Here is a 121,896-nt window from a genome sequence, read left to right on the forward strand (position 1 = left end):
AGTATATACTGTAGGTCTACACAGAGAACAACAGAAGACACAAGGCACAATAAACAGAAAAAAGAAAATGAAAAGTTGCAGCACAGTATGAAAGAAAGAAAGAGGAACTCAAAACAATTTTACAACAAGCTTGGGTATAGCATTACTTAGAGCCAGCAGAAATGGAGCAACATGAGCATCCAATCAAAGTCCTCAGTCTCACCACCTGTTAAAATACAAGTCCAATATTCACAATAAAACCTTGTTTCCACACACACACACACACACACACACACACACACACACACACACACACACACACACACACACACACACACATAGTCATATTATATTTGCATTTATGTTTTCCAAAATATTAATACCACAGCATGGACACACACTTGCACACAACCAAAAAAGTAAACCTACCTGAGCAACGCCATTTAGATGTGTTTTATGGTTGGTTTTATACCTTAAAGGAACACGCCGACTTATTGGGACTTTAGCTTATTCACCGTAACCCCCAGAGTTAGACAAGTCGATACATACCCTTCTCATCTCCGTGCGTGTTGTAACTCTGTCTGACGCCCCCAGCGCTAGCTTAGCCTAGCACAGATCCTGGAGGTAACCGGTTCCAACTAGCCTACTGCTCCCAATAAGCGACAAAATAACGCCAACATGTTCCTGTTTACATGCTGTGATTTGTATAGTCACAGCGTTTACAAATAACAAGGTCACTATGCTTTTACTAGCTAGTAATTGTTGACTCTATTACTCCAATTCTGAGTGAACTCCAGGCGAACTCTCTGCTCCCCACCACAGGGCTTCAGGTGCTGCAAGCAAATCACTCCGCCCAAGTAGCAGAAGTAGCAGTGCTTCGCCTTTCTGAGAATATGGTTCCCAGTTTGTATACGGTTAGAAGATGGCTGTGTCTCATATGACCTTGTTATTTGTACACGCTGTGACAATACAAATCACAACATGTAAAAAGGAACTTATTGGGATCAGTAGGCTAGTTGGAACCGGTTACCTTCAGGATCTGTGTTAAGCTTGGCTAGCGGTGGGGGCGTCAGACAGAGTTACAACACGCACGGAGATGAGAAGGGTATGTATCAACTTGTCTAACTCTGGGGGTTACGGTGAATAAGCTAAAGTCCCAATAAGTCGGCGTGTTCCTTTAATAGCTCTGCATTAACAGCCAAGGCTTCATATACTCGTCTGTAAAAAATTACCTAGATCTGCTTCAGTTGGGGGCATCCCTGAAAAGGACTTTAAGCATTTGTGTGACAATTCATTAAGTTTAAGTTATAGGTAAAAAATAAAAAAAAACTATATATAACTACTATTTCTATGTCTAACTTTAAAATTACAGAGCCAAACAAGAACAATATTTATTTTAGTTGGACTATTTATGCAATTCAGTCCGTTTTTTCAGCCCTTATGTTGTGTTGCTTGTTTAGTGTTAGCAAATACCTATGGCAAATTACCGTTAGCTGGTAAATTTTAGGATGTTTAGCTAACTGTCCTATAACCGCACTGTGAAATTGTAGCTAATGAAAAAAATGCAAAGTTGAAAGTTGAAGTTGAAAATGTCTCTAACATTAACTGTCTTAACAGTTCTCACTTCTACAACTAGCTTATAGCTACAATTAACATTAGCTTATACTTTTTACCTTATTATACTAGGTAGCGTAAGCAACTGGCGTTAGCCAGCGTTTAGCGTGAATGCTAACGTAACAACAGAAATGCCATTGCGTGACGTGCTATCAAGGTTGCAATGCTCGCGTTTATGTTTACCCATAGACTAAAAAATAATTAATATTAACAGTCTAACTGTTACGTGTTTACCGCAAGTTACGGAAGCAACCAACATTTTTTTTTATTACTCATTACTTTACTATGCTCTTGGAGATATGTTGTTTTGGGGTTGGAATAGGGAATAGAGGAGGAAAGCAAAAGCTCACTAGGTAAACTAATAAATTAACTTGTGCAGTGCAGCCTTGTGATGCATTCAAGCGTGTCGTGTTCAGCGTATTTGCTTAAAGTTTTTTCTCATTTGTTTACACACTAACTAACACTGGTAACGTTACTTGAGACAGTGAACACAATCTGTAACTCATGTAGGCTACCAACCACCTGAAGTTGCGAACCAATTCTGCTGAAATACAAGCACATTTCCTGCTTTACACTCAGATTGTAGTTATAAACCACACTACACACAATTCTCTACATTTGTGTCACATTGAACAGACACTGCCATTCAAAATGTTAAATTTAGATTTACTAGGATCCACTCTGACTCCTCACATGGGCAATCACACGTTTTTAAATTACATACAAACAAGTGTTAGCAATAAAAGGGCCACAGAGCTCATCTGTTTTGGAGCAATGGATGCCAACATAGGAGAGAGAGGCATAGAAGAGGAGTGAGAGGAAGAAGGACAAGGACGAAGAGAAAGAGCAAAGGAAAGCCATACTTTCTGATGAGTTTTGGGCCACTTAAGTTGACCATGGTCTAACAATGAAGGAGGCTGGGCAGAGACTACAATCAACATTGAGCAAGTTCACAGTAGGTAAGGTAAGAAATTTACTCTCACTACTGTATTGTAGTACTGCATATTAGTACTCTGTAGTACAGTATTGCAAGTGGACTGTACTACTGTAAACGTAAAGTATGTTTCATATGTGTATGAGATTGGGAACTATCCTAGTAGCCTACCTACAGGGAGTACATTGCCTGCGATGTTGATAAGGTGCTGTGTCCAGACCGAAACAGAACACAGGATGCTGTATACATGTAGGCCTAAATGTTTCTATTGTTTGTTTTGAATGTAGAACATTTTACAGTAACAGTGTTGTTGGAATGTAGCCTATACCGTATTTTGAGGGGGAAAATATATTTTTGTTCATATTACAGTATCTTTGTGCTTTTATATTTAAGTATAAAAACAATAAGATTTTTTACAACAGACTACATACGTAATAAGTGTAACTTAGGCATTCATACTAGTGTTTTCCATTAAGCACATCAGTGTTTAGTTGGTTCTTAGAAATGTCTTAGAAAAGTTTTGCCTTTTGTGTGTGTTTCTGGATTTGTGTGTAGAGTTCTAAGAATATGAAGGATGTCTGTTTGAATGTTAAAGAGTTGTGACATATGCTGATGTGGATGTTACTTTTTATGAATGTTATTAATTACCCTTGTTGTGTACCCTGCCCTTGATATTGAAATGTAGGAAGCACAAAATCATTATCAATCAAATGATTGATGATGATTTTGTGAATTTGAGAAGGGAACCAGGAGTCCTGTTTTTATCAGTTACCATAGAAACAGCAGTCTTAGCAATTTAAACCTGTTGAAACCAAGGCAAATGGTCTTCCCATGCCAAAAATATGACCTCATGAGCATTAATTACACTGCAAATCTATAAATGTGTGGATAATGGGAAAGCACTATTACTATTAATTTAATACAGAGTAAGTAGTAAGCATGAAAAGCAAGTAGACCATGAAGCACACTGAGCAAACTCCATCTGCTTGTAAAATAACTTAAAGGTTGAAAGCTCTGCAAAAGCTTTTTTTGGTGGAGAATCAAAAACGCTCAAGCAGCCGTTGTTTTTGACAATCAATCTGAAAATGCCAAAATAATAGCCTAATAATAATAATTTGTTCCAAAAATGTTGAGAGCTGTTTCCCTGTATCGTTTTTGCAGCCTAATCTCTTGCAGGGAAATCCCCTGAAACTGTTCAAACTGAATAGGAATTAAATGACCTAAAGGGGGCAAATTTAAACTTAATGTGAACAAGACGAGAGTTAGAGAAGAGGAGCTGAGGACGGAGACTCTAATAATAAAATTAGTAGCCAGCTGTTAAATTAACAGTTATGGATCACAGGAGGAGAAGCAGCTCTACAGGAGGTTTTCACCTTCTTCCTTCCCATAATTCTTTCATCTTTTCATTGTGTGAGGCTCGTCCCCACGGCGAGGCAAGCCTCATTATTTGTGCATGCATGCTGCTTCTAAAATTCACACAATCACGACACGCGCCGGGCAGCTGCTGCCATATGCCATCTTGTGTGTGTGTGTGTGTGTGTGTGTGTGTGTGTGGGGGGGGTTCCGGTAAGTGGCTCTGTCATTGACTGACTGTCTGAATGGCAGGATGTGTCTGACAACAAAACAGGAAAGCTACACACACACACACACACACACACACACACACACACACACACACACACACACACACACACACACACACACACACACACACACACACACACACACACACACACACACACACACACTGTCATCACCCTCACCCTGTGCTGTGTTGAATATGCATCACTGCTGCTTTCAAACCGGACAGATGAGCCAACGGCCACCTGCTGGCCTGCCTCTCAGGATCTCCCCGGGTTTTTTGGGGGGGGAGGGTTGTTGGGAGGGGAAAGCAGGGTTACAAACAGTCTGTGGCCTGCCCCTCTACAGCCTCACTCCCCTCCATTCCTCCCCCTGTGGGATGGATCTTTCAGAGAGCCAAAAGGCTGAGGGTAGCAGGCTATTAGAGGGGAGTGTTATGCGAGAGGGGGAAAGCAATGAGGACACAAGAAGGCCTTATCTGTAAAGACCTTGTTTTTTTTTTGTATTCATGTCTCTATGTTGTTAATCTGTCTCTATCGTTGTGTGTGTGTGTGTGTGTGTGTGTGTGTGTGTGTGTGTGTGTGTGTGTGTGTGTGTGTACGAACACACACACACACACACACACACACACACACACACACACACACACACACACACACACAGCAGTAATCCGCCAGTCTCAGTGTAACCCCTCAACCACACACAAACACACATGCACACACACTTTCACAGACTGTTCCCATGGAAACCCACACTGACAGAAAGTACCCGGGCTCTTGCCTGGAGGCTCGAGGCAGCAAGGAGACTTCCCGCGAGGAGTCAGCCGGTTATTGATCCCTCAGCACACGGAGGCCAGCCGACTGGCCAAGCACGCACACACACAACACACACACATATGCACACTGCTGCTCTTGGCACAAAAAAAGATTCACTAAAACTCATTGGTCTTTACCAATTGACAATAAAAACATAACCCTTAATAGGCACACTGTAGCCCTTAAAAATCATCATAGCAACAGTAAACATGTCCCCCCTGATAAATTGTAAAATCCCATCACCAACAGATTCATCACCTTATTTGTTGCTTGCATGTTTTCTGTTTTGGAAATGTAAGAACACATCGGTGAGATCATTCTCACAAAATCCAACATGCAAACAACATTGCCATGAAATGCCAGAAAACATCACCGTTGAGCAATGAAATGGATAATTCCCTGAGGGCTTGTGAAAATCCAATTCACAGCATTACAGATATTTTGCATGACCCAGGAAATTGTATAAATGTTGTAGTGCGCCCTCAAGCTGAGCAATCTTTTTTCCTCTGGGTTACAATAGGCCACACACCGGCACATAAACTGCTTTTATATGGTCTGATCAACAAGACTCATAATTTTCATCAGCTTAAGCACCAAGAAACTTGCACCAGACATTTATTTACCTTCGGAAGCCTTTATTTCAGGTGCAGTCAGCAGGCCAGTTAGCAAGACATCTGGTCATTTCAAGCATGTCAAAACAATCAGACGAACGTGCATGGAAGCAGCATTATTTTTCTGTTGAGAGAACAATATTAGATTCTGTTCATGTATGCATAAACCCGGCTATTAATGGATAGCAGACCAGACGGCAGCAGAGTGGATCAGCAGCAGGATCCAGCTGTTCCTGACCCACATTACCTCGGCTACACTGGGAATAAGATTTTCTCATTTGAATTAGGGCTTCTGATTTCTGACTCCACGGCGAGCGGTATTACGGGCTGGACACGGAATCATGAAATGAATTGTGGTCTGAAGATTTTTATTTTAGGTACAGCCAGTAAACATCCTGCCATAAGCTGGTTTGTTTTTGTTTTTCACTTTTCTGAACAGAGTACTGTATATGCTGCACTTTAAAGGAAAGATACAGTAAAGTTGCCAAAGTTCAGAAATCATATTCAACTTTTGACTTCAAATCACACATTTAAAAGGTCTTTGCAGCAGGTAGCTGTCCATGATCCTGAATCAGCCAAGACAATTCACAACATTAAAAAAGCAGGTCCCCGGTGTACCCATCGTTTGGTGGTGCATTTGTTCTTGTTTATATAGACAGCATGACATCTCATTGGGATATTTTTCAGTGGAAGCTCAATATACATTGATGGCAGAATATTTTTTTCAGCTACCTGAAAGATCAATTTCAGCATCAGGTTTTAGAGTCAGAGCCACCACTTTACACTGACATGTAAAAATCATACAGGTTATTATTTGCAGAGGGTGCAGATAGAACACTTTCCTCCACTGACATTTTAGATAAAATAGACCAGAAATGACAACTAAAGTAGACCTGCCTATCACTCTCTTTACCTATCATACAGTCCACCGCTATAAAGGGAAAGCAGAGCTACATCCATTGAAAAACCTTCTGGGGAATGTAGAAAATGACTAATTTAAATAGACAAATACATAGCATGGGGTACATGCATGGTCTACTAGGAATTCACACTGGGAATTAAACATTGTAATCTGGTGATACAAAAACAGTGTGACAGTAATTTGCTGTTTTGCAAGGGTCTGGCCAACATTCTTTCAGCCTTCGTCCTTCTCACTTTATGAGGGCATTGGTGCTGTGAAACTGGCCAAAACCTTCAAAGACTACCTTACCTATCAAGGCTTGTGGTTGGATTTGGTCTGGTCTATATATACATCTGTCATATTTAGATGATTAAACAGCCTAATATAATTACATAGACCTGGATGAAATGGCTTGTGGGTTGCTGACATCTTGGCTGCTGTTGATAGACTGACTGTTAGTCGATGGACTGACTGCTAGTTGCACAAATTCAAGATCAGTGTTTGTTATTAAAGGATTAGTTTTGAACACTTGCAGTTAACCTTCATGCCTCATCTCTCGTTCTAATTATCTTTGTCTTTTTCCCTCCTCTCTTCATATCCATCTCACTCTTTTATCTCTAACCTCTGTCTTTTTCACATTTAGTAGTTTCTTGTCACCCCCTTTTAGGAGTGAAATGTTCTTTTTTAGATTGTGTAAACAGGCTCTGGAGGGTTACTTCCAGTGTATTTCCCCCATCAGGACCGGGTGACATTTCCAGGAATATTAGCTTTAACACTCCAGGGCTGAGCATGCAAAAGGTTATGACATTTTTTTTTCTTCATAATGCATAAAAAAATGCAGGGAACAAACCAATTACAAGAGAGTGCGGGTCAGTGTACTGCAGCTTTCTCAGAGCAAGCATTTGATTGGAGCCATGTTTTCAGTGAGCAGAGGAATAATAATTTCATTTTTGGAGATAGTTTTTAAGAGCTTTTTCCTTTATTAGAGCAGCTGAAGAGTGACAGGAAATGGGAAAGAGAGAGAGGGGATGACAGCAAAGGGCCACGTGTCAAATTCGAACCTGGGCCGCTGCCATGGACTTACCCTACATGGGTCTAACCAGTGAGCTAGAGGTTGCCCCAATTTTGTTCTTTTCAATTATTCATTATATCATTTCTTATATCATTTCTCAATCATTTCTTATCATTTATTGTGTTCTATCATTTTATTTCCTGTTTGTTAATAATGCACTTTGTAACTGTTTTTTTTTCCTTTACTTCCTTTTCATGTCATGTCCAGCTTCATGTCATGTGTGAATACGTTGACATTTCACAGAATTACAACCGTAATGCCAGAAGAATTCACACTGACATTTTTCAAGTTTCATGTGTTACAGCTGCTTAACTTTCTGCTCCTTCCTCACTCATTTCCCATTTCTCCCTCCTCCTTGTCTCCCCCTCCTCGTCACTCATCACTCACCCTATTTTCCCAGTCACTCTCTTCGTTTCACACTCTCCTCCCATCATCCTCTCTCTCCCTCTGATGTCAGAGCCCCACAGGGTGCTGTCAGTCACTTTCATTTAGTGTTTATAGTCCGTCCAGCCTCTCTGATCCATTATAAGTAGTTTAAAGTGGCACAGCACTCCCTTGTCGCTGTCACTCAACACTTTGTCTATTAGACTTCATACTCAACCTAATTAATCTGACCAGCCGCTCAGAATAAAAATAAAGGTGGATATTAAACAGTTACATCATGATTGTAAAATCCTAATAGTGTGTTATTATTAAGTAAAACAAATAAGAAAATTAAACAAAAAATTTAATATATTATTCATGTGTTTATCTAAGCAGGCATGCTGAATCATTTTGTTTACTTAATTAGAGCAACGCAGACCAGCAGGAATCAGCCCCAGTCGATTTGTGTCAGACTTGTATTTGATTTGACAGTCAGAATTATTTATAATTCAAGAGTTTTCAAGGGTGAATAGTGGATTTTCCAAGCTCTTAAGGTCTGCGGCTGGTCTTTCCAAATGCCAACTATGAATGAATGAGCAACGATGGAGTATGAAGTACAGTGGAAGAAAAAGTATGTGAACCTTTTGGAATTTCATAGTTTTCTGAATAGATTTGTCATAAAATGTGATCTGATCTTCATCTAAGTCAAGGGTATACAAATATGTTTCTCAAATAGTAACACAAATTCTGATCTTTCATGTCTTTATTGAACACACTCATTCAACAGTCAAAATGGCAGTGGAAAAAGTAAGTGAATAAAACACTGCTTGACCCCCCCCTTTGCAGCAATAATCTCAACCAGGCACTTCCTGTAGCTGCGGATCAGACCTGCACATCGTTGAGGAGGAATTGTAGCCCATTCTTCCTGGCAGACCTGCTTTAGCTCTGTTATATTCTTTGGAACTCTCATGTGTATGGGCCTCTTCAAGTCAGTCCATAGCATCTCTATTGGGTTGAGGTCTGCGCTCTGACTTGGCCACTATAAAGTGCAGATTTTGTTTTTCTGAAGCCATTCTGTTGTGGACTTGCTCAGGTGTTTTGGGTCGTTGTCCTGCTGCATCACCCACCTTCTACACAGTTTCAGCTGACGTACAGACATTCTCACATTATCCTGAAGAATTGTCTGATATACTTGGGAATTCATTTTTCCCTCAATGATTCCAAGCTGGCCAGGCCCTGATGCAGCAAAGTAGGCCCAACTCATCATGTTTCCTCCACCATACTTTACGGTTGGGATGATGTTTTCATGAATAGTTCAATCTTAGTTTCATCAGTCCACAAAACATTTAGCCAATACCGCTGTGGAGTGTCAATGTGCTCTTTTGCAAACTTCAAGCGTGCAGCAATGTTCTTTTTAGTAAGCAGTGGTTTCCTTCGTGGTGTCCTGCCGTAGATACCCTGCTTGTTCAATGTTTTACGTATTGTAGACTCATGAACAGAGATGTTAGCCAGTTCCAAAGATGCCTTCAAATCTTTGGCTGTCATTCGGGATTGTTTCTTGACCTCATTGATGAGTATTCGTTGTGCTCTTGGTGTCATTTTGACTGGGCGCCCACTTCTTGGTAGAGTAGCAACAGTCCCAAAATGTCTCCATTTGTAGATTGTTTGCCTAACTGTAGACTGGTGAATTTCTGGTGAAAGTCTTTGAAATAACTTTGTAACCCTTGCCAGCTTTATTTAAATCAACAATTCTTGATCATAGATCCTCTGAAAGCTTTTTGGCGAGGCATGGCTCACATAAGCGTGTTCTTCTTGTGCAGAGAAAACTCCAAAAGTTTGAGGGGTTTTTATCAGTCAAAGTAGCTGTAGTCCACACCTCCAAACTCATTATCTTAACAAGACTCCAGGTGTGCTAAAACCTGACTCCAATTAGCTTTTTTGAGATCATTAACTCAAGGGTTCACATACTTTTTCCACAAGCACTATGAGATTTTTTTGGTTGTTCTCAATAAAGACATGAAAGATCAAAACAATGGTGTGTTATTATTTTAGACACATTATATTTGTCAATACCCTTGACTTAGATGAAGATCAGATCACATTTTATGACAAATTTATTTAGAAAACCAAGAAATTCCAAAAGGTTCACATACTTTTTCTTGCCACTGTATATTGAGGGCTGACGGCACAATTTCGCCTCTTCCTTTAATTTTATGTTCTGTATATTTTCAGAGATTTAAGGTGGCGTTGCCAGATCAATTTCTCTTTATTGGGGTCTCTATTTGCAATTAATAATGCATTAGTCAATTTTGATTTTGTAGAACAACCACTATTCTTCAAAATTGCTAATTAAATTCATGTACTCTTGGGCAGACAATCTGAGTCTATTATCCCAACAAGTGGAAAATGGAAACAGAGAGTCTTCAGGATTTTTTTATGATCATATGATTAGAGCTCCCATTCAGGGTAATTAACCGTCCATTTACAATCAGAATTACTTCATGTCAGAAATTTTCCCCCTGACGGATTGCCTGCTCTCTGGATTTTTCTTGCCCTGATAGACCTAAAGCTATTAATAAATCAAAGACTTTCAAGGGCATACAAGGATTAAACTAGTTTTCATATTCTGTAATGTGGATATTTTCAATGTGAAATATGCTGTGTAATCCCCTCTGCCTCCTTTAAATCCCCCCTGTTGAGTGTGCTTAGGGTTGGAGAAGTAGGTTATTGTACCCCTTGTTACATTACTTAAACATTACACCCCCTAGATTTTACATATGCACCCTCCTTTACCTTTTCTTAAAAATGTGGGATGTCTCAGTTATCTTGCAAGAGAAAACAAATGACTTTTTAGCAAATAAAAATCTTATTTTCTCACACTGGAGAAAGTAAACTTGTTTTTTTCATTTTAGATTGGGACACATTAAGTACACTGCAGTTTTTGCCTGACTGAACTTCTTTTTCACACTTTCACACATTCACACAGAGAACAAGATTTAATTACTGGTAATTGTGCTACAAACACTGAAATTGAAACAGTAATAGCCCAAGAGTGTTAATTTCACAGTGAGGAGCATTGTAACAATAAACCATTTGAATTTCAAAGATTTTGGGGGCAGAGCAGCAAGAAGGAAGACCTTGATTCAACAGGAGGAATTCAAGTTTTATACCCCAATGAAGTGAACTTGTGCAAGTTATTGAATCCTTGACGCCTTCAGGGGTCATTTGACCTCGGACCTCTCTGATGGGTGGTGAAGAAAAAGAAAGCCTCTCCTCCTTGGTTGATAAATGTCTTAAACATCTTTACTGAATGGGTAAACTGAGTAATGCCTGTCACACAGTTCCACGTGCTGCCGTCCTCATGCTCCCCAGACACGCACCCATTCCAAATCCTGTTAACGCCCGCCAACCTGCGCCACAATAACCTACATTCCACAGTAATCACACTGACAGACTAAGGCATGTGAGGGTGTCGGAACAACGATAGAAAAACGGCAGTAAATCCTGGTGACAGAGCACAAGGCTGGAGGGAGGCTGCTGACACGAAGAGAGGAGCGGGAGAGCTTTTTTCTTTTGTGTATTCAAATCTTATTTGGAAAAGGAGGATATGCATTTTGGAGCACCAAGCTTCCACCAGCTCTGGAAAAAAGCAGAGGCATGGATCCAAACAGACTGGGACACACACAAACACACTGTCTTACCACTGTATTGTAAAAACTTTCACCTGAAGTGTTGGTTACACCTCAACTTATCTGCCATGGACAACACAACAAAATCTCTTTTTTTTCATTGTTGTTTAAGTATACAGTAGCTTACAGTTAATAAAACAATAGTTCCCAGCAGTGTCGATTTTTGACCCTTTTTAGGGGGGCTCAAGCCCCCTAAATTTAATCTCAGCCCCCCTAAAAATTATAATAATAAAAAACTTCAATCAATTTTAGTGATTCAAGTTAGAGTTTGTGAGCTTGTCTGTTAAAGACAGAGGCCAAACAATTACAGGTTCAAAGAAACAGGTTTAATATCCTGTGTCGCTGTCGCCAATGCTATGCTGTAACCCTGTCAAGGAAAGTTTTTATTTTTCTATTTATTTATTGTTTACACTGCATTATCATTTGATTTGATTCTTGAAGTCCACAAAGGGACTTTCATAGTTTTTTTCATATGTTCAATATTTTGCATGTATCCTCTGTTATAATAATAAATACATATATTCATTGTTATCCAGTGAAATTACTGATTTAGCGAGGGGGGGGGGGGTTTAACACTTTTGCAAGGCACTGTATCCGTGTCACATTCTCATTATGGGCTGAGCTCCCCTAAAGGTCTGATCCTAGAATTGCCCCTGGTTCCCAGCAATAATTTCTCATCACAAATAAATATAAGATAAGTCAAAAGAATATTATAACATTGTTATCATTATATTGCTATTTTTATGGGAAACACTATTGTATATGGCAATAGGGCTGGGTGTTGTTTGAAAGTGTTTGATACCATAGGGCTGATACAGTAGGCTACCTGAGTTTTGGTACCAATACCAAAATAAACATTTATTTTTAGGCCTATATATTAAGAATGTAAACAATTTTTTTTCTACAAATTCCAAGAACTTAGCCAAATAAAATAAGGTCTAAAATTGGCAAAATTATAATAATAATAATAATAATAAGTAAATAGGAGGATGCCATCTATATGTATTTGACCATTTGTGATGCTGTGCTGAGTCTGCTGACACATTTTGGCATCAAAAAGTATTGATGTTCAATACCCAGCCAAGAATCCCCACACATATAACACTCACACCTGACCTAGCCTAACCCTGATCCTAATTTTATTGATTGGGGTTAGTTGGGCCAAACCATATGAACTAAAGTGAGATAAAACAACATGGAAATCACACACACCAAGACACACAATAACAGACATCAAACACAGGAGACAGAGGAACAGCAAAACACAAGGGGATACGGAGATGCAGGCTTACGGCCCATGCTGGGTCACGCAGCATCAGGGCTGAGATTAGCCTGCTCCTCAGCTTCTCTGGCCGCTGATGCACGACTTGCCCGACTGACACGCCTTGTGTATCTTCTCCCACCAGCCACAGGAAGAAATCATATTCAATTCTTTCCGTGTCATTAGAAAAACTATGCACCACCCAGCCGGCATTATAAATTGGTATTGAATGGGTAGATGGGGAGGAAATGTTGGAGGAAATTTGTAGCCTACATATTTGCATAATGTGTTTTTTTTTTCCTCTCAACAAGTATCAGGAAATGAATCTGCCCATTTAGCCATGCGTAAATTAGTGTTAAATTGGGATGATGCATGACGCATGTGCCTTTACCACTGAAATGAATCGCACTAATCCTATAATACATTTGGCTGCAGTACAGCAGATGCTATATGAATACGTATATATATATGGGACTATTATAGCTTTTAAAACACAATATAGTTTATCCTTCCACGGAAAACATTATTCACAATGAAGTCACTGGATTGGAATTTCTGTTTTCTATGCTGTGTGTGTGTGTGTGTGTGTGTGTGTGTGTGTGTGAGTGAGAGAGAGAGAGAGAGACTTACTCATCGCAGGAGATGACGTCACTTTTCCTAGATCGAGCTAACCTGACGATTCCGAGCTTAGGCTACATCACTGGACTAGAATATACTGTGTGCAGCCTGATGATATCACGAAAAATGAAAATCAATTAACAAATGACGCTGCGAAACTAAAGCTTATTTCTGAGGGGGAAATATATATTTAAAACTATCTTGATGTTGTTTTCTCCCTTTTGCTAAAGTTTCTTTTTTTTTGCAATTTATCCAAAACCTGGACTGTTGCATCATTTCATTTTAAAATGAAATTGTTAGGTCTCATTTCTAAGAATCAGCAGCTTTGCTGGGTTTTCTGTATAACCCAGGTAAAGGGTGACAAACCTGCGGGGCTCTTTGTGAGATGATAATTCTTCGGATGATATGGTGATGACGGTGTGATTGTGTAAGATATGGGCTATTCCCCTGTCCTATTCCAGTTGAGGATATGGCTGCCGCCGCGGGTGCTGTGTAACACCAACCATTATGAGAGAGGAAAGGAGAGAGAGAGAGAGAGAGAGAGAGAGAGCGAGAGCGAGAGAGACGGTGTGTTGAGATGCAAGCAGTAGGGGGAGGGGTAGAAAAGGAGGAGAGGAGGAGAGTGTGATTGTGTGATTGGGGATGGACGGATAGACCGGGCTGTGCCGCCACTGCTAGGAGAGCGCGCACACACATACATGCACACACATACGTATACACACGCACACACACTCCACAGGGTAGTGTGTGAGCCAGACAGTTAGTCAGTGTGAGTGTGTAAGCCATGTTGGATGTGAATGAACGGGAGGAGAGATGCTGCTGCCGCGCCGCTCCTAACGCTCAGACCGCCAGCTCCACGGACCATAGCGGGTAGATGCCAACTCTCCAGGCCGACGGAGAGACGGGGGAGCCTGGGGGAAGGTGTCGGGCGGTGCCGGCGGTCCTGGAACAGGCCACATAGCCGGAACGAGGAAGATAGAGAGAAGTAACGGGGAGAAGGGAAGACGCACTCGAGAGAGAAAGAGAGAGAATAGGCACAAGTGGAAGAGGGAGAAAGGAGGGAGATACAGAGAAAGGAAGAGACTAAATGGCTGTACCGCTACCGGGCTTCACCCCGCTCCTGCTCTCGTCTCTGGCACTCCACCTGCTTCTCCTCGGCCCTTTGTTCGCTCTCGCCCCGGGGACGGTGAATACAGGAGGGGCTTCCAACCGCTGGATCCCGGGCCTCTGTTACCGAGACGCCGGTAAAGTGAGCCAGAAGCAACAGCAGCAGCGCGAGGAAGCAGGGGAGTTGCCGAGGGGCAGCTGGAATCTACGCCCTAGCAGGTGGACCGTAGAGCGGATACAGACTGAGGGATGCTCTGGAGTGCAGCGCGCAGAGGGGACGCTGGGAAGATATCACCAGGATGGGGCGAGGGGGACACGGAAGGAGGGACTGAAAAGAGTCGGGACGTTTTGGAGGAGAGGAAACGGCACTCCGGCACCATCATCACCTCCACCTCCTCTCCACCCAGGTATTAGGAGCAGGTCGAGCTCTGATGGCGTCGGCGCAGGAGAGGGAGTGGAGAGAGGGGGGATTACGAGGAAGGGCGTTGTTTCTCCTCCCGCTTCACCTGCTTTCACCTCCTCGCCGGTTCAAAACGGCAAGAAACGGGCAGTACAAAGGACTAGAGCGTGCGCGCAACGGTGGCCGGCGTCGAGGCCACACCTCGCCAAACGTGGCGCCGCTAGAGCCTTTGTGCACGCCTCTGGCCTGTGCAGGGCACCCGGAAGTGGAGAGATGAGAGGGGGAGAGGTGCGGGAGAGGGCTCGTGAGGTGAGGAGGCTTTTTGCTACATGGTGCTCTCTGACACCCGGGTATCTCTCCTGCTCAAGCCCCGACAAACAAGCCCTCTCCCCGGCCAACAACCCCTCACTTGGCCCCTTGCCAACCGGTTGCTCTTGTTGCATTCATCCTATTTCTGGATACAACTCACCACACAGTGAGGCTTCAAACTACACCTTTAAATGTCACCCCCGTTACAACAGCAATTCAGACTGTAACCAGGGATCGAAATTGGACATTTGTCATTTTTCAACTTGTAATTCCTCCCAGACCAGCTACACAGATACAATTCAGCCACATCCAGTTTACAGGAACAGTCACAAAAACAAGGCTTGGGATGCTGATGGGAGCTCAGCCAACGTGGACAGGAGGGTTGGTAATTGTTCTCATTTGGGAAGGCACAATATTATCGATCCCAGCAGCAACATAGAGGGGGGTGATGATAGCTGTTTGACAGAGTGCAGTGAGAGGGGGGCGAGGAGTGGGGGAGATGAGGAAGAAGGAAAGGAAGCGTGCAGATGTAGCGCACTGGCCGTGATTAACCCCAGTACCTGGGCGCACTTAGATTGTTGTGGACCTCCTGCCCGTGAGGTGAAAGTAAGGTATTACCACGCCAGAATTCTGGATAAGAGGAGAGTGTGGGATGAGAGGAAAGAGGGAAAAAATGGACGAGGAGGAGAGATGAAACAAGGCAACAAACACATTAATGTATCTAATTATCTGGATAATGATTTGGCTTTTCCGATTCTGACGCTCCTATGTAGGGCTGATAATGAGCTTCCGCAGGGGAAATCAGCGCCAGCAAATAGGGGGCAGAGCAGCCAAACACGGGGAGAAAGCGAGGAGGTTCCCGGTGGTTGCTTTGGTTGTTTGGACAGAATAGAAATGGGGGATGGATATTTAGCTGGGTTTATGGTCCCGGAGGGAGTCATAGTTCAGAGGAATATCCCCATCCAATTTTCCTCCAGCAGCATCACAGAGACGCCCAGCCAACGTTTTCCATCCAGCAAAAGCGCAATTCCCGAAATTACATCAAAATATTCTGGCCTGGTGCTCAATACGCCCCCTCAAACACAAACAGGCGATTATGCAGAAAGTGGAAAACTATCCAAACCGCCCCGTCTATTTGCTGAAAAAGTAAACGCAACTTCAGAGACAGAATCTACCGGTGACTCAGGCTTTTCCTCGCCTGCGAAATTTCTTGTTAAATCTCCCGGTTTTGTGTCAGCCAAGTCTCGCTCTGCAACAGCAATCAAAGCACGTGCTGTCACTCAGCCTGATGACACCGCAGCAGAACACCTCTCGTTTTTCTCAGAAATTAACCTGACCACATGGCAGGATGACTCTGCACGTTCGCTTCACTTAACCTCTGTGGACACGGTTTCAGCACGACGGACAGCTCTCCCAGACTCTCAGCGCGTGTTCATGTGGATCAAATTCAACAGCAACAGCAATAACAACAACGAAGAGGAGGGGAGCAAGGAGACAAATGGTTATAGTCGTGAATCTAAAATAGAAAAATCGCCGTGGCATGGTCAGACACAGCAACCAGACCTGTGGGAGACCGCACTGCGAGAGATGGTCAAGGCAGGGTGCGCTGACAGCATTTACACCGACTGTACAGCCACCGAGCAGGGGGACCAACATATGCAATTAAAACCCGGTAAGCAAGTGCCATTAGAGCCCGAAGGTGTCAGACAGTCAGATAGGTGGCAGATGGGGCCCGAGGGAGAAAGGGAGAGGGATGTAAAAAGGGAGGGAGAGGGCTTGGAGGGGTCCGCTGCTGTTGCTGCCGTTGTTGGGGGAGGAAAATTACAGGTGGGGGATGGCGAGAGAGAGGCGCTGCTGATGGGAAGGAGAGAACCAGAGGGAGAGGAGAAAGAGGAGGAGGAGAAGGAAAAGAGAATAACAAAGGCAGGCCAGGCAGAGGAGAGAGAGGCAGAGGGAGGGAAGGGTCAGGATAGGGGCAGTAGCACCACCACCATCACGCAGCCAGATAGCGAAATAGGGAAGAAAGAGAGCCAGGCAGATGAAAGCCATGAGGTTGGAGAGGGGGATAAGAGGCAGGTGGAAGGGGAGGAGGAGAGGCACAGTGCAAGGGGAGAGAGGAGCCTGGAACGACTGATAATAGTAGCAGATGATGAAATCTCACAGGGAGAAAGGGGGAGGAAGATTTTGATGCCTTGGCATCGCTCTCGACGTGCAGCCAACAGACATCCCCATTTCTCCCAGTACAACTTCCAAGTACAAGTAGCTGAGAACCAGCCACCCGGCACCTCAGTCATTATCATGTCCGCTTCAGACCCAGATGCAGGAGATGCAGGCAGAGTGAGTTACACCATGGCTCCGCTGATGAACAGTCGATCCTCTGACTACTTCCACATCCACCCAGACACAGGCCTCATTACCTCTACTCAGATTCTAGACAGAGAACACATGGATTTGCATTACTTCCGGGTCACGGCGACCGATCATGGCTCCTCTCGCCTCTCTGGCACCACAATGGTGGCCATTACTGTTTCAGACCGGAATGATCATTCGCCTATATTTGAGCAGACAGAGTACAGGGAGACGATCAGGGAGAACGTAGAGGAGGGGTATCCCATCTTACAGCTGAGAGCGACAGACTTAGACTCCCCATCCAATGCCAATATCCGTTACCGCTTTGTCGGTGACACGGCTGCAATAGCAAGAGCGGCCTTTGAGATTGACCCACGCTCTGGCCTCATTACAACCCGTGGATCGGTGGACCGGGAAACCAACGAGCACTACACTTTACAGGTGGAGGCCAGTGACCAGGGGAAGGAACCGGGGCCACGCTCTGCTACTGTTAAAGTTTTCATTACCGTCCTGGATGAAAATGACAATGTGCCACAGTTCAGTGAAAAGCGCTATGTGGTAGCAGTGAAGGAGGATGTACGGCCTCACTCTGAGATCCTCCGTGTGAGTGCCACAGACCTGGACAAGGACAGTAACGCTGCTGTTCACTATAATATCATCAGTGGTAACAGCCGTGGACAGTTTTCCATCGACAGTGTCACTGGGGAGATCAATGTTGTGGCACCACTAGACTATGAGGCAGAGCGGGAGTATACGCTCCGTGTTCGTGCACAGGACAATGGCCGCCCACCTCTCTCCAACAACACCGGTATTGTCAGTGTACAGGTGACGGATGTCAACGACAACCCACCAATCTTTGTGTCCACACCATTCCAGGCATCTGTGCTTGAGAGCGCCCCAGTTGGTAGTTCCATCCTCCACATTCAGGCCATTGATACTGATTCCGGTGATAACGCCCGCCTGGAGTACAGGTTAACTGGCACCGGTTCTGACACACCATTCATTATCAATTCTGCAACCGGCTGGGTCACTGTGAGCTCCATTCTTGACCGAGAATCTGTGGAACACTATTTCTTTGGCGTGGAGGCCAGGGATTATGGCATGCCGCCTCTTTCTGCTACGGCAAGTGTTACAATTACAGTGATGGACGTTAATGACAACCGCCCTGAGTTCCTCCAAAAGGAGTACTATTCTCGCCTGAATGAGGATGCTGTGGTTGGTACCAGCGTAGTGACTGTCACGGCTGTGGACCGCGATGTCAACAGTGCGGTGACCTATCAGATTACAGGAGGAAACACCAGAAACCGCTTTGCCATCAGCACAGCAGGAGGGGCTGGACTTCTCACATTAGCTCTCCCATTGGACTACAAACAGGAGCGGCGTTACGTTCTAACAGTCACTGCCTCAGACCGCACACTCCACGACACCTGTCAGGTGCACATCAACATCACAGATGCCAACACGCATCGGCCTGTATTCCAGAGTGCCCACTACTCAGTCAGCGTGAATGAGGACCGACCACCCGGAAGCACTGTAGTTGTAATCAGTGCCACGGATGATGATGTTGGTGAAAATGCTCGAATCACATACTTCCTCGAGGACAATATCCCACAATTCCGCATCGACACCGCCACAGGGGCTATAACACTGCAGGCAGAGCTCGATTATGAGGACCAGATGACCTACACTTTGGCTATAACAGCTAAAGACAACGGCATACCACAGAAATCAGACACTACATATGTTGAGGTTAATGTGAATGATGTGAACGACAATGCACCTCAGTTCCTCAGCCCCAGATATCAGGGAACAGTAAGCGAAGACGCCCCTCCCTTTACAAGTGTTCTCCAAATCTCAGCCACTGACCGTGATGCACACGCAAATGGTCGTGTTCAGTACACGTTCCAAAATGGTGAGGATGGGGATGGAGACTTTACCATTGAGCCTACATCTGGCATTGTCCGAACCGTTCGGCGGTTGGACCGTGAGAGTGTGCCATTCTATGAGCTCACGGCTTATGCCGTAGATCGCGGCGTGCCCCCTCAGCGAACCCCCGTCCACATCCAGGTGACAGTCCTGGATGTGAACGACAATGCCCCTGTCTTCCCTGCGGATGACTTTGAGGTTCTAGTGAAGGAAAACAGTGCAGTGGGCTCTGTGGTAGCCCAGATCACGGCCACTGACCCAGATGAAGGTGCCAACGCTCAGATCATGTACCAAATCGTGGAGGGCAACATCCCTGAGATCTTTCAGATGGACATCTTTTCAGGGGAACTCACTTCACTTATTGATCTTGACTATGAGGCCCGCAATGAGTATGTCATCGTAGTCCAGGCCACGTCAGCACCTCTTGTCAGCCGGGCCACTGCCCGGATCCGATTGGTGGACCAGAACGACAACAGGCCAACTCTGCAGGACTTCCAAATCATATTCAACAACTTTGTGTCCAATCGGTCCAACAGTTTCCCCAGCGGGGTAATTGGGAGGGTACCCGCCCACGACCCTGATGTGTCAGACAGACTGTACTACACCATCGACCGAGGGAACGAGCTTCACCTGCTGCTCCTGAATCACACCAGTGGAGAGATCAGACTGAGCCGAAAACTGGATAACAACAGGCCGCTGGTGGCTCCCATGCTGATCACTGTCACAGGTAAGAGACTGTGGAGGGGAAAATGGGAGGGAGGGTATGTGTGTGTGTGTGTGTGTGTGTGTGTGTGTAGTCAGTAAAGATTCCCCTGTAGCTTTTTTCACTGAAACAAATCCTGTGAAGATAAGGACTCAGACTCTACAGGTTTGAATGAGAAAGGGGTGTGATAAATCCGAATGACATTTGGTTGAGCCCTGGGCATTGCTCCTGCATTTTTCTTTTGTCTTTTTCTATTGACTTGCGTACATGAAGGAATGAGGAATTAATGGGGCTTCTTGAAACACTTTCTGCACTTTGTGTGTGTGAGTCGTAAAAGGAAGCTGATTGAATGAGTGGGAGGGAGAGAAAGCCAGAAAAGTTCTGCTACATGTACCTAAGTCCCTTAAGGAGAAGGCTCTTGGGAGAAATTGTGTGTGCATGTGTTTGTGAGAGAAATATAGACAGTGACAGTTGTTGCTCAAGTTAAACTTACCCGAAAGAACTGGAGGTAAACATTTAGGAAATTGATGCTAAAGAAGTGTATGAAAAAGGGATGACGAGAAAAAAAATATGTGTGATGCTGAGTGTGGATTTTGTGTGAGAAATCGTGACAGTAGATATCATGGAAGGGAGAAAGCGTCTGTGAGAAGAGAAAAATATTTGAAGGAACTTCCTTTTTTTAAAGATTTTTTGTGGCATATTCTAGGCCTTTAGATGATAGGACAGTTAGACATGAAAGCGGGGAGAGAGGGGGAATGACAGCCCTTTGCTGCATGTCATTCCCGGTGAGGACTGAGCCTCTGTAAATGGGGTGCCCGCTCTACCAGGTGAGCTACCCATTCGCCCGAAGGCTGTTTAATTTGAGATAACTGACTATACCTATTACAGTAGTAGGTTTTCATATAAAATTGTCATATCCGTCAGCATGTTGCCAGTTTATGAGACATGCTATTGCAAGCAACTGGTGCAAAGCAAGTATTTTATTTTGGCCTTGGCAATGATAATTCTGCTGGTAGAAAAAGAGCTGTGTAGTTATAAGCAGTGATCGTCTCACAGTACCACCCACGCTGTTTGATTGACAGGTGATCTGGGCTAAGTGCAGCCCAAGTTGCCATAGTAATTTTGTAAAATTAAAGAAAATCTATCTAGTAGGGAAACAAGGAAGCACACAATCCAAATGACAGCCAATTGCTGTCACTTGCTGTTACTGTAAATATCCAATGAAACAATATCAATAATTCCTTAATGTGATTTATTTCCTGATGAAATAGACACGTGAAGGGTCCATCTTAGGTGCAAACCCATGGACCATTAGCTTTGATTTCCACTTAACTGGACATGCCTGTTGACCATCCATTATGTTGATCATGTCATGCACTGAGAAATAATGTTTACTACTAATAAGTGTTTCTTGGCTCTGTATTGAATTTATATTTTAAGCTGTTTTGTCATCCACACAAGAATATAATCATCTATTTATATGACAAATATTACATTCACTTTTTGAAGTAAAGTCGATTTTATTCTAATTTCTTTGTAGTATATTTTGTTGTTTATTTGTTTGCATTTCCAGGCTTTAGCTTCAAGATAAAGGCTTCCTTAAAGTGTTTCACGCTTTGTTGCAGCCTGTCATTGATCAAAGCCTCAGAAACCAAAAAAGGAAAAGAAAACAAGAGCAGCATTGTTGCTTTGACGGCCTGGTGAGTGCTGTGTTTATATTCTGGCTTGGGAGTGTGTGTGACCTGCTACCCTATTTACACTGCTTTTATACAAGCTTCACTGGTGATGATGCAGCCTTATACAGATTCAGTTTGGTGTCATTTTGATGTCATTCAGTGAGTGAAGTGAATGAGTGAGTGAGTGAGCAAGTGGGTAAGTTTGACTTAGTGAATAAACTGCGTTCTAGTGAGTGAGTGAGTGAGAGAGACCAAGGAAGTAAATGAATGAACCAATGAGAAGTGACTGAGAATATGAGTGAGTGAGTGTGTTTAAACACTAGAAAGTGAGTTATTAAGTACACAAGTGATCAAAGTCAGGGTGTGGGGAAATGAAGGAATGAGCATATCCATTGAGTAATCAAGTGAATGAGTGAGTGAATAAAAGAGAAAGTGAATGTGTAAATGAGTAAGTGAACAAGTGGGTAAGTGAGTTTACTGTAAGAGTCAGAGAGTGAATGACAGAGTGAAGGAGTGACTGAATGAATTAGCAATTGATTGAGTTTGAGCAGGGATCTTCAAAAGGAGGTCCTGGACCCATAGGGGGGTCCTCAGAGTCAACGCAGGGGGGCCTTCAAATTATTTATTTATTACAAAGTTTTTAAAGTTTTTTCAAAAATTAAAAAGTCCTAAAATGAATCCAGCATATTATTAGCAATTAAAATCCCCACTGATGATAGGCTTACTGGCCTATAGGTAAGGTAGTCACTAAGATAGCCATCCACAGATTCAGTTAATCCTACCATATGTATGTTTAACATTAAAACATGATTTATAAAATCATGCCAAAAATGATTAGGCTATTTTTTTTAGCTCAGTATTCTATGCAAAATAAGGTATGTATAAAGGCTTTAGGCTGCCCTACACGTTATTGTAAGCCTAGTTTAATATGCAACTTCATTTTATACAATATGTGTACAGTAACAGGGGGTCCCTGCTCCAACTCTCTTTCAGTTAAGGGGTCCTTGGCTTAAACAACGTTGAAGACCCCTGCGTTAGAGAGTCAAATACCATATGAGAGAGTTCACGAGTGATCAAACGACTGAGTGAGTGAGTGAGTGAGTGAGTGAGTGAGGGAGTGAGTGAGTGAGGGAGGGAGTAAATAAATGAATAAAACTGAAAGAGAATGAAGTGAATAAATAGATGAGTGGATAAAACACATGAGTGGTTAAGTAAACTGTATGTATGTGCTAGCCTTTGTCTCCATCTGCCTCTTCCGATGTGCATTCAGCTCGGTTCAACCAGACGTGTAGATTCATTTCCAAATGTCTCACTGTTTCTCTCTCTTCTCTTCTCTTTTCTTCTCTTCTCTTCTCTTCTCTTCTCTTCTCTTTTCTCTTCTCTCTCTCTCTTCTCTCTGTCTCTCTCTCTCTCTCTCTCTCTCTCTCTCTCTCTCTCTCTCTCTCTCTCTCTCTCTCTCTCTCTCTCTCACGCTCTCATGCCATTGCTCCAGGATTTGACAGTTATGAGATTATAATGAAACAACAGTCAGCCAGAGTCATGCTCGGAGCAAAGCTGTCACTTTCATTGTGTGCTATGTGTTATCTCTGACTACCCGTCCCTCCTCTTCCCATCACTTTCTTCCTCTCCTTTATTCTACCCATCCTTGAATGGCTGGATGGATGGATGAATTTTTCTCACTCATTTTTAGTCATGAGTTTCTCTCTCTTCTTTTTCATCATCCTTCTTTCCATTTGTTTATTTTCCCTTTTGCCTTTTCCACTCCTTTAGTTTCTCATTTACTTCCTCTCCCTTTTCCTTCTATATATCTCCTTCACCTTGTGTATTATTTCTTTACTCACCTGCTATGCCTCTCCACATCTTTTCTTCTCTCCCTTTTTTCCTTCCTGCTGTATTCAGCAATCCACCCTTCTGTCCTCCGACTCTTCTCTTTCCCTCCTTGTAATTCTCACATACAGTAACTCTTATGGGCTGTGTCTCTTCCATGGCATATTCTTTTCAACTCTGCTCCTCCTTGTGTGTGTCTATATGTCTGCTCAAGTGCCTCAATTTGTTGAGTATATGTGTGTGTTTCCACCTGAGTTTTGTGTATGTGCATGTTTGAACTTTGTGTGTTCATAAGTGTGTATGCGTGTTCATAAGTGTGTGTGTGTGTGTGTGTGTGTGTGTGTGTGTGTGTGTGTGTGTGTGTGTGTGTACTCTCAAGTGGCTCAAAGCAGTGCACTTGAGAGTGTATTCATGCCTTTTCAATGAATAATATCTATGCATACCAGAGAGTGCTGGGACTACACTGTGTGCATGTCTTGCTCTCTTCCTATTTTATTTCTTACTTCCTTTCACACTTTCTTCTCTCTCTCCGTGGTCTCTATCTCTTCCCCATTTTCTCTATGACAGTTGGCTCCAAACTTTTGATTCTCAGGATAATTCCCATATCTATGGCATTTACATTTTTGAGATTAGACACTGCATCCATACTTGTGTTGCCAGCAGTTTAAGCTCACACAGACACACACATTTACACGTACACACATTGAACTGGCTTTAGGGTCAGTTGGATGAGGCAAGTAATGAAAAAAAAGCTGATTTTAGCTTGGCACCCCAAACAGCATCAGCTCAAAGTGCCCTTGAGCAAAGCAACCACCAACTGATCCTGTGGCCAGCAATAAAGACTGTGGTTGTACTGGCAAACTCCCAGTTGTGGATGTGTGTAGCAGTTTGGATGAGGAACAGGGCTTTGCTGGAAAAGAAAGCATGTGCCTAACTAGACTTCCCTGGGTAGATGAAGGTTGAAACAAAGACTCTGTGTGTCAACGTGTTAGAAAGACTTTGTTAAATTGGCCCTTTTTAACAGCAGACATTTTGATATGTCACAGTAGGAAAAGCCCAGATGTAAATAATAAAATTAACAATGGCTGAATTGCAATTAGCTGCTTGACTTTCAGGGTCCTGGTATTGTGCGTGCTGGATCACTGTCACACTATCATGATTCACTGGGACACTTGAATATAACTGAGCCATCGTCAATGTTATTAGTAACACTTGTGCTTTTCCTAGTCAAAATGTCTGCTATGAAAAGAGCCTATTGGCAGTGTATACTAAAGTTGTTTGATAGAAAAACGTATTTGGTGTCAAGACATTTCTCTCAATCTTCTGTTTGGTGTTTGAAAAGTCTTGGTTCATGCTAATAACTAACATCTATGAACCTCCTAAAATACTGTAAATGTCCACCAGTTGGTTTAGACACAAGTATGATTTAACCTGTTTGGATCTCTGCTTTCTCGTGTTGCTTTGAAAACTTGCAAACAGTATCAAAGTGCTGTTGCCAGAGCCCGTTCATAAGTGACAAATTATCCTAATTTGTCGTTATCCTGATATGGCGCATAGCATGTCTGATTATGATTAGGTTAATGTTTAGTTAAAGATGCAAAAATACATATTTGGGCCACATGGGAGAAGAACTCCAGAACAAGCTGAAAAAAGCCTATTCACACATCCAGTGGAAACGAAGCAACATTTGACATTCATTTGGAGTCATGTTTGTGTCCACCTGATGGATGTAGGTCAATGTACTCTGCTTTTTGCTCTGGTTTTATCTCCACAATAGAACAAGATCTGCTAAATGTTCCACTTTGTCCAACTTGCTGCTGTTTGTTGCTGGGTAGGTAGTGTACAGTGGGTTGATTAGAGTTTTTTTTTGTTGAAAACAGCTGCTGATGGAAACATGGTTGATAATAGCACTGAGACGGAACCAAACAGTGAATGTTCTGTAGAAATTAAACAATAAACTAAAAGAGGCTAAAAGCTCCATAGAGCTACAGAGTGTGTGATCATTCTTTGTTGTTTACGTTCATCCATTGTTAATATAAAAATCTATTGATTAGCAGAGCTCAAGACTCAAGATAAAATTAAACGTGTTAAGCACAAAAAATAAAGCACATACTTAAAAAATGTGTGTAATTTGTTTTTTGTAAATTTGTCACATGCAGGCACATATACGCAGTGAATAGGAGAGTGAGCATTCTGCAAATCAGTTACGGTAATAGATCCGACAAGCCAAGACCAAATTGGGAAAGCTCACCATGCACCATGTTATTTCCTCTATACTGAGGTCAATGTCTTCTGTGTGTGCTTGGGATTCTGGCAGTTTAGATGGTGTTGAAAATGAAGACACATCATGTATTCATTTAGACACTGGTTTACTATATGTTGTAATTGTTGAGGCAACTATATGCTAACTGTGACCAGTAGTAGAGTGGCAATCGGCAGAGTCGGGACTTTTCCTGGTGGGCCGGTAGTGTTTTGAGGCTGCGAGGGCTTATTAAATTATTAGCAACACCATCCAGCAGCCTGGTGTGTGGCCGCTGCCCACTGGTCGAACTGTGCAGCCTCTGCTCAACCTGTACGGCGGGCCGCAGCTGCCTCTTATTTCAATACAAACACAGGCTAATCAGAATGCACTAACGAAGTGCAAGTCACAACCATGTCTAGGATTTTCAGAAATATAGGGGGATCAGTGAGCGGCCCCTCCCCAAATTGCATAGCCCTGGTCGGCCTATGACGTAAAGCCATCGAACACCTTTTTTTCCTCGTCACATTTGGAAGTCTATCGGTAACGTTAACAGACAGTGTGTGAGTCTAATGATGGAAAGCCAAAAAAGAAAAGGGAAAGGTGGCGCTGAGAAGGTCAGACTCAAAAGGAAAAAAATTATGGAGGAGGAGGCAGCGAAATGCTCCAAAATAACGGACATGTTCCGGGCATCAATGAGTAAAGATACTACAGGTGAAATAAGCTAACTTTGCTAAACACCTAATGTCACAGCTAGGCACAGATGGGAATTAGCACCAGCTACCAGCCAGCCAAAAGCTTCTGAAATTTGAAAGTAGCTTGTGGTAAACATGAGACAAATTAATGGTTTACTATTGAGTGGCTCTTGAATTTGTCCTTCAGTGGTTGACAGATGTTCGGAGTTTTAAAATGAGTAACTTCCCTTGGCTGCTGGCTGCTATGTTAAGTGTATAAGGATTATGACGCTAACACTAGCAGGAGGAGTGATTAACATAAAAATTTAGACCGAAGTAACTCAACAGTAGGCACCTCCGATATGTTGTGGCATAAGTTAGCTTGGCTGTCAGTTCCAATGCGCTACTTGCGTTGGGCTAGTGTGGATCGTGTTGCTGTGCTGTGTGTTGTTCATTCATTCACTTCGATTTTTTGGTCCCACTTCGCCCCTGACTGTGACTCAGGTCAGTGCACCATGAATACACTTACAGTGCATATAGGTCATTGCACTGATGTTAAGGAACCCTACACATTATGGGTGAGTATGCTGATGCTGTATGTTTGTATGTATTTATGTGCAAGACAGCTAATGCATTTTCATGTGGGTCAGCTGAGAAAGGTCAACCCCCAAGAGCATAACGCTTTGAATTATTCTTATTTTAGATAATAATGTTAATAATTACCCAATATTACAAGCATGGAGGTAAAATGAGGCAAGAGTACAGTGTGTGTTACCCTTGTGTTGTATTGGAATTGTTGATGTCACGTTAGAAACCATGATTTGTGTATTTCTACCATCTATCGCCTTTCTATTAGATTACATGTATTTATTGTCTGCAGTAAAGAAAGAATGCATTGCTACACTGGTGTTGCTACACCATACATATTGACTTTAACCTTACAAGATCTTAACAGAGGATAAAGAAAAACAAGATGTTAAAAATGTGTAACAGGCTCAAACCCACAGCATCCTGAGCACACAGCACTTACTACAGCTCATTTAGCAACCACGATGACCTCCATATACAGTACATACTGGCCAACCACAATGTAAAGAAACTTTTACGAGCCCATTAAAATCCATTAGATGTACGCTCTACATCTTCGGCCTATCAGGGGCACGATACCACCACCACCCGTCAGGAGCTAAATGGTTCAGGTCGAGCAGAGAACATTGTGGAGTTTGACACAGTTTGACACAAAGAGCCAGATGGAAGGTGTCACTACTGGATTCTTAGTGTCCTGTAACCATGACACAGACACTGGGACCAAACCTCTGACCTCAACAGGTTTTGTCCAGTATTTGTCCGCTCTTTCATATTTTTAGCTGTGTTGTAATAGCAGACATTAAGCAACAAGGGGTTTGTATGACATTGTAATGCTTCATATAGTGTAACCAGTGTTTCTGACAGAAACCCAGTGTCTATTTAAAGCTTTCTGTGTAGGGACATTAATCTGATTTTCTGCATAGGTTTTTAGGTCACTGAAGGCCAGAGATATTAGGTGGTGGATGGGTTAGCGGGGATGTCTGTCTAACACTATAACACCATCACATAGTTAAGTGCTTGACCACTTAAGGCTTGTGTTAGAAGGAAAGTGGGCTGTTTCCACGTCTTAAGCTTCTGGTATGTTATGCAAATGTACAGTATAAAGGATTTATTAATGTTTTTATCTCTTATAAAGAGGACTCAGAGTGACAGTTAAATGTAGGCTACTGATAAGGTGTCTGTTTCCCAGCTTTCATTTATCCATGATTTGTTAGATGTGCTCTCAGGTCTCTTTACTAAATGGCAAGTTACTCTGCATTCACACAGCTGTGCACATCCCCATCTAGGAGCTGCCCTGTACAAATACAGTCCATTTGATACTTCTCTTCCCAAGAATAACTATGTGGCTTGAGTGTCAGGATGAATACTGGGAAATAGTGATACATTAGGCAATATTGTACATAAGGGAATGCTGTGACAGTTATTTAATTCAGGCATGTTGGGCTACCATGAGTGAATATTTTGACAGAAGTTTTCAGGGAGTTGAGAGCATAATCATTTCATGTTCCCTGCTTAGAGATTTGTAGTTTGGTCTTTATCTTTAATCATCATCTTTACTCATCAAATCAGCCTGGGGACTGAGGACATTTGATCAAGACCCAGCAAGACCTTATCTGGAAACAAAACTTATATTTAGCATGCTAATAACAATCTCTTTACAGTCATTTAAAAAGATACAAAACACATTAAAACTTCAAATACTTCACATACAAACAGTGTTTATTACCCAAAGGCCAGCTCTCCTAACCTTTCAGACATCAAAGCGCCAAATGCTGAATGGTAAATGGAAAGTGTTCATGAATAGCATTTTAATGATTTGTTTGTGCTGGTCCGAGGCTCAATAAAAATTGGGTTAGTCCAAATCAGCCACCAGGGAGGACTGAGAGGCACAATGTAGGAAAAATGAGGAAAGATCATCAACAGACTGGAACTTCCATACTATGTTTAGCATTGTGTCATCAATACATCATTACCACATTAGCTTCACAATGTTACCATGATTACTTTAAACAAACAAGATCACTTCAGAGAAAGAAGCTGGACAGCGATCCAGCAGCCTCTGTGCTGCATTTTAGCTGGAGACACCAGGGCTAGATTGGATGGACAGACGAGATATAAACACCTGGCAAGGTACTCAAATCCTTTTCTGTTATGTTACTGCTACAGTAGTTGTGTTCAGGACCACATTTTGCTATGATGTCACACACACACACACACACACACACACACACACACACACACACACACACACACACACACACAGACTCACAAGATGAAAACAATACCAGCATTGCTGTCGCGTCTGGTAAAAACATGATTTGTACTATAACGATGGAGAGTAGATACCACCAATTGTGCTCATTGCTGCCACTGGTGGTAGGAAACTAGATTGCAAAAAACAGAACATGAGTATTGTTGGTTGTCCTAGGATACACTCATTCTGCTTTGGTGGCAAATTTTCCCCCTTGAATACAATCGCAGGGAAAAAAGATGAATTTCTTAGTTCCTGTGAAAGCTTTGGCATTTTCAGCATGGTTTCCACAATTTATCTACAAAGTAAGTTGTGAACACTAATTATTGTTATTGAAACATTATTCAGTCGTGTGCATTCTCTTTGGAAGTGTTTGCGTGATTAGCACACACAAGTAGGCATCACAGGAGTCCCTTTTGCTGCACGTATCCTACTGAGCTGACCATTACTGCTGCACTATTACACTGCCCCACAGGAGAAATCGTTTGGAAAATTTAAATTTGGGATCTTTTCAGGCGACAGAGGGAGTGATGAAAGCTGCTACAGACACAACCTGCCTCAGGTGCTGGAGTGACTGCAATGATTTACAAGAGTCCACAATTTCATGCTCCAAAATACCAACTTATTTAACTAAAAAACAACAACAGATAGGGTGGAGCCTTTACAGCGCCTGTGGACAAAAAGTGTTTCTTTTAAATAAGTAAAATGTATGGTTCTGCTTTTTTTCCCCACGCAAACATAATGTCTTTGTGGTTGTACATTTGAGAGAAAAGACTAAACGCAGCAGCAGCAGCAGCAGCAGCAGCAGCAGCAGCAGCAGCAGCAACACAATACAAACAGAGACAAATGCAAGCTGGAGGAGGATGGCTGCTGCTGCAGACAGCTGCTAACAGATGTCACGTCTGCATGTCAGAGAGGTCAGAGTGTAGATTTGTGTTATTTATCCATACAATAGACATGCGGGTGTGTATAAATGTGATATGGGTGAAAATTCAGTCTCTGCATGCGAAAGGGCTTTTTGTTTTCAGTGTGTGTGCAATTTAAGTGTATCTGGTTTAATGTAAAGGATTAGTGCTTCTGTGGTGAAAGGGTTGTTAAACCATTATGTTGCTGGGGCTGCTGTGTGTGTGTGTGTGTGTGTGTGTGTGTGTGTGTGTGTGTGTGTGTGTGTGTGTTTGTGTGTTGCTTTTTTACTCTGTTCTACTTTGCACTGAGAACAATGAGTGCCCAGACCTCAGGGGTAAAAAGGCTTTAAAAAACAAACAGAGCGCAGAAATCAGCGGTCAAGCCAGCGCCTGAGTCTCTTCGCAGCTATCCATTTATTCACTTATGTACTTATTTGTATGAAGTGCCATTTTGGCTGTTCATACTTTAACTCTCTCTCTCAGTCATTAGTTTCAGGTGACTGTACATCAGTCCTCTGTGCGCTCCGTTAACAACCTCAAACGGTTTATGGGTTTAAAAAGGGCAGTGTTTTATTTTCCTGACCTGTGGCCAACTTACACAGCTCATAAAATAAAACTCTTTTAAAATTCAACCTTCTCACATATTTTATTAGGACTTTTTCGAGGATGGTGAACACTGAGGCAGGAAAAAGCCAAACAAAAAATGTGACAACACAGTGTGAAATGGGATTTAAAACCATGCAATTGTGGATACATGGTCTGCGACCTAATGGGTTGAAGGCACCATGACGGTGTTTAGTGTGTTTCAGGGTAGCAGCATATGGCTTTTGTCCAGTCTAAATCCAATTTTACTGTTTGGGGTTTTTGCATGCTAGTTGTAATATATCTCCCCTTTCAGGCTTTTTTTCCCTTTTAATCCCAACTCCTTATAGCACCAAGAGTGCATACAGTTTGAATTAGACTTTTAGTCACACCAGTGTCAATGCCATGTGTGAATGACTGAACCATTTAGGGATTTGAACTTCTAACCCCGGCAGTAGCCTTTACAGACTGAGCTACACAGAGCCACAATGAATAATAAAAGAAAAATGGAGAACACATGATTCCCATTCAAAACATGTTTTAAATTGACACGAATGCCTATTGGTGAGATATGAACTTCGATTAATTCATGCCAAATTTACTCAATAGATATTCAAGGTTTTCCTCCCACAGTAACAGTGGGAGGAATTTGAATTTAAATACAGGAGATTTTTGAATGCTGTACAGAATTGAATAAAGAACAGGTTGCATTTACCTTTACAGCGAGCTGCACCTCCTCTGAGGCCTCAAGTCTGATGTCTGGTGAACGACTTTATCTAAGTCTGCATCTGAAACATGTTTTATGGTTGATATGATAGACCGTCTTGAAACCCCAGATTTGTTCTTCAGTGTGTCCCCTTTTCCATATTACATACTAAATGTATTCAATAGGCTACAGTTTGTACTACACACTTGTCACAGTATACTGTTAGTAAACAAGAAATGTACTTTACCATTTTGTACTAAGAGAAAATGATACAATAAGCGCACCGACAGACGTCAATCAAACTGCAACTATAGAAGGCCACTGCCAATACAACTTCCCCATAGAAAGCTCAATGCTTTTCTAAGATTGAATGCTTTTTTTAAACTTCATCAAACTGCCGCACCAACATTTGCAGTGTGTTTTTAATTTTCTACACCTGTGTGCAGCTCCTTTCTCACTGTGGTACAAAAGGTTGCAATAACAGCACATTCAAAAATCAAGCATTTCTTAGAGGATTTTTCAAATACTTAATTTAGACATTTTGAAAACCTGTAAATTGGGACAAACAGCTTGTGTGTCTATCGATAGTCATGTTATGTGTAGCTGATGTGTCAGCGAGCAGGACACCAAGCAGCTTCCTACATTTATTGTCTTAAACGCTTAATAATGTAACTATGAAACCACAAAGGTGTCTTTTTAAGCAGCTCCCCTTTAATTTCAAAGCATCTGTGACTTCTGAGTTTTTTAGACAAAGTAATGAAGCTTGTTTGGCTTAGATAGAACTTTTCCTTATATCTTTACAAACCACCTGAGCAGTATCTCCAAACCTTTGGTTGCTGTGACTTTCTTGCTTTCTCCCTCAAAGGAAAATGCCGGGATTCTGCCATGTGACCCATCCTCCCGCCCTGTATTGGAGCTTTTAAAAATGGTTCTGAGGCTGTTTTCAGCTCCAGCTGTGGGCTTCTATTGTACACTACTTTGCAGACTATTTCCGTCTGGATTTTCCAGGAGAAGAGCTCGGAATGCTCTGACATTCGCGAAGCTTTGAGTGTGCTATTAGTCAGGCTACCTGGCACAGGGAGATAGCACTGAACTCCTTGAACCCTTTGAAACGCTGGGGACCGTGTACCCACAAAGCATCTTAGAGCCGCTGCACTGATCAGAGGCCAGCCTCTCTCTCATGGCGTATTGATATTCACACATCCTTGGGACATCGCTGATGATTCCGGATCAGTGTGTTTATTCTTAGAGGCTTTATGCACGCCAGGCCCGAGCTCTCCTCCCTCTTTGAAGTGCGGACACATGAAGGGAAAAATGTTGGCTCGAAGCCCACAGGAGCAATGAAAGCTCGCAGAAGCGTCTCTGAGTTGTTATTTACGAAATGCTTTGTTTTCCCGTGGTGCTAAAAACTCCAAAATAACCTTCCATTTGTGGGATTTTGAGTTTGGAGGTTATTAATGTTTTATTGTTTCGATGCATGCAGAGTGCCTTGAAAAAGGGCGATGCATTAGTTATGACGTCCTGGCTTATTGGGAAGTTATGGACAAGATCGCCCTTATTCACCTCTCACCAGCATTCAAAAGGAATTGCTCAACTGCTCCATGTCTTTAAATTCCACTGATGTGATATATTGTCTGACAAAATGATTGAAACCTGAGAATCCCATAAGCTTTGGCAGGAATTTAAAGTATAGTAGGTGACTTATGTCCTTGTACACACTGGATTCTCTCTCTTTATCGAGCGTCAGTATTGGCCTTCATATACAGCTTAACCTCATTTCTGAAATGTTTAGCATTTTCAGTTCAATATCTGATATGACATAAATGGCTCTGAAGTGGCCAAGTCATAAACTATCTATACTAACTATATAATAATTTATTCAATTGATAAATCATTTGAATTATTGTCTATACAATGCAAGGATGCATGTGTGGTTACTATTACTGTATTTATTCATCAAAATGTTGTCAGAGGGCCAAATGAGAGACAGTTTCATCTCTGTAAATGGAAATTTTTGTAGCTGATAATGTCTGACTTTTTATGGGATATTATTCTTTAGGTGGGTGTTTTTTAGTAACAGAGGGGAATCTGATACAAGTACAGTAAAGGTAACATTTCAAAATGATATTTCCTCATGTATCTAGCACAATAACTTTGTTTAAGTTGTGCTTTAAATACAAACTTGAGCTGAAGGAAGGAATCCCTGCAAACAGTTTCTAACACTCAACTACTTTTACCGAAAGCACCTTTTCCTCATTGAGCTTCTGGAAAAAGATGTGCTTTTTAACACAGCAGGAAACATTATAATTAGGCTTAGTGTTATACCAGATTTGAGTGAGATTCCCATGCTGTAACGACTCAGTTGCAATAACTTGTTTTGGAAAATGGCCTTTATGTTTCTGCAGACTTGCTGGTAAGACTTTTGTATTTATAGCAGAACTAGCATATTATATACCTGTGTAAAAGTTTATCTCAGAGAAGGAAGTGGATGAGTCATTGACCAGCGCTGAGTGGACAGAGTTTGGTGGTTCTAATTGCTGAAATGGCCATTTAGCTTGAATGGTTGTTTTTCTTTTCTATTTCAAACCTCCAATTGGCTTCATACATGAGGGATGAGTAAAGAGCTCTGTGCTGATGCAGGTTGGCCAAATTAGAAACCAAATTAAGTTATTTTACTGTGTGTGTGTGTGTGTGTGTGTGTGTGTGTGTGTGTGTGTGTGTGTGTGTGTGTGTGTGTGTGTACCAGGTTAACTGTCAGAATGTAATGGCTGCTTACCCCTGAAGGCTGATAAGGTGAAGTTAAAAACTGTCAGGGAGCACTGATATTCAGGAGTACCATTTTTCATGTCAAGTATTCTTGTTTGAATGACTGTTGTCCCCTGTGGGCCACCGAAGGGGTTTCTTGGGAGCCTGTGAGACTCAGAGGGAAAATGTTCAGTGTGCCTGGCAGAGGAAATTGTCGTATTTTGTTTCTTATCAGAAAACAGTTAAGCGCACACAATCTGCAGGAGGCCAACATGGCAATTGCTCACAAAACAGTGTGTCCACAAGATAATAAATAACCTTGGTGCAGGATTGGTTAGAGGCAAAGAGGAGAAAAGCAGCACAGTCTTCCAGCAATTGGAATAAAGCATTGAGTAAGTGGTAGTAAGAGGTACAAATTAGGGTACAAATTCAGTGCATACTTGCCAATAGGATTAATGTGTGTGTGTGTGTGTGTGTGTGTGTGTGTGCGTGTGTGTGTGTGTGTGTGTGTGTGTGTGTGTGTGCGTGCGTGCTTGTGCGTGTGTGTGTGTGTGTGTGTGTGTGTGTGTGTGTGTGTGTGAGAGAGAGAGGCCTCCTGGCTCTAGCGTCATATTTACCGTGCAGACATGAGACTGCCTATACCTAACTCTCGACAAGAAAGCCAACAAGCATACAGTGGTGTGAAAAAGTGTTTGCCCCCTTCCTCATTTCCTGTTCCTTTGCATGTTTGTCACACTTAAGTGTTTCGAACATCAAACCAATTTAAACAAAAGTCAAGGACAACACAAGTAAACACAAAATGCAATTTGTAAATGAAGGTGTTTATTATTAAAGGAGAAAAAAAATCCAAACCATCATGGCCCTGTGTGAAAAAGTGATTGCCCCCCTTGTTAAAACATACTATAACTGTGGTTGTCCACACCTGAGTTCAATTTCTCTAGCCACACCCAGGCCTGATTATTGCCACACCTGTTCACAATCAAGGCATCACTTAAATAGGAGCTGCTTGACACAGTAAGGTCCACCAGAAGATCCTTAAAAGCTACACATCATGCCGAGACCCAAAGAAATTCAGGAACAATTGAGAAAGAAAGTAATTGAGATCTATCAGTCTGGAAAGGGTTATAAAGCCATTTCCAAAGCTTTGGGAATCCAGCGAACCACAGTGAGAGCCATTATCCACAAAATGGCGAAGACATGGAACAGTGGTGAACCTTCCCAGGAGTGGCCGGCCGCCCAAAATTACCCCCAAGAGCGCAGCGACGACTCATCCAAGAGGTCACAAAAGACCCCACAACAACGCCCAAAGAACTGCAGGCCTCACTTGCCTCAGTTAAGGTCAGCGCTCATGCCTCCACCATCAGGAAAAGACTGGGCAAAAATGGCCTGCATGGCAGAGTTCCAAGGAGAAAACCACTGCTGAGCAAAAAGAACATCAAAGCTTGTCTCAATTTCTCCAGAACACATCTTGATGATCCCCAAGACTTTTGGGACAACATTCTGTGGACCGATGAGACAAAAGTGGAACTCTTTGGAAGGTGTGTGTCCAAGTATATCTGACGTAGAAGGAACACTGCATTTCATAAAAAGAACATTATACCAACTGTAAAATATGGTGGTGGTAGTGTGATGGTCTGGGGCTGTTTTGCTGCTTCAGGACCTGGAAGACTTGCCGTGATAAAAGGAACTATGAATTCTGCTGTCTACCAAGAGATCCTGAAGGAGAATGTCCGACCATCTGTTCGTGTACTCAAGCTGAAACGAACTTGGGTTCTGCAGCAGGACAATGATCCTAAACACACCAGCAAGTCCACCACCGAATGGCTGAAGAAAAACTAAATGAAGACTTTGGAGTGGCCTAGCCAAAGTCCTGACATGAATCCTATTGAGATGTTGTGGTATGACCTTAAAAAGGCCGCTCATGCTCGAAAACCCTCTAATGTAACTGAATTAGGACAATTCTGCAAAGATGAGTGGGCCAAAATTCCTCCAGGACGCTGTAAAAGCCTCATTGCACGTTATCGCAAACGCTTGGTTGCAGTTGTTGCTGCTAAGGGTGGCCCAACCAGTTATTAGGTTTAGGGGGGCAATCACTTTTTCACACAGGGCCATGATGGTTTGGATTTTTTTTCTCCTTTAATAATTAACACCTTCATTTACAAATTGCATATTTGTGTTTACTTGTGTTGTCCTTGACTATTTGTTTAAATTGGTTTGATGTTCGAAACACTTAAGTGTGACAAACATGCAAAGGAACAGGAAATGAGGAAGGGGGCAAACACTTTTTCACACCACTGTATGTCCCAAAATGTCTGACTACTCCTTTAATGTTAGTCAGATTTAAGTTAATAGGGAAAGGGTTGGTGTTAGGCATGTATATGTGATGGTTAAAGTTAGAGTCAGGGGCCAGAGATTGCTCTATGTCAATGATGGATATATTTTTGTATGTGAACAGAATTAGTGTGAATATGTGCATTTGTGATGGATGTGTGTGTATACGTGTGTGTGTGTGTGCGATTGGGTCCTACTCCAGCAGATTATCCCGGGTCTTTTCATAGATCCCTGTCTCATTTTAATGACAATGGGAGATCAGCGTCAATTACTGCTGCGTCTTTGCATCGTGGTCCAGAGGGCTGATAATAAAGCTGGTTTTTAGCCCCAGAAGACGAGGTGACATTTAATTACTTCACCTAATACTGTATCTTATTTTAAAGTCAGACATCTGTCTGTCTGTCTGTCTTTTCATCCATCTATTTCCACGAATTATTCCATTAAAATGTTTCCTGATGATTTTCTGTAGGAGTTTTTTCTCCTCTGGCCCTTCATGCCACTCCTCCCTCTGTCTGTTCATTTATTACGAAGGGCTCTGGATGTTAGTGTGTGTGTGTGTGTGTGTGTGTGTGTGTGTGTGTGTGTGTGTGTGTGTGTGTGTGTGTGTGTGTGTGTGTATCAGAGGTCAGTGGGGAGTGAGGCTCCTCATAATCCAGTAATCAAACCAGCTGCCACCCAACCCAACCCCCCTCCCTCCACCCCCCTCTCTTTCTCTTTTCTCTACATCGCTCTCTATCTCTTTCTCTATTTATTCAGTTTTTCTCTCTGGCTTTTTTCATCTGTCTACATCTCACTCGTTTTCTTGAGTCTTTTTCTTGTGTCTTTCCTTCTCTAACATTTACTGTAATAATTATTACAAAATGACTTATTCTTATTTTTATTATACTCTTTCCTTTTATGCCTTTTTAGTTTCCTTCACTCCTTTCTTCCTTTCTGTCTGTTTGACAATTTCTGTCAAAAGCAAATAAGTTACAAATTGGTAATCAACTGTAGTCAAACTCAAAATTGAATGAATAATTTTTAATTTCATCAGTTCAATAACCTCTCAAATTGTACTACAGTATTAGCAAAGGGAAAGAAAAGAACCTCAATAATCAATCAATTATTTAAAGTCTAACCTTAACAGTAAATTATTATTGATTGTAAGTTTCCATATTTATGGTGCTCTCTTTTTCATTAATCCCTGGTTAAAGGCCCTCATTCTCTTTCCCTCCATCATCTCTTTTGCTTTTTCCAGTTTCTAGTAAAGCTCCTTCACCCTCCGTCGCCTCCCTTTGTCAACATCCTCCCTCTGTCTCTTTTACCCCTCACCTATTGCTTTCTTTCCTTTTTTCTTTTTCTCATTCATTCTTTCTTTCCACCATTTGCCATGTCCTTTATGCATGGAGACCCCTCGTGTATTGCATTCTTACTCTTTCATTCTCTGTCTTATCGTTCACCCTGTTTCACCTTCACAGCGCCTCAGTGCCACAGCAGAAAATTGCCTCCTCATGGCGGTGTGGTCATGTGCATTTGTATTCTTTTGTAGCTTATTAGCCACCAAATTGCTTTACGATATACAAGCCCAGTACTGGACAGTGTTTGCATCCAGTGTAGATGAAACATATCTCTGTCTGTTGTTGAAAAGTTCTTTTTGTGAGGGTTGTGACCTGCTGTGTGTGCCTACAAACTAATTTTGTAGTAGTGACGGGTTACAGAGAAAAGGAACGCCGTATTGAATTTGAAACTGAAGCTGAATGTGCGGAGACGGGGGAGATGATATTTTCTGCATGAGAACACTCAGTGATACCTCTCTATCTCGCTCTCTTTCTCTGTCTCTGTGTAGCTTGTTCAATCACATGCACATGGCTTGAAATCCACTTCCTGTCTCATAAATAAATGTAGATTTCAGTTTTCTCTCTCTTACTGGAACATACAATTAAAGAATTGCAATATCTTTGCTAACAACGGTGATGTGGCTTTCGTAAAATTACCATACCGTCTTAATGTACATCACAAATCTATCATGAAGAATGTTTAGCTGTATGTTTAGGTAAATATATAGATACAAAACAAAGATATTGTAATAGTTTAAGTATGGCTAAATAAAACCACATTTTAAGTGGATGCGAACATCTAATGAACATAATTTGTTTCCAGATGTAGGTCACAATTACAAACAAGACCATCATGTCCTTCATTAGCTAGCAAGGTAACCACCAAACTATTTGACATCCTCATTTGTGTGTCTGTGTATGTAGCAATACCCAGAAGGCAGCTCTTGGCTTACTTACATGGCTTATATATTTTGTAAGTCTTAAAGCACTTGCTAATGCTTAGGAAAAGAGAGTGTCTTAAACATTACTAGATGGTAAACATCGACTTTTTCAATATTGAACCAAAACCATTAAAAACACCATCTTTCCACAACTTTAAGCTCAACCTCTGTTTTAGCCTCAAACAACAAGTGGGACGCAGGAAACACAGTGTCAAAGTCCTGTGTTTTGAACGCCCAACCATCCACACCAACCTGCTCCCTATGACGTCTGTTATAAGAATATCATACTTCCTGGAATGGAAAAAGAAAATATTGCCAGTGAAAATAATCCAGGGAGCAAATTTGTTGCCTCTAAATTATATGGCAGTATACAAAAGTGTTTTGTAGTAAACAGGGTTGGTTGTGGACATGTAAAATGTGACAATTCACCTCAAAGTATAACAAATTGGGTGCCTTTTTTAACCTGCTTGTCATGTAAAAATGTCAGACAACTGTTACATACGTATATGCATTAAAACACAACTCAGGTTATGGTTCGGCAACTAACACAGATTTAAGGGTGGTTGAATAAAAAACATATTTGAAACTGGAAACTTCATTCACAGCAGATCAATTCTTACATCATTTAAAACATAAACTCCTCACCTTTTCGCTTTCTGGCTCCCATTCATTTATGTCACACTTCCTGCTTCCGGAACACAGAGTAGGGAATCAGAACTTCTGGTCAACAGTCCCAGGATTTAGATTATTAGCCATAATGTCTAAACCATCTGAGGTAGACTGACCACGAGCTACGTGGTTGTGAAATGAAAGTTTCTGCTCCTGTAGAAGCTAGAAGTCTGTATGAAATAACCTTGTTTTAAAGGTCCCATGGCATGAAAAGTTCACTTTATGAGGTTTTTTAATGTTAATATGCATTCCCCCAGCCTGCCTATGGCCCCCTAGTGGCTAGAAATGGTGATAGGTGTAAATTGAGCCCTGGGTATCCTGCTCTGCCTTTGAGAAAATGAAAGCTCAGATGGGCCAATCTGGAATCTTGCTCCTTATGACGTCATAAGGAGTAAGGTTACCTCCCCTTTCTCTGCTTTGCCCGTCAAGAGAATTTGGCCCCCCCATGAGAGAGAGAGACATCATGGCTTGAAAACAAGCAAAATGGCAGTTGGTCAAGTCCACACCCCCATCCTCCACCTTGCCCCCCCCCTCCTCCTCCTCCTCAATAGCTATAGACACAGAAATGGCACATACTAAGGAAAGCTCATTGTGGGACTGGCTCTAGTGGCTGTAATTCTGCACCAAGGCTGAATTTCGGGAAAGAGACTTCAGATACAGTATTAGGGGACCACTAAGGCCTATATAAAAGCATCCAATGAGCACCATGCCATGGGACCTTTAAGAAAAACATGTTTTATCCGCAAGTTTATGGAGAAAAACTACACTACCCACAATCCTTAGCGTAACAGCAACGTCTCTCATTGGTCCAACTCGCTGTTACCATAGAACCGTTTACCGTACCCACGAAACCTCGAACTGCTAGAGCGAGCTTCTACTATTGAAGTCTATGATAGTTTCTGTACACGGTCTTGTACCTTTTGCCTTTTTCAAAATGTTTTTTACTTTGAGATTGTTCATTTACAATCCGAACCACATCGTCGTAGGTGACTTTAGGCAGGTTGCGGAGAGACTTGGTCCAGCAGTGTCTATCGGGCTCCGCCAATGTAAAAAGCTAACCGGAAGAGCCGTACCCCCACTCAGAGATGTTCTTCTGGTCTTCAACTGTCAATTGACCCTTCTCCCTCATGCCTCCTCCTTCATCTATCTCCCTCCTACTGTTAGTTGTCTTTCCAAACCTCTCTATCTTCTATACACCTCATGAATGAGCACCTATATTCTCTTTCCTAAAATTTTTTCCTCTGCTCTCTTCTCTAACTTTTCAGATGGCGTCCACAGCATTTCAGCCCAGTGTGTTCTCCGCGTCCTCATCATCACAGAGGACATGCTGGGCAGCAGTGTCACTGTCCGCCTCCAGAACATGTCCCAGGAGCACTTCCTGTCACCACTGCTGGGTAACTTCCTGGAAGGCGTGTCAGCAGTGCTCTCTGTGCCTGTCGACGATGTTTTCATCTTCAATATCCAGCCAGATCTGGACGCTGCGCCGGGAGGGATCCTGAATGTGAGCTTCTCTGCCGCGTTGCCCGGCGGACTCTTCTTCCCCTCTGAGACCCTGGAGGAACAGCTGTACCTGAACAGGCCGAGGCTGACGTCACTGACACAGATGGAGGTTAGTTACAAATACATGATATAAGAATCACAAGTTTTATATGCTTAGTATTGTTGTATATATCTACAGACACAATGACCACATATATTTTTCAAATGAACATTTTATGAAAAAAGTCACTCATATGCAGCAGCTGGAATTCTGATTACATGTAATAAGACATGTGAAGCAAACGTAATAAGACACATTGTGCAAACACACATGCATCAAAAGACAGTTACTTGAGCATATTGCATGTGAACTGATAATAATACAATACAGATACCATGTCAGCGCAGCCATATGGCTTTATCAAGCAATACGCTGATATGACCACTAAATGTTCTCATGCATGAAATAACACACACCTGGATACAGCAGGCACATCAGTTACAAACAAGCCTATAGACCCTCTCAGACCATCTCTGTACGTGCATGAGAGAAAGAGATAGAGAAAGAGATATTTCGATAAAGTAAAACCCAAAGGAGAAAAGATTTGTGGCAACTGCTGACTATCCCTCCTTCTCTTCAGTCAGACCTGGCATATTGGGGAAACCCCCGGACCCTGTCTACCGGGGTTCCCATGGGCAAAGTGACGTCATACGTGACAGTGTACACAGACGTGTCGCTTACTGGCTGGGGAGGGATGTGCGAGTCACAGGTTGTGGGAGGAGAATGGCCACCTCCCCCTCTCCCACACATAAACTGCCTGGAGCTGTCCACAGTGCTGAAGGTTTTAAAACACTTTGCTCCAGTGATAGCACGGAGACATGTCGTCGTACGGACAGACAACGTTACAGCAGCAGCGTTCATAAACCGTCAAGGCGGCGTGCGCTCGGCCCGGCTATTGGAAATAGCCAGGAGCCTCCTGCTGTGGGCCCACAGTCATCTGTTGTCCCTCAAAGGAGTCTACATCCCCGGGGTCCTGAACCGGGTGGCGGACCTAATGTCGAGGGGAGGGCCCTCTCACAACGAGTGGAAATTGAATCCCACTATTGTTCAGAAGCTGTGGAGCAGGTTCGGGAAAGCGGAGGTTTCACTGGCTGTGCGAGGCTATCATCCAGGCTTAGAACGCGGGGAGCGGAGCCCCCCCAGGGCATCCGAGCACATTCTACGAAGGCATTATCGGCGTCCGCCGCCGTATTCAGAGGCATGACAGTAGCCGACATCTGCGCAGCGGCCTCCTGGGCATCCCCATGCCCATTCACCCGTTTCTATCTGCGCGATATGTCTGAGCCCTCCATGACCCACTCGGTCCTGTCCACACTCAATGACGAATGATGCGCCATTGCATGTGTGTTTTTCCCTGCTGTCCTCACCCCGCCTGCACTGGGTGCTGGGTGGAACGCGGGTGTCCTCATAATTATCAATCATGATACAATTCTCACTAACCATGCACGCCTTCAATCATGGAATAATGTGCCGCTGCATGTGTACTCGTCTGCGGTCCTCACAGTTTCTGCGGACGTAGTTGAAAGCCCGTGCTACGCAAGGGTGGGAAAGAAATCTTCACTACTGCGCATGCGCGAAGGGATAAACCCAATAGCGTAGCTTAGAGGGCTGCGCCTATACTCATAGAATCTGGAGTTACAATACGTAACTATCGTTAGCGCTACTGCGATGATTTATCATTAGCATGATACCACGTAGCTAACGTTAGATAGCATAACTAAGGTGCTAAAAAAATAACACTAGCATGCAAAGCTTTTCACATGTCAACATTCTAGCTAGCTAGCTGTTGAACTAATTGCAGTCTATCAGAGTTTCTCTGTAAAAAGGTGAAACATTTCTATCCATGTTATAAGCTAAATAGTAACTGTTAAATAGGTTATGTCACTTGTAAGTCAAACTTGGAACACCTCATCAAAAAGAAGACTAATTAGTCAGGCGTCAAGTGCACAGGTGTAATCAATACAATTAATTAAGGCTACAATCAAGTTAGGTGCTCCAATTTCAGGGCCCTGGTATTGCTTAGCCTAAGCTTATGCTTTCTCTCTGGCATCTAAGAATATTGTAATTCAAGAAGTATTGAATTGATATACAATTTAAAGGTAGCCTATATACAAGTTACTTTTCAGATTAAGCCTTAAAAAGTAATACGTTTCTGAAATGCGTTGTTATGGATTGAACTGCCTTATTGTATATAAATAAGTTAAAACTACATCCACTTAACCAGCTACCACACTAAAATTATGCATATGCATTGGTATTAAAAAAGGTTATTCATGATAATCACTCATATGGGCCATTCTTTTTGCACAACAAATACAAATACAATATTACTGTTAGTAGTTTTACTTGTGCTTTTACTACTATTACAAGTCAGAACAGATCTGAATTGGGACACCATCTGTAAACAGTAAACTACTGTTTACATGTTAACACAGCAATAACATTCTTCACAATGACTTCCAACATCTTTCCTCACCCATGACTCCAGGTTCTCCCGTTCGACGACAATGTGTGTCTGCGTGAGCCATGCCAGAACTACATGAAGTGCATCTCAGTGCTGCGCTTCAACAGCTCTGCCCCCTTCATCTCCTCGCCCTCCATCTTGTTCCGGCCCATCCACCCTATCGCAGGCCTACGCTGCCGCTGCCCAGTTGGCTTCACGGGTGATTACTGCGAGACGGAGATCAACCTGTGTTACTCCAACCCTTGCCTGAATGGAGGGGTTTGCGCCCGCAGAGAAGGAGGGTACACCTGCATCTGCCGTGAAGATTATACTGGTGAGTAGTGTGCTGTAGTGCAGGAGTGTGCATGTATTTGTGCTGCTGTGGCAAAGGGGTTCTTTCTGGGTAGAAGGGCTTGAATTAAATGTGTGTGTTTTTTACACAAGTAAAGTTTTTACACAAGTGTGTTTGGTAATGGTGACGGTATACCAGGGGCGAATGGTACACAGTTCCTACCCCGGTTTTGGAATCACGGTTTGGCGTGAGTTCGGTACAGTGGAAACCCCCCCCACCCCACCCCACAATCAAAATGCATAAGGATATGTTTTTTATTTTTATTTATTTCATACAGACAGTAGTGCAAGTTATTAAGACTTTGTTAAACTATTTCTTTATTAGAAAAATGAGAAATATTTTAAACACTTCTCTAATACACCTTACGAACACTGAACAAACACTTCCCTAAAAAACATCAGGTCACAACCAGCTATACAACTGACAACAACATCTCTTATGCGTTGAAATTGAAAATTAAAGCCTGTTTGATGTGTTTCCATTCACATACCATGCGACGGTCAAGCAGCGTCGACACGTCGTCTTCGGTAGGTCTTCCAGCTTCTGTGTTTGATTTGCGCTTGCCATGGTGCGACTGACTCACACGCTAATTAGTTGTGCAAACCTCAGCACATTGCTAATGGTGTATGGCTAAAGGTTTCTGGGGAGGGGGAGGACACGCACTTCTGAAATGTGGTTCCACATTACGTGAATCAATCTACATACCGTGTATTCTGCGTGCAGCTGCGTGCACCTGACCGTGACCCCCGTACCGTGACGGTTCGGCAAGAACATAAAAAACGTTACAGCCCTCGGGTATACACATGACGTGATACACGTTGATTATAAATTGTACTAGTATATTCACTTACGTTTGTTTTAAGCAAGTTAAGAATAAACCCAATAATTAATTCATGCGTCTTTTAATCAAGACTGAAGAGTCAAATTTGATAAAGAATTTGTGACATTGTGAACACCCAATGAATTCTAAATGCCCTAAAATGAATAGAAATCATCCACATCTAGCTTGAAATGTCCTTGGTCTTGATCACTCTAGTTAGCCACCTCTAAGTTGCTGTCTACATGTTAAGGTGTGGACACATAGTGCCGATAATGGGCCGTTGGACAGTCTGGCGAGGTCAGTGACTCAAGTCTGTTTGGTGTGTTCCGTGCCGTCGTCCGTCCGAGGGGCCGTCAGCCTTCATTCGGACTCAAATAGTCCATCTGATTGGTAGAGTGCTAACCCGGAAGCGGGGAGCGGAATGAGCGTGACTAGAGTCTCTCAAAATCTGATGAAAATCTTTTAAACTGACCTTTGTCGATCTGAAATGAAGACAGATTCAGCAACTGCATGGCCTATTTCTCGTTTAAAATGTTTTCAGAAACACGTTTCAGTGAACTATTTTAGTACAATATGAGATCGGATTCTGAACAAGCCGCCATGACAGTCTGTCTTTGAATTTCCGGAGAAGTCAGACCCACGTGACGCGTTCGTCCAATCAGCTGCCGGTTTTCATTTTTGGGCGACAATACAGATTAGCGCCGCCTGCTGTTATGGAGACGTATTACGTCTCGTCGCTTTGGTGTGTTCCGAGGCACTTTTTTGACCAATTTGGGGAGACTGATCAGCCCAACTGCCTTTTCTGCCGACGTTTGGCCGTCGGCTCTGTGTGTCCACACCTTTATTGGTTTAACTGATTGACCTTTCCAGTGCAGTGAGCACTCACTGCACTGCACAGTTAAGAGTCCAATTAGCACATGAGAGCTTGCCAATCAACATGTCATTTAGTAGAAACATTTACATCTTTAGTAGAATACTTTTAAACACTTAGTAGTTATCCTGCTGCTGCAGGTTAAAATGTCAGCTCATGACATAGAGAAACCAAGCTGAGCAATGTTGCTTTTACAGGAACTAGGTAGAACATAACTTATGCTTAAGAGCATGAATAATACTATCATGAATTATGAAAACAGACGTATGTATTTTATAATTTTGTATTTACATTACAATGCTTGAATTTGAAACAACAATGCTAAACTATAGGCAATAAAAAAGTGTTTTATTCATTCACCTCTATGTCACTGATTTAACGGATAGGAGTGTAGTGTGTTTATGTGTGTGTTTGTTGTGTTTTGGTGTAGCCTCAACTCCAGCCTGGTAAACTAAAACTGACTGACTGTGTGTCTTTGTTCATGTCCCATATTGGCTTCCTTTGTGATCCACTCTGTTTTTACTCTGTTGTTGTGTTGAGCCGAACAACATGAAAACACACACTCTGCCTCCTTGGAGAGCTTCTGCCTCCTTTGCTCTCTACCTGTTATAGTCTTTTACACATACACGTACACACACACACACGCACACACACGCACACACACACACACACACACACACACACACACACACACACACACACACACACACACACACACACACACACACACACACACACATACATTTCATTCTTTCTTACCTTTCCCAATACTCTAGACTAATTTCCTCTCTCTCTTTCACTCCCTCTCTGCCTCCCTGTTTTTTCTGCCCCTTCATACTGCTGAATTGCTTCAGTCTTTGAGTAGGTTGTAGGAGAGGATAGATGCTATGAATGTCAGTGTGTGTGTGTCTGGGGGATGTTTCACATTGCCTTTTATTTTGAATCAAAAGAGAGCTGGGGGAGTGAAGCAATACTTTTCTTTCATGAGAGAGACAGAGTATTTTCCAAACTCCCACTGAGCCAGACAGAGAGAGAGATTTAAAGAGAGAAAGACAGAGACAGAGAGAGAGAAAGAGAGAGAGGAAATAAGCAAAGGAGAAATGGAGGTAGAAAGGGACAGAGAGCGAGTGGGAGGGAGAGACAAAGACAGAGAATGTAGTATGATGGAATGAGAGATGGAGGGAGTCAGGACAGTTTCAGAAATGGAGAGAAAGACATGAACAAAATGTAGGAAGAGAGGGAATGACATTTCCAGTCATTGATCCAAAACGGTGGTCCTAGATTGCACATCGCACATCCACCAATGTCTGATTTGGAATTTTGTCTCCATCAAAATTCTGAAAGTGTCTGCAATGTAGGACTAAATTCTCACAATGTAACTGCTGCTAAGACCCATGTCTAAAACCAATCAATCAGACTATGACATGAGATGACTCAGAATACACTGGCTGCTGGAACGTTGTTGAAGTTCCTCTTTTTAGGTTAAAGAAACAACAAAAAACTGTGCCAGTGCTATGGCCAAAGCTTGGATGACAGATGACGTGTCTCTGCATTTATTTCTATCTACATGAACCTGCAAGATCGCTGTTGGCACACGATGTGTATGGGCTTATGGATGGTGACAGAGAAAACAGAAAGGATAAAAGATTGGAAAAAATGTGATCATTGATAATAGGAGAGGGGACAAAGAATTAAACGTTCAAGACAGGAGAGCGAGAGAGTGCAAACAGCAGAGCATGAGAGATGAAGGCAAGGACGGAGAAGAGGTGGGTATGACAGCAATATGAAAGACGAGGGAGACGGATGAATTCAGAGAGAATAACATGGAAGGAGGGCTGCAGGGGGAAAATGGGGTGAGAGACATCTGGGAGAAATAAGAGAGAGGGATAGAAGATGAGAGTTGAGGGATAGAGCAAGGGAAATCAGATGTGTTCTGGGTTGTTGGTGTTGTGCTTTTCCTGCGTAGGCGTTGGGTGTCTTGTCAACGCCCAGGGCTAGTGGGAGGAAGAGGATGAGGACAAGTAAACAGGGATGAATTGATTCTGCAACACACAAAAATCTCCAGACCTCCCAACCAGGTTTGCTCTCTACCTCATTGTTTTTTTTTTCTCCATCCAACCGGCCTTCATCCATCCCCTCATACACTGTTTGTGGCTTTGAATTGCTTTTCCCTGAAACTCTAAGGGTTTCTCTCACAGGAAGGAGCTAAGCCCAGGGTTTTATTGGAAACTTTCCACTCAGTGAGGAATATTTTTGACGCTAAGTTAACCCTGTTGTGTTATTTTTATTTTTGTTTTTATTTAACCTTTATTTAACCAGGTAGGACGTTGAGAACAAGTTCTCATTTTCAACGGTGACCTGGCCAAGAAAAGCATAGGCGTGCAAGACAACATACAGTTACACATTCAATACAATACAAGAATACAAAATACAATAGGCTGCATAAAGTACAGAATTAAGTGGGCATTACAAAGCCGGTGCAAAGTGAGGTGTACGTGCCAGGGTTAAAGTAAAAATGTTTTTAGTTTACTGACGTGTTACAGGACTTCTGAAGTCCTCAAATTAATGAATTGAATTCAGTGAATCCTTGACTTTGAGACAGATTGACCAGTACTGCTTTAATCTGCTCACAGGCATTTTCTCTTATCATAGCAGGAAAAGCTCAGGTGTTACTAATAACATTAACAATGGCTCCATTCTATTCAAATGTGTTCTATACTAGAACCATGACACTGATACAGCTGTTTGTAAGTCAGGCATCGTTACTTTCATTATTTACACCTGTGTTTTTTCTACTGGGACATGTCACATCGTCCGCTGTTAAAAAAAATGGCTACCCAAGGCTTTTCTACATTAAGTTGAAGTTTAAGTTTATTAGCCATTTCAACAGTGCAGTTGATAGGAATTTGTCTTGGTGTGCCCACATATACCACCTAATTGACAATAGTGTACCAACATAATACATTGCACACATATTGACAACAAATGCACAGACATAAACAGCCATAATGCAGAGAGGACAGTCCACAAGTACATAATACCGCAGGGAAAAAAATTAATACGTTAAGCCATGTGTAAGTGTCGTATAGCTTGGAGGTAGGTGCTATCTTTGAAGCGTGATGTTTTGCTGGTGATGCTTCTATACCTCTTCCCTGATGGCAAAAGGGTTAACACAGGTACAGATAGTTCCATGTACTGTAAGTAGTCAGTTTTCTGCTCATGTTCCTGCAACTCATTTTAATTTCATATGTGGCAAACTAGATAGCCAAACAGAAAACAAAATAGATAGGGAACCAAAATAATCTCATATTGTAAACATTTGGAAGCATTAAACAAAACAGTAAGTGATCATGCCTTTAAAATAAAAGTTTCCCCAGAAGTAATGAAACCTTGTTATTAATACGGCAGACAAATGAGCCCTCCTTTGATAGAGTAATCTCTGTCTTACACCAGTATATTGTTGTGCTGCTGTTTCTTAAAATTCTGAACATATTCTCTGAAGACCCTGTTCCTTCTTCATGAATAGAATATGTTGTAATTTCTTTGTCACTCATATCAAAGGTTTGCACATTTGAACTTTTGCTAATTTCTCATTGCCAGACATTTGCCTCCCGAAGTATAATTCATTTAGAATGGGTAAGAAAGCTTTTGTGGTATTACCAGAAACCAGATATGCTGTTTTTAAACCCCAGCCAATTGAATGACTGTCAAGGCAATCAAATACATTTCCTCTGAAATCCAACTGCATGTCACACAAAGTAAGATCTAGTGTAAAGGCTGGTTGAGGCTGCTGTTCTTGTTAGTGATGGACTTGTTTGGCTTAGAGTATACCGTTAAGACTTTAAATTATTAACCAGTGCTCTTAAAATAAAATTAAATCTGAGTCTGTTAATCAAGTATAGTTTAAGTGATTTTAACTAAGGAATAGTTACCTTCTGCTCCTCTAAGAAATAAACCTCTCCATTTCAAATGTAGAAGGGAAGATTTAGTCCCACCTCCCGCAGCTACAATGCTAAACTCAGCTGAAGCTGTGCAATATGCACTCTTTTATTCATGAGAATTTGAATATTTCTAACCTCAAGCGCTCACTTGCAATGCTGATACAAATGTGCAACAGTCGTTAACTCTGAAGACCTCAGTGGTAAAAAGAGAAGTTCCCAGTGGACAGACAACATTAAAGACAAAGATAACAGTAAACAGAAAGAGAGGATATCTGATCGTTTTCACAAACAGAAAGAACACAGACTCAGAAATGATAAAGAGAGGTGCACATTATGCAGATTATAGTAAGATATAATACGAGCGATACTCCTCAGAGAGCCGAGAGATGCAAAGAGGAGATGGGAGACAGAGAGAGAGAAGTATGGATGCAGACTAAATTAGTTTGTGAGAAGATAAAATGGTGAGTGGTGAGTAGAGAGGACATGGGTAGAAACGGAATTGCTTGGTTGTGTTGAGCAAGCTTCATTTTACACCGAGAGACGATGAGAAAAAGAGCAAGCGAAAGAGACAGAGAAGAAATGCGGTAGGCAGAGGTGAGATTAGTTTTGGATGTGATAGAGCAGATATGCATGTTATACTGAGAAATTTAATCCAGCAGATATGGCGGGAAACACAAACAGAGCAAATTCGCTTTAGGTAGCTGAGACTACTGTATGTGAGGAGAATAATGCTCGGGTATAAGTGAGTTTTAGCCTTTTGAGGAAGGTGTGGATGGTTTCAAAGTTAGGGACAGAAAGGAATGGAAAGACTAGTGAGCAACTGAGAAGGTGAGAGAGCAGACATTTAGTAGTTTGAGATGAGATTAAAGTGGCCATATTATGCTCATCTTCAGGTTCATAATTGTATTTAGAGGTTGTACCAGAATAGGTTTACATGGTTTAATTTTCAAAAAACACCATATTTTTGTTGTACTGCACATTGCTGCAGCTCCTTTTTTCACCCTGTGTGTTGAGCTCTCTGTTTTAGATACAGAGTGAGGCATCTCACTTCTGTACTATCTTTGTTGGGAGTTGCACATGCACAGTACCTAGGTAAGGACAACCAGCCAGTCAGAAGTCAGAGTATGAGGACGTGCCAAGCTAGCACATTGGCGAGCATTATAACGTGTGTTACAAAGTGACGCACGTTCGTCACGGAAGTAAAGGCTGGACTACAATAGAGCTGTTTGGAGCAGTTTGTGAACAGTGTTTTCTGTTGGAGATGGTAAGTCCTTTGTGGACTTTGGCCGTTTTCACTTTGTAAACCTATAACATGCACAAAAAAGATATATAACACAATAAAGGTAAGGGAAAAGCCAAAAAGCATAATATGATCACTTTAAAGCATAGTTTGTGAGACTGAATTTAATTTGGTTTAGGAAAGACAGATAGAATGAAGAAACAGGGAGACTGAAAGAATGAAGTGAGAAGTGAATTAGTTTGTGGGGTAGAGGTTAGATTCTCTGCCATTTCCCGCCACTATCCTTGGGCCGGGCCCTTGATTAAACATTACTTTATTAGCCTAATTGGGTGGGGAGAAAGCTATGCCATAATCATGCGCAGCGTCTCCTCCACTCCCACGCATCACACCCGGCCTGCTGTGCTGTATGGTGTAGCTTATAAGTGCAACATGGAGCTTAAAGATGTAAATGAAAACAGGAGAATTAGCCTACCTTTGAGCAAGTTTGGAGGAAAGTCGGAGGTATGGAACCATTTTAAACAAGTCGTGGGCAGTGACAACATATGTGTCGGCTTTGTCGAGTGCATGAAGTGCGACACGCTGCTCGCCTATGACAGCAAAAAAAACGGGACGATGAACAGACACATGAAGCAGGCTTGCCATGGCAGAAAAGATGATAGTGAGCCTTCAATGTCCTCTTTTGTTACTTCTCCAAGCATACCCCTTCTAAACAGATTTCTGCAGTTCAGACAGCTTGGAATTGTAGTTGAGAACGTCAGTTATAACGGCCCACGTATTAAAAAAATGTTTGGGTTTAAATTGGGCTCTGGCTCATAAATACAGTTAATGTGTCGGGCCGGGCTGGGCTCGGACACAACGTGCACGGGCTCGGCTAGGGTCGGGCTTGATTTTTTTGGCTCGATCTAAGCTCTATTGTGGGGTGGGATGAAAGAATGAGGTGGGGGATGAATACAGATTAAGAGGAGACTAAATTGTGTTCAGCAAGATAAGTTGAAAAAGTAAAGATATAGATGAATAAAGAACTGACAAACGGAGGGAGTTTGGCTTTATCACCCACAAGGGTGTTGTGAACTTAAAAGTTCTAAAATACACAAATTGAAGTTTTAAAATAAAACAACTACAATCTTACCGAACAGTATGCAATATAGTTGATTATTCTTCCAGTAGTGCACACCTCGACAGACAGTGATAAAGCAAAAAAAATGTTCAGCGTACTGAACATATGCCCAATGGCAGAACTGAGCCATGAAATGAGAGCTAATTATTAAGCTAATCTGAGCCAATTATATACTGTGCAATTTACAACTCCGACGTAAAGCCAATAGAATTAATGTTTTGAAGCTTTATATTCACTGTTGGACTAATGTTTTAGACAGAAACAACAGGTATTTCACTACAAATTTACATTTTATTTATGTATTTGTTTTCAGACAAATGCAATTAACCAACACTGTAAAAAAAAGAAGTAAATACAAGTCAATTAAGAAGTAAGGACTAAAGGGAGTAATTAAATTAAGCAGCTTTCCATTTATATCATGTATTATATACCGTACACAGCTAGATTCAGAAGTGTCAGTGCCTGTCAGTGTGTGTGAGCAAGCATGCAGGAAACTCAAGGAGAATAAATGACTTTTTGGAGATTGAAAAAAAACAGTAAGTGGTGCAAACAGCCAGAGCAATGAGACCGCTCAGTTTTCGGCATGAAGTTTGGAACAAGGTTTGGCGGAGAAAATAGAGGAAATAGAGACATTTCAATACATAATATACATGATTTGGAAATGTGCACCTTATGTGAAAAAATGCACTGCAGGGGACATGATTTGCTGAGTTGAGTGAGATAAATGCAATATGTGGTTTGAGAGGAAGGAGAGAGAAGACTAAATTTGTTTTTGGGAGATAAGTTGGTGAGCATGAAGGGAGGGGGGGCGAAGATCTTTTTTTTCACCTCAGGGCCCCTGGGGTATTTATGGGAGATATTCATGTCATGTAAAGAATTAAAAGTGAATGCTGTGGCTGTAATCACAGTGTGCTTGTGTTATGTTCTACACAGTGAATACATGTGCATGTACACGGTCTTCCAAGAGTTACATATACAGTAATTTGAATGTGCATAATATCAGAGATATGTTCCTGATGCTGAGTTGTTGCTAGTGGAATCGATAATAGCATACTGTAAGTGTCATTCAAGATAATAACAGTAGTAGTTCTGAACATGAAAGGTATGATTTTGAAAGCAAAGAATAACTTTAACAGGAGGAGGAACGAAGTGCAGAGAAACTCAGGCTGTCTTGTTTTTCTCGATTACATTGCTTTTATGATTGTTAGGAGCTGAAATCGCGATAAAGATTTGATTAATTGCAAAGCCCTCGTATGAAGTACTGGAACTGTACAAGTATATAAATAGGGTACAAGTATATTTTAATATTTTCCAGCAAATTAAAGAACTACAAAAAAAAATGTGTATGTTGCCCAATATCTGTGTTCCGACACCTTTGTTTCCTTGGTCTATGCAAAAGTACAATATCCCTTTGCTTACCCTCATAACATTCACAAGTGCATGTCAGATGTTTTGTGGAGTGTTTTCAGACTTTCTTTTACATGAATACTAAATCTCCATTTCAATTTACATGCAAAGTGAACATATGTTTAAGATGAACACTGAACAGGGCAAATTGGACATTCCATATTTGGAAAAAAGGTAAAAAGGTTTACCCTTCGATTTAAAGAAATGCGTAGTAGAAAAGGAGAGAGAGAGAGAGAGAGAGAGAGAGAGAGAGAGAGAGAGAGAGAGAGAGAGAGAGAGAGAGCGAGAGATGCAAGATCAGTGGCAAAAAAATTAAAACGAAAAGGCAGTAGGGTAAATTCAAAATAAATGTAGTAGGTCAGTTCTTAAAAATGACAATTTTTATGAGTATTTCGAACAGCAAACGGAAAAGCTTTCATAGAATGGCTTGAATTCTGTCAAATTAATCGCAAAACACAACATTTATTAATATGAAAATGTCACAGATCCCTATTTCACTAAATAAGGAGATTTCTGACTCATTACACATCTACATATAATTCGAAATTGGTACAGCCCTTGAAGGCGCTTTATCTTGAGGGGGTGTAAAAAAGAATAAGACCTACAGAGGCAAGACAAGAGGAAGGAGAAGAGGGAAGCAACTAGGAGTGTAGTGGCCTCTAGGGATGTGCCATGTGTTTGGGTGGAGGAGGGGGGTGATGGGGTGGGCGGTTGGGCGGAGCAAACTAAGATGCCGGGGGGTCGTTGAAGAATACTGGCTTTGATGAATAAAACATATGCGTGAATTAAAGGGTGGTGTGAATGCATTAAGCCAGGCATAGAGGAGGAAGAGAGGAAGAAAAAAAGAAAAGGAATAAGATGAACACAGGATGGAAAAGGAACAGTAAAGCGAGGAGCGTTATATATAACCCTGGATGTAAGGAGGAAAGAAAATGGAAAAGGAAGGAAGGAACAAGGAGATAGAGGAGGAGGATGGAGGGAGGAGAGGAAGAAAAATTGGTTACACTTTACTTGAAGGTATCTACATAAGAGTGACATGACACTGTCATGAACGTGTCATAAACATTATAAACAACGCTTCTTTTAGTAAGTGTCATTCGGTTTTTGTCATGACAAGTTATGGTTAGGGTTAGGGTTAGGGTTCATGTGTCATGACTGTGTCATGACAGTGTCATGTGTTCATGACAGTGTCATGTCACTCTTATGTAGATACCTTCAAGTAAAGTGTTACTGAAAAATTAAGGGGTGAATGGAAATAGTACTCTGCTTTTAAGCAGTGAAGTGCTATTTAGACTTGGTGTTTTTAAGTCTTTGTTGGGTGGGTTGCTTGGTGTGTCAGGTCTGTACGTTAAGATGTTTTGCGCATAACAGGTGCTACAGAGGTTGAAGGTTCTGTAGCACAGGCCACAAAATTGTAGCATGAGTATAAAAGTATCAAGTAAGTCCATTGTAGTTTGAGACTATTCAAATTCTGTGTTGGAGGGAGTTTAAAAAGTAATTTTTCATGACCTTTCAAATGAATATAGTACTGAAATATATAGTGCATTATTTGAAATATCTTTAATTTATTTATTATTAGCAGTGAACACAGGAAGTAGGGTTCTGAGGGAGTTGCAGCAAAGAGAGAGACTTTCTTTGAACATGAAGCCCAATGTTACTATAAAATGCTCTGTTTTATCAGTGACGTGTATGAACTACACTGCAGATTGAAGTCTCTTCTAACAGTGATAAATAGAGTGACGGTTGACTCATGAACGGGACTAGCGCGAGTTGAATGCGTTTCGGCAGGTCTGCGTTAGTTTTCAGGTGTATGAACTGTCTGTATTGTCACTGAGCTGCATTTTTTTAAACACATCTGTAGCCCTTATCCAGGTGCCGTCTCAGCGGCTCTGTCTCACACATGCAGCTCAAAGCAGTATTGCACGGGAGCTAATTTCATTCATCACGCAGACCAATTTTTGCGAAGCATGCACAGCGCTGTGTGTATTGTGGATTATGTGTATGTGAGGTCGCCTACACATGATCAGCGGTAAAAACAGCAAGGTAGGGCGTAGAGCATAGTGCAGACACTTCAGAGGCAAAGGGCATACGTCATCAGGTATACGTCATCATCGCTTCTGGCCACCTCATATATAGCTGTTATCTCATTGGTTGAGCTTTGAAAGGTCAGTGGCAACGAGTTAAAAGTTAAAATAATTTAAACTTTGAGCGCAGTGATCGTGACAATTGCGAGCGGTGCGCCATGCCAAGGCTAGCCATTCCTCCTAGTTGTCTTATTATTATTATTATTAATTTTTTTTGTTACTGTTTTCTGACATTTTATTAAGTACTGTAAATTACAAGTACCTCAAAATTGTACTTGAGTGCAGTACACTTCTAAACAGACTTACTCTCCAACAGTGGGATGTGTGCATGATGACCTCAAGCGTTGGGTGTGTGCTTCTTTGTTTGACTGTATCAATACATAAAGCGGTATCTTGTGTGTCTGGGTGTGTGCTTTTCCATTCTGGTAAGTTCATTAAAAGCTGTCTGTGTGTGCATAAAGTGTTTGTGTATGTATGTGTGAGGAATTTTAAAAGTGCTATTGGACACTCACCGTTTGTTTACTAATCACTTGACCTTTGTGTCCTATGTGTGTGTGTTTTTCCTATCGCTGCTGATCAGCCTAAGTGTCTCTGTGAAGTGGACGTCTTCACACCGTCTGGGAAAAAGACATGAAAGAATATCGTTGAGTCAGTCTGAGATCACATCTGCTCTGCTTTACTTTCTCTAATTAGTGTGTGTGTGTGTGTGTGTGTGTGTGTGTGTTTTTTTTGTTTTTCTGTCTGTCTTTCCTCGTCAATTTATTTCCTGCCAGTCAACCTGTGCGCAACTGGGTGTGCATAATGAACCAGCGTGTGTATTTGTAGGTGTGTGTGTTTAAGTCTCACCACACGCATAATTCATGAGTATTAATGTCTTTTTATTTATTTTAATATTGATGAAGGGGTCTGTACGGATGAATAGGCGCAACAGACAAAGGCAGGGAAATTGAGCTGTGTTAGAGTGCATATGTGTGCACGTGTGTGTTAGCCTTTTTAATTCCCTGGTTTTATTCTTCCAGGTTCCCTGTTGTGTGCTTTTACATAGAGGTATATGTTTAATGTGAGAGGAGAGAGAGGATGAGAGAAAGCTAAACAAGGACAGACAGATGTAAAATGTCAATGTCCTTGGGCTATCGTTAGCTTAGCTGGGTGTGTGACCGGGTGTCTTGCTCTGTGTGTGTGTGTGTGTGTGTGTGTGTGTGTGTGTGTGTGTGTGTGTGTGTGTGTGTGTGTGTGTGTGTGTGTGTGTGCGTGTGTGTGCGCGTGCGTGCATGTTTGTTCAGTGTGTGGTGTGAGAGAGTATGTTTGGCAGCCAAAATCGGCAGATGTTGGTTGCCCGGTGGCATGTGGAGAGAGGTGGCGTGGCAAAATGGAGTGATGAAGAGAAGGATGGACAAATTAACACACTGTTATAAAGTGAGTGAGTGATGAATGGAGAAATACAATTTTGGAAAGCTGAGGACTTTCTTTTTTGGCAGTTTGTATCCCTGACATGGAGGAGGATAGACAGACGGTAATTCAAGCAGTTTATACCTTTTGATTCTTGTACAAGCTCTTAATGCTTCACCAGTTAATGCATCGTACCGTGGGGTTCAGTTTGTGTTGTATGTGTCACAGGTAGTATCAGAGTGTGAGCCTTTTCCTCAGTGTTTGTCTTTGTGTGTATGAGTTTTGTATTTGTGTGTGTGGTCATGACTTTCCCTCAGGTATGTGTGTGTGTGTGTGTTGGGCTGTGTTTTGACTGTGTGTGAGAGATTGTCTGTGTCCATGTCTTGTGTATGTCAGATAATATTTGTGTCCGAAGCCCTCTATTGACTTACAACAGAAATACTGTGTGTGTGTGTGTGTGTGTGTGTGTGTGTGTGTGGCTGTTAAGCCCCTGACAGTCGACCGTTGGCAGAAAAGGCAGTCGGACTGATCAGTCAGCTCCGCGAGATCCAAAAAGGAACGCACCAAAGCGATGCAGAGCCGGGTTAGCGCTCCACCAATCAGATTGAGTCCGACTGCCCGCCCTCCGACCCAGCAAGTCAGGTCGGCCAAAATGAAGGCCGACGTCCCCTCCGACGGACGACGGCACGGAACACACCAAACTGACTCAAGTCACCGACCTCGCCAGACTGTCCGACGGCCGATTATCGGGTTGGTGTGTCAGGGCCTTTAAGATGCAAGACCTTGCCAGTGGGTACTGTGGCATCTGAAAGCAGCAGAAACAAAGTGCCAAAAGAGACAGCTACATAATAAAACCGGCACAGCCTAGAGGGCAGGGTCAATGATCCGTGTTTGTGTGTTTGAGAGAGAGAGAGACAAGAAGAAGGTAAATATGAGAGAAAGATAAATCGTGCGTTTGTCTTTGTTTGAGAAAGAAAGATATCTGTATTGCATATATGAATGTGTCGCATTTTGGTTTGTTTATTTTGTGTGTGTGTGTGTGTGTGTGTGTGTGTGTGTGTGTGTGTGTGTGTATGTGTGTGTGTCTGTATGCCTATATGGAGGGCTGTTTTTGTATGCAGCTGTTAAATGTCATACAATGTGTGTGTCCAAGGATGCTCAAGGAAAGGTGAAAACCAAAAAGAACGAGTGAACCTCTACTCCTACATACCTTTTTTTATGTGAGTGATTGTGTGTATATATACGTGTGTGTATGTATGAGTTTGTGTGTGCTGTGTGGGTGTTTCTGCCTCTCGAGACATTTCAGACTGGCGCTTGTTTGACTGGCAGCCAAATCTGTGTTTATTCTCGTCTATGGATTTGTTTGTGTTGTTTTTTCGTTTTCCACACAGTAAAGCAACAGAATCACAGCTGGCAGTCAAATACTTTTTTTCCCCTGTTCTCCTGCATTCATACACTTCCAAATACTGTACACTGAGTATTTTATCGTGGTCAACTCTAATGTTGTTGTAGTTTGTATTCTGTGTTCATTTCAAGTATTGTAAAGGTTAGTCCTTTATACACACCAGTTGCTCCTCAAGAATCAGCACCCTGCTGCTTCCACCGTTTAATCAAGTAGTAATTTACATCTAAAGCGTCTGGTGAATGCAGTTCACTGCCTGAAGAAAAACCAACAGCACTCTGTTGAGCCGTTGACATGGAAAAAGAACCACATCTCTATAGATTGGTGCAATTTCAGGACCCTCATGTTAAGTACCCTTCTTCAAAACCAGAAGGCTCTCAAGTCACATAACACAACCTTTGCTGAGTATTTTGAATAGCTGATCGCATTACCAAATGTGTAACTTCCATTTCAAAATAACTGAAATAACAAGGCTCTGGTTTTTTTTAGGTCAGGTAGAATGAATCTATCTCCGTTGATCCTGTTCGTTTGTTTGTTTGCTGCTTCCATGGCTGAACTACAGCTGTAGCGCGCTGGGTTTTCACGTTTTTACGGGTATATCTGGCAACCCAGCCCGGCTGTCAAAATGGCCAGTTGATACCAACACACAGGCCAAAACACAAACAGACATTCCGTCACGGAACGGAAAATACTGGCCTTAGCATTGTTGTCAGAAAACATATTATTTCAGCTTAACATGTTTCCTTAATATCTGATATTATCATTTTTTCATTAAATACAGTAAATATATTACATATTGGACCTGTAAGAACATAATTTAAACACTCATAAAGTATTACTCAAAGAAATTGTGTCAGTGAAGAAAAACATGAATTATTATAACACATTTGTATTATTACACATTATATTATAACTATAATAATTTTACTTAAAGTATGTCATAGGTATAGCCTAATGAACAAAACATTAAAATCATTACAATATTTAAGCTCAATCATAATTCAAAATCAGCATTTTCACCTCAGTAACTTGACTTGAATGTAAAGTAAAGCCCTGTGGGTTTGAACAATGCTTGATTGTACAGCATGTGTTTGTTGTGATGGACTTGCCAATGAGTGCAGGGTCAAGGCAAGTCAGAGCTTATGAACATATATATATATATATATCTCAGCTGAACAAGCACCAAAATGGCAAAACTGTCCAGATACTGATGGGAAAATCTACCTTTTTTATTTTACTTTAATCCTTTTAATTAGATACGGAATCGGATGCTGGAAATGTTATATCCCAATGTGTAACTTTTTCGCTAATCTTTTGGTGGATATTTATACGTACAGTACAGCATATCTTAAGACTGTGAATTTAATGAAATTATGTGATTTTATTCTATATTATTATTGAATTCTTTGTAAAGATAAGACTCTGTCGACCAGTGATGGTGATTTGTTTTGGGACAGCGTTTGTTGCAACTCCCACAGAGGTTCAACACAGGTTGCAATAATGAAATATTTTCATCTTTAATCCCCAGGTGACCGGTGTGAGTTTGACCGGCGGCAGGGCAGGTGTGTGCCAGGTGTGTGTCGTAATGGAGGGACATGTCGGGAGCTTTCAGGTGGTGGTTTCCGCTGTGAGTGTCCTGCAGGAGGCTATGAGCATCCATACTGCACAGTCACTGCCCGGTCCTTCCCACAGAAGTCCTTCGCCATGTTTCGGGGCCTCAGACAGAGATTTCACCTGTCCATTTCATTAACGTGAGTGGATTGAGTAAATTTGAAATGTTTTATCTTTTTTTTTTTTTGTCTTGTCTTGGTTTTACATCTCTAAATTTCTATATTTGACAATTGAAATTTCATTTTTTTGTTTCAACTTCCTTCCTTCCTTCCTTCCTTCCTTTCTTTCAGCTTTCATCTCTCTTCATCCAGTCGCACTCAGACAGAGATCCATAACCACTCCTTTTGATTCTCAGTTCTCTTCCTCTCTCTCCTCTTTGCTTTAATCTATATATTTCATCTCTGTCTCCGAGATCGATCCTATTATTCATGTTTCTCTCTCTGCTGCCTCCACTTCCCTCTCCAGTGAGAAGTGCAGTTTCTCCTCTCTCTCCTCTTTCATCTGTCAATTTACTGGGTTCAGTAACATCTCCTTTGCTTTCTCTCTTTCCACTCTTTCTTCTTATCTTACATCTTATCACCCCTGTGTTCTCCTCTTTCAGTCTTTTCTGGTTCAGCAAAGGTAAATGCTGCATTTCTGGTGATCCTATGCTCTCTCTGTGGAGAAAAGCAATCTCACAGTTACCAATTTAGACTAGAAATAGCCTAATTTAATGTTTTCTTTAAAAAAAACATAATTAAAGTAGTGGATTTGTACAGCTTTAGTGGCCAAATCGGGCTTGCTCTCAGACCTTTTGCCAGGGCTTTTATGCTTCTCAGAACATTTGAACTGAAGTTATGAGTTTATAAATCTCTCAAATTATTATCAGTGAGTGTACTGACCTACATGCAACATGTAGAGACACGTGAGTGAGGTCAGTTTTGCATGTCTTTTAAACTTTGCTTGGTGCACTACCTAGCCATAGCCTCTATACTTGTTTTGTTTATTTTGTTAGATGTAACAATATGCTACTGCAGAAGTCAGTGATCATCTCCTTACTTGAGGTCCTTTGTCTTTGTCTTGCTCGCCCACCACCATCGTTTCCCTGTTGCTACTTCGCCTCTTGACATACGAGTGCTCGTCTATGGGAGATCTGAAGTGGTCCTTAACAGTGGTCAGGCAGGGTTATGGGATGGTTGCCATGGGTGATGTCGTCTAATGATAGTTGCTAAGGTGACGTTGCCCATGGGGTTGTTGCTAGGCTGATGTGGACACCATGGATTGGTTGCTATGAGGCATTGTGGTCATTGTATTCTTGCCAAACAAGGCTCTGTGCATTGCTGGTGCATAATGGCTGAGTTATTTTATTGATTTGTGACCACCAGGCGGAAATGGTTTTGTGGTAGAATTTCTTCCCTGGAAGACTCTGATGGAGGCAAGTGTTGGCAGCAATGGTGGCAGTTAAGTTAAAATATCCAAAGTGAGAAAAGTAAGTGATGTGTTCTTTCCGTTCAACAACTACAATTAAGGTGCCCTTGAGAAAGACAGGGCTGGTGGGGAACAGGTACTGTGTGGTCTTTTTCAGCACTGCCCTGCTCGACATTTAGTCAAACACATTCACATCTGGGAGCTTCAACCCTCAGTCTACGGGATCAACTGTAACTTCATTGCCTTGCTCTAGGGCAACACATTAGTACATTTTGCCATATAACACAGAGAGAAACCCTTGATCGTATTGCTATTGTTGCTGGCAAAGTTACATTCAGGTTATCTGATGGTGACTAATTCAGTAGTGTCCAACTCTACACTGACCATCAGCCTTCTTCCCCTGACTTCAGTGTTTTATTTAGCATCCTGTTTGCTGCCAGCTACACTCCTTGGCCTGATTTTGACATCAGGGCCAAACAGGACTTAATCATGATTCATGTCTCTCACTTTCTCCCACAGCATTTTATTTCTCCACTGCAAAAAATCTTCCTTTTTTCATCCGAAAGCTGCTTCAGACATTTTTGTAACTCTACCTCAGATAATATGGCTCTGTTATATAGAGCTGTGACAGTATAAATATGTCCTTACTGCAAAATTGTAATATATGCAAATCATGTGGGAAGGATTTTGTATGAGGGTGCTGCAGCTATGTTTGAAGTTGTCAGTAGTTGCTGAGCTCAAATAATTGGAATGCATGTATGATATGCCTTCATGAGGTTTATTGCTTTGAAAAATCTTATAGTAAATATACTGTATTTGTTTTTTCTTCAAATGCAGTTATTTGGTCTCAAACAATAACCATGCTTCTTTGCCATTATTTATGCCTTCATCCTTTCTGCATCTTCGCTTCACTGACTCCACTCACAGTCTCCATTTACTTTGGCAAAGATTAGGTTACACTACTTTTCAACTATTTCTGGTGGCTTGAAGAGATTACATCTGCATACTACAAGATAGGATGCCACGGTGTGGTTTGAGCTACAGCAGAGCCATGCAAACAACACACATGTCTGCTATTGAACAACCATGGGTTTATTTCAGACAATGGCAACATTCTCAGATAACAGAGGTATGAAGTTCTCATGATAGAAATAGTGATGACGTGCTCTTCCTTACAGTACATTTTCTAATACTGCTGTATTGCAGTAACACATCTAATGTTACAGTCACATTGATCTCTAGTGGATGTTTAAGCCAAGGATATACAATGCAGATAATAAGTAAGAATAAGTAGGAATTTTGTTTTTCAAGGACTTGAGTTCAAGCCACCGGTTCATAAACCAACAAGTAAGACATTTATTTTCAACAAAAATGTAAGACTGAATTAATGAATTTTTTGAAGTGGACATTATTTGCAGTGGACATCTTTCTGCATCTTGTTGGCTGGAGGGAAGATTTGTCATCTGGGCTTTAGTATGAAAAAAACTAACAGTTCTTTTGATCAGGGTGGTTTTACATGGCAGCCTTGGACTCACCACGTCCCCTTGGCCTTGCTATGCAAAGTAGACTATTGTATGACTCTGAGCAGCTGGAGGGAGTGAATGTCTGAAGCAATATGGTTTAAAACTGTAGTACAGTTTGACTACCTTTTGTTCCTCCATACTAAGCGTATGAGGAGGTTTTCAGGATTCATTCTTGTTTTACAATGTGAAATTAGGTATTATATGGGTCACTGTATCAGGATCAAATGTATTAACCAATAAATGTATAAATCTGGCAAACAGTATTATTTGACTCATTTGTATTGTATATTTTCAGGATACAAACATGTAAAAATATACTGTAGAAAGAAATATAATAATCCTCATATTATTTAAAAAACGTATTATGGACGTGTGTGTGTGTGTGTGTGTGTGTGTGTGTGTGTGTGTGTGTGTGTGTGTGTGCATTTTCTAGTTTTGCCACTCTGGCGAACAGTGGTCTTCTTTTCTATAATGGACGCTTCAATGAGAAACACGACTTCATCGCCTTGGAGATCCAAGAAGGACAAGTTGTGCTCAAATATTCCACAGGTACGATATATCTTTATGTGTGATTGGGCTTAGTATTTCTCTATTTATGGACCATATATTCCCACGGAGAAAACAAAGATGTGGTTTTGTCCTCAAAGGTTGTGTATCATTTCTATATAGGCCTTTGTAGGTGTATCATTGGAATCTGGATTAGATTAGGATACAGATTACAATTAAACATGTAGTGGGAGGGTTTAGACAACATCCATGTTCAGACAAGCAGTAAACTGCAGACAAAGTCAAATTTGGTGCTATGAGAACATTCTACTATCCCTCACTTTGATGTGAGGTCTTTTTGTTTAGTTTCCACACTGCAGACATGAAGAACCAAGTTTTTGAGTAATTATGTTAGAAAATGCTAAATTAGATTAGATTGTAAATTAGACCTCACCCGTCTGCCTGCAGGTGAATCGTCCACTCAGGTGAGTCCCTTCCTGCCTGGCGGTGTGAGCGATGGCAACTGGCATACTGTTCACATCCACTACTACAACAAGGTAGGTTTACATCTTGATTTGTTTGTATCGTAGACCGTTTAGATTTGTGTTTCTGATGTCAGTTATTCTTTGAATTTTTACATTTTACTTGGGGTTATTTGTACTGAACTTCTAACGCGTCGGCAGAATAGTTTCTCATCCTTCATGCCTGCAAAGCACTTTTGGAAATGAGATGAAGTGTTTGTGCGTGCATACCGTTATGTGGGCGTTTGCTTGTTACCATTTCATTCATGCATATTCGCCGCACATCTCCTTTAATTTTCTTCACGTTCCTTAATTTTCCTCAGCCAGCTACACGCTATGTGAGTATGGGTGTGTGTCAGGATGCACATACATTTCCTTATTTCTTTGTTTCTCTTTCTTTCTGTTTTTCGTTCTGTCTTTCTTTCTTTCACCAGCAGACAGTACGTGTAGAGTGAGAGTGTTGTCTATCTACTACTCCATTATTTTTCTACCCATATTCATTGTGTCTGTTGTTTTGTGTCTTACTAACTCAAATTTTCCCCTTTTCTTTCTAACATGATGTACAGTAGCAGTGAAGATACTGAATGTAGTCTGTGTTGGAACTGTATGACTGTAGTGATATAAACTCTAGATTTAGTAAATGCAGTTGTTCTTGCATGTTGCCCGGTGTCATGGTGTTTCTTGGATTTTGTTCCTTGGGACTCTGTTTTCAATCTTGTGTGTGTGTGTGTGTGCGTGTGTGTGTGTGTCTGTGTGCGTGTGTGTGTGTGTGTGTGTGTGTTCAGCCCAAGCGCAGTATGAGCGGTGAGGCCCAGGGTCCGTCAGATGAGAAGATTGCTGTGGTGAGCGTTGACGACTGTGATACAGCATTGTCGCTTCGCTTCGGTACACAGCTCGGAAATTACAGCTGCGCTGCGCAGGGAAAACAGGCCAGCAGCAAGAAGTGAGTTTATCTTTTTTTCAGCTCTCCATTATTTGTGTCTGTATTTATAACTTTGTTTTCTTTAAAATTGGCGATTTGACGGCTCCACACATCTGAAAAATAAACCCAACAATAAGGACATGTCTCTAAAATTAGAACAATTCATCTTGTCCTAAAATAATCTAATTACAGTTGCAGTCAGAGCACTGTTGCCCACATAGCTTGGGAATGTCAAATGTCAGATATGACCTGCAGCTTTAACAAACTGTAGATCCTGGAATATATGCAAGAGTGAACCAGGGTCTAACAAACAAAACTAGTTACAACATCTTAAAAAAACTACAGATTTTACATCATGTGAATGAAATGAATACCATTCTACATTGGTCATATTACATGTTTATTAAGAAAATAATTTTCCAATTGACAAAATATAGCTAATAATACTACCAGGCCACACATGATTTTAACTGTAAAATGCCTTTTGCTACCTGCCACTTTTACCTTTTTATGGTCACAGCAGTTAAAAGCAGTTGTTAGTAGTTTAAAACAGAATTTTCAAATCACATTATTATGTAAAATGTTACATGAATACATACTTCCTGCATAATGACTATTAGAACATTACCTACCAATACTTAAACAATCGGAAGATGGCACCAAAGGCAGTGTTATACTGTTACTCATTGGCCCTGGCACAATGTAATATAACACAATCTTGTATGTCATTGCTATCATAGCACAGTTTCATGTGGAATTCATCATATAATTAATTCCATAGTTTCATGTCTGACATGTATGAAATAACAATGACTCAGAAAAAGCTTAGTGAACAATTGTATTCAGCTAAATTCCTCCATATATCTGTCTTACATATAGTGCAGCAACTGAAAGACTCTGAATAGGCATTGACCCTGAGCTGTGGGTGGTGTATGCACAGGATGTGCCAGCTTCTTTGCAAAGACAACTTTCATTAAACACCATCTGTGACTGATCGGAGGCTTAACAGATATTCAAAGGAAAGTAAAAAAAACAATAAAGCTAGTCAGTGTGTGTAGCCGCTCACCGTACGTAGGTTGCTAGATTACATTTATTATCAAAAGCGAAACCGTGTTGAGTAATTAGTGGTAGTATTGACTATATTAGGAAATATTGGCTTTGATGAGAATGCTTGTCAGCCAATCACAATGCAAGTTTGGAACTAGTTGTTGGATGACAACTTTGTAGCATAAAGCACTTGACTTAGTGTCATTATAGTTTATAAATGGTCCATTTACTGCTTTTTTTATTGAAAAAATGTCAAATTACTTTTTAGAGGCACATTTGTATGCACTCAATCTTATATTTTCCTAACTATGTATCATTATTTTATCACTTTGAAGGGATGTTTTCAGCAACTCCCCATGTTGATCTCACGATTAGCTCTTTTACCATTAGCCATTTTGATTTGTTTTCTGCCCCAGGTCTCCAAGATGCCATGTACAATGCCAGTTGCTTGCTGTTGTGTAATAATAAATGCATGTTAATATGGAACAGAGAGAATGATCTGATCAAATGTTCGTGTCTATGTTCACTCAATGGACCATTCTCCGAAAAACTAGTTTTGAGATTAGTATCGCATCTTCACAGATTCAGAAGATCACTTTTTCAGCATGGTTTAAACAGGCTTGTAAGCTGAACACATTTTTTAAATGAGAAGTAGGTGTAACACACAATTGAATGCAGCTCCAAGCAGTCTAATCAGTGAAACTCTTGCTAAAACTTTGACTGAGACTGTTGCTGTTGGAAAGCACTTTTGTTTATTATCACATCAGGGTGATGAGGTGACTATAGGAGAAACTAATGGAGACCTAATGAGGCACGACTTTTTGTCTTATTCATGCCCCTTCATGTCTGTGTGTATCTCTCTGATGTTCTTGTTACTCGTCAGCTCATTCTGCCTGGTGTTAATGCTCATTCTCTTATGTACGACCAAAACATTCAAATTGACAGGTTTAAATCCACTATGTTGCTTTTAAATGTCTGTTCTGTTTGACCTTGTCAAAGTTTTGTTGTTTACTTGTGGTGTGTGTCTACCAAACTAAATGTCTACATGTATGCTAACAAGTGCATAACACACACACACTCACACACACACACACACACACACACACACACACACACACACACACACACACACACACACGTATTCACACATGCACTCAAAAAGCAGCCTGTCATAGTGTTGATGTCTGGCCTTGCACTGTAAGCTGTAATCACGTTTGCTGTGTTCTGTCAGCGCTAAGTGAGGCTGAGAGAAGACAGATCAAAGAGGAAGGCCAAAGCCTAACGCTTCAACACGCTTTCTCTGTTCTTTCTCCATTTCTCATTTAACAGCTCGCCCTCCTCTTACTCTGTCTCGACATCCTCTTCTAATGACACACTCGCACTGTTGATATTTGCTCCAACTCGCACTAAATCTCTTGTTTGTTTGACTCCGGCGCCTTTTGTCTCTCTGGGTTCCTTCATGTCATGTGTCACCAAAGCGAGCCTAAAAGGAAAAACCCCAATGAACATTGGAGGGAAAAAAAAGAGAATGCTCTCAAAATGACAACACAACTGTTTCTGTCTCTTTGTTGTTGTTTTTTCGCTCATGCAGTCCCATAACTGTTAATTTGTTGTCCCCTACATCGTCCTCCTCACATTACCCCTGTGTCTTTCTCTCCACCCGTCTTGCATCTGTCTTGTCATCCGCCTTTACGCTTGCTCTCTCGTGATATTTGCTGTAACTCACACTTAAGCTCTTGTTTGTCCATCTGCCTCCCCGGCTGTCTCCACATCCCCCTTTTGTCGTTGCTGTTTTTCGTCTCTTTTTTATGCCTGCAAATTTGCTTTTTGTTGACGTCCTCTAACATCTACCTCCTTTGCTGGCTTCTGTCTCCTTTTTCCCTCTGCCTTGTCATCCACCTTTATCTTTTCTCTCCTGATATTTGCTGTAACTCATATTTAATCTCCTGTTTGTTCACTGTCTTTCTTTTTTTTCGCATCTGTACAATTTCTCTTGTCCACTGCTGTTTCTACTTTTACCCTCAACAACATCATTGTCATCTCATTTCTCCTCAACATCAACTGTTATTCTCTAAATCTGGTTCCTTTTGACATTTACCTCTGATGACATGTTTAATCTCTGGGTTTTTTTAATCCCTTTGCCTCTCTCATATCCTCTTTTCATGTTTTCCTGCATCCCTCTCCTTCCTCCTCTCCTCCATCCTTGAGGGATAATCCTACATTCCTTCCTTGTTCCCCTTTCATCTCCACCTGATTTACTCCTCTTCCTCTTTATCCATTCCTCTCTCAGGTCTCTGGACCTGACTGGTCCGTTGTTTCTAGGCGGAGTTCCCAACGTACCAGACAACTTCCCGTTTGGCACCAGGGAGTTTATCGGCTGTATGAAGGAGCTGCACATTGACAACAAGCCCCTGGACTTGGCTGGGTTTATTGCTAACAATGGAACGCTACCCGGTCAGTACCACTAACCATACCGCCCCCCCCCCCTTAAAAAATCACGAGCATTGACACATTTATGATGTCCACAAATGCCATTTGGGCCTCATTCCATTAAATACACTGATAAAAATATTTGCTATCAATTAAAGGCTTTTATTTACAAAACAGTTCTATTGCAATTGTTTTATTGTGAGATTAACAGGAAATGTTAATGAAATGTTTCAAAAATAAGGTTCAATTTCCCTTTTTTGTTTATTGTATTGATTGGAGTTCAAATACTATTTTATAATTGAAAATGCATACAACTAAAGTTGGATGCTTTTGTAAAGGCCATTTGAATCTTGAGATCCTACAACAGAGTGCAATTGGAAAAGTTTCCCTCTAAATATGCACATTGGTAACTGATAATCTTTGTATACAGTATATTGTGTATACTCTTGTGCTGAAAATGTGAGGCATTACCATCATGATTTATCAGCTAACCACTGCATGCAGTGTTTCATTTTGTGCATTAGCTGAGACACACGTTATGGTGATACATTTTTGGGAACTTGATCGTGATGTAATGTGTCTGTTGCTTCTTATAGGCTGCAGTGCCAAGCTTCCCTTCTGTAAGTCCAACCCCTGTCAGAACGGAGGAACCTGCAGTGTGAGCTGGGAGACTTTCTCCTGCGACTGTCCCCTAGGGTACGGAGGAAAGGACTGCAGCCACGGTGAGAGGCTTTATGAGTTTATTTTCATCCTTGGGTCTTACATGTTGCATTTTCAACCAATGACAACCTTTAGCATTGTCACCTGAATTGTGCCACTTTGGTATAATTCCTAAATAAATAAATATCATAAATATCAGTAACAAGTTAGACCATGGCTGAGATAATTGGCAGTTGCTGTCTGACACTCAGTGGCCTTTACTTGTAGTACTGGCAGTACTAGCAGTAATTATACTAATGCCACATTCATTTGTGAATGATTTACTCAAGTTAAAATACGGTAATGTAACAACTTTAAACCTCTATAGTTCTTTGTTATTTACACTTTGGTTGAATGACAGAAATGTAACCTGTTTAATAGGCTGCTTCACACTTTAATACTTAGATTCAGAAGTGCTCTACCATTCATTCATTCAGGTTAATGCCTCAGTTTGCACTTTTTCCCTCTGTTCCAGTATTTATTCCTCATTTTGTGATGAGCTATGACACCTGTAGACTTTTAGAGTTTATGAGCAGAGTATAATTGGAATGCATGTTCATGGATGGATGGATTGATGGTTGAGTGAGTATCGAACTCTGAAGGTACTGACTGAAAAAACTAGGTGAAATGGATGATTCCCTTTAATTCTGAATAATTACTGATAACTGAGGCACAACACACTGAGACTAATAGTATCATGAATAGTTACTACACTTAGTATGTGGGCTAGTTGTTACACTCTGGATATCAGACTTTATGTCCTGTATATACTGTAATTGGACCTAGATAAACCCTGTGTGATTCTCCACACATAGGTGGACCTTCTGTAGCCCAGGTGGACTCAGTTATATTTACTGACAGGTCTTGATAGTGAGCACAGACAATTAACCCTTAGAGGAAATCATGTAGCGAAAGGCTCTTGGGATGATGTATTTTTGTAATTTTAAAGCTCTTAAATGTTCACAAGTTATGAAACTTATTTTATTTTTTATTTTATTTCTGTCAGGAAAAGAAACTATCCTTACAATCAGCAGATTGAAAACAGCATGTAATTAAACTAGGGCTGTCAATCGATTAAAATATTTAATCGTGATTAATCGTATGATTGTCCATAGTTAACACGTGATTAATCACAAATTAATCACACATTTTTTATCTGCTCTAAGTGTACTTAAAAAGGGATATTTTTGAAGTTTTTAAATGGTCCCATGAAAATTTCACTTTATGAGGTTTTTTAACATTAATATGAGTTCCCCTAGCCTGCCTATGGTCCCCCAGTGGCTAGAAATGGCGATAGGTGTAAACCGAGCCCTGGGTATCCTGCTCCGCCTTTGTGAAAATGAAAGCTCAGATGGGCCGATCTGGAATCTTCCCTTTATGACGTCATAAGGGGAAAGGTTACCTCCCCTTTCTCTGTGTTTGTTTCTGCTTTGCCCGCCGCCCACAGCTGCCCAGAGAATTTGGCCCGCCCATGAGGAAATAGAGCTACAACTGTGGCCGCAAGCTGGTCAAGGCCACACCCCCACCCTCTACCTTGCCCCCCCTCTCTCCTCCTCAATAGCATTTAAAGCTACAGACACAGAAATGGCACGTCCTAAGAAAAGCTCATTGTGGGACTGGCTCCTAGTGGCTATAATTCTGCACCAAGGCTGAATTTCGGGCAAAGGACTTCAGATACAGTATTAGGGGACCACTAAGGCCTATATAAAAGCATCCAAAAAGCAGCATGTCATAGGACCTTTAATGCTCAAGTGGTATTTGAGACTTGACTTACACTAGTGGTAACTCAATTCACATCAACAGTACATGCAAAATATTTTAGTCTTGTCGAGCGAACCATCTGGAAAGGCTTTGAAATTTAATTTGCCATTCAAAAGACCCTTTTCTTTATCCATTTCTACAATTTTTGGGGGTCTTGAGCTGCTTTTTATTGATCATTGATTTAGTTTAAAAAGTAAGAACTAAAGTCTGTTACTCAGAACGGGAAGTCTCTCTTTAGATTAAGAGTCTTTAAGAGCCTTTTATTTGTGATTTAGGATCAGGTTTAACCTTCAAAGCCGTCCAGGCTGCAATATTGTTTTTCCTACTATGGCCACGCCAAGACCCGCCCTTCAATAGCATTCACACACTACTATTGGCCAGGCGTCCATGCTTACACAAGGTAATGTAACCCGATTTGTACAGGTCCTATCCCCTAACCAATTGGTTGTCCTAACCTTAACCACTCAAGATCAATGCCTAACCCCAACCAATCGAGCTGCTATTGAAGGGAGGGTCTTGGCGTGGCCATAGTAGGAAAAAAATGTGTCGAGGCTGCAGCCCTGCCACCATCTTCCTCTTGGCGTGCTCAGGCTAAAAACGAATTCAATCCCGGAACAGGGACATCTTCAGGCTGTTCCAGACATTGCAGTACCTTTCATTCGCTGTCTTTCTCTCACCCTCGACCTCAGTGATGCCACACCCCCATCGCTTTCTGGGTAACAGCGCCCTCTGGTGGGACCTGAAGAACGACGTAACCATCTCCACGCCCTGGTACCTCGGCCTGGTGTTCAGGACCAGAGCGCGAGAGGGGACGCTGCTGCAGGCTCAGGCGGGCCAGTACACTAGCCTGCTGTTCCAGGTGCACACACACACACACACACACACACACACACACACACACACACACACACTGACTGACTGACTGTCCATTTCCGTTAATGTCTGTATTAGAACATATTTGAACATTAATATATCACTCAAAATTTAATTAAGGTTTCATATTAATGCATGAGACTATTGCTGACATTATAGTTGACTTTCAAGTCCCACCAGGCTCAATGGAGTTTCTGAAAACAAGACCAAATTTTCCATAAACCAGTTTATTCCTATTGCAAAGGAGATTGTTGCCAATGCCTCTCTCCATCTCTTTGTGATTTAAATCATTGCTGCTCATTTGAAGCCAAATCTCACCAGGCGGCATAGGATGCAAAATGCAGCTGCTAAACGTGTTAACAGCGGTCACGTTGATTATGTAATGTACTGTACTTATGTCTCACGGTTATTGTGATTCTATTTTGTGTTTTAATACTACATTTTCATCTTCTATATAAGACAAAACTGTGGTATTGTCCTTGAAATTATGTACAGTTTTACATTTCTTACATTGCTTCATCCAAAAACAGTATTGAATAAGCAGCATCTTGGCAGGAGTGCAACCAAGATTTCAATTTCACACTCACACACACACACACACACACACACACACACACACACACACACACACACACACACACACACACACACACACACAGAGTCACCTTTCAGTCTCTCCTTACCTACCAAGCAGTTTCTTCACACTCTTTTTCTCTCTTTTCCTCTTTTTTTCTGGTGTTCGTGTGTGTGTGTGTGTGTGTGTGTGTGTGTGTGTGTGTGTGTGTGTGTGTGTGTGTGTGTGTGTGTGTGTGTGTGTGTGTGTGTGTGTTCCTCAATCCCTCTCAGGTCATAAATGGTCAGCTTGTGTTCTCTGTAACCCGGGGTTCGACCAGACTGGTGCGTTTGCGATTGGATCAGGTTCAGGTGGCAGACGGCCGGTGGCACGATCTCCAACTGGAGCTGCGAGACGTTCGTAGCGGCCGTGAGACACGCTACGTTGCCACACTACGGCTCGACTTCAGACTTTATCAGGTACAGTAATAGACGTGATGCAACCCTTGAAGGGAAGGTTTTTTCGGACAGACTGAATGTAAGGATAGATAAATTTTTTTTAAGTTCAAGTTTAAGTTCTTAAAAAGTCTGATTTGACCTGCAAGCACAGTTTAAAATTAAAAACAAGGTTTTCATCGTGTCTGCTTTATTAAATTAAAATTACTAAATTTCCCTTAAAGGGGTGATAGAATGCAAAACCGATTTTACCTTGTCATAGTTGAATAACGACAGTTTGGTGGGTAAATAGGACATACATAGAATCTCAAAATCCCATTGACACCCCTTTCCTCTGCAAATCTCACAATTTGAAACTGCTGCTGAAAACGGGCGAATCTCAACGAAGCTCATAGTTGACGTCAACTATGTGGCTGTACCTTATTTGGCTCTGGTCTCTATCTTTGTCACGCCCCAACATTTACATAGGCTACACCATTGATCTGAGATCAGGTAGTCTTCTGAACAGAAGACTACGTGATCAGAAAAGATCAGAAATTGTATACATTGTTCATCTGTTATTTTATCACTAAATTCACTTCTGAGACTTTTTTTATGCGAGAAATCAACTGAATACTGTGAAATACCCTATATAATCATTCTATCACCCCTTTAACAATACATTTTATTGTTAATGAATATTATTCAGCTCTAATTCTTTGATTTTATTTAATTTTGCTGTCTGAAATTTGCAGTCAGTCTAATAAACAGAATTGGAATTGTAAGCATTTAATATGAATGAAGGTGAGAAATCCTTTTTAATATCCTCTAATCTAAAATATCTCCATTTTAGTCAGACTTCTACCTCACTTCCTGTTATAAGTCAGTACACTGCAGGAGATCACTGCAAAAGATATTAGCAAATTATCAAATAATTTACATATAATCTCACTTTCAATCTTTAAATAAATTTGTGTCAAAGCAGGAAAGATTATTAACATCAGCATGGTTTTAGAAATTTTCCATAAACTAGTTTGAAATTACATAAAAGAGATACTTTGTCGAATTAAATCCAGCTCTGTGTCATCTTTGTGTGGGCAGTGTGTTTAGATGAACGGTTTGTGGCTTGGAGCAGCCGAGGTCTGATAAAATGTGCCAGATGACACGATGAATCCAGAATTGTTTGGGGATTTCGACATTTCGACTGGAAACCAGTGATATTATCACAGTTTATCGCTACAACTGACTTAATAGTTCAAGACAAATATTTGGTAACATCACTTGAAATGACTTCAAATTAATTCTGACCTACCTTTTTTTGGGCTCCTAGAAGCAGATTCTTTGCTCAATTAGGGGGATAGACCTTGTTCAAAATGATCCTGATGTCCTTTCCAGTTGTCTTGTACGTAATATATTTGCACTCAGATGTCAACAACCATACTGTTAGCTCTTTCCTGAAATGTTGCAAATAAAATGTTGAGTCACATTATAATCCGAGTAAAGGAGACAATAAAATATACATCCACAATTTCTCATCCCCTCTTTTTCACACACACACACACACACACACACACACACACACACACACACACACACACACACACACACACACATACACACACAAATGTTTACAACACACACAGATTTTATAACCCTGGATGGCCTCAGTCACTCTAAAATGTGGGCTGGTAATCCTAGTTTCCCTAATCTGTAGCGGATTAATGTGTCAAATTGTACTAGATGATGACTGTTTGATGTGTGTGTACATGTGTTTATATGAAGAATGTACATATGTGACAGTAGCATGCACACAGAAAAGCAAACACACTGTGTATTATTGTCATCTTTGATGACATGTTTTGTTTTTCATTTTAATTTTATTCTTAAATTATCTGACAGCAAATTATGCTTTTTTAATTATAGTTCAACAGGCTGTTCTTCAAAGTGCATCAAGTAATACACTGAGTAAATGATAAAATGATGAAAACATTTTTAAATATGAACTGATTAAACATTGTATCTGCCAATTAAACAATAATTACCTTTGGAAGTTTTTGGCATGTGTGCAGCTGTTATCAGTCAGATCTCACCCTCCATTTTGGCATCTTCCACTGCTGCTGAAACTGTGATAACCGGGGCTCATTGATTATTTTTTCATGGTTGTTGCAAGATAAGCTGTCAACATTGCTTCACAACACTGTCAGTGTTATCAGTTGAGTATTGACCTTCTCCATAATAACTGCGTTATTGTTTTCTTTAATTTAATAAAGTCAATCATTCACTCTACAGTTCCCCTCTCCTCCCTTCCACTGACATAAGCGTCATTTTAACCTGACTACTACATGATATAGTGGTAAATGAAAAAATAGAAGAATCATAACTTTCAGTTATCCAGGTAATCAGAACAAAGGAACAATCAATAATGTTTCTGAAAAGCATTTGTATTTTCTTTGATTTTTTCTCGCTTACTGTATATGCTTTTCATGCTATAAACTAATAAAATATGAATTTTTTCATTGACATTTTCATATCAATCTATTACCGAGTTCTTCTACGTTGTCAGATAATAGTAGTCAAACGTGTTTCTTGTGTATCTTTGTTCAGGTATTCAATTTGCATACAGCTATTAATAATAACAATCTTTGTCCTGTCTGTCTCCATCTGTCCCCTTACCTCTCTCCCTCTTTCTCTCCCCATTAGGGAACAGTGATAGTGGGAAATGAGATTCATGGTTTGAAGGTGAAACATCTGCATGTGGGAGGAGTGCTGGGCTCTGGAGAGGTTCAAAACGGGATAAAAGGATGCATACAGGTGAGGATAAATGAATTGATTTTTTTATGTTTATTAATGGATGGGTGGAGGGAAGCTGGAAATATTGGCACATAAGAGATAGAAATGTGCTCCAAACCGAGTTTGGAAAAGACTGATTTCAATAAATGAACAAAGCTGCCAATTTCTTTTGTTTAACCCTCTGTAACATAGTCCTCTCTCTCTTTTTCTACAGGGCGTTCGGTTGGGTGTACGGCCTGACACCCCTCCCCTGCCACGCCCGTCGAGAGCTGTCAAAGTAGAGACCGGCTGTAATGTTGGCAACCCCTGCGTCTCGTCTCCTTGTCCCGGCCATAGCCGCTGTTCTGACCAATGGGAGCGGCACACCTGCATGTGTGAACCTGGTGAGTGAACTGAGAGATGATGCTGGTGTGGTGGACACGTTTATGTATGTTTTGTACATTATGTATGTTATGCTATGCTTGAGGAAGGGGGCACAACTTATTCACTTCCAGTCATGAATTGACATGCAATATTATGAGACTCTCCAATGTCCAGTCAGTTTGAGAGATTGACAAAATTGATTGTTTATAATGTCATTTATGTAACTGCACGGCATAATAATACAAGCAGCAGAGAAGGAGGGGTGCTGCTTGGCAGCAGCAAAAGCAACTATGCAAGAGTAGATTTAGCCATGTCAGTTCTTGTCTAAACGCACCATTAGTGGTATGGTGGATAATGGATAATGATGTTACAGCTGTGTGAATGACTGTATGAGCCCATGTTGTAATATCAGTGTGAGGATAAGAGGCAACAAGAAAAAAAGTTGATAGAAACAAGACAGAAAAAAATTATTTAAATAATTGATACTGTATTAGTAAGTCATTTAAGTTTGGCAGAACAATGTCCCTTTACTGATTTTGCTGTTTAAAAACACCTCATTCATTTGAAACTACTCAGTAGTGCTGGAAATATTAGTTACTGTTAACAAACGACTAATCAATTAATCAATAAAAAAAAGAAAATCTGCAATTCTGATAATCAATTCATGGTTTAGATCATTAATCATTAGTCTGGATGCAAAACATTGTGGTTCCATCTGAATAGTTAGGAATTGCTGATTATCTCTTTTTTCTTCTATTTTTGAAGATTATGGTATGATAAGCATTTTTCACTATATAACAATTCATCGATTCATATAAAAATAGGTGATTCATTGACAACACAAAAAGGCTTATCAAGTTAAAGCCAGGAACACTTGGCATGTCTGCTAGTCTTTTGCATCTCGTCGTGATTTGACTTTTCCAATAAATACATTAAATAAAGTGGCAAAGTAACACAGCCAAGAACGATTTACCACTTCAAGTCATGCAAGTTAAATTGCATGCGTGTTAACCTCTGTGCTAGGGAAATGGTCCTAATATTTGACACACTCTGGACGTTGGATGTGAAAGAGAAGATGTGTGAGATGACAAGGTGAAAGAAGCCAGCTGATTTAGAGAGACAGAAAAATGGATTTATAATGCGGCCATATCTGCGTAGGTGTTTGCAAATGCTCTAACTGGGTTAAACAGATATTTGGGAACACATAATGAGTTCTCATCCACCTGAGACCGAGAGAAAGAGACTAGAGAAAGAACTGACTGCAGGCTAATTTTCAAAATCTCCTTAGTCAGAAGAATGTAATGAGGTAGAATTAATGTGGATGAGAAAGACCTGATTAAAAGAGAAGAAAACATATACTCTATAGAGAGATTTAGTGAGAGAAAAAGAGGAGAAAGAGAATTATAGAAAGATGAAAAAGAGGCAGAGGAGGAACAGAGAGACTGAATATGTTAATGATTAATTAAGAGAAAGAGGGGGTTGACAGAAGTAGTGTTAAATAAACACCAAAAGTTTTGAGGCAAGAGGAAAGAAGAGAAGAAAGTGTGCATGAGGAAGTCAAATCAAACAGCCTGAAAACACTGTTGACACGTTTGGGAATATATCCACACACAGCTGGCATCAATGCACACAGAGACATACAAATCATAGAAGTGAGAGAAAATGAAAATGACAGATGCACACACAACAGAGAAAGAAGTGTGAAAGTGAAGCAGGGGATGAAGATATTTGATATTTGTTAAAAGCTTTATTACCAGCAACTAATGCAACAGCTGCAGTTCAGTTCTACGGGTATTGATTAAACAGACTAGATTGACCAAGCAGAGATGATTAAAGGAAATTATTTATATTTATGATTAAAAGACAGATGAGACAAGAGATTGAATAGCAAATAGCAGAACCACACAAAAGACGAAACCAGAACAGAGTGAGAGAGAAAGTAGCCAGTCAACTTTTTCATACTAGTTTGTCATGATATTGATACTCTCTCTCTCTTACCATCCATCATCTTCCTTCTCCACATCTTAACATGCCCACATCGTTTCTGAGATACATCTGCAGATTTCCTGTTACCATCTGGACAGGTTCTAAAATTACTTTCGTAATTAAATTCCAAATGTTCCCTCATTTAATGCACAATAATGTATAGTTAGCCAGCCATTATATGTAAAATATTTGATAATGTTCCAATGCTTCATCTGCAGTTATCAATACACAGTAAATTTGGGTGAACACCAAAGAAATTGTAAATGTAGATGTTATTTAGGAGGAAGAGTTAAAGAAGAGAATCGGGACAAAGCGTTATACTTCTTGGTAATTTCATTTGGCCATGTAGACTCTTTGATTTGACTGAGGCTTGATTGAGATGCAAATGTCTGCATATGTAAGGTAAGACTATTTTAACACAAAAGTTGACTCTGTCACACCTCTGTGACCAAACAACCAAACTAAATGTGTCCTGCTGCTGCAGGCCACCAGCTTAGTGTCTACCTCCAGATGATAGAAGAGGAATCAGAGGAAAGTTTTTCAAGAAAGAAAAGTTTGAAAATAAGGGCATGAGATTAAAGCGGAGGTGGAGGGACTGAAAGAGGAATTAATGAGAGAGAGAGAGAGTGTGTGTTTCGTACAGGATACGCAGTAGTTTGTGAAAGTGAGAGAGCCTGAGGCCTGACACCATGTGAAGGAGGAAGCAGAGAGGCGCTGCTATCCCTGTAGCATCCTGCACCACCCCGCAAGCTAATGCTAACACCTTGGCTTATTAACATTGAGCACACACGCAGAGAGGCTACAATCACACACACTGAAGCCTTCACACACACAGAGCATATGCACAAACTTCATGCGCATGCACTTATTTACTGTAAACACACACACTCTCATTATCTTTCATCATTGTCTAACAGCATTAAAAATGGAGACTGTTAGACAATGAATGCCGCTTCGAGACTAATCATATCAAAGTTTAATAGAAGCAGAGCGAGAGAAAAAAGAGAGAGAGAGGTGCACATTGAATAATTCCCTTTCGTGTGTGTGTGTGTGTGTGTGTGTGTGTGTGTGTGTGTGTGTGTGTGTGTGTGTGTGTGTGTGTGTGTGTGTGTGTGTGTGTGTGTGTTTTGGCTTCGTAGTGAAACTAGCCCAATGGGTCTCTCATGCAACTGCTTTTTAGCGCCTCTGATTCGTGCAATACAGACTCTTAGAAAACACACACACACACACACACACACACACACACACACACACACACACACACACACACACACAACTAAGACAAGTTTGTGCATGACAAAGCTCAGAGACATCTGCTCTTCTGTTTCTACATATACAGTATATAAGCCTGTGTGTGTGTGTGTGTGTGTGTGTGTGTGTGTGTGTGTGTGTGTGTGTGTGTGTGTGTGTGTGTGTGTGTGGTGTTTACGTGACAGTTGCTGCCAGTTGCTACAGGCTAATTCACAGCGGTGAAAATTTTAATTTAATCTGATAAATTACAGCCATGTTGATTTATGTAATCTTGATTTCCCTGAGTTGTTTAGAAAAACAACTTGATCACATGTAGAAAACACATGTTCAGAAACTAATCGCTTTTACTGTAATAATAAGCCATTTATCAATGTTTCCTGTTTCTGGCATTAAAATAGTGATTGAAAACAACATGCCAAATAAATATTCTCTGGAGTTTATCAGAAAAGTGCATTATATGAGGTTTTTGTTTTGTGGTGTGGTGTGCAGCTGCAGTATTATAAGCTCGGACCCTCTGGGAGTAAGAGGGAGAGATTTAGGAGTTTTTAAGATGTATTTTCTGTGTTCCAACCTACAGTAGATGCCAGATCCTCAAGGTGTTGAATCAGGGAAACGTTTTTCTCTATAACAAATGACTCCTCACCTATGAATGCCATTTATTGATCAGTTTTTATATTAAAACAAAAAATGTACAGGTATTTGGCACTTGAATGATATGAATGGTACGTTGGAGATATAGTGAGATTTTTCTTAACATTTAAAATCTGCTATTTGAAGAAAGTTATTTTGTATGATGACTCAGTGTACACTGACACAGACAATTCTGGGGCATGTTAAGACTAATTTTGAACACATTATTGTCAAGATATAAATGTTTTTCGTGTTTGAGGTACAAAGTCTTACAATCAAACACACCCACACTGTCGATATCTGAGATTTAAACACCAATAACAACCTGTTATTTCAGTAACCGAACATCCATTAATAGTACTGGACTAGGCTAATCCAGACCCAAATTTGAAAGATTATTATTATTAGATCAGATTAGAGGATTTCCAGGGTACTATTAGGCCAAGTTTAACACAATGCTATACATTTCAAGCCTGTCCTCCTAAGAAGAACGACAGCATCCGTCGTTTTTACAAGTGCCCCATTCAACATATGTTTATTTTCAGGTGACAATGCCCTTTAGCGGCAATAGTAATTATGATGGTAACAAAGGAGAAAGTAAGGTGAGGAGGTCGGGGTGGATTGATGGTTCAACAAAACCTCTGACTTTTAACCCAGAAGACGCTGTTCGTTTCCAACCGACAGTCAATGTTTTATTTTTAAAGCATGACCACGATCATTCCCTTACCTTAACCACATATTTGTTAACTGTAACTATGATGACAAAGGTCTCCTAACGTTGTCCTGTTGAGCGTCAGGCCAGAAAATGTTCTACAGTATGTTGTTTAATTTGGAGTACTTTGTAACTCGTCACATTAACCCATTTTAAGATACTTAATTTTTTTTTTTTTAAGATTATTTTATTTTATTTCTGCCTTAAATGGATAGGACAACTATGAAAGGGGAGAGAGAGAGGGGGAAGACATGCGGGAAATCGTCAAACCCTGGACCTTCTGCTTCGAGGCATAAACCTCTATATATGTGTGCCTGCTCTACCAACTCAGCTATCCTGGCCACTTCTACTTTGAGACGTACTCAGAGAGTCAGACGTACCCATTTTAAGATGCCTTTTACTGGATCTTTATGTCTTGTTCAAATCCACTCAATGGTTGATTATAATTTGATGTGGTTCATCGCTGTGGGTGAGAGCACTTTCATATAACATGAGTCATTGGACTCAAAGTTAACTGCTGTTTTCCACCAAAACATTTTCATGGGATATTTCTGACATCCACAGTCTTTCCAATGTCAGAGAGAGGACAGTTGCATACATAGGATGAATGGATGTTTCAGTGAACAGACGACTCGTGTGTATTCCTGATTGTGCTGTTGTGGAAAAGTCAAGTTGATGTTGTGTATAATAAAATGTCCAAAGCCAGACGCAAAGCTGTGACACACACTAGATGTGTACAGCTCGAGAAGCATAACTTTTCAAGGAAGCTCCTGGACCCTGACTGTGAAAGACAAAACCATACATACTGTACACAAATGATTGATGATGATTTAAAGCTCTTTGTTCTTACAGGCTCGAGCCTCTCTCTCTCTCCCTCTCTCTCTCCCTCTCTCTCTCTCTCTCTCTCTCTCTCTCTCTCTCTCTCTCTCTCTATCTCTCTCTCTCTCTCTCTGTCTCTCTCTCTGTCTCTCTCTCTCTGTCTCTCTCTGTCTCTCTCTCTCTCTCTCTCTCTCTCTCTCTCTCTCTCTCTCTCTCTCTCTCTCTCTCTCTCTCTCTCTCTCTGTCTCTCTCTCTCTCTCTCTCTCTCTCTCTCTCTCTCTCTCTCTCTCTCTCTCTCTCTTTTTCTCTCTCTCTGTGACAAGGCCAGTGTCATTATAAACATCTGAAAACAGCCAAGGCTGTTGTCGCCTCTCTCCTTCAGTTGCCATGGTGAAAGCATAAAGATGTATAGGGTAGATAACAGATGGTTGAGTGATTGAGACAAAGCAGCAGAAGTGGAGACCAACAGACTTGGAGCTGGAGACTGGGGGATCATGGAGAACAAATAAGAGACACAATGCTGCCCTTGTATTTGAAAATAATTTGTGAAACTGAACAATAGCTGGGATTATATTTAATCTGTTGTTTGTATAATTCTTGAAATAATTTCAAGAGAGAGGAAGAAAGAGAACGGTAGCTGAAATGGAAAAAAAACAAAGCCAGTGTGTTTGAGTTTGTTATTTTGCTAGGTACAGTATGTGTAGGTTTGTAGTTTCACAAAGATCAGAATAAGCTAGAGAGAGAGAGAGAGAGAGAGAGAGAGAGAGAGAGAGAGAGAGAGATTTAAAGAATAGGAGTCATTGCAAACTTTGTGTGTGTCTAAAGCTGCAGCCAAGGCCACAGGCTTGAAAAGCAGAGTGGTTTCTGTATTTTCTAAAGACGAACACGTGAAAGCAGACCTTACACGTTTGTCAGCTCCATAGGGAGGAATGCAGACCCCAACAAGCTGCACACACACTTCAGTCACACTTCAATCTATAGAGACCTCCTTTTATTCAATGCTGTTAAATTAAGCCGGCCTGAAAGCAGAACTCGCTTGCTGAAGGAGGTGATTGCATGTGAGTCAGATATTTTTTTGTTGGTGAGAAAGCTCTGGCCAAAATGTAATATCTTCAATAGTATAATATATATAATATATAATAATATCTTTCAAAGATTACATTGTTTTCTGTTTTTCACTTGATGGTTACTATTGATATGCATAATAATGTGAGTATTTTATCTTAGAGCGGTTGTGAGGCTTTTAAGCGTAAAAAGAATGTTTGTATTATTGACAGTCTCAAAAAGACAAACAATCAAAACAATAAATAGGATTATTGATATCTTATTATATCATATATAGACACTTAATATGTGGAAATCTGTGTGTTGTACATTGTGTTGAAGTGGCTCGTTGAAGTGTGCTGTCTTTTTTACTGAGGCAAATGTCTGTGCTATTATGGTTGAGGGGTGTTTAAACTTTTTTTTGCCTTCACATTTTTCCCAATGATTTTTGTCTGGCTCTAGCAACATGCTACTTTACACTCTCAGTATTGTACAAATTCCAAATACCTGAACATGTATGGGCTATTATTATGGAGAAACATTATCCAAAATATACTAAAACTACAGCTAAAGATTATTTTCATTATCAATTAATGTGTATTATTTGTTTCTGTGATGATTTGATTGTTTAGTCTATAATTTTTTAATTTCCCATCCCAAGGTGTGTATGTGTAGTTGCATAAATTGCAGCAGAAGCGCCTCTTTTTGTGTAGTTCACTATGCTGTAATGTTCCTTAATGCTCAGATTTGACTTGTTTTGTTATATTTGTGGCTGGATTGAAATATGTTTTTTAATTCCTTTTCTAGAGAAGTTCATTTCTGTTGCTTTGTGTTTCATGTTGAGTGAACGACAGCATTGGAATACACATTTGTGGCTTGCTTTCCAGTGGTTGGCCCAGCGGGAGTGAGTCAGCAGAGGGATGCTTGTGATAATCGCTGTTTGATGCTTGAGATGTTTACGTGCTGTGTACTTGTGAACTGACAGGTTATTATTTCTGGTACATGGATGGGAAATGGAGCAGCATTCTGTATATTTCATTCACATTATTGTACATGCAAAGAAAGTTCTTCACAGACATTGTTAATGCCTGTGCCTTTTTCATATTTATGTCTCTGATTAATTTCATTTTCAAAATAAGTTCATTTTCAAAATAAGTAACATATTTAATATTTTTTTAATATGAATTATTATTTCCAGTGGTAAAAGAATATCAAACAGATGTACTTCTCCAATATTTAGGTCAAGTAGATGTAAAATTAACTAAAATGTATACTGTAAAACCCCTTAAAGCTTTAGTGCGTAATTCTTTATATTTTACATTCAAGCCATTGCCAAATGAGTTGCTACAAAGCTAATTAAGACTATCAGCTCCACACAACTCTCTCTGTATTTCTCAGCATGGCTGTGTTCAGAAAATGGTGTCGTCCGGCAACTTTCGCGCAGAGAAAATGGAGTGAAGATAATTACCTCTTCTGAAGAGTCCATCATGTTTTTTTAATCCTCCGTGTCCTCCTTGGTTACAAGCAACTGCGTGGAGGAGGGGTGGTGGGTGGTGCACGATCACGGAAGGCTTGTATCATGTGGATGCGACAGTTTTGTTGTATTCGTTCCTACAAACTGTTCAATTCATGTAACTGGTAAAGCAAGTTAGTTCTATACTGTATAAACATGTTTGTAGGAGACAGGGCAGCATATTTTGCTAGGTGGTGTTTGTATTTGACTAATAGGGTCAGGGTGGCAGTGATTGTGAAATGAATCCTTTCTCTCTCTCTCCCGCGAAGGTTACTATGGTAGAGGCTGCACTGACGCTTGCCATCTGAATCCATGTGAAAACGAGGCTCAATGCCACAGGAAGCCCAGCTCTTCCCATGGATACATCTGTGACTGCGGAGACAACCACTATGGGCAGTACTGCCAACACAGGTACACGCACGCACACACAGACACACACACACACACACACACACACACACACACACTCCATTGTTTTGTGTGTGTATGTCTTGGTGGATTTAGTTCTGCCTTGTTGTCCCACATCTCCAGCGTTGCATGTAATCTACAGTGGAATGAGTGTAGACTTAACGAAACAACGTACACACACACACCAAGGTTATCTGTGTGTGTGTATTACACTGTGTGAATCGAGCGTGACCCTGACCTCATCCCATGCTCTTTCCTTTCCTGCTCGTGAAATCCACACAGCTTTACATTTATCTCATGATCTGTTCTGTGTGTGTCTGTCTTGTCTTTGACCTAGTTGGTGTGTGTTTTTCACAAAGACACACATTGCCGGCTGCTGATGAAATATAAGTCTACTCTCTCTTTTAATTTTCCCCAGTTTGATCTAAATTTTCATTTAGGAAAGGCTATTTATCAGAGCACAGCCAGCATAGCTTCCTGTTAAGACCCAGCCTGTTTCTATGCTCCTCCTTCCCCAGTTATGATTAGACAAAGCAACTGTCTCTCTGATGAGTTTGTCCTATCATTTGAGCCCTTTAAGCAGCCAAAAATACGCAGCCGGAAGAGACGCTTCACTTGGAAAAGAGATTCTTTTGGGAGATGTAACAAAAAAATCTCTGGAGAAATAGTGTCATTCCTAATATTCTATTGAGATCACTGATACCTGTATTACCTCTCCTAAACTCCCCGTAAGGAGCAATAAAGACATGCACACAAGAATCTGCATTGACTGTGAACTCCTCAGTGATCCATTAGACACTGAGAACAGACGGAGAGCACAATAAAAGAGATGTGAGCAAAGAGAATGAAAGAGCTAAGTGTCGCTAAATGTGATAAACCAGAGTGATAAAATCTGAGGCGTGTTTGAAGTTCAGCAGTTTTGGAAAACACTGGTTTTAAAATGAAGGAATAGCTAAAGGTGTTTTTGCTTGAATGTCATTCTTTATATTTTGGATAATAATGGTTACCATATATGTCTTGCTGAAGTGCATATTCTTTGAACTCGTGTCATTCCTGTTCTCTCAAACTCCCTCAGTCTTTTTCTCTCTAGTTTCACCCTAGACTTTTCATTATCAATATTTTTTCTGTTTGATCCAACTTTTTGCTTCCTCAGTCTGTCCTATTCTCAAAGACTGTGTCTCTCTTTCATCTCTTTGTTTCAAACTCATAGTTAGTTAGTTTGTCATTAGTTAGAAGTCAGAATGAAAGATGATTCCTTTGAAGAACAAATACAAGTTTAATGAAACAATTCTACCCACTTGTGTTACTAATTTTACCTGTATGTTTGTGTGTGTGTGTGTGTGTGTGTGTGTGTGTGTGTGTGTGTGTGTGTGTGTGTGTGTGTGTGTGTGTGTGTGTAGGATTGATCACCAGTGTCCCAGAGGTTGGTGGGGATCTCCAACCTGTGGACCCTGTCACTGTGATGCTAATAAAGGCTTCGACCCTGATTGCAACAAGACCAGCGGACACTGTCAGTGCAAGGTAACCAGGAAACACACACATAGACACACGGCAACTTTCAGGCATTTGTGGATATAATGCTAATTTTGCTAACACTTTGCAAAGTGTATAACAATGTATTTTGTCATGTCTCTTGGCTAACGTAGAAAGGTTGGTGCATCAATGCTGAAGATGTGATGAAGGCTGTTGGAAACAGAGTATCTAAATATTATTAACAAATATAGTGCAGTACCTGCTTTTACTTCTTCAGCTGTAGATTCAGCATCAGATGCAGATTTTTTACTTTTTTAGTTAACTAGTATTAACTAGGGAGTTTTCTGTCGTATTACAGAGCTGTTAGACTGTAGCTTTTCAAAGCTCTATTGAATGAATACAGACCTGCTGGTATAAAAAAAATTTTTTTATATCATCACATTGAATACTGTTAGGATTAGAAGGACTTTAGTGGTGTAACTGTATAGCTCACTTTGGCTTTGGTTTAACCTAGACACACAGCAATCATCTCGCAGCCTGATGGTCTGACAGACTAAGCCAGACATACAAACTACATCAACCATGATACTATGATCATCCCTACATATTGATATTTCTGCCTTGTGTGAATGTGCGAGTGTGTAAATTGGTATGTTTTTGTGTAGGCAGGATGTTTAACCCTTTTTTATCCCGTCCTTAATCTGATCTTTTGACCCTAATCTTTTATCTCTGATATTGCCCTTGAAGCGCTTAACCACATGTTGTCCTGTGCCCTTTTGCCCCTTTTTCTTCATTTTCTGAAAAGTGAAGCTTGAAATAAAAGCTTTTCCTGCTTTTCATGCTCACAATATAGGAATGTTTTCATTAAGCCTTTTAGGTCAAGGCTGACACACACAACTCTGTATTAAGTATTATGGTATTAAAGTGTACATCTTAAGCATTAACAATAAATTCAATTGTTGTTTTAATGCCCTTCAGTTCAAGAAAAATATATTATTTTTAAGAACACATAATTAAATTAATTGCGTTGAGCACACATTTCCTATAAACATTGTTACCCTTTTCCAGGTGTTATTCTTTTATTCTAAGTGTTTTATTCTTAAGTGTTGTCAAAGACCATTAGCATGTTGAGGGGATTTGACTCTGGAAGCAGAGTTCCCTGGTCATGTCTCGGATCATCAAGCAACAGCAGATTACTCGTGAAATTCAACTTGTAAAATGCAACATAAAGCTGCAGGCTGAGATAATAATGCATTTGGTAATTACAAACTCCCCCGTAAAGATCCCCTCCAGACAGACATAATTCTTTTTCCAAAATGCATTGCTCAATATATATTCTCAGGCAAGTTTAGCAAACTAAATAATGAGCTGCTTTCTTTAATCTCTGGCTCTTTACACATCATGCATGGATTGTTGCTCTTGTATTCACGTCTCTTCATGTCCCCTTTTGTGTCATTGAATAAATCTTGCCCTGATGCATGTCGTGATGTAATTGCTGACACTATTTTTGGCACTGTGACATTTTACATTTCTCTAACTGAGTTTGATCAGTGTTCCTAATTATGCATACCGTGTATGTGTGTGTGTGTGTGTGTGTGTGTGTGTGTGTGTGTGTGTGTGTGTGTGTGTGTGTGTTTATATATTCAGGAGTTTCACTACCGTCCACGGGGCTCGGACACCTGCCTGCCATGTGACTGCTACCCTGTGGGTTCCTTCTCGCGGTCATGTGACCCAGAGACAGGCCAGTGCCAGTGCAGGCCCGGCGTGATTGGCCGCCAGTGCAACATATGTGACAGCCCCTTCGCTGAGGTCACGAATTCAGGCTGTGAAGGTGAGAAGGCTTGTGTATATCCTTTATTTCAGACATTTGCATTTCAAAATGACTCTAGTTTACCCATCAGGGGGCTATATCATGCATTTGTGAATTTGTTCATGTGCTCAGCATCACATCTGAGACACTGCAGATTGGATAAAAAAAAAATTAAGCATCTTATAGCTGCATTGTGCATGCTCATATCAGTAAGTTGCCTAGCAGGAGGTACTAAGATTTCTTGTCAAAACAACATATTTGTTATTGACTCGGGGACAGAAACATTCGTAAAATGACTTTTTATTCCAACTACTTTATTTTGATGGATACAATCTTGCAGCTTCCTGGTGGTTTATTGTCAAAAAGAACCAAATGATTGACAAAAATGATCTGCTTTTGAACAGTAGTTTGCAAAGCTGGATTTAATATTAAGGCTGTGGTAGGCACTTATTTTTGGCGTCATTGGGCAGAAATACCATAATAATCTTTTAGCGTATTGTGATTCAAGTGGTCTCAGAGTAAACTTTCTTGTTTAAAGACAATGTAAAATATGTCAAGATGGATTTGAAACTACTATTCAGACTGAGTCAATTATCTATGGAGACATTTGTTTCAAATGAATGAAACAAATGAGGCACTACTGAGGTTCCACCGTATTTAATTATAACTGTGTTACAGGATTTCAGTTTCTTCTTTTATTCTGTCCTTCACAACTGCGTTTGTCAAACTTGTGTCTGAGCCTTAAAATAACAAAGAAACCGTTGATTATATTTATCTTCTATTTAACATCTTCCAGTCAGTTCTAGGTATCTGTTGTTGTCTTCTGTGCAGTGTTGCCACTTTCCAGTTTCCATCTTGTAATTGCTTCCTTTAATTTGAAGCTGCTATTTTATTCTCTCGCATTCATCTTCATTTTCCATACTGCAAGTCAAAAGAAAATAATTTCCACATCATCAGGGACTTATTGTTATGTTCTTAATTGAAAAGTTAATCAAACTGATAAGGATGATTTTGAAGAATGTTCTTTCTCTCTGCAGTCATTTATGATGGTTGTCCAAAAACCATCACTCAGGGGATCTGGTGGCCTCGGACTAAGTTCAACCTGCCTGCCGCGGTGCCCTGCCCCAAAGGCTCTGTCGGTCCGTACACACTCATACACAGTAACATGAGTGTATTCAGACACATAGATATGGATATACTCACATACTGCCTAATGTCAGTTTTGAACTTTAATTTAATCTATATATGCCATGACCTTGTGAAAAGACTTCCTGTTTCTCCTTCTTACAGGTGCAGCCATCAGACACTGTGATTTAGAGAGAGGATGGCTGGAACCAGACCTTTATAACTGCACCTCCCCTCCATTTGTGGAGCTCAATGCCGCTGTATGTAGTCCAATATCATTAAACACATGTCTTCATGGGTCCCAAAACCTGTCCTTTGAAAAGTGCTGAATCCTGGCCAAATCTAAGATGTACCAGTTAATTAAAAAAGTGGTTAACACTCCCTGTTGCTGATAAATGCTTTGTTTGTCACCTTATCCAGCTCCAAACTGTTTTGGAAACCCTATGTTGGTAGTTTGTTCTCAACTTGTAAATTCAAAGCTCCCATTACAGGAGTCTGATGTTTCTTTTTTAGAACAAAGAGATGTATTGGCATTTTGTGGCAGCAATGCCCAGAAAGAGGGATAAAGGTGGACAAGGTTGTGGACCCAGGAGACTGGTAGTAGTCCTCCTGTTTAAACAAATATACAAGGTTGGATAGGACATGATTTAATGCGGACATTGTATATGCTTAAGCAACTTTAAATTAACTAGAGGTACAGAACAATGCCTCTTTGTAGACATGCTGTAGTGCTTCTGTATATATTAGTATTGTCATATTAAATCCCAGTAATTGTTAAATACGTGTAAAAAGGGGGGTAAATGAACTTTTTCATGTTTTGTTGGTGTCTGTATGTTTAGCTCGATTCTCTGGAGCGTAATGAGACAGAACTGAACACAATCATGGAGAAGAAACTTGCCCACCAGCTCCGTGACGTCACCGAGGCAACCGCCCGACTCTACGGCAACGACTTGCAGATCACCGAACGGCTGCTGTCCCGCCTCCTGACCTTCGAGACCCAACAGAGCGGCTTCGGACTGACCGCTACTCAAGATGCACATTTTAATGAGGTAAAAAAAAAAAAGAACACATGATTCAAATATTCTTTTCAGTTTTTACCAAACACAGACTCTCTGTGTGCTTTACTCTGACATTTGTTTATACCTTTCCGTAGAAGGGTGAGAGCAGTGAGAAGTGGGGGCAGGTGTACAGCTAAAGCCTTCAGAGTTTCTTGCAGTGGCATACAGTGGAACATATAAAGACATACAGTATTTGCCATTAACAAGGGATGTTGCTTTTTTGTGAGAAAGAGGTTAGAAATTGTCGAATTTGTAGTTGTATTAATGTTTTGATGATTAAAAATGCTTACATTTAAACCTCAAATATCAGTGAGAGATACATTGCAAATTATGTTCAAAATACTACAGCTATGTTTTGGACAGACTTAATTGGCATCGTTAACCAAGACTAGTGTAACTAACAAGCTGATTAACATTTTGGAATAGTAGTTTATGGAGAGAATCTCCAACCACAGATTTTGGGTCTGATATTCTACCATCACAAATGGCTATTTTAATGATTAATATGATATTTAAGTTATTTTAAGGAATAAGCCAGATTTCCACTCTATATTACTTCTACCAGCAACCACGAATCTGCACAGAAGACATAAAATAGCTGCTGTTATTTAAAACAGTAGATTTGATTGATGTAGTGTACCTTTTATGGGGTACAGACCCAGTGACGAGATCGTACAATGAGATGTCTTTTCTCTGAAATGGGAAGTGATGTTGCTATGGCGATGTGGTGACAGTAGCTCATGAAATATTGCAACATGTCATCTCCCCATATTAACTGACAGTCTCATTTTACCTGATAGGACGGCTTCAGTTGAGGATGCAGGAGCTGACATAGGATCATATTAGCATGTTGGTGTTTTGACATGAAGGCACTAACAGAGATCTCCATCTCATTTTTATATAAATATTTAGCTTATACATCAAATTTGGCTGTCAAGAAATAAGTTGTCCATACATCACAAGTAAGTGGCTGAAGATATTAAGTAAAACCGCCATCTTGCCTCTAAAGCTACTGTTTCAATTTACTGGCTCGTATGTCAGTAATTGACAAATTGCATGTCACTATGGAAACAGTGATGTGAAATTGACACGCTGGCGATTGTGTACGTATATATCTTCATTCATGAGGAGAATTTTAATATCAAGTCTTGGTAAAATATAATAAGTCACAACTTTTCTCCCCTGTCATTCATACACACATTGTTACACATCGCTACAATACACAGCTAGTAGTTATAAGAGTAATAGTAGTAGTAGTAGTAGTAGTAGTAAAAGTAGTATTTCTTTTAGAAGTAAGGTGTTAAAGGATAATCTTACACTACCCAACATTTGAATTAATTTATCTTTAGCTGATGAGTTAGTTCCAGCTGGTTTATACAGCTGGGGGGGGGTACTTCAGCGTTTGTGAATGTGTTATAGGTCATAGAGGTGACTTGCCTTTAGCACAAACAAGGCTAACCTCTGATATACTGCTTCCTCAAAGCTTCCGCTCTCTGGCTCTTTCCCTCGCTCCCTGCTTTTTCTGAGATTGTCTTTTTTTCAATGCTTCCTTTGCTCTTTTAACACACACACTACAAGGTTTCTAATTAAACCCTTAATACACAAGTAATTAAGTAGTAAACGGGGGGACAGTTAAAAAAACAGTTTTCTTCTCTCACATGATTCTACAGTTGACCCAGGGAACCATTTAATAATTAATGATAACAGGGAGGATTTAGCCACCTGATGACAACTGTAGCTGAAGTAGCCACACTCATTCATGCTCTCGTTGTTATACAGCTAAGAACGAGTTGCTATAGAAACTGAGTGGGTGTGGCAGGCGCATCCCGTAGTTTGAACCAAAGAATTTCATGTCTGTCAATTTGTAATTATATGAAAACATATTTGAAGATAGAATTGAGCTTTGATAGATTTCATTCATGCATAAACATTATTTTTGTTTTATGAAAAAATTCCCAGAATCAAAGGCAATTTTTTAAAACATGCCTGCATTAAAAGGGCCAGCGACCTTCACACTGTTTCTCTTGTGGTTCTACATAAGAAGTTTATGGCATGAGGTATTTTTAAATTCAGTGGGTAAAAGGGAGGAGTGTATCTATCCCTCAGAGGTGAACAATTAAATAAAAAGCACCCCCATTTATCGGATTTAATACACACTTGTTGCACAAGCTGAATTCCTATGGAATGCCGTTTTATTCAGAATTAAATAAATGAATAAATACATAAATAAATGAATAAATACATAAATACATGAATAAATAAATAAATATGCCTCAGAAATACATCATGAAATCAATAAATGAGGCAATAAATACATAATTAAATAAATGTAATTATTTCATGGTACTTTTATTTCATAAGTCCATATTTATTTATTTCCGTGGACTTTTATTTTCTAATGCCACATTTATTTATTTCCCTCTCTATTTATTTCCAGTTCTTATATGCAAATCGGGGGGCGTGGTTATCTCTCACATTCAGAACAAGGTGAATGGGACTTCTTTGGCAGACCAACAACAGGACAATTTTAACAATTTTCGCCACCTTATTCATCACTAAATTCACTTCTGAGTACATTTTAGGCGAGAAATGAACTGTTTAGACTTCGAATATAGGCAGTCTTGCGTAAATCGTTGCCGAATTGACAATTTGCTTCAAAGTTTTCGGAGTTGAGAAGCTCCATATAGTGGCGCGACAGCCAGCTAGCGCCTGCCGGGGCCACTAGCTCTTTGCTCGGAGAACCCACTGTAAGCTGGAGGTCTCAGACACACACACACACACACACACACACACGGCCACAGCGCAGCAGGCACAGGCGGGGGAGAGAGATACCCGTTTCTCTTTGAGAAGAATTCACCATTCACCTTGTCTCACTTCAACGGAAATGTTCAGTTTAATGTGAATTAGAGCAGTCGTTTGCCCGCTAGCTCACTTAGCAACCCCTCAGCTAATGTTGTGTCAACCCGCAGTGGCCGAGCCGACCCTGTCAATAATGTCTAGGGACAAACAAACAAATTCTTGTTGTGCTCTGTCAGGTCAGCGCTAGTTGGTGGTCTAGTTACCCCAGAATAGGTGACTGTGGGCTGGGTAGAGAGCACCGCAAACTGCCAGTCGTGGTGCTCCGTCAGGTCAGCGCTAGTTGGTGGTCTAGTTACCCCAGAATAGGTGTGCGCTGGGTAAGTACCGCGAACTGCCTGTTGTGTTGCACGCTCACTTCGCCAGCCTTTTTTTGCCCACGGCTCTGTTCTAAATGTGAGAGATAACCACGCCCCCTGATTTGCATATAAGAACAGGAAATAAATAGAGAGGGAAATAAATAAATGTGGATTTATGAAATAAAAGTCTCTTGAAATAAATAAATGAAATAATTACATTTATTTAATTATTTATGTATTTATTGCCTCATTTATTTATTTCATGATGTATTTCAAAGGCATATTTATTTATTTATTCATGTATTTATTTATGTATTTATTCATTTATTTAATTCTGAATAAAACGGCATTCCATAAATTCCCAGCTACACACTGTGGCTCAAGTTTTGCTGCTGTGAACAAAAGGGAAAGGATGCCATCCTGTGTAAGTGTTTCTTTACTCCCTTTTCTTACAAACAGCATCTGTCATGGGCTGATTAATTAAATACAATCTAATTAATAACCAATTTTACATCATATAATTTCATAAAAATGCATTCCTAACCAATCTTAAATGAACAAGAACATTTTATTGGGGCACTCAAAATCATCACAGTTCAATACATTATCTTTGGCTAACAAGGACAGTTGCTATAGCAACACAGCAGTAGCCTTAATGAGATCCTATTTGGAGTGAAATGAAAACCTTTTCCTGCCTGACATTTCACTGACATTTCACCTCACCTGACAGTAAATCAGAAATATGGCCATTAGGGTTTAACATTTGGTTTGCTGGTTTACAGCAACAGAAAGCAGCTATATGTTGCCACAGTACTACAGTTATGATTTGTATTGTCATTTTGCAGTTTCCAGAAAACAATAACCTGAACTCGCCTCACTTGTTACCGCAACCTCTTGCTCTAAAACAGTCGTGCTGGCTACATCTCATCATCTAGAGTTGATGAAGCAGCTATCCTTTACCCTGGCACATCTGTTGTGTAGCTGCAGACAGCCCATTTTTTTCTCACCAATAAAAAAAACATATAATATATCTGGTAACACTTGTAACCTCACTTTTAACAGCAGCTACTGAATGCACGAACAGGTAATGTGGAACACTGTTACTATAGTAACTCAGCGGTGGTAACAGAGCCCTGCGGCTGAAGGACAAACAAAGGAAGGCAGGGAGGGAAGTAGAGTTTTTGCATCAGGAATGTAGCAATGATTGGAAGAAGAAATTAATATGTAAACATTTGGCATTTGTTATGACTCCAGTGTACTGCACAATGGTCCAGAAAGGTTGGTTATGTAATTGTTTTCATAGTGGGATACAGCATAAATAAAGGGTAAGAAGAGAAAGGGAATTCATTTCATAGAACATTTTGAAAAAGATGTGTGATAAAAAAATAATTAATTAGTTCCAAATAGGATTTGGATATGACGTGTTGCACATATAAACTGTTTGTTGAACTGATCGGGCTAGCATTATGTTCCAACCTGTCATCCATGCTGCCTCTCAGTCAGCCTTTGTGTGCCACTTTCTCAGCCAGTAATCCTGTCATCTGCTGCCTCTTTAAAACTTGTATTTATTCATTTATTTTCTTTTAAATAGATAAATACAGGCCATAGGAGCTCTTGCAGTGTACAGCCTGATTGGGTGTGGAGCTTAACACCCACCATTACATTTTTTTCATTATGAAATATTGGCTTATTTTCAATCTTAGTAATACAGTATATTTGAGTTCCTGATTTTCTCTAAACAAGACCACATGCTCAGAGGAAGCCATTGGAAACTGGATTGTGCATGTTTATACAGTCTAGGGTTTAATGTGATTTTTAAGAAAGCAGAAAGCATGGTTGCATGTTTACTTAAAACAAATATGTATTTATAGCAGTGTTTTTGACCTTTTTAAGTTACAAATTTTGTAACACATCAATAAAAACAACTTAGGCATCTGTCTCTTGTGATCATCCATTATTGTCTCCTGCTTCCAGACACCGCCTACCAAGAGTCTGGGTCTGTCCGAGGTTTCTCCCTAAAAGGGAGTTTTTAGTCGCCACTGTCGCACTAAATGTTTGCTCTTAGGGGAATTACTAGAATTGTTGGGTCCTTGTATATTATAGAGTGTGGTGTATACCTACTCTATCTGTAAAGTGTCTTGAGATAACTCTTGTTATGATTTGATACTATAAATAAAATTTAATTGAATTGAATTCCAACAATCACTTTTTCTCGCTACCATTTTCCATTTCATCACATCTGTCTTGTTTGTTTCTTCTCCACCTTTCTCTCTGTTTCCTGCATCTCTGAGCCAAGCTTAAGCTTCTTTCTATAGCTTTTTTTTCTCTCTCTCTCTCTCTCTCTCTCTCTCTCTCTCTCTCTCTCTCTCTCTTTTTTTACTTACTTATCCACAATCCCTGTTTCTGATATTCCCTTCCTCTCCCTCTACAATGCACTATGGAGGCACTGTGCATAAATGGCAACATGACTGCGGCAAAACGTAACTATAATTGGGGTCAAGACTTGTTTGGATGTAATTTTTTAGCTCTGTTAACAATTCCCCCCATGTTCTTGTGGTTCCCGGTCACAGTAGCCTGACAAAAGGCTTGACAATACGGCTTTTTCAGATTTCTTGTCTCCTCAACCAGAAACCGTAACAAACTCAAGTTCTGTCTTTCTCGTTTTTGGCTCTCTCTATAAGGCTTTACTGTCTGCATCTACAGATTCATTGGAACATTTAAACTAGTGTCAGCCTAGAAAAAAAGATCCCTTTTGTTCATATCTTCTAAGTCTCTTTCCCTTTCCTGATCCAGGATGTTGACACATTTGTTACTTTTTCTATCTTCTATCTTATTTTTTTCTTTCTTCTTCTCAAATACACATGCACTTATAGTCACTGACTCCTCAGAAATGATAAACAAAAGCACCTGTGAACAAGCAGATCACCACCACTACCTAATTGTTCATCTTTCTGCTGCTTGCAGAACATTGTGCGGGGCTGCAGTGTGCTATTGGGTCCTGGTACCTCTGGGCTTTGGCGGGCTCTCGCTCAGAGTCAGAACCACATCCCGGGTGGCGGTCCGGCCGAGCTGACGGAACTGCTGGAACAGTACGCCCAGAATCTTGCCCAGAACATGAAGCTCACCTACCTCAATCCTGTGGCGCTGGTTGCTCCAAACATAGGTGAGTTCAGAATGACTACACACACTGTCACAGACATAATACAATGGCTTATATCTAACCAGACCCAATAAAAGAGACTAGGACAGTAATACAATCTTAATCTTTACACGATTTGCAGCGTTTTTCTTATAATACTGTAAATTGTTGCTGTGAAATCAGCTAGAATGACTCATTGTAAAGCGGGAGATGAACAATGCTAATGCAAATGATGGTGGCACAGCCAGAGCGCTGGCAGCAGCACATGAATTTCACACTGCCACACACACACAGCAACTAATGCTTCCAGCACACGCACACAAAACCCGAAGTGCTATAGCACTGGCCAGCATTCATCAATCAATCACACACACAATCACACACGTTCACACAATCAACAGTAACAGACACAAGTACAAGAACACACAGAGACACACACAGAGACACACACTGATAGTCTGGAGTTTATTATTACTGAAGACCTCATAAAACTCATGAAAAAGTTTATAAATACATTTTCATAGCATTTACTGTGTATGAAAAGTGAGTTAGTTAACTCTCTCAGAAACACACACACACACACACACACACACACACACACACACACACACACACGTACATCTGCACATTTGGCCATGTGCCCTGTGTCATTTAGTTTCTGGCATCCTGTCACTTGTACATTTTGCTCTTTTCCATGTGTTTCTGTCACTAGCAGTGTTTGTGATAGTGTTAAACAATCTGTGCCACATACAACAGCAAGAGCCTGGTGTTGAAATAGCAACAGCAGCAGCTCTGGCAGGGATGAAGCCAGACAATGAATTCCACACTCAGTTAATGCTCTTAGCTACACACACATTGAATTTCTATAAAATACCATACTCATGAAACTCATCAAAGTTACCAACTAGTGAATCTTGCCTCACTAGCTTCTTCCAGTGTAGTTTGGTAATACAGTTAATCCCAGACCTGAAGAAAATATAAAATAGGGTTATCTGTCTTGGCCAACATGAATTGCCTGCTTTTATTTTTTTTCTATGTGACTCTGATATCTTTCTTCTTTAACTGTATATGCTTCCTCTTTGGAATACATCTAAAATGCTGTTAGATCATTTTAAACTGACAGCCTGATGCAGAGCCCCAGATGGGGCACCTAGAATTAGCAGCTGTAGTGAAAGCAGAAATGCAGTATGATTTCTTGTTCTTGTTTCCGGTCATTAAAATGCCAAATCTTTTTAAAATTAAAAAATTGGAAAACAGACTTTCTCCACACACCAACTGGACACAGACACACACACACACACACACACACACACACACACACACACACACACACACACACACACACACACACACACGTAATTATTGAATGATCTCTCTCCTCTCTTAGTATTGAGTGCTGTTCCACTTCTGTTTGCTTGGTCAAGTGTTCACTCATTATTGGACACTCCACATTGACTATGTACTTCCTGTTTGCCACCCCATTACCCATAATACAACAGTTCCTGTGTGTGTGTGTGTGTGTGTGTGTGTGTGTGTGTGTGTGTGTGTGTGTGTGTGTGTGTGTGTGTGTATTCTGCCATGGCTGCTTTCTATTTCTCATCATCTCTGGCTGGAATTTGTACTGAGCTTCTTTTAACCTTAAAATCTGGGACGACTGCAAAGAGTGCAACCAAGTATTCCACAATGTTTTCTGTGTGTGTGTGTGTGTGTGTGTGTGTGTGTGTGTGTGTGTGTGTGTGTGTGTGTGTGTGTGTGTGTGTGTGTGTGTGTGTGTGTGTGTGTGTATGTGTATGTGTGTGTGTGTGTGTGTGTGTGTGTGTGTATGTGTGTGTATTTGGTATTGGCTCTTCACACTCTGAAATGCACAGAGATTAAATGGGTTTATTGACACAAGCAGTTTAGGTTTCCCCTTAAATTGTATATAAAAAGGGAAATTAGTTGTATTTTTGAGTGAAGAAAAAGAAAATTACCGAATTTAAGTAAAATTGTGATTTCCAGCTGTCAGAAAGCTGAAAGATCACTTACTAGCTTGTCAAGCTTTGGACCAATTAAAAAATGGTGGTTATGGTTATGGTCAAATGTTTTATCAACTGTTGATTTAGGAGGTCTTAAATGTGCTGTTGGAGCTGCAGGTTTAGTCAAAATAAATTATTACCAATTTAATTTTGAGACATTAGTATTATTACCATAAACACAAGGGTGGATCGATTAATGTCGGTCTGTAGTGTCCTCTATTCAGCAGTTTACTTTGTGTGACATGAGGTCAGACATGGCAAGAAATCTGCTTCAATGCTTAATGGCAAAAAACAGGATAAGGGTGCTGTTCTTCCAGTGGAAAAATAGCTAACTTTAACAGTTTCTCACAATGTCAGATGCTGGGAGTAGTGAAGAGGCAATGAAAAAATCACTTTCAACTTGCCGATCCTGTATTTAGCAAAGAAACTAAATGTATAATAAATAATGAAGCAACAGTAACTGGTTTACTGTAAAAGTCTGCACTTTTTTCAGGAAATGTTTTTAGCATATTCTGCAGGCATTTAGGTGAATCAGTGTTTTAAGTAAAGCACCCTGAAGAAGGCCCTGCACCAAATCATGTTCATCAGGATGTTACTTAACTGGCCCAGTTAAGTAAGTACCGAAATGTGTGTACCGGGAACATTATACATTATTGAGGTTTGCTGCCGATCTTAATAATTAAATAGGTAGTTACTACTGAACTGGCATGTAAAAATTGAGCACTTCATAATTTTAACAAAGATAAAAGACAGGTTAGCATTTAACAACTACAAGTCCCATGATGCTTTGTGTGTGTGTGTGTGTGTGTGTGTGTGTGTGTGTGTGTGTGTGTGTGTGTGTGTGTGTGTGGGGTATACAGTACATTATGTTGTTAAATGTTACCAAGATAATAGTTGCTTTATCATTTTTTTAATTATAGTGTGCTCAACTGTACTATCCAATACAGTAATAGTCATTTATCTTACAGTATTGACCTAAAACATAAATCTTCAATACGATAGTATAGCAAGGTCTCATAATTAAGTGGTCAATAACATTTTCCTGTTTACGTTTTCTGCAAATTCCTCAACACCTGCCACTTATGTTGTTTCCAAAGTTGTGTGTTCATGTGTGTTTATTGCTGCCTGTTTGTTTGTCAGTCATGAACCTGGACCGTGTGGAGAACCAGACCCATGTGCGGCGGCGTTTCCCACGTTATCACACCACCCTGTTTCGCGGCCAGACATTGTGGGATCCCAACACCCATGTGTTACTGCCCCCTGCTGCCCTGGTGCCACAACGACAGCAACAACAGCAACACAACTGGAAGGAGAAGGAGCGGACAGAGAAAGAGTGTAAGAACAGGCACACACATATGAATGGCTTGAGCGTGTAAATTGCTGAAACTAAGAGGATATACTCACACAGACTTCTCCATTTCAGCCTTGGCCCCTCAGAACACTGCTCCTGCCGCTGTCAGTATCTCAGCCAATCAGACAGGAGAATACACTGCAGCCAGACGCACTGTTTCAATGCCAGAGCCTCCCATCACCATCGTCATCATGCTGATATATCGCAGTCTGGGCAGCGCCCTCCCTCCCAAGTACCACACAGACCGACGAGGAGTGAGGTGGGAATCAATCGCACTTAGAACAATAACAATCTGATTACAGCAGCTGTCTGAACACTCTAAGGAAGGAAGCAACAGGATATAGAAATCCAGATAACCCATGTATCTTAAGCAACAGTAAACCAAAATTGCTTTTATATAACAGGAGCATCAAATCATTAGAAACACATTCTTCTCAGAATACCATTATCTTTAATCATAAACAGCAACTTGCCAGAATTAAAAAAGAAATCCAAAAATTATAAGAAATGCCATTAAGCATTTTGTCTATAAAATGTGAAAAAAACAGGGAAAATGAATTGGTCCAAATTGCTCATTTTGTCCGACCAACCCCCAAAAATATTCTATTTACAATTATATGAAACAGACAAAAAAGCTGCACATCCTCACATTTGATAATCTGGAATTAGAAATGTTTTTCATTTTTACTTGATGAGTACCTTAAACAATAAATTTATGATCAAATTGTCATTGGTTTTCTGTCAGTTAATATAGACTAATTGCTTCAGCATTATTTCCAATATCACGTCCTTGTCATCCGTTTTCTCTCTCTCTTTCTATCATGGTATCTTTGCCTCTTTTTCTCTCTCCCCCTATCCTCCAATGCCTCGTCCTCACCTCACCTCTGGGCTTAATTACAAAGTAACAAACTGTCCAGTTTTTAATAGATGTCAGGAAGCAGTCATTGATGTCTAGTATACCAGTTTCGTTCCTTTCTGCTCACCTTGTCTTTGCCGTTTTTTACCGTCCTTACCAGGACATCAAACTCTGCTTTCTGTCTTATCTAGTAGATGTACGGTAACTCTGCGCTCTCTCTGCCTCAGGCTTCCCAGACACCCGGTAATGAACTCCCCAGTGGTCAGTATCTCTGTCTACAACAACCAGACGTTTGTGGGCGGAAACTTAGACCAGCCCATCCTGCTTGAGTTCAAGCTGCTGGAGACGGCCAATCGCAGCAAGCCACTGTGTGTGCAATGGAACCACAGCAGTCCGTGAGTACAGATTACACTTGTTTATATATTCCTACACACACACACACACACACACACACACACACACACACACACTGTACATTAGGGCTGTATTGATACTCACACTGTATTGATACTGTTTACACAACTGAAATTCAATAACTTCACACTATTTTTATGGCTAATACTTGTATGATTATGATATATGTATATTTTGAATGCATTACACTTTTTTATGTTTTAAGTCCTCTACATGTTGTAAATCTGTGTAATGAATGTACATATCTGTATGGTGCAGTGTTGAAACACATTCACAGGGAGCAAACAGCTGCTCGATGCTCGATGCAGATAAGTTAATAATATATATATATATATATACATATACATATATATGTATATATATACATATATATATATGTATATATATATATATCATAAATCTTTTCATTATCTTAGCAAAATTTCTCATTCACAAAAGTAAATTCAGTAACAGAAAACCTCTGTTTAAAGTTGATGAAATGCAACAATACATACAAACTAATCAGCAGTCCTTAGACCTCATAGCCATAAAGACTCTTGAGATATATATCTATATATATTCAGTACCGATATATATTTGTTAGTTTCTGTAAACTGTTTTCTTTCTTTCATAATGTATACTTAAATATATGAATATATATATATATATATATATATATATATATATATATATATATATATATATATATATATGTTGTTGTTTTTTTTTTACAAGTCTCCAGACAAGTACAACTCAGAAAACAGAGTGACTGAAATAGGATGGGATAATGGACAACAACTTAGAGTTTAGGCAAGAGTGCAGAAAAAAAAACACACAAAAATGGCCAAAAGGAAGACATTTTTTTTGGGGGTATATACTAGGGCTGTCAAAATAACGCGTTAATTTCGATTAATTAATCTGAGAAAAAATAACGCGTTAAAAAAAATTAACGCAGATTAATCCATTCCATATTGACGTTTGCATACAGATGAAAATCTGGTGCCACTGATATGTCTGCGCTTCTCTCTGATGCTCTGAAACAGACGATACAGGAAACACAAACCCCGCTGCATGTGACGCTAATTAACACTATACTCAACAAAAGCTAACGTTAGCCTACTGCTAGCTAGTAGCTGGATTAAACACGGTTAAAATGCTGACAGCTAACGCTAAACGGTGTAAAGTTTGACTGTGTTTTACTGTAGAGGATTCAACACCGGTATGTAACAATCTGCAGCTGCCGTCGGAGAAACAACACAGACGGTGCGTTCAATGAAACTGGTAAACTACAGCCTCGTGGTGCATTTGAAGTTATTGTAAATGTCCTTTTCCTATCTGGTTGTTGTTTGTGTCGTTCAACAGCAATTTACTAGTGAAATAAGTTATTGTTATACATTATTATTAAATCATTTAATTTTGACCATATGGCCTTAGCAATAAACAAGCCGTTCTTTAATGTCACCAACTGTTGTTTAGTACCCTTTTTTTTTCTTTTCTTTTTTTACTTTCTTAAAAAGTATCGGTTCAGGCACCGTTAATTATGTATGCGATTAATTTCGATTAATTAATCACAGAGTATGTAATTAATTAGATTAAAATTTTCGATCGATTGACAGCCCTTATATATATACACATGATCTAATAAGACATAAATAAAATAATTAGGCAAAACACATATAGGCTGTTCATCTACTTTATCACATGACATCTGACCACCTCATGTTTCATGTTCTAAGAAGCCAATTATCCACCTTTAAACATGACTGAGCCTCTGAGACATGGAAGATTACTGAGAGAAGGTGACTTCAACAAGCATGTTTAAGGCTTAAGAATGGAATGACTACAAAATAAAAACCTCAGTAGACAAAACATTTCATTTAAACTTGTGTGTGACAAATATATGTCAAAATCTAAGCTTTGTCTAGCTGCTTTGTCTAGGAAGTGATTAGCAAACTCTGAGTAGCAAACTTAGATTGATATGTATATTTTTTTAAATCATGCATGGAAATGTACATAAAAAAATTGTTGCATCGACAATCGGTGTAGAATCAAATCGTTAGCCTCTGAATCGGAATCGAATCGTGAGGTGCCAAGAGATTCCCACCAAGTATGTAATATATTCAATATCTGACTTTCTGGCTCTGGATTTATGACCACCCTTGTTATAACTAATAACAATAATGATGGTTCAGTTCCATGAAGTGTCCAAGTAAGCCATGCCAGTGAGCCAGCATGCCCAATATCAGGACCTCGGAACTGCAAATATTAAATCACACTTCTAGACTTACATACAAGTTGCAAATGTGGAATGTTGTTTACTTTACTAGTCCTGCTAATGTTGATGGATCATAAACACACATATTTTTGCACATAGGATACAGTTAGTCTTTTTCATGTCTTTGTGTATGCACATCTTTTATTCCTCTCTCTCTATCTCTCTCTCTCTCTCTCTCTCTCTCTCTCTCTCTCTCTCTCTGCAGGTATGAGATAGGAGGTTGTTGGACAGTCAGGGACTGTATGGTGGTGTACAGGAACATCTCACATGTCCGCTGTCAGTGCCAGAGACTGGGCACCTTCGGCGTGCTGATGGACAGTTCACACAGAGAGGTTAGTGATCCCTCAGTGAAAACTACCCGCATATATATATATATCCCACATATTTATAATCATTTAATTAATATACCTCTCTGTCATAATGAGGCATGTAGTGGATTAATTGTACATCTCCTATCAATGATCTTGCTTTTTGTGTCGGTTTTCCTTCGTTTATCATTTGAACATCTCAGCTGGTAATTGCTGTATTTAGTCGGTGTAAAAGTTTGAAATCCCAGAGAATTAAATCCGGGTCGGGCTCGGTCACATCAGCACGATAAGGCATTGAACATTTTAAATTTAAAACAGCTTATTATGTAGGTGCGCCTGTGTTAACGTGCGCTTGTTGCCCTTGAGACTTGTTCATCAATGAAATGATTTGTAGTTTAAATAGTTTGAATACAGAGATCCTTTGCCTCTCTCAATCCTTTAGAAGCCTTTAATATTTAGCATTACAAACCAGCTGCTATTCTGTGCAGTTGGACAGTGTTACATTTCCTGATTCTTTTGGATATTGATATTTAAAAAAAAGTATTTTCATCTACTCCCACCAAAATTATATACATGTACATCAATAATACCCTCTCTCCCTTCACGTATCTCTCTATGAGCAGCAGTTGGAGGGGGATCTGGAGACGCTGGCCGTGGTCACATACTCTTCTCTGTGCGTCTCCATGCTGGCCCTCCTCCTCACTGTCCTGGTGCTCTCATGCCTCCGAGGCCTCAAGTCCAACACCAGAAGCATCCATTCAAACACAGCTGCGGCCATGTTTTTGTCGGAGCTGGTGTTTCTGCTCGGGGTCAATCACACTGAACAACAGGTAAATACTGGTGGGGGGTTGTGGGCTTGTGTTTCTTTTAACATGTTCATTATGTAATGTCTTTAGCTTCTTTGCCGTTCCTCCAGTTTCCAACTTGCAGCTTTGTGAATGAGCAAACATTTGCTTTACCTCATAATTGTCTCATTTTTAGCCACGTTTTGCAGATTTGAAGGTGTACTCACCTCCAAATTGTGGCTAGTAGTTGGAAACTGCCTATGTCCTCCTTCACTGGTGCAGCTCTAAAGAATATATCAAGACATCTCTGTCTTTTACTTCTACTATTTACCCTCTGTATTGCTTTGTCCTGCTCACTTTGTGCCCCTGTACATCACGTGTGTGTTTTTTTGCTGCTTTCTGTTTACTGTAAGTCCTCTTCCTATTATGCTAAATACTTCCTACATTTTTCCTCCTCCTCTGCCCTTATGTTCTTATGTTTCCTTCCTCTCTCCTGACAACGTTCTCTTTTTCTAATATATACATATCTATATCACAAATGTGTATGTGTGTGTTTAAAGAGCAGCAAGTCTTGAGAGAGAGAGGGCACTGCAAATACGTGCTCACTCAGCGTAAAATTCAATTAATTAAGCTGTATCCCCCACACTGTCAACTGTACGGCTCTTACAGTGGGACTGTTTACTTATAGCTGAACAATATGTTCTCTAATTTATGTGCATCATGCTTGGAAGAGCATGTTAGTGCTCGCAGTGTGTGTGTGTGTGTGTGTGTGTGTGTGTGGGAGTGTGGAATTCATTATCTGGCTGTATTCCTGCCATGGCTGCTTCTATTTCTCTATCATCTCTGGCTGGAATTTGTACTGAGCTTCTTTTAACCTTAAAATCTGGGACGACTGCAAAAGTGCAACCAAGTATTCCACAATGTTTTCTAAGTTTTTGAGGTAATACAGCCACTTAAGAAACTGTTTTGCTTGTTTCTGAATTCATCCTTAATTCAGAAAAACAGAGCTCTTATAGGAACTAATAAGCCAATGACTCATTAATTCAGAAAGACAAGGCCTGTTTAGATACATAAATTGCAAGATCACCTGCAACCTACAATATTTGAATAGCTCAATGGGTAATATCATCAACTTTAATGTGGGAGACCCTGGTTCAAATCCTGGACAGGGATTTTTTCCCAGCCACTTTACTGTTTCACTGAATCACTTTCCTGTTCAACTGAAATCCTCTCACGCGTAATACTGAAACGGGCTCACAAACTCAACTGAAATGCTCTCATAAACACTACTGAAACGCTTTCATTAACAATACTGAAACACACTCACGTGCTATACTAAAACATTGTCATATACATTATTGAGAGTGAATTCCCGTTTCCGTTGTGTATATGAGAGCGATTCAGTGTTGCGCGTGAGAGTGTTTTCAGTAGTGTTTATGAGCAATTCAGTTGTGTGTGCGTGAGGTTTCAGTATAGTATGTGAGAGTATAATTTTTCACTAGTGTGTATGTGAGGTAATTGTGAATAATGTTCCAGATGGCCCTCACAGTAGTACAGATAGTTTCTGTACTAAACGAGGCATTAGAGAGTTTGTAACTACACCAGAAGTATATTTAAATAACACTTGCCTGATGGATATTCCTATCGACTGCTACCGCTCCTCTCGGCTGCTACCGCGCAATAGCGCAGTAGTATCCATCAGGCAAGTGTTATTTAAATATACTTCTGGTGTAGTTACAAACTTTCTAATGCCTCGTTTTATAAGTACAGAAACTATTTGTACTACTGTAGAAGTTTGGTATCATTCCGGGCATTATTAGTGGGGTAATTTACGAGATACAAACGTGGATCCATTAGCGCCTGCACTAAGCTAACCAGCTGATAACGCTAACTCGACCAACGTTATAACAAGGGAAAAAAGCTTATAGGGGGTTGTTTGGCTCGAGGTCAAGGTGCAAAGCAGCTTATGGTGAAAATACTCCAAACCATCACTTTAAGCCACAACAGGATGGACATCTTGAGCCTTTTAAGCTCTAATCCTCCTCTCTGGTGTTTATATAGGTTAAGAACACATGAAGAAATCATACCATACCATTTGTTCTCACTTAAATTCGTTATACTTGGTATTCAAAGCATGGCTTTGAAAGATGGCTGTCAGCAGCCATCAATTTTAACTCACAAACCCGTGCATTTTCAAGTTGTTGGTTTAGATTTGGTTTTTACTTCTGACAAACAGCTCAACTGTTCTCTTAGAAGATGGTGACTTGCTCTTTCAGATGTGTAGATGCTGTATTTCAGAGCCACTTGAGTTTGAATGGCATCTTTCTCATCTGGTTAAACAAAACAGACGGAAGGCCCCAGAGTTCAAATAAACCACTTCAGACATGCTTGAATGCAGCCTGAGGGTAATTTCTCAGAAGGCTTAAAATGCTAATATTCTGCATTATTCATGGAGAAGTTCAGCATTACTGCCAAACCAAACAGCATCACTTAACTGACAAAAGTGATTTGGAATCATCTGCCCTGACAAAAAATACTGGGATTTATTCCTGATAATATACTGAAACCATCTATCTAAACCATGATATTGGATGGAGCTCAGATATTTATGTTTTAGCAGATTACACCATCTTTTAGCACTGATTTGACATCCTCTCAGCATTCTTAGAGCGTCATCTATGGCAATAAAGACAAAGTTTTCCATGTCCATCATTACTGTTTTATAAATATTTCTAAAGATAAATAAATCAACCATGGACCAAGCTGACATTTTATCAATATCTCTTCTAAATTTATAGTATGATTCATAATATGTACTATTAATATAGAAATGCTCTTTGTAGTCTACATGTCAAATTGTCTTTTAGCAAGATACTGAACTCCAAATTGCTGTGAATGTTAATCTGATGAGCAGGGGGCACCCTGTATTGGAGCCAAGGCCACCAGTGTATGAATGTGTGTATGGTATGTGTGTGTGGGTGCCTCAAGTGTAGAGCGCTTTGAGTGGTCGCTAAGACTAGAAAAGCGCTATAAACAATTAATTTCAGTGTTTCCTCTATGTTGATTTTATTGTGTGCGGTGCGCCATGGCAAAATTTCTTCCGCCACGCTATCAGAAATAGGGCAGACGCACAGTTGTCGCGGTTGCCTTTTAAATGATCCTGCCGACATAATGCACCACCCGTTGGCTACCACTCACATTGCAATTTAACAACAATTAGAACTATTCAGAGGTTATTGGGCCCGAACAGTTTAACTCCACATACTGTTGTGTTGATGTAGTTTATCAACACAACAGACCTGCCCCCACTGCTAAAAAAAATCCTAAAGGAAACACTGCATTTACCAATTTACCATTTACAATTGGAGTAAATATGCTTCAACTGAGCTGATCATTCCCCTTAAAACCAGGAAACAAGTTAGGATTATCTTAATTTCTTGTAAATATTACAATATTTAAATATATTGTTACATAAACGCTTTCAGACTTTGACACACATAACTGTTATGACAACCACATTACTTGTTAGGGTGTTCTATACTATGTGTACTCATAATCGTAGTTAAGAATTCTTGATCTTGAGTGTTATTACTATAATTCAGCACATTAACAACATTAATTTACATTCATATCAGTATTTTGCATATTTCCTGGAGACATACTTTAACACGCCTCCATAAACTCTGTTCATTAGTCATGTTGGTAATTAAATCAGGAATGCTTGTTTCTTCATCGCTGACACTTGCTGTGTTGTAATTTTGAGAGGCTTGTTGGTTGCTTGTCAAGACAAAAATCAATATGATTATAAAACGATTATAGTTTTTATTTTCTCACCATCTTTTCTTCACATTTTTTTCCTTATCTCTCCTTCCCTTGCTTCCTTCCTGCTTCTCCTCTCATTCCTTTCTATTCTTTCTGCAATATTTCCCTTGCTTCTTTCTCCTTCCTTTAATTATTGTCTTTCTCTTCCCCTTCAGTTCCTTTGCACAGTCGTCGCCATTCTCCTGCATTACTTCTTCATGTCTACGTTTGCTTGGATGTTCGTGGAGGGCCTTCATATCTACCGCATGCAGACCGAGCAACGCAACATTAACTATGGTGCCATGAGGTTCTACTACGCCATCGGCTGGGGCGTGCCCGCCATTATCACAGGTGACGCACACATACACACACAGACACATAAGATCTCTGTGATATTTATCAGAAACATATCAATGCATCCATTTACACATACAGTCAAACATGTCCTTGCCACATGTATACATTCATGACATCACATGGTCATGTATGTGCACAGACACACACATCACACACACATTTGCAATGAGTCTGGCTGTGTAGATAAGGTGTCCTATTGACACTTGTATTAAACAGGTTTCTGTGACATTTTAATACAGAGATAGTAAAGCACACATGCGCGCACACACACACACACACACACACACACACACACACACACACACACACACACAGGCTGCATGTCTTCTTCCTCCGGCTCAGAGGTGTTTAATCTGTCTGTCCGTCTTTATTTAGGTTCTTCCTGTCTCTCTTACTTTTGCTATTCAATTTAAAAAATCTTTATAGCCACGACTGTCAGAACCTTGACAGGATCTTCTGGCATCATGGAGATGTAGTCTGGTTGCGTGGATAAATAAAAAATAACTTGATACCTGAAAAACTGCAGGCTCATTTAAAATAATGTTTTTATTAAGATACATTTGTTCTAACCTGAGAGAATCAGGTAGATATTAGTGTAGAATAAATACAAAATTGTTACAACATTGACTAATATAATGTTAGATAGTTATATATCCGATGCATCAATGATATAAATCAGTACTGGGAATTGATAAATATATTGAAAACATATATAGACATCTCTGAAGGCACACCAATGTATTCATCACATTTACAGCCACTATTTCCAAAGAGCTGAATACCTTCAAAATCATGTTTTGTCATCTGAAATTAGTATTTTAAAAAGAACTAATGATTAAGAAGATGAATACCTAACATTGACTGGGATGTGTTCTGCTATGTCTGTGACCTTTCCTGCGACTGTCATTCAGATAATTACATGCTGTCACATACTGTACTGCTCCTCTCTTCCTGAGTCATCTGACTGTGTGTCTCTGCACTGCAGGCCTGGCGGTGGGTTTGGACCCAGAGGGTTATGGGAACCCAGACTTTTGTTGGATCTCCATCTATGACAAACTCATCTGGAGCTTTGCCGGTCCTATAGCCATCGTCATACTGGTAACTGTCTCCCTGTCTTTCTGATATGCTGTAGTTAATGTTAATGCTAATGTATGCACTCAAACTTGAGTAAAAACTATAGTGTGAACAGGGATGTGATAGGGAATCGTAGGCTATACTGTTGATGAGTGTTCAGCTCATATGGTTTTCAGAGGAACACTGATTCCAGGTTTGTTACCCCTTAAAAGATTATATATTCATAACACCTAGTGCAAATCAGCTTAACTCTGCTTACTAGTTTGATATCATCCTAAGGTAAACTTGTCTTCAAATAAAAATGTGCATAAACTTGGTTTGCTCCTTCTTCCCTTCCTTTGAATCGTTGGCTGGTTACCCTCCCAAAAATAGCTGAATCATATCATCAGTCATAAGTGGAATTTTACAAAGACGACCCGCTTGAACTCTGCTACACCATCATTTTATTTGCTACTAACATAAAGCCAACACTTTACAACTTCACTGCAACATCTTAGACAGGAAGCTGTGCCAGGTTTTTATCATGCTTATGAATAACTCAATGCAGTGTAGTCAGTAATCAGTGTTATTCATTATACACTTTTATTCACTTTATTCATGCCTGTATTTATTTCCTTTATTCTTTCCGTCCTTCTGTTGTGCCTTCTTTTGTAATAATTCATTTATTCAGCGGTTACTTTTCTTTCATTCACTGATTTGTCTATTTTCTTACTTTCTTCTTACTTCTTACTGTTTAAGCAAAGGAACCAAAACAGAGCAGTTCATAGACTTAAGTGGCTTGGTCTTTAATACATTTACCTTTTTTTCCCTCATAGATGACGATTTTATCCAGATTGATTTTGTTTCATCTGTTTATCCTCATCACAGATGTTTCTAAGGGCATTATTGGATTAGCTGAAATGCATTACAATATGTTGCCTTACCTTTTGTATTGATTTCCCTCTATCCAGATGAATGGAGGCATTTTCATGATTGTAGCCAAGATGTCCTGCAATCCTTCTCAGAAGGAGACCAAGAAGCTCCCTGTCATGTAAGTACCCACCCACCATTGTAAAATGACTTCTCACTTTCAAAAGGCTACTTTGTTGGCTATTTATTTTCTTTTATTACTGTACTTATCATGTTTTGGTGGAAAATCAGGCTTCAGAGGTACTGTATAAAGATGGTCTAGTGACTTAAGACTTCTGTCTTCAAAGAAGCTTTTCCCAGTTGAAGCATGAAAAATAAAAATTGAACATACAACATACATTCAAAGTAACTGCGAACAATCTCAACAAGGCTATACAACTATAAAGTATACATCTCTATCTGTCTCATTTACTCAATGTTGATTTGATAGACAATGATCATGTCAGGCCTTGTTATTGATCAAAGCATATGAGCATAAACGACACAAGGAAATCACTTAGCTATGTGGTGTCTTGCTCCCACATCTCCGTCTCAGTATTTATCTTTTGGTTTCTCTACTATCGCCTTTTCCTGCTGGTTCTCACTTCCTGTCAGCCTTGCCTCTCTTGTGTTTTGTGTCTTGTTGTGTCTCTAAATTTCTTCATTACTCTAATCATGGGCATCAATAAAGAATTGGCTGTGTGCAAATAATACATAAATGTATAATGACCACATTGTTGTGATATCAGAAGTAAAAGTATAAAAAGTATATATATACATTCACTAAAGAGCTACTTAACTAGCCAGCAGGGCAATTAATGTTATGTATTGTTATTAGGGCAATGGTTAACCATGTCATTATCTTGTACATCCAAGTTGTACGTGTAGAGATGCAACATGTTGATGTTGTCTGTCCAAAGAACTGCAGATATTTCCATTATGTTGTATGCTGTATGTAAGCCTACAGTATTTTATTAGTGTACTTCTCATGTTCTAACCTTCTCCCCCACTGACCTCTTTGTTTCTCTCTCCAGTGCTACTGTTCGCAATGCCTTCTTGCTTTTGCTGGTGGCCACCTCCACCTGGCTATGTGGTCTGATGGCTGTGAACAACAGCATCCTGGCTTTCTACTACATATTCGATGTCCTCTGTCTAGTGCAGGTATGAACGTGTGTGTGAACGAAAGTATTTGTTCACATAAATAAATGTTGGTTTACTCTAGCACTCATTCAACTTCCATCCAGTTAATAGTGTTAATTATAATGTTTTTCATCCAAAATACTAGCCAAATAATAGTTACTTTTTATTGCTCAAATAAAAAGAATAACAAGCTAGATTGTGTCCAAAGGAAAAGACATCTTAAAACTCAGATTAGCACCTCAAACTTGTATCTGTATCTCTTACCCAGGGTCTGTCGGTGATGCTGGTCTTCACTGTGTTCAACTCAGAGGTTAAGGAGGCCTGGAGCGTAGCCTGTTTGGGTAAGAAGAGCCCTGGAGAAGACCCACCAAGACCACCACAGAACACCGTGAGTTATACACACGTACATCCTCCGACTGGGTATTTGTACTGCTGCAGCTCGTCTCTGCTGAACATAAAAGTTTTTATGTCATCTGGTATCTTGGTCTGAACTGACATTACTAATATATGCAATCATTCACATAGCACATTGTGTAAATAAAGATTTTTTTTTAATCATTTACATGACTTGTTAATTTGGGAACAAATTTTATTATGACATATCATAATATGATGGTCCTTATTGCACAATAGCAATTTTGCAGGGTGAATCTAAGACCCTTATGTGGGGCTGTAAATCGTCCTGCTGCATTTTTCCAAAGCTGTTTACTATGTCTTATTCTACAGTATTATCTTTTATATAGCACTCTCACTGTGTCCATTACTAGACCAACACAAAAGCCCTTCTATCCTCCATTCCCCCTTCCCTCTATCCATCCATCCATCCATCTTTTTTGTCCTCCCTTTCCTCTCTACTTCTGCCTTCAGGGTTTGTCGCTGACCCAGATAAAACAATACATACCGACCAGTGGAGCCCTGCCCGCTCTTTAGCCCACTTCAATAAAAGCACTGTGCAGTGCCTATTTTGTGTGTGCTTGTGTGTGTGTGTGTGTGTGTGTGTGTGTGTGTGCATTACCCTATCCTGTCTTCACATCTTTTCTTCACTCTATCAACTTGTGTGTGTTTAGTTCATAGCTCACTGCTCTCTAAGACCTGTTTTCTTTAGCCCCCCACATTATCTGTCCTCTTTGCTAGTGTGTGTGTGTGTGTGTGTGTGTGTGTGTGTGTGTGTGTGTGTGTGTGTGTGTGTGTCAAAAGGCGTGTTAGTTTATACGTAGTTCATTCCACCCTTTTAACCCCATTATCTCTGAAGCTCTTCCTATCCTTTACTGAGTCATCTGGGGCAAAATGACTGTAGCTTCCCAAAACTACTATTAGACACAAATGACCACCTATTAGCATCCTTTCGCCTATCTGACTCATACTGTGTTATACATTATTTATAACTACAGTGGCCTAATACAGAAAGCTGGAATCGTGCCCCATTTCCAGGCTAGCTTCTGCTCCACTAGCTTTGCCTCCTTTTTATTTTTATATATTCCGGTCAGCACTCAATAACTATAATCACTCCCACGAGTCTCGTGAAGCTATAGCAAAATATCACTGGGGTTGTTTTTTAATGCTAAAAAAAGTCTTGACAAGGTTCTTAAATTTTAACTACCTATTATAGTAAGTACTCTTTTTCTTATGATATGGATAGAAAACCTCAGTGTTAGAAAGAAGTCCTTAAGATGAATTAGTGCAGTATGTGGGGTGTAAGTACAGATGGTTTAATGCACTTTTTCCCATGTTCAAAATGCATCATGAGGGAGGAAATGTTTTTATTTTTCATCAATTAAAGATAAAGGGCTATGTTGTTGTTGTGTGTGCTCAGGCTCAGAACCCCTATCACAACGCATCTCTGTTGGAGCAGAGCGGGCTGCACCGAATCACTCTGGGAACCTCCACCATCTCCTCCGTCAGCTCGGCCAGGTATATAAATACACAAAAGTTCACGCAGACACATACACACATAATGTGGACACACACACACATTACAACTTTTACCAACAAGCTAGAAATGAATATGGATGGAAAAATGTCCACACCATGACTGTTATTGGCATACCAACAATGTACAGAAGGAATTTGTCAGGTTTGATTGATTCTCTGTGATTCTGATTTGGGATAAAGTTGCTTCAGGGAGAAAATTCCCTCGCTAACAAAAACCCTGTCATGCATTTTGTGGGTCAGTGGGGTAAAGATGAAGAAGATTGGATGGAACAATGTACTGTAGTGTATGTGGAGTAACACTAATGTACTCTGAGAGTTACTGTTGGTGTCTTTATGGCTCTGTGTGTGTGTGTGTGTGTGTGTGTGTGTGTGTGTGTGTGTGTGTGTGTGTGTGTGTGTGTGCGCGTGTGTGTGTGTGTTCTTGTTTAACTATATTAGTGGGGTCCAAAAACCAGGAATACAGTATACTTGTGGGGTCCGGACAGCTTTGTGGGGCCAAAATGCTGGACCCCACAACTTCAAAGGACTGTTAGAGGGTTAAGACTTGGTTTTAGGATTAGGGTTAGAATTAGGTTATGGTTAGGTTGAGGGTAAGGGTTAAGGTTAGGCATTTAGTTGTGATGGTTAAGGTTAGGGTAAGGGGCTAGGGAATGCATTATGTCAATGACGGGTCCCCACAAAGATAGTGAAACGCAGTGTGTCTGTGTGTGTGTGTGTATGTGTGTGTGTGTGTGTGTGTGTTTTTAATCTGTATCGGCCTGTGTGACTGCTTATACAGTAAACTCTGTGTGTGTGTCCTCCTCACTTCTCTCCTTTTTGCCTGTTAGAGAAAATCTTTTGGCTCGTCAGACTCTGGAACAAAACATCGTCCACACCGGAGCAACAGACCTGGATGTAGCCATGTTCCACAGAGACGGAGGTGAACACTCAAACACAACCATGGACACAAACGCACACTCTTCACGAGCAGTAGTGACACATTCGCCATTTCTTCACCCCTTTTTCTCTATATTTCTTTCCTTTGTTTTCACTTTCCATATACATTTCATTCAAGATTAAGCTTACATCACAATAACAACCCTTTATTCTTTTTTTCCTTCCCTTCACTTGTTTCTTCTCTGGCTCCTTTCTATCTTTTCCTCTCTCTCCTTCTTCTTCCAGGTGAGGATTCAGACTCAGACTCAGACCTCTCCATGGAGGAGGAGTGCAGTCTCTCCATTCCTTCCTCTGAGAGCGAGGACAACGTCCGACTCCGTGGGCGCATCCAGCGGCGATTCAAACGCTCCAATCACAGCGAGCGTCTGCTCACAGAGCCCACCCACAACGGCACCAAAGGTAGATGAGCACTTTAGTGATTTCCAAGTGATTTTTAAGGCATTTCTTCTCACAGTTATAAAGCCAGTAATGTTTAAGTGTCTTGCTCAAGGACACTTGATTTATTCGAGTCTATAAGCAAACTGATGATTGTTTGGAAGATAGGTTTTTGGTACATTAATACTTTCGTTTAATTTAGGCCCCCATCCATCCATCATCTGTACATGTTTAACCTGTGCAGAGTCATGGTGGCCAGTGTATCCCACCTCACATCGTGTGAGACAGGTCTCTAGGGATAACATATTTGGACAAACATAACATACATAACATAAATGTACGCACGTTCACACCTTCAGGCAATTATAGTAAGAGTAGCCAGTTAACCTGGCCTGCATGTCTTTGGTCTGTGGGATGAAACAAACACAAGTATGGGGTGAAAACAGACAGGCCCCTGCCAGCCAGCAGAGTCAAACAATGTAGGTCCCAGCTGAAGAAAGTCCACTACTCTTTTATCTCAGATATGTAGAAACATACATGTGTAGGCACAAACAAACACCACACATACAACAAGTGAAAATGTCAGTGCCAGTGGTCATTAATCAATACCTTCTTTCTTCAGCTACACATGAAATAAATGTATGCATAATAAATAAGTGTATGCACTTTAAAGTAAGTGCTATAAATGTCATGCATATAGAGTGCTTTGTGAAAGGTTTCACTGTGAGAAAAGGCTAGATGTGCAAATCCATATAAGTAATCAATGATTAGCTTCATAAGCCATCTGGATCACATGAACCCTATTCAGGGTAAAACATGGACCAAAGCTGTCAGGATCCAGATGGCCAGTATAGTCCAATCAATTCATCAGTGCAGTCAAACTGAAGGACCGGAGCAGCTTTTTACTGAAAGGTCACAGTTCGAAGATTGTGGTCAAAGCATTAAAGCCCTCATTGATTCAGGAGAGCCGTCAACTGGCCAGTGTTGGAGGACTGTGCAAGGAATATGCCTTACTGAGTAAGTGTTAACTACTAGACAGCTGAAAAAGACAAAACAATAACAATAAATGGATTTGTATAACCTTTTGTTGTTGCATGTTTTAAAAAGATGTTACATAGTTTACAACAATTACAATATGTGGTTGTCAAAGCAACTGTTTAACATCGATGGTGCAACAACGTCATGTATTATATAGCTGGAATGAATAATGATTATTATTTAATTTATTGATAGACAGAAATGATTCTGCAATAATTTTGATTATTATTGAATTGTCAAGTAATTTATCAAGCAAAAATATAATTGGAAATGTAATATCTTTGGGTTGAGCTGAGAAAACAAGCAATGTGAAGACGTCACTTAGTTTGGGCTTACTATTTTTGGACTTTAATGATCGACTTTAATTGAAAGAAATCTTGACAGTTTGATAATGGAAGGAATCTTTAGTTGCAGCCCTAATGACAACACTGATTAAATCTTGATAACATGTGGGTGACACATTGTAGTGTGATTTTCCAAATGACACTTGGTTGGCCTAAAGGGTTGATGTCGTCACAGAGCAAACTAACATGTTAAATGGCACCATTGAGTGTTATACACATTAAGACCATGAACCTTACTGGTTCATAGAACATTTGCACTAGTCTGATACATTCTCTACCAATATGTCTCTTTTAATTAGCCCTGGCTGGCTTATTTCATAATGAACATATGCTATTTGTCTGCTGACACCTGCTATTTTTTTATACAGACATCTGTTTTGTGTTTGTTGGGATGCACAAGTGGCTACAAAATTAAGCACAATGCTTGAAATTGAAAGGATGAATATGAGGCATAAGTGCATACTGTATATGCAGCCTTTAATATCTTGTGTTAACTGGTGTTTCATCAAAGGTCATTGGTCAATAGAGTCATGACCTGACGTGACAACATGGATGTGTAATAAAACAGCTTTAAAGCTACATTGTATAAGAATTTCTCCCATCTAGCGGTGAAATTGTATATGACAACCAACTGAATATTACTTTCTAGCCTCTCCCATTCCGATCGCGTTTTAAGTCCTACGGTGGCCGAACCCAAAATTAGCTCTTAAGTATCTCCATCGTTTACACGCAGCTGTTCTAGCCACTCCACTATTAACTTTGGTCTTGTTGCTTTGGCTGTCGCGTTGTCGTTTTAATTCTCTTTTTCGCTTCCTTGGCGAGTAACCTCCCCCTGGCATTCTTCACGGTGCCAATAGGTGTAAAAGGGCGAAAGGCGGAGGTATGTCCCTCTTTGGCTAATGTATTTTAAAGATGGAGGTGCTACATGGCTGCCGTCATTCGTGCGACTCGCTCGTATGTATTCTGAATGATTCTAAATGGCTTACGAGAAATACTTTGATTAGTTGGTGGAAGTAATTACACATGAATGAGCACATATTTGTGAAAGAACAAAGTTGTTTTTTTTGCTAAGAATCGACTCAAAAAATTACACAATGTAGGTTTAATGAGTAACCAGAAAGTATTAATTATTTTTGTGTGTTACAGATCTGGATGGTAATGACCTTCTGTCCTACTGGCCAGCATTGGAAGATTGTGAGACGCACAGCCTTCAGAAGTGGGGCTCAGAGCGCCCCCTGGGGGCAGATTACAGCAAGGACGCTGCCAACAACAACCAGCCTGACGCAGCGCTGACCAGTGGGGACGAGAACGGCCTCACCCAGCCACACAGGCACCGCAAGGGTGAGAGAAACACAAATACATATAATCTAAGGGCACACTAACATTTGGGATTTGCTTTTAATATTCTAATCTTTGGTTTGTCCTTCCCGTATGTATAATGCATTAAGCATTGCTCATAAATTAAATGTTCATTAAGACAATGGCACATGGATACTGAAGATGAAACCTACCTTTAAAAAGTTAGATAATAAACATACAAAATAATATTTACAAATTCTGAACAATGTATTTAACATTGATTAACAAACTTGTATTGTACCTGTAAGAAATAGTTTTTGTTTTTCTTCCTCTCTGACTTCTCGTTGCTATGAACATGTACAAGTCATATGATTGAAATAATCAAGTGTAATCGTTTTTTGGCCGTGCATCTTTGGATTTCAGTCTGGCCTGTATACTATAAATATATTATCGTCTTTATCATATTGTTTGACAAAAATCTCTGGATCTCCCTCTCCTGTCTGACTGATGCAACCCCAGTCATCAGGATGAAAATGGGGCATTTTGCCAAGAGAAAGATGGAGGCGATGTGAGCTGTGTGAGCGGAATCAGCAAAGCATCAATTAAAACACAGCTCAATAACTGAGACCGTATCTGCTGCATTTGCAGTTTGTCTGTTATACATTTAAATTATCTCAGTAAACATGTGACAGCAGTGCTAGGTCACATGATGTGAAGAGTCGACAAATATCATTGCATTTAATCAGATTTTGTTTGTTTTACTTCAACAATTCATGTTCTAGTTTTTTTTTTTGGTTTAATTAGTAACCAGACTTTTAGTGTTGTGGAGTCAGAATATAATGTGATGGTCGACACACCATGATTTACACTGTGAGCACCTCATGCGTGTGAGGTGTGTGAGTTTTTTACCCACACAACGCAATAAAGGGCTGGAATCAGCTGAATGGCCCTGATGCATACAGAATGACTTCAACAACCCTGGGACGCCTATAGCTTCAGTTAAGGTCTAAATTTATGACAATTTTATGTGTACATAACAGTATGGATACTCAGAATACATACATATAAAATTGACATATGTACAAATACATACAAAGGTGCACCACCCATGCAAAGACACACTGAGAGTGAGGGAGTAAGAAATGCAGGCAAAGTTGGAGATCCCTCATTTTGCCTGGAAGCATGAGTGACATTTTAGTGAACCTATTAATAGATAAAGCACATTTACACGCACATCACACACATACTTCTCTTCCTCCTATGACTTCTTTCTCTTCTCATCCCCTTCTTCCCTCATGAAGGGGATGATTTCATCCTCACCCTTAATAGGGCCCTATGAAATCCATTTTTTTTTTTGTTTTTTTTCAAATTCCGTTTTTTCGGATTTATTTTTAGCCCTTTTGGATTTTTCTAAGTTTTCTTTCACTTCTAAGCAGTATTGACCCTTAAAAACTCAGTTACACAAACTCACAATTCAGCTTTTTTATTTAAACTGTTAATATATTCAGCAAAGCACATTCAGAATTCTCCAAAATTCAGCCAAACCTTCAACAAATCTCTGGCCAAAAATAACAGTTACATGAAGGTAACAGGTAGGACTGATGAATATTAAATTAAAGATTAAATGCATTATGCAGCCATGCTGTCATGTGCCTGACAGAAAGCCAACGCAATTACATATTACAGCCATAAAGTACAGTGTTAACCCATCATCATCAGTGACCCCTGCATGTAAGCAGAACAATGTATTTTCCATCTACAAAAAAATCACAATAAAAGCTAACTGGATGCTCACCTATAACAATGTTGAGGACACGGCGATCTCTGTTGTCAGAGGTTTCATCGACAACAACGAAGATTTTCTTTCCACGGATCTCTTGCAGCACTTTTTGCATGTGCTGGTCAAAGACCCGCGGCAGGTGGGTCTGCCTGAGGCTGCTGGCGTTTTCTGGGAGTGCGCCTCCCTGCTTGCAATGTTTAACAAGAAACAGACGTATCCTCTTCATTTTCTCAAGCGGTATGTCAGCTTCAGCACACATTGCAACAAAATCTTCCACAAACTCACGCCTTGCATCTATTGATTTTGTCGTTGCCTCAATGGTAACCTGGAGGGATTTGCCCGCTGTGGATTTAGCTTTGTTATGTGTCTTTGGGGGCCCAGTCAACAGTATGTTGACAAAACTTACAAAACTGTTGTTGTCCAGACTCATAGTAGTCGTTGGGGTATTGTTCAGCCCGGTATTTAGCAGTCAGTTGAGTGTTTCTTAATTTTTTCGCCACCGTTGGCTTATCAGGAGCCACTCGCTTGACATTTTTTCCCCACGCAACAAACTCGAGGACGTATGGTTACTAGGCAACATGTTTAACAATGCCATTTGGCCACGGTTTAGGTAGAGACCTTTCTACACTTTTCAAAAATTGTTTATTTAATATGTCAACAAAATATATGCAAATTCCGTGCGAAGAGAATTCCGTTTTCATGTGTAGATTCCGTGATTCCGTCCGCGTTTTCAGCATCACGGAAATCATAGGGCCCCTCTGTATCCCTCTGCACTTTTTACTCTCTTGTCCTATCTCCCCCTCTAATGGAGCCTCACCTTCTTATGTTCTTGTCTCAGGTATCCTGAAGAATCGTCTCGGTTGTCCCCCAGCACTTCAGGGTCTTTCCACCATGGGCCGGGTCCCCAGTGAGCTCAACTGGTACCGAACCTCTACTTTGGGTCACCGGGGTGTTCCTGCAGCCTCGTACGGTCGCATGTACTCTGCCACGGCTGGTGCCAGTGGAGGTTCCGGCTCTCTCTCTCAACCTGCTTCCCGGTACTCCTCCAGGGAACAACTGGACTCGCTGTCTCGGAGGCAACTGTCCAGGGATCCACTTGGGAGGCAAACGGTAGGGGGTTCGAGGGACCGACTGGACTCCCGGGGTTCCAGGGACAACTTGGATCTCTTACCCAGGAGGAGAGAGCTGGGGCAGGGAGCAGGGCTCGGGGGCCTGGGTCTGGATCACCAGAGAGCCTCTTCATCCAGGGAGAACTTGGCAGGATCCAGGGACAGACTGGACAACCACCACACCGGTAGCGTCCACGCCTCGAGGGAGGACTTGAGTGGGAACGGGGGAGCGGGAATGGAGGGATACCTCAGCGGATCGAGGTCGCAGCTGAACTCGTTACCTCGGCGGCAGGCCTCATCCCGCGAGCACCTAGCGGGGGCGCTGATGAGCAGTAGGTCAAGAGAGCAGCTGGAGACCAACGGAGGTGGAGCCCAGGCTCAGCCGTGTCGGGAGTGGCTCCGCACTCTGCCTCCCCGCCAGCCCTCGCACCCCGACCAGCCTCCCTCCTCCTCCCCTCCTCCCCCGATCTCTGAGGAGCCTCAGCATGAGCAGCTCCCAGCTCACGGCAGAGGACGACTGGACTCCGCACCTCCATGTAGGTACCCTGGTCAGACTGTCCCCCAGGTCGCAGGTTCAAATCCAAACCCTCTGGGTCGACAACCATCCAGCGAACACCTGGATATTCTGTCCTCCATCCTGGCATCCTTTAGTTCCTCCGTCCTCACTCCTCCCCCCGCTGCCTCTAACCCTGGGCCTAATGGCTCCGCCCACGGACCCTCCCTTTCCCCGTCCCAGTCAGCCACCTCCCACAGCATATCTGAAGTCTCCCCCGACTCCGAGTAAGTCCTGCTGTGTTAATAAATCTGCCTTGACTAACCCTCCACTCCTGTCCCTTTTCTATTATACATCTTCTGCTTCATATTTAACTCCTCATTGTCTTTGATCCTCTGTAAACACAATTTTTTGGGGGGCTTTAACTTTCCTGCATCTCCTCCCTTTTCTCTTCCCCTGATTGCTTCTTCCTCAGCCGCTCTATAGGGATCTTTTCCATTCTTCAACCCATCTCTTCACCTTTCTTATTGTTCTTTTCCTCTTTTTATCTCAACCATACTCAGCACCCTCTGTTCCACTTCCACCCTCTCAGCTTCTTAATCTTCTCGTCCACTGTGTCTTGTGTTTTGGTCTGTCTCCCTCCTCTCTCTTTTTCCTTGCCTCTGACAGCTCATTATAATTGTGCTCCTGTATATTGTCATCATTATTTGTAACTGAAATTACAATCAGTAGAGAGGTTGCTGTTTAAACATATCGATGACTCATTTTCCTTTCCCTCACCTCAGAGCCAACAGAAGTGAAGGACAGTCTTGATGACAGCCTCTATATCCCTTTATGCATTGTGACAGTGCTTGGAACACCAGGGACAAGTTCAAAGGTCATGTATGATCCTGAACCGCTGGGGCAGCCTGGGACATCGGAGGACTAAAAACAAACTTGGGACAGAGGAGACACAGAGTTGGAAAGAAAGTAAGACAGAGAGAGCGCCCATGAGGATAAAAGAGGGCTCGTGGGCGGTTTGAACTGTATAAAATGAAGTTTTTTTCAAGTCCCACCGCCTACAATGATCTGTGTCGTTTCTTTGGACGATGAGTCAACCACCTCTACTACCTAAAAACTGTTAAAGACAAAAACTCCTCAGATTTCAAACGCAGAAGTCAGCTTAATCCAGACAACATCCGTCTAAAAGAAAAAAAAACTGTATATAACATTTTTATACATTTTGTATCTTTTTCATTGGAGATGAAGAAGAAATCTCTTGTGATGTTTTCTTTTTTCTTTTCTTTTTTATGATCGTGTCCGGTTGTGAGTGAGGTTGGTGCAAGTGCAGTCTTGTTCGTTGCCGAGGGAGACATTACCCCTACAAAGAAAAAGAAGGAAAAAAAAAAGAATCCCCAAATTTATTTTTCCGCAGAAACTTTTCCTCACGCTCATCAACTCTGTGTACAGCGACAGGGGTCTGGCAATATAAATCTGTTGAGATTATCGAAACCGCGACATGTGGTTGAAGGGAAAA

At 40.7% G+C, this 121,896-nt stretch overlaps 1 protein-coding gene across 1 annotated transcript; it reads left to right on the top strand.

Annotated features, from left to right (window-relative positions):
• Positions 1-14,525: 14,525 nt before the first annotated feature.
• Positions 14,526-121,557, top strand: celsr3 (cadherin, EGF LAG seven-pass G-type receptor 3). Its single transcript, XM_078254553.1, has 37 exons — positions 14,526-20,256; positions 40,948-41,291; positions 43,711-43,999; positions 59,817-60,039; positions 63,263-63,378; positions 63,784-63,872; positions 64,160-64,174; positions 64,622-64,779; positions 68,096-68,259; positions 68,832-68,957; positions 71,385-71,554; positions 72,415-72,600; positions 75,256-75,366; positions 75,560-75,728; positions 83,933-84,074; positions 85,472-85,592; positions 87,192-87,375; positions 88,392-88,493; positions 88,645-88,739; positions 89,319-89,528; positions 95,657-95,855; positions 98,987-99,181; positions 99,270-99,456; positions 100,281-100,448; positions 102,927-103,053; positions 103,653-103,859; positions 107,792-107,966; positions 108,958-109,070; positions 109,997-110,076; positions 110,969-111,095; positions 111,343-111,462; positions 112,888-112,985; positions 113,834-113,925; positions 114,168-114,341; positions 116,846-117,040; positions 119,617-120,667; positions 121,166-121,557. Exons 1-37 carry the CDS (start codon positions 14,526-14,528, stop codon positions 121,191-121,193), a joined length of 12,081 nt encoding a protein of 4,026 aa, XP_078110679.1. The 3' UTR covers positions 121,194-121,557.
• Positions 121,558-121,896: the final 339 nt, after the last annotated feature.

Source organism: Sander vitreus, chromosome 7, assembly GCF_031162955.1.
Source record: "Sander vitreus isolate 19-12246 chromosome 7, sanVit1, whole genome shotgun sequence".
Taxonomy (NCBI): domain Eukaryota; kingdom Metazoa; phylum Chordata; class Actinopteri; order Perciformes; family Percidae; genus Sander; species Sander vitreus.

Bases quoted from the DNA above. Each gene is read 5' to 3' on its own strand.
- celsr3 (XM_078254553.1), top strand. From the start codon at position 14,526: ATGGCTGTACCGCTACCGGGCTTCACCCCGCTCCTGCTCTCGTCTCTG. The intron at 60,040-63,262 runs GTGAGTGGATTG...TGCATTTTCTAG, and splicing joins CACCTGTCCATTTCATTAAC to TTTTGCCACTCTGGCGAACA. The intron at 103,054-103,652 runs GTTAGTGATCCC...CTCTATGAGCAG, and splicing joins TGGACAGTTCACACAGAGAG to CAGTTGGAGGGGGATCTGGA.